General features: G+C 39.7%; 2 protein-coding genes and 1 long non-coding RNA gene across 7 annotated transcripts; 2 read left to right on the forward strand and 1 right to left on the reverse strand.

Annotated features, from left to right (window-relative positions):
* Positions 1 to 26,594: 26,594 nt before the first annotated feature.
* On the forward strand, positions 26,595 to 78,783 carry TCAF1 (TRPM8 channel associated factor 1). Of its 3 annotated transcripts, none has more exons than XM_050784921.1 (9): positions 26,595 to 26,862; positions 52,127 to 52,760; positions 66,490 to 67,484; positions 67,773 to 67,870; positions 69,005 to 69,218; positions 69,870 to 70,109; positions 70,966 to 71,303; positions 72,781 to 73,031; positions 75,992 to 78,783. In XM_050784921.1, the coding sequence occupies exons 2-9, from the start codon at positions 52,141 to 52,143 to the stop codon at positions 75,999 to 76,001; spliced, it is 2,766 nt and encodes a 921-aa protein (XP_050640878.1). In that variant the 5' UTR covers positions 26,595 to 26,862; positions 52,127 to 52,140; the 3' UTR covers positions 76,002 to 78,783. The 3 variants fall into 3 exon arrangements, with proteins under 3 accessions (XP_050640878.1, XP_050640875.1, XP_050640877.1); XM_050784918.1 differs by lacking the exon at positions 26,595 to 26,862 and adding an exon at positions 42,860 to 43,310; XM_050784920.1 differs by lacking the exon at positions 26,595 to 26,862 and adding an exon at positions 44,465 to 46,057.
* Positions 78,784 to 79,415: 632 nt separating this feature from the next.
* On the reverse strand, positions 79,416 to 93,062 carry LOC126951045 (uncharacterized). Its single transcript, XR_007724342.1, has 2 exons — positions 92,896 to 93,062; positions 79,416 to 85,762 (listed from the first exon to the last, which is right to left on the reverse strand). It is a non-coding gene; the product is annotated as an uncharacterized LOC126951045 (long non-coding RNA).
* Positions 93,063 to 93,252: 190 nt separating this feature from the next.
* LOC126951039 (TRPM8 channel-associated factor 2) lies at positions 93,253 to 119,789 on the forward strand. Of its 3 annotated transcripts, XM_050784922.1 has the most exons (8): positions 93,258 to 93,343; positions 96,055 to 96,691; positions 112,183 to 113,174; positions 113,828 to 113,925; positions 115,161 to 115,374; positions 115,714 to 115,953; positions 116,862 to 117,199; positions 119,382 to 119,789. In XM_050784922.1, the coding sequence occupies exons 2-8, from the start codon at positions 96,069 to 96,071 to the stop codon at positions 119,634 to 119,636; spliced, it is 2,760 nt and encodes a 919-aa protein (XP_050640879.1). In that variant the 5' UTR covers positions 93,258 to 93,343; positions 96,055 to 96,068; the 3' UTR covers positions 119,637 to 119,789. The 3 variants fall into 3 exon arrangements, with proteins under 3 accessions (XP_050640881.1, XP_050640879.1, XP_050640880.1); XM_050784924.1 differs by lacking the exon at positions 96,055 to 96,691 and having other exon boundaries at positions 93,253 to 93,343; positions 119,382 to 119,783; XM_050784923.1 differs by lacking the exon at positions 115,714 to 115,953 and having other exon boundaries at positions 119,382 to 119,783.
* The last annotated feature ends 6,449 nt before the right edge of the window (positions 119,790 to 126,238 follow it).

Below are 126,238 nucleotides of genomic sequence, written 5' to 3' on the forward strand. Positions count from 1 at the left end.
ACTACAGGATTAAGTATATTCCGGACAGAAGAGTGTCCAAATTCTTGATAGTAAGTTCTACCCTATCTTTTATTTTATTAGTTGTAGCATTTACTACCATGTATGTGTTTAGAGCAAAGTATTTTACTAAAATATCCCCCTAATGCTAAATACCATTCACAAGTATGTCAGCTAATTATTTTTAATCCATGAAAGACTATATTTAGCATTGCCTTCATTTTAAAATAATTTAACTTTAAAATAACTGATATCCAAATATTCCTGGTTTTTAGCCATAGAGTCCCTTCTTAGATTCATGGTAGATAAAGAAAAATAGAAATAGTGTCAGCATTTAAAAAGATAAATGGAGGAGGAAATGTGTTAGATGATTTTGACACACCCACAGTTAACACCATCTCCTCATTATCTTGGACTCAGTTTTCAGCTAAATAGAGACGGATTCCTAATCTGTCTTCAGAATGAAGAATGAAATAATTGCTAGATAGTGTTTTGCATATCCAAACACTTGGTGTCAGAAGTCTAAAGCTTGGTCTACTCAACTTCAGTGTTTCAGGGGATCTGAAACTATTCCAAAGCCTGTTTCTCATTGAAAATCAACATCAGTGAAAGATAATATCAAAAAAGATAGATTTTTGAGAACGTTTGATCCATTTTTCTCTGTACAAAGCATTCTGGTTTGGTTACCTGGCTTTTCACACATCTGAGTCCAATTATCTAGACCCAATTTCTCAAATATGTGTATCTCCAACATTCACCTTTGGTAGCATAGTTTATTATGGTCTTGTTGTGTAAATTTTCACCTTTATATTTCTCATCCCCCTAGTCTTATTATAGGGCTAAGGACGCAGCTTTTGTTCAAAAGCCAGTTTTGAACATCAGCACAGGTAAGAGTCAGTTCTGTTGAGATTTTCCTCCTCTACAAGCCTGTTTTTGTCCTCTTTTCTCAGTACTCATCCCAACGCCAGCTGTTTTATCTTTTTGAAAGCACCTCATTTTCCTTTAGTAATCAATAAAATCCAATTTGACATCTGCTGAGTCCTATTATCCTCATACTGGACACACCTCAAACCATACCTCTCTCTATGTTTTAAGATTTATCTATTCAAAAATAAAGAATGTGCTCTGTCTGTTCAGAACATAGTATTGAAAAATGACATGCCTCTGAGGTTCATGTTCTTAGACATGAGAACCAAGGAAAAAGACTTCATCATGCCTGCTTTATGAATTCTGGTGGATATAGAGTAATTTTTGTGGTCAGAACAAATAGAACACAATAAGCGATATAAGAAAGTTGCCATTAAAATATTCTGCTACAAATTATCTCCTTGTTGCCATCAATAATGACTGAAATTCCAATATTAGTAATTTATTATTTTATATTGAAATTTTCTTCCTTGTGAATTTTTAGATGGAATTATTCTAAATGGAATTTTAAAAATATGAATTACCTGGCCTTATTGTGATCCTTTAAAATAAGTCATGCAAGAGCAGAAAACTGAGACCCTTACAAATGGGTAGAGATGAGGAATGACATTTAAATTGTAGGAAAAATTAGACACGAGGTATAGATAGCAAAGACCAACTCCTCATTGTTAAGATATTACTTTTGTTTGCCCTAGTTAAAAGTACCATCATATACTGTCTGTTATTAACCTTTATTAATAGTTAAACAGTGAACAGAGCCACGATGTCTTCTATGACAGACGATAAAAGCAAAAAACAAATATTTAGATTCCTAATTTATAAAATGTTTTATATAACAATACAGATAATTTAAAAGTTCAATTGTAGTCAGTTATGGTTTTTTGTGTAAATGGAGAGAATCTAATTATTTAGCATTGAACATATTTGACCTTCTGTTTTGGGGTTCTAAATAATCTTGGCTGGGACAAGTGAAAGCCTAAATACAGAAACAGAGCAAAAAAAGGCAAATGTTTCTTTCTACTAGTCAAAACAACTCAAAGTCATACCTTTATAAAGTTGAACTGTCAAGAAAAATGGCACCTTCATTTAGAGAAAGATTTCTCTGACTGGTGTTTGAAGAGTTGGTTGATGTAAATACAGTGCGCGTCCACCATGAGCAGGAATATTTGCACTATCCTAATGTTTGGAAACAAAGAACCCCAGGACCCTCTGGATGATGAATATCTCAAAGATAGGTTTGACATCCTGAAAGAACAATTTTTTTTCCTCTTTGGGATCTTGTTATCTTCTTTCAGTCTGGTTTGATCATCTGACTTTTCACATACCAGAGTCCAATTATTTAGATCCAGCTTCTAAAATAGGTGCAACCCTGATGTTCACTTTTGATAGCATAGTTTACTATGGTCTTATTGTGTAAATGTTCACCTTCTTTATATCTCTTGCCACCTGTAGTTAAGAATAGGGCATTCTTTTGCAGTATAAAGTATAATTCTTTCCATTAGCAAGTCTTCATAGTGCAATCCCTACAGCCAATTCTAGGAAGAATAGGGCATTCTTTTGCAGTATAAAGTATAATTCTTTCCATTAGCAAGTCTTCATAGTGCAATCCCTACAGCCAATTCTAGGAAAACCAACCTAGAATAAGATTTAGGAGACCTAAATTCTAGCTCTAGTTCACTCTCTGAGTGCCAAAGTTCTTTGAATAAGCTATTAATCAACTTACATTTCCATTTATCTGTTATTAAAAGGAAAATCATAATTTTGTGTAGATGAAACCCTTAGGGAAATAATTGAAATAGGAAGCTTTAAAGCAATTGGCAATTTATCTTACTTGGAAATGTACTATACTAATATTCCTACCACCTACTAATCAATATCAATACCTAAATAAAAATTTTATACTTCTGGGATTCTCTAAGTATTATTCTCTCTCTAGGTCAGTACTAAATATCGAAATTGAGAAGTCTGTTGAAAATAAAATGTACCCAAGTCTCAAGCTTCTGCAAAGCAGTTATTTTACATTTGCTATAATACTTAGGATAAGACGATTTTTACCAGCCATGTCCCATACTCCTAATCCAAAGTCCCTAAGAAGTCAAATTATTTCTATTTCATTCCCTTCTAAACCTACAATCCCACATTCTGTGGAAGACTCTCTAAGATTAATCAGTGCCTGACAAAATAGGCATGTCTACTTCATTCTAGGTTTAAGTTGGCTTCTAAAGATTGCCTTCCTCCAACAAAGTGACAGACTATATAGATTAGATATCCCAAACTCCTTGGGCTCCTGAACTCACAAATCACTGAAGATTAATTGTGATTATGAGAAACACTGCTGGGAGGAAGTTGACAAGAGTTCCAAAAACAGCTAGAACACAGGCCTGACTAACGAAGCTTGGCAGAGGCTCCATTGACAATGTAAGTGGACGGATTCCCCTAGGAGCCTTAGAATGTTAATTGTTGTCACCACTCCCATTTCTCAAGGGCAGAACCTCTCTTCTGCCCTTCTTCTCCCAGTGGAAAGCTGTTCTCCTCCATTCCTCTGTCCCGTAACACCTTTACTGAAGTCTTAGGTCATTCCAAAAAGTCAGAGGAAGCTAGTACATTTCTTATGGTACAATTTAAAGTCCAATTATCGTAGCATCACATAGACATATTGAAAACTGCAAATCTGAGTAAAGTTGGTAAAAGGAAGTATTACTGGCTATTGCAAAAATAAAATAAAAAAGAATCAAGATCATCCAAAATCCTTAATTTTGTGAAAGTATGACATTTCTACAGCTCTTCAAGTTTTATTGTCACTTAACCTTTGTATTTTCAGATCATTGTGGATTCATGCATTATTTTATGAAATAACACAGAAGTATTCCTTGTGCCCTTTGTACAGTTTTCATCGATGGTAGCATCTTGCAAAGCTATACTAAAATATCATAACCAGGATATTGGCATCGATATGTTAAAGACACAGAACATTTCCATCACCACAAGAAAACCTAATGCTGATATGTTTTCATAGCCATACCCAACCCAATTCTGTCCTGCCCCATCCTCTCCATAACTCTGGTAGTCACTATCTGTTCTCCATATCTATAATTTTGGCATTTCAAGAATGATCTATAAGTGAAATCATGCAGTAAATCCCTTTTGTGATTGGCTTTTTTCACTCAGCATAATTTTATGAAGATTCATTTAGGTTTTCATGTATGTCAATACTTCATTTCTTTTTATTGCTAAGAAATATTCTGTTGTAGGTACCTTTTATTTAACCATACTCACGTTGAAGGACATCTGGGTTATTTCTGGTTTCAGGCAATAATTAATAAAGTTGCCACAAATGTTCATGTACAGGTTTTTGTGTAAGCATTGTGTTCATTTCACTGGGATAAATGCTCAGGGATACAATTGCTGGTAGTTGCTTGATTAGGTCTTGGGGTTTTTTGCTTGTTGTTTTAGGAAACTGCCAAACCATTTTCCAGAATGACCGCACTGTTTTATATTTCCGCCAGGAATGGATGAATGATCCAGTTTTTCTTCATCCTCATCAACATTTGCTATTGTCAGCCATTTTTACTCTAGTCATTCTGATGGTTTTTCTTTTAATTTTACTAACAGTTAATAATGTTGAAAATCATATGTGCTTATTTGCCTTCTGTATATCTTACTCAGTAAAATACCTCTACATGTCTTTTGTCCAAGTTCTATCTGGATTGTTTGCTTTTCTACTGTTGGATATTGGGAGTTTTTATGTACTCTAGAAAGCAGTACTTTGTTGGACATTGGGTTTGTAAATATTTTCTCCCAGTCTATAATTTAACTTTTTGTCTTCTTAATAGATTCTTTCTCATAGAGGAAGTTTTTAACTCTTGAAGTCCAATTTATCATTTTTCATTTTATGGATCTTGCATTTTGTCTCAAGTCTAAGAATTCTGCCCATTCTACATCTCAAAGTGTTTTTCTTATTTTTTTTTTTTTTGAAAAAAAAAAATGTGTAGTTTTGCATTTTACATTTAAGTATATGACCCATTTGGGTTAACTTTTTTATAAGTTGTAAGGTCAATGGAGTTGCTTTTATTTATTTATCTAGTTATTTTTGGCCTATGGATGGCCAATTTCTCCAGCATCATTTGTCAAAAAGGCTATCTTTCCTCCACTGAATTGCTTTTGCACCTTTGTCAAAGGTCAGTAGATTGTTTTTGTGTGGGTTTATTCCTGCTTTTCTATGGTGCTCCAGTTATCTATGTGTCTATTCCTTTGCATTCCAATATTGACTTGATCACTGTAAATCTATAATAAATATTAAAATTGCATAGACTGCTTCCTCTCACTTTATTTTCCTTTTGCAAAGTTGTTATTAACTCTTCTACATTCTTTGTCATTGCTATTTTGTATAAATTGTAAAATACTCTTGTCTATATTTACAAAAAGAAATCCTGCTGAAATTTTGTGTTTTCTTTTTTTATTTTGTTTTGTTATTTTTTGTTCTTACTGAAACTTTGATATGTTAAACACATATATTGATTTGCAGAGAACTAAAAGTTTTACTCTTTTGAGTTTTCTAATTTGTGAACATAGTATTTCTTTCTAGTTACTTAAATCCTTACTAAAACTTTATTTCATTAAGATTATGTAGCTTTCTACATGTTTCTGTAATTCCTGTACATAATTTGTTGGATTTCTACCTAATTATTTTGTTTCTGAGCTCTTATAAAGGGTATTATACTTTGAATTCCAGTGTCGACTTTCTCACTACTAGCATGTAGAAATACAAGATTGCAGTATATTTATCTTGTATCCTCTAACTTTGCTTAACTCATTAATTCTAGAAACTTTTTAGAGATTTCTTAGGATTTTCTGTGTACACAATTATGTTTCTATCTGCAAATACAGACAGTTTTATTTCATATTTTCAAATCTATACGTTTTTATTTTCTGTCTTATTTTATTACATGGATAGAATGTTTAGCACTATGTTGAATTGAGAGAAGATATCATCATCTTCTTCCTGATCTTGGGAAAGAACACTCATTTACCACTGAGTAGAGCATTAGCTGTAGACATTTTGTTGACACTTTCATCAAGCTAAGAAGTTCCCTCCTATTCCCATTATTCTGAGGGATTTTTTAATCAGAAATATGTATTGAACTTTGTCAAATGCTTTTTCTGCAAGAATTGATATAATCGTGTAATTTTTCTTTTCTAGACTGTTAATATGGTGAATTACATTGATTTATTTTCAAACATTGCGTGTCTTACATTCCTGAAATAAATCTTGCCTTGATCATGCTGTATAACTTTTTATACATTTATTAATTTTATTTGCAAGTATTTTGTTAAGAATTTTTGCATCTATATTCTAGAAAGATATTGCTTTGGAGAATATTACTAGCTTCATAAATAAAATTGGAAGCTTTCCTCTACTATTTCTGGCCAACACTGGATAGAATTAATATTACTTCTTCTGTAAACATTGGTAGAAATTTCTGCTAAGATCATATGAGCCTGTGGAGTTCTTCAGGAAAGTTATTATTGTTTTTTAATTACTACATCATCTGAAATCAGATGAGATCAGGCATATTTGGGGAAGTAAAGACACTATAAAGCAACTATACAATCAAGTCTACAAAACAACTAGCTAACAATATGATGACAGGATCAAAATCTCACATAGCAATGCTAACTTTGAAAGTAAGCCATCTAAACATTCCACTTAAAAGCATAGAGTAAACTGGATAAAAAGATAAGACCCAACTATCTGTTGTCTTTAAGAGATCCATCACACATGTAACAACACGGATAAGCTCAAAGTAAAAGGGTGAGGAAAGATCTATCACGCAATCAGAAAACAGAATAGAACAGGGATCACTAGTCTTATATCAGATAAAACAGATTTTATATAAACTATAGTCAAAATGGGCAAAGAATAATATTATATAATGATAATGGATTCAATACAACAAGAAGACAACTATTATATAGAAATACATACATATATTATATATTCTAAATCTATCTATACATATGCATATATATATGCACCCAACTTTGGAAGCACCCACCTTCATAAACGACTTTCTCTAGACTGATGAAAAGAGTTATAAATAACTGGGGTCTACTTGAGGGTAGGAGGAGGGAGAGGAGCAGAAAAGATAACTATTAGGTACTAGGCTTAATAGCTGAGTGATGAAATAATATTTACAACAAACTCTCCTGACACATGTTTACCTATCTAACAGACCTTCACATGTACCCTCAAACCTAAAATAAAAGTTACCAAAAAAACAGACTTAGACAGCCACAGAATAACAGACTTCAACATCTGATTGACAACATTAGACAGATCATTAAGGCAGAAAACTAACAAAGAAATTCTGGACTTAAACTCAACACTTGACCAAATGGCCTAACAGACATCTACCAAATATTCCACCCAACAACCACATTCTTCTCGTCTGCACATAGTATACACTCTAATATCAACAACATGTTGGCTGTGAAGCAAGTCTCTATAAATTAAAAAAAAAAAAAAGGAAATCATACTAAGCACACTGTAAGACTACAGGGCAATAAAAACAGAAATTACCACCTAAAAGACATCTCAAAACCACACATTCCTTGGAAGTTAAACAACTTGCTTCTGAGTGACTTTTGGATAAACAACAAAATTAAAGATAAAACAAAAATTATTTGAAATAAATGAAAATAGAGACACAAGATACTAAAATCAGAGCAGAATTGAATGAAATCGAGACACCAAAATCCATACAAAGATTGATAAAACCAAAAGTTTGTCCTTTGAGAGAATGATATTGATAAACCACTAGCTAGATTAACAAAGAAAAAAACAGAGAAGATCCAAATAAACACAACCAGAAATAACAAGGATGACATTATAACTAATCCCACAGAAATACAAAAGACTATCAGAGAGTATAATGAACACCTCTAAGCACACAAATTAGAAAATCTAGAGAAAATAGATGCGTCCCTGGAAGCACACAATCTCTCAGGATTGAACCAGAAAGAAACTGAAAACCTGAACAGACCAATAATGAGTTCGGAAATCAGTAATAAAAAAATCTACCAACAACAATAGAAGCAGCCCTGGACCAGATGAATTCACGACCATAATCTACCAGATGTACAAAGAAGAACTGATACCAATCTTATTGAAACTATTTCAAACCATTGAGGACGAACAACTTCTTCCTAATTCATTCTATGAAGCCAGCATTATCCTGATACCAAACTCTAGTAGAGACACAATGAAAAGAAAAACTTCAGGCCAATATCCCTGATGAACATAGATATAAACATCCTCAACAAAATACTAGCAAACTGAATCCAGCAGCCTATCAAAAAGTTAATTCACCATGATCAAGTAGGCTTTATTTCTGGTATGCAAGATTGGTTCAATATATTCAAATCAATAAACATGTAATTCACCATATAAACAAAATAAAAACAAAAATCATATGATCATCTCAATAGATGCAGAAAAAGCCTTCAATAAAATTAAACATCCCTTCATGATAAAAACTTGCAACAAACTAGGCATCAAAAGAACATACCTGAAAATAGTAAGAGCCATCTATGGCAAACCAGCACCAAAGTTATACTAAGTGGGCAAACGCTGGAAGCAATGCCCTTGATAACTGGAACAAGAAAGGATGCCCACTGTCACCACTCCTATTGAATATACTATTGGAAGTCCCAGCCAGAGCAATTAGGCAAGAGAAAGAAATATAAAGCATCCAAATAGGAAAAAAGAAGTCAAACTATCTTTCTTTACTGACGATATGATTCTATACCTAGGAAACCCTAAAGACACCACCAAATGGCTCTTGGAATTGATAAACTACTTCAGCAAAGTTTCAGGATACATAATAAATGTAAAAAAAAAAATCAATTGCATTTCTATACACCAATAATGTTCTAGCTGAGAGCCAAATCAAGAATGCAATCCTATTTACAATAGCCACAAAAAGAATAAAATACCTAGGAATAGAGCTAACTTAGGAGGTGAAAGACCTTTACAAGGAGAACTACAAAACATTGTTGAAAAAAAATCAGAGACAACACAAATAAAGAGAGAAACATCCCACGCTCATGGATTGGAAGAAAATGTATCATTAATATGACCATACTGCCCAAAGCAATTTACAAATTCAATGCTATTACTATCAAATTGCCAACATCATTTTCACAGAATTAAAAAAAAAAAAAAACTATTCTAAATTTATATGGAACCAAAAAAGAGCCCAAAGAGCAAAAACAATCCTAAGCGAGAAGAACAAACCAGAAGTATCACATTACCTGACTCCAAACTATACTACAAGGTTATAGTAACCAAAAAATCATGGTGCTGGTACAAAAACAAACACGTATACCAATGGAACAGAGTAGAGAACCCAGAAATAAAGTCACACATTTATAAACATCTGATCTTCAACAGAGTCAACAAAAAAAGCAATTTGGAAAATACTCCTTTCTTCAATAAATGGTGCTAAGAAAACTGACTATCCATATGCAGAAGAATGAAACTGGACCCCTACCCATCCCCATAAGCAAAAATTAACTCAAAATGGATTAAAGACTTAATGTAAGACCTCAAACCACAAAAATCCTAGAAGAAAACTTAGGAAATACCTTCTCAATATTGACCTTGGTAAAGAATTTATGGTTAAGTCATCAAAAGCAATTGAAACAAAAACAAAAATTGAGATGTGGGACCTAATTAAACTACAGAGCTTCTGCACAGCAAAAGAAACTATTAACAGAGTAAACAGACAACACACAGAATGGGAGAAAATATTCACAACTATGCATCCAACAAAGGTCTAATATCCTGAACAACCTATAAGGAATTTAAATCAACAAGCAAAAAGTAAATAACCCCATTAAAAAGTGGACAAATAACGTAACAGATATTTCTCAAAAGAAGACATATAAGCAACTCACAGGCATATGAAAAATACTCATCATCACTAATCGTCAGAGAAATGCAAATCAAAACCACCATGAGATACCATATCATACCAGTCAGAATGGCTTTTGTTAAAAAGTCCAAAAATCACAGATGTTGTTGAGGCTGTTGAGAAAAGGGGTCACTTATACACTGTTGGAAAGCAAATTAGTCCAGCCATTGTGGAGGGCAGTTTGGAGTTTCTCAAACAACCGAGAGTTGCACTACCATTCTACCTAGCAATCCCATTACTGGGTATATACTCAAAGGCAAATAAATTGTTCTTCCAAAAATATAGCTGCACTAATATGTTCATCACAGCACTATCCACAGTAGCAAAGACATGAAGTGTATCCAGGTGCCCATCAGCAGTGGACTGAATAAAGAAAATGTGGTGTATGGAATACTATGCAACCATAAACAAGCACAAAATCATGTACTCTGCAGCAATATGGATGTAGCTGGAGGCCACTATCTTAATTGAACTAACACAGAAATAGAAAACTAAATACCACATGTTCTCACTTATAAGTGGGAGATAAACATTGGGTACACACAGACACAGAGACAAAGATGGGAACAATAGATGCTGAAGGTTCCAAAACATGACAGAAAAGGAGGGGGCAAGTGTTAAAAATTACCTACCAGGTATTATTTTTACTCCTTAGTTGACAGGATCATTAGAAGCCCAAACCTTATCATCCATATACCCATGAAACAAACCTGCACATGGACCCCCAATTTCAACATTTCTAAATCCAGTAATAAAATAATAATAATAATAATAAATTTAAAAACCAATTTTCAAAATCTTGGCTCTATCCTCTACTAACAATTTCACATTAAGGAAGTTTCTTATCCTATTTGTGCCTCAGGAATAAAAGTGCCTTCCCCAAAGGGCAGCACTCAATGCTAAATGAGTTAACACATCGGAAGTGCTTCCAACCACTCCAAGTAAGAACTGAAAACTCAAAATTTTCCCTATATTGTTCAGAATTTTTTTTAAAGTAATTAGTCTAATGCTTAAGGGTTCACAGACTTCATAAGGTAATCCATTACCCAAGTATAATAACTTATTGAAGAATGAATATGACTCCAACTACAAAACAACATTTTGTGAGGTTGCTTTGTTGTGTATGCTCTTATTGAGTGGTCTCGATTGGGGCAAATGCCCACCTGTGGACATTTGGCAGTGTCTGGAGAAATTTTCGGTTGTCTAATGAATAGAGGCCAGGGATGCTGCTAAACACTCTACATTACACGGGACAGTCCCCCACAGCAAAGTATTGTATGATTCAAAATGTCAGTAGTGCCAGGATTGAGAACTGCTCTAATCTGTGACCAACATATGGTTCTGTTGTTTCCAGAGCCAGACGAGTAGTCAGATCTACGTTCCAAAGGGCATATTTTTCACTGTTAACACCTGTTGTATCAAAAATTACTCAAGCTGCATCCATGTCCCTACAAAGGACACAAACTTATCCTTTTTTATGGCTGCATAGCATTCCATGGTGTGTATGTGCCACATTTTCTTAATCCAGTCTGTCACTGATGGACATTTGGGTTGATTCTAAGTCTTTGCTATTGTGAATAGTGCCGCAATAAACATATGTGTGCATGTGTCTTTATAACAGCATGATTTATAATCCTTTGGGTATATACCCAGTAATGGGATGGCTGGGTCATATGGTACTTCTAGTTCTAGATCCTTGAGGAATCGCCATACTGTTTTCCATAATGGTTGAACTAGTTTACAATCCCACCAACATCATTCTCAGCAAACTATGGCAAGAACAGAAAACCAAACACCACATGTTCTCACTCATAGGTGGGAACTGAACAATGAGATCACTTGGACTCGGGAAGGGGAACATCACACACCAGGGCCTATCATGGGGAGGGGGGAGGGGGGATGGATTGCATTGGGAGTTATCCCTGATGTAAATGACGAGTTGATGGGTGCTGACGAGTTGATGGGTGCAGCACACCAACATGGCACAAGTATACATATGTAACAAACCTGCACGTTATGCACATGTACCCTAGAACTTAAAGTATAATAATGATAATAATAATAATAATAATAATAAAAAGAAAAAAATTACTCAAATTCATAATTTTAAAATTAGGAATATTCTAAAATCCTTTATTTACTTTTATACGATGGAGAAAATAGAAAGACAAATCAAGATATTTTTGATTAACAAAAAAATGACTATTTATACATGTTCTAAAATTATACATATTAAGTAATGTTATCCATAGCGACCAATTATCATAAAGGCCTATGGAGATTTAAAGAGAAGTCAATCTTTGAAAGCCAGATGTCCACTGCTTCTCAGCCTTTTGGCTAAGATCAAGTGAAAGTCAAATGTCCCCAAAGGGCATGTTTTATAGATAACCTTCAAGGATGTCTTCATGCCTATTGGAGACTGAATCAGATTTTTATTCTCAAATATTTTCTGGTGCTCGACTTTAAAAAACAAATTTCTTCTTAATGGCTTTCTTGGTTAGAATTTCATCTTATTTTGTCCCTGTATCAATAGCTCCTTCCTTCCTCCTATATGTCCAAATGTCTTTCATAAGCAACTACTAAGTATGAGCGCTTGTAGTCTCAAGGTGGCCCACAGGACTTTAATTTATTAGCACTGGCTGGTAAAATGCCATCCTAAAAACTTAAGACTAGGCCGGGCGCCGTGGCTCATGCCTGTAATCCCAGCACTTTGAAAGGCCCAGGCGGATGGATAACGAGGTCAAGAGTTCAAGACCAGCCTGGCCAAGATGGTGAAATCCCGTCTCTACTAAGAATACCAAAACAATTAGCCAGGTGTGGTGGTGGGTGCCTGTAATCCCAGCTACTCAGGAGGCTGAGGCATGAGAATCACTTGAACTTGGGAGGCGGAGGTTGCAGTGTGCCGAGATTGCACCACTGCATTCCAGCCTGGGTGACAAAGTAAGGCTGTGTCTCAAAAATAAAATTTAAAAAAAAAAAAAAAAAAAAAAGTAAGGCTATAAAATAAAAAAAGAGAAAAATAGAAGTCTAATAGGTTGACTATGACGTACATGATATTCAGTTTCCACATACTTAATGCCCACTCTAACATTTCTTCTTCAGAATGAAGATTCAGATAACCCCTCGGGTGAATAATCCAAACAAGCTAAGGAGCTGTGTGAGGGCAAAGGGATTATGGAATGGGTGGAGCAGAAAAGTCACAAACACTGTGACCACGTGGCCAGTCACAGAAATGAGGATATAGCATCTTCACAAATTTTTCTCCTTGATGTGTCACGTGTATATTGGTATGTTTGATTAATTCTTTGTTCATCTCTTGTCTTACTATTTTATTTGGGTGTATTCATGGCTGCATATTTTTTAGATTGGTTCGCAGGTTATAGAATATCAAGGCAGGATTTTGACCTTCCAGAGGAGGCCTGGTATTCATCGAAAACATCCAGTCTCGAAGATGGATGAAACTCTAACATCATCTGAGAAGATGGCTAGTGTGTTCTAACTGTGCACAGTGTCAGATGAGAGCATTTTAAGTGGGAGGAGTTGTTAACATGAGAAGAAAGAAGTGTATGTATGTTGAAGGACCCAAAGATGTGAAATGTAAACATCTGTCAGGATGTTTTTCTGTCCAGCGTCTTCTTCCTCTGATGCTTGGGGTATCCTCTCTTAGGAGAGGCTAAAATATTCTCAGCGTTGTCTGCAGTAGGGGCTCAGGTTTGTGACCCGGTCTCTATTATTCAGGTGTTTTTGTGCCATTCAAGGACTAGTGATACAAAAAGGGAGGAACTGCCCAGAATTAAATGTGGTGAGACTGACACTAGAGGCAGTAGTAAGTCCAGTTTCCTGAATAACTAGTGTTAACAATTCTAGGATTATCTGGTGTACCATGGGTATCAGCAGCACACACAACCCTGTCTGGGCCCCCCACAAAAAACTGCATCGATGCTTCATAGAATCACTTCTGTAGAATGATTTTTTAAATGTTTTTCTTGATGGTAGTCAACTCCAAACATTATTCTCAGAGATTATGTGAGCTATTAACACTCCTTAATAAATGTGCTTTCTGCTGAAACTAACCAAAGTTTGCATCTGTTGCTTGCAACTATAAATACCGGATGATGATGATAATGATGATGATGATACATGGAAACTTGGTAAAGGCCATTGCCACCACACCCAGCTAATTTTTGTATTTCTAGTGGAGACGGGATTTCACTATGATCTTTTAAAAACACCACACTTTCTTAATTACTGTAGCTTTATAGAAAGGCTTAGAAGCAAATAGTGCAAATCCTCCGAATTTGTAATTCTTTTTCAAGAGAATTTTGGCTGTTATACACCATTATAAAATACTTGAGATCAGAAAATAACTACTTGTAAGGGTTAAAAGGAACAAAACCCAGTGCTACAATGGGCCAGGAGCAATGCTTATTCCCATCAATCAGACCAGAAGAAAAAAACCCCGCTAATTTATAAGCCTTTGCATAGAGTACCGAGAGCTTCTTGCCTCAGCAGTGCTGAATAATTAACTCTAGAGTAAATGCTGCTCTCGTCCTACCTAACAAATTCGAAAAGCAAGACCCAAAAGAATCAAACTAATTCCAGGTAATTTAATTGAATCCCAGAACAAAGTTCATAAATATTTAGAGGAATACAAAAATACCTAGCACTCAAAATGACAAAAACTCACAATGACTATCAACCATGTATACAAAGGAGCAGGAAAATATGACCAATTTTAAGAAGGAAACTTTATCAGTCAAGAAAGACCCACTTGGTAGACTGAAGTGAGTGGTTGCTTGAGCCCAGGAGTTTGAGGATGTAGTGTGGTATGATCTCACCTGTGAAGTAGCCACAGCCCTCCAGCCTGAGCAACATAGTTTGAGATTCCATCTCTAAAAAAAAATTAAGATTAAAAGAAGACCCAAATCTGGTATAGGCATTTGAACTAGCAGTGAAAAACATCAAAGCAATTATTATAACTGCAATCATACGTTTAAAAGATTAAAGTCATGGAAAATATTTTTAAAGAACCAAAACAAACTTCTAGACATGAAAACATACAGTCCCTAAAAGAAAAACACAACTGGATGGAATTAACAGCAGGATTATGCATTGTAAAAAAAATTAGTGAAGTTGGTGACACAGCAATAGGAACTATTCAAAATGAAATACAAAGAGGAAAAAGAGCAAAAATCTAACTAAGCATATATAAAATATGAGAAACTTAATCTACCTAATTTACATGTAATTGGAAAAATATTTGGAGAAAGAATTCCCCCTCAATTACCAAATTTGATGAAAACTATAAATCCAGAGGTCAAAGAACCTTGGTGATCCCCAAGTACACACACACACATACACACACACACACACAAAACTATACAAAGACATATAATAATTAAATTGCTTAAAATCAGTAATAAAGAGAAAACCTTAAAAATTGTCAGAGGGAAAAAATATACATACAAAAGTACAAAAAGAATGATGAAATCTGACTTCTTATCCTAAACAATGCAAGCCAAAGATAGTGGAGCCACATCTTTTAAGTCAGAGATGAGTAGAAGAGAGGGATTGTAAATGAGCATAGGGAAGGTCTTGGAGATCACCTCCAAATGTTCATTATCTTGATTGTAGTAATGTTTCCACTGGCATATACAGATATCAAAACTTACCAAGTTTTACACTGTTAGAATGTGCTGTTTACTGTAGGTCAGTTACACCTCAATAAAGCTATTAAAAAAATAAATGTATGAAAACAAGGTCAACTTCACTAATAATGAAATGAGTATGAATCAAATCAACAATGATATTTCTTTGTCTCTTTCATGTGCCTGAATATATCATTTTGATCTTAGTAACTAATGCTCTTGATAGTCTAGTGAGAAATGACACTCAATGAATTTTTAATAGAAACAACACTTTGGAAAACAACTTGGAAGTAAGCCTCAGAAACTTTGAGCCATTAGTTCCACTTCTAGTCATATACCAAGAAAATAATCTCAAACAGAAAAAATATTTAATCCAGAATGATTTTTCAATGCAATATTATATGTAAGAGTCCAAAAACTGAACTCAAGGCGACTACTGTGAAAATAAACAACACAATGGCTTTGCGCACAGAAGTTTATTTCTTCCTTACGCAAAAATGCAAGCCAAGGGGCATTCTTTCATCCACTGATCAGAGATCCATACTTGCTCTGTCATGAGATTCTGCTATCTCAATACATGGCTTTTACAGGCACTTGTGACAGGGGAAGAGAATATGACAAACTCATACGTTTACTGCTTCTGACCGGAAGTGAACCACGTAATTTTACTCACAGCCCATTGGCCAGCACTAATCCCACGTGCCCTATCCTGAATAAATGAAAGGCTGGTAACTGTGGAACATACAAAACAGCACCACAGGCGCTACTATAATCCACAAGACAAGAATTGCTTTGTAAAACATTGCCTAGCATAGCTCATGTCTTGGATATCCACCAAAAAATATTACATAGAAATTTAAATAACGTTTTAAAAGAGCTGTTAATAACATGAAAGAAAGCTTATGCTAGGATGTTTTAAAAAACACATTATAAACTTCCATATTTTACTCATTCATCTTGCAGCCTTGTGATTTCAGATTAAATCATTTAATCTTTATACATCTTATTTTGTTCATAAGCAAAATGCAGAAAATATATCTCCCTCATCAGATTTCTGCAAAGAAAAACAAAACAGCTATGCATGTTGAATTCTTAGCCTAGTGCCTAAATCTATAAGCTTGTCAAGAAATAATACCAATTTTAAAAATGTATTTTTATCTATAGAACTCATCATCTAATACATATTATATATTCAGTTTTTGGAATTGCTTATTTTTTGTTTCTTCTCAATAGAGACTCAATAGACTTTTACTTGCTTAGTGATGCATTCCTAGTATCTAGAACAGTGTTTAGTACATAGAAAGTGTGCAAAAATTATATGTCGTTAGGGGTCTATATGGCTATAGAGTGGTAGCACAAGGGAGTCTTGTGGTAATGGAATAGTTCTGTACCTAGATTGTGATGGGTATACAAATCTAAACACATGATAAAGTCACATATAACTATATATGCATATATACAAATGAATGCATATAAAAGTAGTAAAATCTGAATAAGCTCTGTAGATTATTCAGATAATCTATTTCCTGCTTGTGCTATTGTACTATAATTATGCAAGATGTTACCATGACAGAAAACAAAGTAAAGGGTGCACAGGAATTCCCTGCACATTTTTCTGCAACTTCTTACAAATCTATCCTTATTTCAAAAGGAAAACGTTTATTAAGTTGCTGCACAAATAAACGCAATTTGCAGCTATGTTTTAAAAATAGAAATTTGAAAAGCGAGAAGTAAATCTTTCTTTGGACCTTGTAACGATGGGATACTTATTTTTATCTTTCTATCTTTCTCTTAAAATTCTTAATGGATAAAAAATTAACATTAGGCCTTAATTTTTGGTTTGTTTCTTTATTTCTTCTTTAGCTATTCATTTAATCTCCTGCCACAGGAAGAGGCTTTCAAATAATCTTTGGAATTTAAAGGCATCAACCTTACCTCAACTTCAGCCCCTAATTCAAGCCCCTAATTTGCACTAAGGTGAGAGAAGGTCCATGGAGCATAGTGAACCACATGGATTCTTAGAGAAGCTGTTTGGAGGTTTTCTGATCCTCACAATCTCTCTAAAAGGCTTTCTAATCTGCTTGCCTGCCTTCTACCACTGCAACAGTCTATTCTTCTTGCTTAGAATTGGAAAACTCATTGAAAGAACAGATTTAGTTTGTGTTTTTTAGCTACTTTGCCTAAAGGAAATATTTTCTCCTTGCCCCACCCACCTGAAACAGAAAGAGATGCTCTGTGGGCAAGTAGTTGCAAAGCCCAAGCCCACGACTAATTCTTTCCATTCCTGGAAGGCAGTGCAGCTTTTACAATCATACTCATTTAGTTAATTTAATACAAAAGAACCTCCTTTCTTCTCCTTTATGCCACTTTACCAGATGGCCACTTGGCGATAATTTTCATAAATCTGTTGGAACTAGTAATCTCCCAAGGTGCAGAATGTCTCTGATAGTACTTCAGTGAGAAGGCTGTATCAGAACCAATGCCTAAGAAAGAACTTCATTAATAATAATAATAAAGCACATTTTCACAAGAGTACACTATTTCTAAATGGTTTTGTAATTTCTTTCCACACAGCTCTATAAATTTCCTAAGCACAGAAGTCCCATAAGTTGTCTCTATAAATAAATCTCACTGAATCATGGGGAAGCTCCACAGCAAAACTCCAGCCCCCTACAACCTCCAGTCAAGCCCAGAAAGAAAGATGGCGACGTCTATGAACAATAATTCTGCTTTTCACGCTCTTTTCCTACTTTTTTAATCTCCAGGCTGTTTGTCTGTCTCCTCACCACTTCTGTGAAGGTAAATCTCACTCTAAGCACATGTGAACTACAACATTAGTAGCAAAGAGGGTGTCTTTACCCCTAGGAGTTTCTGAAATATAACACATTTAGCTTAAAAGGCTGCAAGGACAATGGGGACAGAGGGACAGTTCCATGGAAAGCAGTCCTAAAGCTTGTGTGCGGTGGAACCTTTGGAAATGTGTGAAACACAGGAAGGTGTGTCTATGGGTTAGAAGTTCTGTAAGCCCAAAGGGGACAAAAGTGTCCTTGATGTTTATGCTTCTGTTTTTCTCATCTCAGAATTTCACGGTCCTGACCTATTCCTTTTTTATTGTGCAGTGTTGAAAGGGATTCCTCTCTCCTCATTTCCACAGCGTGAAAACTAAGGTCCCAAGAAGAAAAAAGGTTGCTTAGCATTACACAAGAGTTAATAACAGAGCACAGGCTGCTTTCCCCAAGTTCTCGGTCTTTCATCTTGCTCTTCTTACTACATGACCATTAGAGCTGAGCTCATTCACCCACTGGCTCCCTGTGTTGGGAGACAGGAGGCAGGGACACCCCACCCAACTCTCACGCTTGGCACACAGACCCAGGTGTAGGCACGACTCCTGATGGTGGAGGAGGACACAGCCCTCCCTCTTCAGTATAACTTTCCCACTTCACCCCCTCCTGACCTTCCCTTCAACTTCTCATTTGAAAATCAAAATTGTACTTCATATTTAATTTTCCAACAACTTAATATTTAGACAAATAATTTTAGTACATATATGTATATATGTATGTACTTGATTTGTATATACTTGATTTTGTATATATACATAAATACACATATTTATGTACTTAAGTTTGTTTGTATACAGAATAAAAGGAATTCTTTGGTCAGTCTTCCACACAAGAGATTGCACAGACCTGAAAATATAAATAAACTTTCTGTACATTAATGTGTATATTAAAAGTAAGATGGTGGAAACCAGTGGTACGGTGTTCCTATGTTTATATTGGGAACAAGTGATACTGTATATAAAAAAAAAAGAGATGTTCTAAATAATTCAATAAAAAGTCTTATGTATTTGTACAAATACAAATAATGCCAAATTAGTGGCCTTAATGATGCCATTGGTGCCACAGTTGGAAAGAGTGACTAGTTGGGACTGTAAGGTAGGATACACTAAATTAACTATATTATACGAGAGCTTGGAAGATACCCCCTTAATCAGGTAATGATCATGAACATCATTAGTAATTGGATAAATTGAGATCATGTGACATCTGACAGAATGAAGAGCTCAGCTTCACAGAAGTGATGATCTTGTTAAAATGCATAACCTGAAACTAATCATAAGGAAACACCAGGAAGATCCAAAACAAGGAAATATAAAATAAGTGTCCTGTAGTGTTCAAAAGCATCAGTCATAAAAGTCAAAGAAAGACTGAGGAACTATTCCAAACTGAAGGTTAAAGAAAGATAACAACCAAATGGAACACACAACTCTAGACTAGATCCTATTGCTATTAGCGCCACTATTGAGATAACTGGCAAAATTCAAATGGGGTATGGAGATTAGAAAGTAGTGATATATCAATGATAGCTTTTCTGATTGTGATGACTATATGAAGCTTATATAGGAGAACTTTCTTAATATTCAGGGGTGATTTGTGGCACTATTTTAGCAACTTGTTCTCACATGGTTCAGGGAATAAAATGTTCTCTACACTTTAAACTCCTGTAGAGTTTGGACAATTTAAATGGTGTTGATTGCATCCTTATAATGCCCTTTTACATACTCCTTTGTTCACTATTTTTTAATGTATTTCTAAAAAAAAAAAAAAGTAGTTCATTTTTTCCACATTTTAAAGTATGCTAAACAAGGATGCCTTTTATAATCAGTGTCAAAAGAACCTGCTGTTTTCCAAACAGAGGAGTACCCCAGGCTTGAACCAGAGTTGTTAAGACATTTTTAATATCCTGCTTTAAAATAGATTGGTTTTTGTTTTTCCTTTAGGAGGATGTTGGGCATTTTTTTCCTTTCTCCAAACCACCCTATTTGAATTTCTTAAATGGGATTGAGGTGGGGCAGGAGAAAGGGGTACAGGTTTAGGGTACAGAGGCTATATATTTCAGGGACCAGAAAAAAAAAAAACTTACAAATGTTTCCATTAGATAGTGTAAAAACTATGACTGCTTGAGAAGTCTGTCAAAGAAAATTGGTGAAATCTTTCCAGGAATGAGTTGGCTAGCATAAATGTTTACTTCTGTTAAAAGGCAAAGGCAGAAATTGCCAAATAAAGATGCCAGAAAAATAGATTTCCTATCAATATGTCATACAATAAATTTAAATAAAGTTTTAAAAACATAAGGAATTTTGTAGCATAAACCAAAGTAGGAATGGGACACAATCTCATTCCATAAACTTTGAGCAGTGAATATAATTTAATAGAAAATACAGGTAGGGCACAGTGGTTAACAACTGTAATCCCAGCACTTTGGGAGGCCAAGGCAGGCACATCACGAGGTCAGGAGATCAAGACCATCCTGGCCAACGTGGTGAAACCTGTCACTACTAAAAATACAAAAAAATTAGCTGGGTGTGGTGGCGCATGCCTATAGTCCCAGCTACTTGGGAGGCTGAGGCAGGAAAATTGCTTGAACCCGGGAGGCGGAGGTTGCAGTAAGTCGAGATTACACCACTGCATTCCAGCCTGGCCACAGAGCAAGACTCCATCTCAAAAAAACAAAACAAAACAAAAAAAAAAAAAAAAAAAAAAAGAAAGAAAAAGAAAATACAATGGCATTTGCTGAGCATTTACTATGTGCTAGGCTTTCCTCACACTACATCTTATACAAGAATGTATATTTGAAGCCAGACTATTTGGTTGCAAAATCTGCCTCCATAAAAATAAGAGTCTGGTTCATCTTGGAATGATGCTTAAACACTATCCCCCACTCATTCTGCCAAAGGGCCCACTCTGAGAGATTGTACAAAGGAAAGAAGTTTACAAAACACTAAGAATTCCAACTGATATCATCCTGTCTTCAAATAGTGGCCTGAGGTAATGAGTAGCCCCGAATAAGTCAGAATATTATCCTTCAAGTGTAGAAATGTTTTCCTACCTCCACCAGTGTCTTCTCAGAAACCCAAAAATAACCCCGCAGCACTCACAGTTTCCACCATTCATGGGTACCATTCCTTAATGGGATATCCCCCAATCACATGGAGAAAACCCCACACTTAACAATATTTCAAATGTTCATATTGTGGAGAACCACTTACCTGAGCAATTCTTTGGTTTCCTTATTGAATTCAAGTGAAACTTTTCTTCTGGAGCCTGTCAGGTCACCTTGCGAGGCTGTATCTGCTTTCCCTATTCAGGTTGCAACACTGCAGGAATCCCTTTCACCCACCCATGGGAGTACTACGCAGTGAAAGGGCATGGTTGGGAAACATTCAGGACCTGATTACAAGTCCCACTGCCTACAAAGGTCAGGCAGTAATGTGAAGGGGCAAAGTGGGCCTGGTACAGGATGTTGGGAAGGTAGGGCAGTCTAGCCAACAGAACACTCTTCTAAAGGGGGGCTTTAGATTGTCATGCCTTGAGAATGCAGGCCCTCTGATGCTCTGTTTCCAAATTATTCAAGAGAAGCTGGGAGTCTCCTGCTTATGTAAAAACTCCTGATTCCTTAAATGTTGGAAATTAGTGAAAAGATTTAGAGGACTATCCAGTTCCCCTAAACAGACCCTTGGGGACCAAGTCCAGCCTATGGGCTGCTGATCTGGGACCTCTATTATAAGTAAATTTGGAAAACATTTTTCCGCTTGCACATGAGGCAAGCATCAGTCTCAGCTGAAAATTTCATGTATGTAAAACAAAAATGATTTTGTTTTTATTCAGTCAACTCAGTGCTGACATTGAGTTCCTATCCCACTGATTTAACAGAAAATTCTGTCATAGTCATTGATGGGGTCCTGGGCATCCCCTCTGGAGTCTGGTCAGCTCCTTAGGGTACCCCAATAACACACGCGTAGGTCAGCCCATCACTGCTCTTCTAGGGTCCACAGGTCCTACCCCAGGTCTCTGCATTCTCTCCTCTTGGCTTTGGTGCTTTTCCAAGGCCCTCCCACCCTCACCTCACTGTCTAAGCACCTTTGGTAATCTGTCCAGTGGCTCAGGCTTTGACTAAAGACTGACTCCTTCAGGATGCTTTGCAGAAGCAGCTACATAATTTGGGGGCATGGTGCAAAATGAAAATGTGGGGCCTCTTGTTCAAAACATATTAAGAATTCCAAGGTGGAGACAATAGAGCATTAAACCAAGGGTGAGGCTCTCCTGAGTGTGGGGATCCATGGGACTGCAGTGGTCACACATCCATGAAGTGGCCCTGACGCTTTGCTTTCTGCATTGGAAAAGTGCCTGAGGCAAGGAATTACAAATCCTAGCTACCGGACTGAGAGGTGGCAGGCAAGTTGGGAAATGGAGAGGATTACATTGCCATGTTTTCGAGAACTGGTTCAGGTTTAGACATCCTAAAGACAAGACTACAAATTTCATAAAGCTGAGAGCAATTTGCAGGCCACATCACCAAGGACTGGTTTCAGAATTCAGCACCAACCCTCTCCATCCATCCTTTCCAGCTTCCAGTCAAGCCAGAAGGAAGGGAATCAGATGGGTTCTCTCTCTCTTTCTGTTTCTCTGTCTCTCTCTCTCTCCCCCCAATGACCTCACTCTAATATAAATAAGATCTTCTCCCTGCACTGTGGGTTCATTCACCCCCACCGCTGTCTCTCTCCTCCCTACAGCACCTTTCTCAAAATCAAAACCCTTCCACTTCCCTTATGAGCCCATTTGACCTGTTTTGCCTTTCTGCCCCAATCTCACAGGCCTCCCTCAATTCTAAACCCTGCTCCCCTTTTAATGCTCATTTCACTTGGGTCTTTCTGTCCATCTTCTCTCTTCTATATTGTTCACTTTCATCCCCGAGATAATTTAGTTCCTTACAGGTAGAGAGCATCGTGGGCAGAAACTCTTACCAACAGACCACTTGCCTTGTTGTCTAGTACTGCACTTATTAGCCACCAAAAAGACTGCTGCTCTTCAGAGCTGTAACACATGCGATGATGTGTAAGAAAGGTCATCCTAAACTCCTAGGGGCTGTCAGCACTCTGCTTGCAATCTGGCGGGGCTCCCCTCTCTCCTCCTTTCCTCCCAGGCTCGCAGCCAGTCTGCAAAGAGCAAGTCTGAGAAGGAGAGGAATGGGTGGGGGAGTGGTGGGTGAGGGGTGGAGGAACCGAGGGGTGGCCAGTAGTGGGAGGAGGCAGGTGAAATGGAAACTCCTGGCTTCAGCTAGCCCAGACCTCGCAACGGCCCAGGTCCGGGAGTCTTGGTGTGCTTGCTGGTGAAGGGGTTTTCTCAGCTACACTGGCCCCATGTCCTGCTAGCCCCTAAAACATAAACACACACACACACACACACACACACACACACACACAGAGAGAGAGAGAGAGAGAGAGAGAGAGAGAGAGAGAGAGAGAGAGAGAAACATGAGGCGCCAAGAGGACTAGCCAGTGATCTCAGCCTCAAGGACTTTGTACTGCAAGAGCGTTGGCAACTGAATTCCAAGGTCATGCTCCATCTCTACCTGCTGCAAACCCCTTCTGCTGTTTGCATTTACTGTTCCTTTTTCTGTTACTATAAAGGAGGAGAGTGGATGAGATGTTTTAGCTCTGAAATTCTATGAGCAATTGCACCGCAAAAACAACAGCAACCAAAAATGGTGGGTTTTGCTTGTGTGCCTGGAGAGAGAGTGGGGGTGGGCAGGCTTATGTCCTGTTGACTATCAGCTTCTGAGGGGAGGAGGGATCTGGCAAGAGAGAAGTGCAGCTGTCTTGGCAGAGAGAATGAGAAATGAGAGAATGAGAAAGAGAGGTAACTGCAAGCAACCCTGGTCTTTTAGAAACACTCAGTCTACAATCCCCAAACACCCACTTGCCCCCACAGTTTCCCCCCCAACACCCCATTTAACTGCACAAATACACCCAGACGCTGGCTTTTCCTTTCACCATAGTAGTCATAAACTACGCCTCTGTGCTAGTAGCTGGGTGTGTTCACTTCTAGAAATCTTTTAGAAGTAAACTACCAATGTCTGTCCTCCAATCTCAGGCCAGGCCTGTGTAGTTTTGAAGGAGACTAGATTTACAGGGAAATGAGGAGAGAATACACAGCTTGGAGATTTGAAGAGCAAAGGAGGCAAGGGTCAAGGAAATCATGGAAGAAGTCTGGAAGGATCTGTCCCTTCTCTGGTTATGGTGAACATTCACATAGGGTTTTCCATATGCCAGACACTGCTTTAAGAGCTTTATCTGTATTAAGTCATTTAATCCTCATAAACATTCCATGAAGTAGAGACAGTCACTATCCCCAATGTTACAGATGAAAACACTAAGACAGAAGCTAACAAGCCCTTTGTGATAGGCAGGAAAATGGCTCCCTAAAGATGTTGATATGGTTTGGCTCTGTGCCCCCACCCAAATCTCATCTCGTAGCTCCCATAATTCCCATGTGTTATGGGAGGGACTTGGTAGGAGATGATTGAATCAAGGGGGCGGATCTTCCCATGCCTTCTCATGACAGTGGAGGGGTCGCAGAGATCTGATGGTTTTAAAAATAGGAGTTTCTCTGCACAAGCTGTCTCTTTGCCTGCCGCCATCCATGTGAGATGTGACTTGCTCCTCCTTGCCTTCTGCCATGATTGTGAGGCCTCCCCAGCCACGTGGAACTGTGAGTCCAATTAAACCTCTTTCTTTTGTAAATTGCCAAGTCTCAGGAATGTCTTTATCGGCAGCACGAAAATGGATTAATACAGATGTCCAGATCCTAATTCCCAGAACTTGTGATATGCAATGCTGCATGGCAAGGGAGAATTAAGGTTGCAGACAGAATGAAGGCTGCTGATTAGCTGACCTTGAGATGGGAAATTATCTAGATTAGCAGATAGGTCCAATGTAATCACAGGGTCTTTCAAAGTGAAAGAGGGAAGCAGGAGACTCGGAGAAGGAGATGTGACACAGAAGCAGAGGCTGGAGCCATGAAATTGCTGACTTTGAAGATGAAGGAAAGGGCTGCAAGCCAGGGAATGCGGGCAGCCTCTGGAAGCTGGAAAAAGCAAGGAAAATAGATTTGCCCCTAGATCCTGCAGAGAGAAACGCATCCCTGCCTACACCAGGATGATAGTCCAGTAAGACCTGTGCTGGACTTCTGACCTATAGTCCTGGAAGATGTAGTAAATCTGTGTTGTTTTAAGCCACTAAATGTGTGGTAATTTATCACAGCAGCCTTAGCAATGAATATACTCCCCAGCTTTTAAGCAGGGGATGTGGTGGCTTCAAAGTCCAGGCTTTTTCCCTGCTACTCCTTTCTTTGTTTCCTCCCTCATGCTCAATATCTGTCATCTATTGATTGGTTAGTAACATTCTCAACGCCTTACTGTTTTATTAAACTTATAAAAACAATGTATGTGATTTTTAAAAAAACAATTCAGTGGTTGTGAAAGTAAGAATCAACAGACAATTTCTCCACCGTTAGCCCCGCCTCTTACATAAGCACATGCAGCATGTCTTCTTCATACAAGAATTTAATGCTAAAGCTGGTGCCGTGGCTCAGGCCTGCTATCCCAGCACTTTGGGATGCCGAGGCAGGAGGATCACTTGAGCCCTGGTGTTCGAGACCAGCCTGGGCAGCAAAGTGAAACCCCCTCTCTAACAAAAAATCAAAAACTTAGCTGGGCGCGGTGGCGGAGCACTTGTGGTCCCAGCCACTGAGGAGGTGGAAGGATCGCTTGAGCCTGGGGGTTGAGGCTGCAGTGAGCTATGACTGCACCACTGCACTCCAGCCTGGGTGGCAGAACCAGACCCAGCCCCCGAAGAAAAAAAAAAAAAAAGGAAATTAAGAAAGAAAGAAAGAAAGAGATCCTACTCTCAATTTTAATACAACTTGCTTTTTTAATTAAAAAATATATCTAGAACCGATAGATTTTACTCGTCCTTAAAAACAGTCGTGTATTATTTTATATAAACATCTCTCGCTATTTATCAAGGCCCTCACTTGTTCAGAAATAGTCTCACTTTTGTTTTGTTTTCAACAATTTACTCCCTATATTCCTGGGCGGGCGCCTAGGCCTGCATCCGGGATTCGGAGCCACATCTGGGGGCAGGGCCTCTGATGTCTAGGGGTGGGGCGGCAACGCCCAAGCCCCGCCCCCGTGCGCATCGACCAATCAGCTCCCGGGACGGCACCTCCTCGCCAACCCCCGCCCCCGCAGTCTCCGCCTACGGTTTTCCACATTCTGCAGTCTCCAGCCCGCCGCCCTGTGCCTCCTGGGCAGAGAAGCTGCTTCCTCCTGGGAACAACTGCCTGCCGGTCCTAGCAGGTTCCTACTGCCCCGAACCCGCGCTGCAGGGAACAGCGGGGCAAACAGTGAGTGGGGTTCAGCGTAGACTCTGGACCAGGAGAGGCCCGCGGTGACCAAGGCCTGGGCTCCGGGTTAGTGTCCGGGGCGGGGAGCGGTGAGCGGGGTGCGATGCTGAGCGTCTGGGGAGGGCCGGGCGTAGACTGCGGCCTCTCCGCGCTCCCCCAGGTGATAGAGCCGTTCCACCGAGGATCCCTTCCTTAGTCTCTACCCCGTTGATGATTTTTCTCTGCAGCTCGGTCCCTATTTCATCTCGCCGCATTGTTATGCCCTCTGCTGGGCGGGAGGCGATGACCCTCCCTATTTTCGTAGGATTTGTTTTTTGCTCCCAAGAAGCCATTAAGATCTAGTTCTGAGCTAGCAGGCACCCTCGAGGCGATTTGATCTCGCCTGCTGGGGGCTTGCATTCTTCTAGGCTAGCTTGTCTCTGTTAAGCCCAGGTGGAAGTTCTTATCCACCCCAGTGCTCTAGGCGCCCACGGGCTCGGTGTGGGTTTGTGGTGGGGGAAGGGACCTGGGGAGGGGTTGCGGTGAGAGCCGCGCGGGGATTCAGGCTGAATGTTAGTCTGGAATGCATTTGGCCTGAAGCAGCAAGTGCTGGATGATACAGTTCGCTGGTAAACAGCCGACAGCTGGCCGCTGGTTTGGCCCAACCTGCAACGGAAGAAGGCCTTGAGTACAGGAGAAAAAGATCTTTGCGAATTGGATAATCATGGAAATTTAGAAGAAGTACAGCTCGAACTAGACATAAAGGACATAATGTGTCTGTCTAGCTGACCAGCCAACCATCGGTCCATCACTTTCATCCTCCAAACTAGTGATTTGTTGATGAATTGGTTTCAATACTTGGTTTTTAAAATGTTTAATAAAAAGTACATGAAACATCTCAGAATGGTCTAAAAAATAATGAAACGAATGCCTGACCATCTCCTTGGGTCAAGAAATAGGGTGCCACAGTACCTTAGAAGCCCATGAGTCCAAACTGATGCCCATTCTCCTCCCTTCTCTGAGATGTGACATCTTTCGTGATTTTTGTCTTAATGATTCCCTTGCTTTTCTTTTTAGTTTTACCATATTTGTGTGTGTATTCCTAAAACATATGTGTTTGCTTTCTCAATTTTGTACTTTTATATCAATGACATTATCCTGTACGTATTCCTAAGTTTTATAGATTCATCTTTCATGCTTCCTTCCATTTTCGTCGTTTATGGTGTAAATGTACATAATTTATCCATTCTACTGCTGATGGACATTGGATTGTTTCTAGTTTTGGAGGTGTATGAATTATCTATAAGCTATGTAACAAATTACCGCAACACCTAGCAGCTTCAAACCAAAGCGAACAAGCAAAATAAATCATGTTACCTCCTATCTTACAGTTTCTGTGATTAGGAATCCAGGAGGGGCTTAGCTGGGAGTCTCTGACTCAGGGTCTCTCACAGGCTGTATCAACAATCAAGTATTGACTGGGCCTCAGTCATTTCAAGACTAGGTGTAGGGTCGAGGACCTCGCCCAGGCTTACTCACGTGATTGCTGGCAGGCCGATTGGCCTCAATGACCCTGGCTGGATACATCAGTTCTTTGCCACATGGGCCTCTGTGTAAAGAATGGTTGCAACATGGCAGCTTACTCCCCCCAGAGTGAAGGCTCCCACAGAGAAAAAGAGAAGACAGAAGTCAGATTCTTTTTGTAACCTTAGAAGCGACATTCCATTATTTTTGCCATTTTTTATCCATTAGAAGTGAGTCCCTAGGTCCATCTCACACTGAAGGGAAGGGGGTGATACAAGGACATGAACACGTGGAGGCAGGGATTATTGGGGCCACTTTAAAGCCTGCCCACGTCCTCTAATATTCAAGTACACTTGCGTGGGAGCTTCCCTAGAGTATACAGCTGGGAGTAGAATTGCTGAATTATAAGATTTATGTATATTCAATTTTATTAGGTCATTTCTAAACTGTTTCCAAAGTGTTAAACCAGTTTGCACTCCCTCCAGCAGTGGATGAACGTTTGTTGCTTTACATACTTGCCATAGCTTGGTCTTGTAAAATTTCATTTTTTGTCAGTCTGGCAGGTATGAAATAACATTTCACTGTGATTTTAATTAGCATTTTCCCATAACTAATGAGATTGGCTGTCTTTTTATATGTTGATCAGTTTTTGTGCTCTTTGTGAAATTTTGATTCCTGTCTCGTATTCATTTTTATATTGGATTGTTTACCTTTTTTATTGACTCATTGGAATGCTTTCTTTATATAATCTAGGTACTAAACAATAATTGTTAGCTATATATGCCACAGACATCTTTCCGAATTGCTTTTGAGGTTTTTTTTTTCTCTGTCTTTATGTCAGTTTCTTTCTCTGTCTCTATCAATGAATCTAAGTTTTGAATTTAATTTCAAGTTAGTAGTACTTTCTTTTATAGCTTGTCTTGTTTGATAATTATTTTCTCAAGATCATAGATTAATTTTAGTGTATCGTTTTCTAAAAGTGTTATGGTTTTGCCTTTGGCTGTTAGACTTAATTCACATGGAAACTGATTTTTATGTTGTTTATTCCATATGGATAATCAATTGCCCCAGCACCAGTGATTTGCATGAATCAGGATTTCCATATAAGCATGAATTTGTTTTAAGCCCATTCTTATTTTCTATTTGTCTAACTCTGCCTCAATACTAATAATTTTTAACCACTATAGTTTTATTAAAAGCCTTGAAATTTGGTAGGAAAAGTCCTATCACCTGTTTTTTCTTCGTTAAGAGTGTTTTAGTTTTACTTGGACCTTTGACCTTCCATATAAATATTTAAATAAACTTATCAAGTTCTCCAAAACAAGAAACGAACAAGCAAATAAACCTGCTGGAATTCTGATTGATATTGGATCAACTCTGTGTCTTAGTCTGTTTTGCGCTACTGTAGCAAAATACCTGAGACTGAGTAATGTATAAGAAACTGAAATTTATCAGCTCACAGTACTGGAGGCTGGGAAGTCCAAGATTGACTGGCTGGCATCTGGCAGGAGCCTTCTTACTGTGTCATCATGGCATAAAGGCAGAAAAAGGGCGAAAGAAAGTAAAAGGAGGGTGAACGCCGCCTTTTATAATGAACTCACTCCCGTAGTGACGGCATTAATTCATACACTCTGCCGTCATGGCCTGATGGCCTCTCATTAAGCCCACCTCTCAACACGGTTACATTGGAGATTAAGTTTCCAACACCTGCTTTTTGAGGGACACATTCAAACCATTGCGCTATAAATCATTTTGGGAAGAAATTACTTCTAAGACATTGGCTCTCTTCCTCAATGATCATGGTTTATGACACTATTTATGTCATCTTCAATGTTTTGTACTATTTTTTATTGTTTTCTTTTGGCTCAGTTTTTGTTAAATTTCTAGGCACGTTATATTTTTACTGCTATTGTAAGTATTTCCTTTTGTAAAAGTTATATTTTGTAGCTTATTGTTGCTGGCATACAGAAATTCAGTTGCCTTTTATATATTATATATCAATCAAACTTGAAAATTAATAATTCTAAATTTACCTGTAGCTTCTTTCAGATTTGCAACATAGGCAATCATCTGAAAATAAGGATAATTTTGTTTATTCCTTTCCAATTCTTATACCTTTAATTTCTTTTTTCTGTCTTATGACAATGACTAGGAGCTCCAGTACACTCTTGAATGAAAGTAGTAAAGGGCATCTTGTTTTGTCCTTAAGATAATAAAGAGAAATATTTCACTATATCAACTTAAAAATGGCATTTGCTATAGTTACTTTGTAACCATCTTCCCCATGATAAGAAAGTTCTGTTCTTCTTTTGGTAAGCACTTTTATTATAAATGGATGTTTTTTCAAATGGTTTTCCTGTAGCTGTTGAGAATATATATACTTTTTTCCTTTAACTATATTAAGAACATAGTATAGTATTTAATTTCTGATATTAAACCAATTTTGTATTCTTGGAATAAACCTTTCCTGGTAAATATGTAGTAACTTCTGTATGTGGATATAGATACAAAGGTAAACATTAGATATTTATATTTATATGTGTGATTTAAGATTGGCATGTAATTATACTTTTCTGTACTATCCTTTTCTGATGTTGGTATTATCATAAAATAATATGAATAGTATTCTCTCTTATGCTATTCTTTGGAAGAATTTGTGCAAGATTGGGATTATCTGGTCCTTGAATATTTCCTTGAATCACCTGTAAAATCATCTGCGTTTGGAGTGTTTTTTGTCAGAAGATTTTAATGATTGTAGAACTACTTAGGTTTCCCTATGGAGTCAGTAGTGATAAATTGTATTTTCCAAGATATGTAACAATTTCACATATACATGAGTGTATTAGTATACATATATGTTTATGTTTATTCAATATATAAAAATACATTTGACCATTGAAGAATGCAGTAGTTGGGATACTGACCCCTGTCAGAATTGAAAATTTGTATATAACTTTTGAGTCCTCTAAAACTCAATACTAATAGCCTACTGGTGAGTGGAAGTCTTACTGTTAACGTAAGCAGTTGATTAACACATATTTTATATGTTCTTAACCAGAGAAAAGAGAATGTTATTAAGAAAATCATAAGGAAGAGAAACATATTTCTCGTTCATTAAGTAAAAGTGAATCATCATGAAGGTCTTCCTTGTCATCTTCACATTGAGTGGGCTGAGGATGAGGAGGAAGGGGAGGGATTGGTGTTGCTGTCTCTGGGGTGGCAGAGATAGAAGAAAATCCAGATATAAGTGGACCAAGGCAGTTCAAACCTGCATTGTTCAAGGGTCAAATGTATATACATGAATATATATATTCAAGATCAATAAAATTGTTTATAATATCCTCTTATTCTGTTTATAAATCTTTCCATTATCTATTGATATGGCCACTTTTTTATTATTAGTATGTGTATATTTTCTTTCTCTTTTTGTTTTATTTTTTCCAGAACTTGGTCTACTTTATTAGTTGTTCAAACAGCAACATAAAAGCTTTATGTCTTTTTCATATTTTTACTTATTTTATTACTTCTTCCTTCTTTCTTGGAATTTTTTCTATGATTTATATTCTAAGCTTTTATATGCTTAGCTCATTAATGTTGAGCTTTTCTTCATATGTAAGTTTTTAAAGCTATAAATTTCTATCACTACTTTTTAGCTACATCTTACAAGTTTTGATATGATTATTTTTGATCATGTAGCTTTAATTATAATTTTCCTTATAGTCTCTTCTTTCAGACATGAATTTTTTAGATAAGTACCTTTTAAATTCCGTTTGGCCATTTGAAGTTTCTTTTGTTATCTTGTGGCTGTAGTTGCCTAATTTATATCATAGTCAGAGATTGCATGGTACCAATTCTTTTAAATTCATTGAAGCTAGCTTTAAAACCCAGTAAGTTTTCTTTGTGTGCGTAAAAAGAATGTGTCGCCTGTAATTACATGATGTTCTGTGTATATCTTTAAAACAACTTTTAATTATACAGCCCAATCTTACATATCTTTAATTTTTTATTTGCATGAATCGTCAATTACAGAAATAGGTATGTTAAATATTCTCACTATGATGGTGGATTTGACAATTTCTCATTAATCTATATATTTTTGCTTCATATATTTTGAGGCTATGTTATCAGTGAGTTGTTGTAAATTGAACATTTTATAATATAGGGACCTTACATTATGATACCTGTTAATGATTTTTGTTTTAAAATCCTATTTTTTTTTCAAAGATCAAATCAAGGTTTCTTTGGTTTTTGCCTCATTTATCTCTCTTTTATCATTTGGCTCTAAATCTTCTGAATCTATGTTTCAAGTATATATGTAGTAAACTTACTTGCATTTTTTTAAAGTTTGGATTTTAAAAATATTGTTTGACAATTTATAACTTGTCATTGAATAATTCATGTATATTTATTGTGACTAGTAATACATTTAGATTTATTTTTACCATCTTATTATTTGCTTTTTATTTTTCCTGCCTTTTATGTTTCTTTTTTCTTCCTCTCCCCACCTTTTCTTCTAACTTTCTTTGTTTGCCCATTTTTTCCTTTCTATTATTTGGACGTTACATGTTTTAGTTCTGATGTTTTAATTTTATAATATATTTAACCCATATAATTCCTATTTTTTAAGATGTTTAACTAGTTTTATAACAGATTTAATTTAGCATACTTAAGTTAAATTGATCCTTAGTACTTTGTCTCTTACCCTACAAGTATCAAATGTTGATTGTTATTTAATACCATCAGTGTATTAAATATGTGTTTACCAATGTGTGTTTACAGATTTTTCTTTTTACAAAAAAGCCCGAGGTATAACGTAGAGTAAGGCTGACAAATACTAAGTGTACAGCTCAATAAATTTTAAATATGTATATGGTCAGATCAAGATATAGAATATTTACAGCACTTCGGAAGACTTTGATTTTCCCTACTCCAGGTAATTTTCACTCTCAGAAATAACCACTATTCAGAACTCTGTCATGATATTGGTCCAATCTTGATCTTCACATAAATTGAGTCATAAATAGGTATCCTTTTGTGTTTGTTTTATGCAGCATTAGTTCGATGAAGATTCTTCCATATAGTGGCATATAGCAGTACTTTTTTCTATAGTAATGTATGGTTATTTATCCATTCTACTGTTGATGGACTTTTATTTTTTCCAGTTTTTGACTATTACAAATAAATCTCATTTGAACATATCTTTGGTAGACATAAAAACTTACTTTTCATGAACATACATCTGATCAGCCCAAGTAATGTCAAACAGTTTAGCCACATAGCTGTATCAGTTTACACTCCCATCAGAAATATATGTAAGTCCCATCAGCTCCAGATCCTTATCACCATTTGATATTGTCACTATAATTAATTTTAGCCACCTGGAATGGATATAGGTATCTTACTATGGTTTTAATTTGCATTGTTTTGATGACTAATTAAGCATCTTTTTGTATGCTTACTGGCCATTTGAATGCCATATTTTGTGATGCACCTGTAGATGTATTTTGTCCATTTGGGGGTAAAGGGATAGTTTCTTTTTTAAATCAATTTCGTGAGTGTGTTAAATTATATTCTGGATAGGCATATACGTTTTTTCTTGTATCAGCGATTTGCAGATATCCTCTTCCAATCTTTGACTTGCCTTTTCACATTGGCAATTATGTCTTTTAATGAAAATAACCTCTTTATTTAATTTTTATAATATCTAATTTTTTTGTTAGTAAACCCAAACATTTATGCTTAGGACTTGAGTTGTATTGAAGAGAATTTTGCCTACCTCTAGATCACAAAAAGATTCCCTATGCTTAATAGTTCTGTCATTCACATTTTGTTTTATAATTTAGATTATTTTTTGTATATGATATGAGGGATGGGTTAGAGTTCATTGGTTTTTATACAGACATCCAATCGATCAAGAATTACTTATTGAAAGGCCTTTCACACCATTAGACTTTTTGAATCTATGTTCATTGAGTAATATTCGTCTCTAGCTTTTTGTTCTTGTAATGTACATATGTGATTTTGCTATCAAAGTTATGCTGGGTGTAATAAAAATGAGTTGGGAAGGATTTCTTTGTTTACTATTCTCTGGAAGAAGTTTTATAATATTAGTATTATATTTTTCTCAAGTGTTTAGGAAAATTCGCCATAAAAATCCTTTTGGGCCCAAACTCTTTTGCGGAATGTTTTGATTTTGGACTACATTTTTTTGATGTATAGGATTATTTATACTTTGTTTCTTCTTGCCATTTTGGATAAATTATGTTGTTTAAGGAATTTGAAAATTCATCTGAATTTGTTAAATTTATTGGCATATGGTTACTCATAATAGCACTTTGTTATATTTTTAATGTCTTTTGGGATTGTAATAACATCCCCTGATAATTATAATGGATTCACTCTCTGTGTCTCTTTATTGATCATTCTTAGTTTGGTTCATTAAAACCAACTTTTGGTTTTACTGAATTTCTAAATATTTTTGAATTTGATTCTTGCTTTTATGTTTATTATATTCTTTGATTTACTTCAAATTTGTTGTTCTTTTTCTAATATTTTGAAATAGTTTACTTTCAGTCTTTCCCTTTTACTAATGTAGGCATTTAGAGCTATATAGTTTTCCTTTATTAAGTAATTGCTCTTGCTGCCTCCCACAAATTTTGATAAATTGTATTTTAATTATTATTTAATTAAAATATTTTCTAATTTCTCTTGTGATTTCTTATCTGACCTTAGGAGTGTTCAGAAGTGTACTCCTTAATTTCCAAACATGGGAATTTTCTAATTAACTTAGGGTTATTTATTTCTGGTTTAATTCCATTAAGATCAGAGAATATATTCTACACCTTTTTGAGTTTCTTGAGACTTGCTTCATGCCAATATATGTTTTATTTGAGAAAATGTTTGACATACACTAAAAATCAAGTATATTCTGTTGTTGGTGGGTGTATATGTACCATATGTGTCAACAGGGTCAAATTTGTTAATTATGTCATTCAAATCCCGTATATCCTTACTGATTTTTTATGCACATGTTTTATCAGATTACTGAGAAAGATGTACTTAAATCTTCAACTATGCTTGTGGACTTGTCTGTTACTCCTTTTATTATTGTCAACTTTGCTTTATAAATTTTGAAGTTGTATTATTAGGGATACAAATTTAAAATTTTTGTATTGCTGTACTGAATTGATCCTTTTATCATTATGAAATGTGTTTATATCTATAGTAACACTTGTTGACAGTAATGTTTACTTTGCCCATTGTACATCTAGCCATACTAGCTTTCTTTTGGTTAACATTTGCATGGTATACCTTTTTCCATCCTTTTACTTTCAATATTTCTCTTCTAAATGAACTCTTTTTCTAATTGGATTTTTTAATCCATTTATATTTAGTATAATTATTTACATAGTTGGTATCTTAGTCGTTTCGGGCTGCTGTGACACAAATGTGATAGACTGGTAGTTAAACAAAAAACATTTAAAGATAAACCAGCAGATTTAATGTCTGGTGAGGGCTGGCCTCCTAGCTTATAGACAGCTACCTTTCTCACTGTATTTTCACATGGCCAAGAGAGGGAGCTCTAGTCACTTTCTCTTCTTAGAAAGATACTAATCCCATCATGAGTGTTTCACACTAATTACCTACATCTAATTACCTCCCAAAGGCCCACTTCCTAATACCATTCCACTGGGGGTTAGAATTTCAACATACAAATTTTGGAGGGACACAAACATGCAATCTATAAAAATTGGGTTTAAGCAAGGTTGCAGTGAGCAAAGATCGTACCACTGCACTCTAGCCTGGCAACAGAGCGACACGCTGTCTCAAAAAAAAAAAAAAAATTGGGTTCAAGTCTACCAATTTGCACAGTTTTCTCTTTGTCCAATCTCTTCTTTCTTATTTTCTCTTTTCTTGATTTCTTTTGAATTCAACACCTTCTATTAATTTTTCTTCTATATTTTGCATTATAAATTTTTTTATTATTTTATTGGTTACTTGAGATATTACAGTTCACCTTACTGATTTGTTATGACCTACTTTAAATTATTACTTCTGTGTACTCTCAATGTAAAATTTTAAAAGTTTATCTCCATCTTGCAGCTGTACTGATTTCTGTTTTTTTTATATGCTTCTATATTCCATAAGGAATTATATTTGTTTATTTAAACAGTCAGTATTCATTTATATTTGCCTGTGTATTTACTCTTTTCAGTGTTCTCTATTAATTCCTAAAGCACTGTGCTTCTATGAGGAATAATTGTCCTTAATCATGAAAAAATAGTTTTAGTTGTTATATTCTGCTGGGAATACATTCTTTCAGCTTTGGTATATCTAAAATTATCTTTACATTGCCTTTATTTTGGGGGAATATTTTTCTTATGTATAGAATTTTAGGTTGGCAGATTTTTCTTTTTCTGCTTTTAGGAATTCTGTTGTGTTCTCATTTCCATCGTTGTTTTGAAAACTTAGCTGTATTTTTTGTTCATTTAAATGAGAAGTATCCTTTATCTCTGGCAGCTTTTCAGATTTTCTCTATGAATTTGGTTTTCAGCAGTTTGAATGTGATGTGTCTGAATGTAGTTTTCTTTCTGTTTATTCTGCTTGGGAAATGTAAAGTTTCTTCAGCTTGTGGTTTGATATTTTTCAAATCATTAATTAATAACATTTTGCTTGTTTTATTATCTCTCTCCTTTCCTTCTGGGACTCTGATTACTCATATGTCACAACTTTTCACCCTGTCTTGTAATCCTGTTACACTCTTTCTGTATCTTTTGATCTCTTTGTATATCATGTTTTCTTTCCTCTTATGTATGAATACTTTCTACTTACCTTTGCTATACTTCATGAATTCTCTGGTCTTTTGTGTTTAATATGCTATTAAAGCAATCTATCAAGTACCAATTTTAATTATTATTTTTCTTTTTTAATTTTTTATTTTACTTTTTTATGAGTTTTATTTCTGTGCTGAAATTCCACAGCCTTGTTTCTATAGAATTTCTTAACATATTTATCCCAGTTGCTTTGAACCACTTATGCCCATGTCTGTTTTCTGTTCTCTTGAGTTATTGGCAATTTATTCTGTTTTTTAACCTCTTTCTTAATTTTTGATTGAATGCAGAATATTGTGGATGAAAAAATATTAAGGTTTTGGTTGATGTTATTTTCTTTCAAGGGGATTTTTTGGGGAAGTGGGCAGATAAAGTACCAGCAGATTACTTTGATGCTATCAAAGATTAGTTTTAGGCTTTGTTAGGACTAGCCCATTTAAGGTTTGATCTTTCTCCAAGAACATAGTCCTTAAACCATAAGATATGCTTCTTCTTCATATGTCAGGGATTTTCTTATGTGTCAACTGAAATCATGGAGTGTTTATAAGAACCTTTCTTTTTGTTGGGGCATAAACTCCATTGCTTTTCTCAGAACAATATAACCACTGAAATGACTGCTCAAATGTTTAGCTTTTTGGCCACTATTTCCTACAAGTAGCCCTGAGGTCTCTCCTCTTGCATGTATAGCTTAGGAATAAGCCAGTGACATTAGGGGAATTCATATATAAAACTTTATATTAACTTCTCTGGTTTCTTCATGTCTGAAACTTTGCCCTTTGAGCTCCAACTGGTTTGATAGTCTTGAACCAGTAAGACTGACACTTCCTGTTCAGCCTCAGTAACCCTGCACTGTAAAATGGAAAATGTCCCAAAGTAAAAAGCCATAGCAAATATACAACTCATGTCCTGTTTTGTGTTCATCAAGGATTATAGTCCTCTTGTCCTGTTTATGTTGTTTACTTTTCCGAGTCTTCAGTTGTTTCCTATATTTTGTTAAGATTTTATTATTGTTTCAGCCTCAGTAACCCTGCACTGTAAAATGGAAAATGTCCCAAAGTAAAAAGCCATAGCAAATATACAACTCATGTCCTGTTTTGTGTTCATCAAGGATTATAGTCCTCTTGTCCTGTTTATGTTGTTTACTTTTCCGAGTCTTCAGTTGTTTCCTATATTTTGTTAAGATTTTATTATTGTTTCCAATGGGAGGATTGTTCCAAAGATATGAGGGAATTTCAAGAAGTTTGTGGAAAAAATGGAATTAAACAATTTTAAAAAAAATGTTGCCTCAACATAAGCCCTTTCAAGTTCAAGACACTTTTATAAGCAGTGATAAAAGCAATTTCATCCCTCACTAAGAAACTGAAGGTCTGGGAATTTAGCCATGTAGATACAGTCTTTTTACATTATTAACTAAAGAAAAATGGGTGCCCTTCACAGATTTTTTAAGATAAGGAAACAAAAGTCAGAAGGAGCCAAATCAGGATTCTAAGGTGGATGCCTAGTGATTCCCCATTGAAACTCTTTCAAAATTGCCCTTACTTGATGAGAGGGATGGGCAAAGTCATTGCCATGGTGGAGGAGGACTGTCTGGTGAAGCTTTCATGGGTGTTTTCCTGCTAAAGCTATGGCTGACTTTCTCAGAGCACTACAGTAATAAGCAGATGTTATCATTCTTTGGTCTTCCAGAAAGTCAACAAGCAAAACACCTCGAGCATCTCAAAAAACTGTCGCCATGGCCTTTGCTTTTGACCAATCTGCTTTTGCTTTGACTGGACCACTTCTGCCTCTTAGTAGCCATTGCTTTGATTCTGCTTTGTCTTCAGGATCACACTGGTAAAGCCATGTTTCCTCTCCTGTTACAGTTCTTTGAGGATATGCTTCAGAATCTTGATCTTACTTGTTTAAAATCTCCATTGAAAGTTCTTCTCTTTTCTGCAGCTGATCTTGATGCATCCCCTCAAGTGGAGAATTTGCTCAACTTTCATTTTTCAGTCAGAATTGTGTAAGCTGAACCAATTGAGATGTCTTTGGTGTCTTCTCTTCTTTGATTCACTACAAATATTTAGATGAGTATTTCTTTTTATCATTTTAGGATTTGTTAGACTCCCTGGATCTGAGGATTGGTGTCTTTCAAGATCTCTGGAAAATTCAATCTTTTATTTCAATAATAGCTCTCCCACAATCTTTCTGTTCCATCTCTTTGAACCTCAGATCAGATGTGTCTTAGGTCTTCTCACTATACGTTCTATGTCATCTATCCTTTTTCATATTTTCCATCATTTTTTCGATTTTAGACTAAATTATGGATAATTTCCTCTACTCCAGATCCAGCTCGGTAATTCTTTCTTCAACTTTAATCTTCTATTTAGTCTCTTCAATAATTTTTTTGAATTATTTTATTTCAATTATTTTTTATTTCTAGTTTTATTTGATTCTTTTTATAAATACAATTATTTTCTGTTCAAGTTTCTAGTTTCTATTTTATTTTTCAAATGTACAAAACATAGCTATTCTATATTCTGTGACTAGTAATTCATGCGTTTCTGATTCTCTTGTTTGTAATGGCTCTCTTTCATTGTGCTTTATTTCCTGAGTGCTATGTGATTTTAAAAATTATTAATGTGAGCTGCTCCTTTCATGTGAATTTTTGTCCTAGAAATTATTTCTAGACATATTAAAGTTAAATTTCTCTAGAAAAGATATGCATGTGCATCTTCCAATTGAATACATTAGCAAATCGGGACCACCTCAAATTATTTGCTTAGGGTTTTTCAATCCACAGACGTAGCATGAATTAATATTGCAAACCTACATGGAAAACTGGTTTGTGGTTATTCATTCTCATTGATCTTTTTCCCCTTCATCTTTCATCAGGGTCAGGACAAGCAAATTGCATCGATTTCTTGTGTGATACGAATTTACTTACTATTTACCTTTACCCTGTTGGAATACCCCTTTGGTGTCTGAGCTTTGTGCCGGGATGTCACTTTAAATTAAATTCTTTATGTGAGCTTGGTCCTAATGTCCTAGGCTGGAAACTCCATAGAGTCACTCCCCATACATTCTCCAGGGTTTTGTGGAAGCATTGTGGTGACAGCCAGCTTTCATGCTTGCTTCCTTCAATGTTTCCTGCTTTTAGTTTGTTTCTGGCTTTGTGTACTCTTCAATATCATCTCAGTGATGAATTTATAATATTTTGTGTATATATGTTGTTTGCATCAGTAGTATGTTTTGGGACATTTATCTACATTTCTAGAACTAAAACATTATTTTTAACACCTTATTAAAGTTAGATATTTGCATGTGTGGTTATATATCAGTATATCATAAATGTACAGCTTGATACATTTTTACAAACTGAACACGACCTTGGGCCAGCACCTAAATTGATTAAGAGAACATTACCAGTGACCCAGAAGTCTCCTTTGTGTTCCTCTCTAGTCACTACCTGGCCCAAGAGTAAATATTATTCTGAGTCTTAGTATCAAATATTAGTTTCACCTGTTTTTATATTTATGTAAATATAACAATATAGTATGTACTCTCTTGTTTCTGGCTTAGTTCACTACAATATGTTGGTGAGATTCAGCTATATTGTGAAAAATGCAAATCATTCATTCTCATTGCTGTACCATATTTCATTGTGAATATGCCACAATTTATTTAAACATTCTACTGTTGATGGTACCCAGCTGATAGAGAGCAGGGTGGATTAGAGCTGAGAAAGCAGGGAGGGTAGGATTTGAGTAGTTTCCAGTTTTAGACTATATTGGATGGTGACGCTTTGAGGATTCCATTGTCCTTCAGTAAAAATGTGTATATTGGGTGCACACCTAAGAGTGGTATTACTGAATAGTCTTATTTTGCGTTTCAAAATGATACTTGTAACATTTTCAAAATATGAAGTGTCTAAAGAAAAAAATTACTGCTCAACCCTCCCCCACTTTCTGAAGCAGTGAAATTTGTCCTTATGTTTTCTGTGCTTAGGTAAACATAAACACGCAATTACAGTTTTTTCCCCTGCAAAAAGTAGGGTCATACTTTTATTGCTGAAAATATACATTAGACAATTTCTCAAGGTATGAATTGAGCTCATTTTAAAGAATTGCATAATATTTTTAATATGGATTTTTAGTTGTTCATTTATTCACATGTTGTGGAATATTTACCAAACTTAGTATCTCAAAAGTTATTTGAATACTTTCAGGATTTCATGGCAGTCTTCATTACTCAGAGCTACTCCAAGCAGAACATTAGAAAGGAGAAAAAACTCAAGGGGAAGTAGAAATAAGAAAGGATCCAGGATTTAAAATTGAGCTTGTAATGTGGTGTCTGAGACTGAGAAAGAGGAGATGGAACCAGCTCAATTTGAGGAAGCAGCCAGACAGGGTGGCTTATACCTGTAATCCCAGTACTTTGGGAGGGGAAGCAGGAGGATCACTTGAGCCCAGGACTTCCAAGACCAGCCTGGGCAACAAAGTGAGACCCCATCTCTACAAAAAAAAAAAAAAAAAAAAAAAAAAAAAAAAACAAAAAACTCCCTGGGCATGATGGCACAGGCATCTGTAGTCCCAACTACTGGGGAGGCTGAGGTGGGCGGATCGATTGACCCGAGAGGTGGAGGTTGCTGTGAGCCTCGCTCCATTGCACTCCAGCACAAGACCCTGTCTCAAAAAAAAAAAAAAAAAAAAGTAAAATTTCAGGAAGCATTAAAACAAAAGAGCATGAAGGAAGGAGAAAACTTACAGCACAAGAAGTTTGTAGTTTGATCCATTTTGTGCGTTAGGCTGCTGTTTGTTTTGTTGAGGAATGATTCTAAGGATTTTCTTACTCCATTTCATCCATCCATCCAGTGGACATTACAGAGCACCTGTTTGTGATCTAGGTGAAGTGGGGGAATAGAAAGAATAAAATCCAGTTCTTAACCTATGCTTCTCTAGTTGGTGCAGTTGAAATGAAACCGTTAATTTATACGGGATGTCGTACCCCATCCTCTTCACCTCTAAAGCCACCTTCCCCTGGAAGGTCCACTCTGGACACTACACTTTTGTAGTAGGGGAGAAGGCTTTGTGATGGTCTCTTCCTGAGAACAGTTTGGTCCCAGGACAACCCTTCCTTAGGTACCCAGCAAACAGGGGCCAGGGCAGTGAGGGGTGAGGAATCTGGAGACAGGACAGGGGCCATGCAAATCTCCCTGGGTCCCTGGGGACCAGCCATAAGAAGAGACTCCAGGTTTTACAGTTGAGCTCTCCAGGTTAGATAAGCAGATGCGAGTGCAGGACCTGGTCAGGCATAAAGCCAGTTCCTGGTTCCATGTAAGGTCTCCTGTTCCACTCAAATAACATGGATCAGAATTAGGAACAAAGTTCAAGAACCCTTTCCACAGAGAGAAATCTTATTTGTTGAGATGCCGCTGCCAGCCGCTTGTGCGAGGATATTTCATGCCGTGTTTTAGTTGATTAAATTTATTTTTATTACAAAATAATACGTGTGACTGTTGAAACGCTAATGAGGTGTATCAAGAAAAAAATAACAAGTAATCCACTTTCCTGTTTGAAGTAACTGGTTCAAGTAGTCTATCTTCCATACAATTTCTGTGTTTATATAAGTACATATGAACAGTTTTGAAGTTTTTTTACACAAAATGGAACGTTTTTTACTATGTTAAATGTTTATTTTAAAAATAGTATATAAACATATATATATATAGATAGAGGCAATATATAAGTAGATTTATGTAAGTAGATTTAACCCATCCTTGGAAATAGTTGATATTATTTTATATAGAGATCGTCATTATTTATCTATCGCTCCCTTGTTAATAGTCTCAACGATTTACTTTGAAACAAATGGTCCTGCCGCACCCTCGGGGCGGGCGCCTGGGCCTCCATCCCGGATCTGGGGCTGCATCTTGAGGTAGAAACTGACACAAAGCGGGGCCTCAGCGCTCCGGGGGCGGCGGCCAAGCTCCGCCCCCACCCGCGGCAGCCAATCAGCTCCCGGGGACGCTCCCACCCCCACAGTCTGCACTGCAGCCCACCTCCCCCCACACGCCGCTTCCCAGCCACTTCACTACCAATTTGCAAATCCCCAAGGCGTCTGCCCCGGCGCCTTCCCCTACCTCTGTGGAAGACTCCCCTGCTCCGAAGTAGCCCGGTGTGGAAATTGCTGGACGAAAGGGTGAGTCTCGTCCAAAGCTGGTTTCTGGGACTAGAGCAGGCCCGGGCACACGGACCAATCAGGGGCGGCTCCCGATGCAGTCCGCTGAGGTGCGGGTGGGAGGAGGAGGCACTCGGTCGGGCTCCCTGGGGAGTGGCAGCTGGGCTGCCAAAGTGGTCGCGTTTTGGGCCTGAGACTCGTTGGGTTTTGGGTCCAGGGAGATAGATGTCTTTCAAAGAGGGTTCCCTACGCTTCTCCATTGCTGTTTCTGTTTCAGCTTCTTTCTACCCGTCTCTTATTTCTTTCGTACTGCATTTCTTCTCCAGGAACCTAACCAGCAAGTCTGCCCCTTATAAACATGTTTTATTGTGAAATATATTTCAAAGCTACGCACAGAAGATAATATGACAGATTTATTATATGCTGACATTTTATCACCTTTGCTTCAGCACTCCCTCTCTTCCTCCACCCCCCTTTCTTTCTGAGAAATAAAACAATTAAAACCTCTTCCCCCCAACCAAATCTCATGCCCCCATCCTCCGAGGTAAGTTAGCTTGCATCCCTTCCCTTGTATATTTCGTCCTTTATAATTAATGTTTATTTTTAGGTAACCAATATATGCGTTTTTGTTCTGAATTTAAAATTTTTGCACGAGATTCAGTATTACAGGGTTTTAACCTGTGGTGCTGTTAGTCCTGACATTGCAGACCCGGAAGGGACTTAGTGGGTGCCAGTCACCAGCCCATCTCATTTAGCTGAAAAATCTGAACGCTGAAGAAGATAAAAGATGTGTTCACTGTCTCTCAGGTGGCCCGTGACTTGGCAGGATCCTGAATTCAGGTTCTCTTGATATCTCTCCCTGCCATTTCTTTTCCATAAAACCTGCCGCTGACTTGTTCCTAATGATCCAATTTGGAGAAAAGGAGTTGAAGGAAGATGGGGAAAGGGAGTATGGCTTGGGTTGGGACTCAAACCCTAGTCAGGATTAAAAGGTATGCATTTTCCTGAAATATGGAATATTGAATCTTAGGATGATTTGAATATTTATCAGGCACTCATCCAGTTTTACCGTATACCAAACTTTTTTTTTTTTTTTTTTTTTTTTGAGACGGAGTCTCGCTTGTCGCCCAGGCTGGAGTGCAGTGGCACGATCTCAGCTCACTGCAAGCTCCGCCTCCCGGGTTCGCGCCATTCTCCTGCCTCAGCCTCCAGGGTAGCTGGGACTACAGGTGCCGCCACCACGCCCGACTAATTTTTTGTATTTTTAGTAGAGACGGGGTTTCACCGTGTTAGCCAGGATGGTCTCGATCTCCTGACCTCATGATCCGCCCGCCTCGACCGCCCAAAGTGCTGGGATTACAGGCATGAGCCACCGCGCCCGGCCCGTATACCAAACATTGATTCAAGAACTTTACAAGCATAAACTCACCTAACTGAAGCCTTATAATAAGGCTTAGTATAGGTATTGATTTTTTTAATCCCCGTTGTGTAGGTAATAGCACTGAGACACTGAGGAATTAGGTAACTTGCCCAAAGTCACACCGTTGGTAAAGTGTAGCTCTGGGATTTGAATCCAGTCCACCTAGTCTGGGTCCCTGTCACCACCCTGCATTTCCCAGCTGGAGCCAGCACCTGTGAAAGGTGAAGTGGCCACACACACAAGAGAGAGGAGCAGCTCTCAGCTGATATCAGAAAGGAAAGAAATGGGGAGCGGGTGTGATGGCTCACACCCGTAATCCCAACATTTTGGGAGGCCGAAGCGGGCGGATCATTCGAGGTCAGTAATTTGAGACCAGCCTGGCCAACTTGGTGAAATCCCGTCTCTACAAAAATAAAAAAATTAGCCAGGCGTGATGGCGGGCGCCTGTAATCCCAGCTATTTGGGAGACTGAGGCAGGAGAATCTCTTGAACTCGGAAGGCGGAGGTTGCAGAGAGCGGAGATCGCGCCGTTGCACTCCAGCCTGGGCGACAGAGCAAGACTCCGTCTCCAAAGAAAAAGAGAAAAAAGGAAACAGGAAAGAAAGAAATGCGATTTGAACTGTACACCGAAGAATACATTTTAGTTAACTATTGTTTGAACTGTATATTATTTTTAATTTACAGAAGTAACACGTAACTGCAAACAGTGCAGCTATATAAAAAGTTGCACCTCTCTTATTTCTCAAGTTAAACAATACTAACGGGTAGAAATAGCCTTGCGTTCTCCCCACCATAATACAAATATATACGGGGTTTGTTTTTCTTATAAAAACAAAAGCATATTCAACAATTTCTACAATTTGTATTTTCCCTTTGGCAATATATCACTGTGTATTCACCGACTAAATGGAGATTCAGGCTCTTCCTAAGAACTGAATAATACTAAGCAGAATGTTTGTCCCACAATTTGCTCAGCCTTTCCCTTACTAATGGAGAGTCCGAGAAGTTTGTATCTTTAATGAAACGGCCATCCACACTGCCAGGATGGGGTCGCCAGGCGTCCCTAAGCCGCAGCAATACCAAGCCACCAGGGCCGGCGACACAAAGAAGCGCTGTCCCCCGCCAAGCGCCGCCCTCTCGAGCTCCCACTCCAGCCTGGGAGGAAGTGGGGAGGAGGGGACTCCCGTGGAAACCCCTCCTCTCCTCCTGCTCCGGTCTCCTCCCCGCTCCCAAATCCCGGCTCGGTCGCCCAGTCACTGTGGTACAGGGAAGCCTCTTCCCTGTGCGACCGTCTCTACGCCAGGCTGCCCGCTCCCACCTGCCCCCGTGGAAATCGCAGGGTAACCTGGTGAGTGGCCCTCTCCAAAAGCCTCGCAGGCTGGAGAAGGGGCCAGCGATGGTGGACTCGGCCTGGGTGCTTGGGGAGGGTGGTGCGGGAGGCCGGGGCGGGGGTGCGGGGCGCGATCGGCGCGCCGTGGGTCTGGGTGTGCTGAAGTCGGGGACAGAGAATCCCTTTTGTTTCCGTGTTTCTGCTGGTGATTTTCCTCTGCACTCGGGCCCTGCATCCCCCTGCCGCATTGCTCCTCCCCTCCAGGTTCTGACATCTGATGTTTGTGTGTGCTTGCTTTGTGTGGTTGAGTTACCTAAGGGCCTGACCTAGAGAACTGCGTCTAATCCGCTGTTTTGTCGGATGAGAATGCCCGGAGCTTGAGCAGGGTCGCGGGTAGCTGGGACAGAGCATCGCTTGTGGCCTACTGTCCTACTGCCCTTTGATCTTTGTGAACACTATCTTCGGGACTGAGATCTGTCCCCCACTGGCACTGGCCCCTGGAGACTGGAGTGAGCGTTCGTGTGTGTGTGTGTGTGTGTGTGTGTGTGTGTGTGTGTGTGTTTACGCGCACGGAGGAGCGCCCCCTCCTCCCTGCCGGCTGCCCCCACTCCCCAGCCCTCTCCCTCCTCAGACGTCACCGTTGTGCTCTTTGCAGACTGGCTTTGGGCCTGGGAGGAAAAGAGAGTGGAGCCCCGCCAGACTCCAAGCTGAGTGCTGACAGCCCCTGGGAGTTTAGAACATTCCTTCTCACACACCGTGCATTGGATAGAACACTCCCTGAGGCACGCAGATCCACAGCTGGGGGAGGCAGCACCCACATTTTAAAAAGGTAGTAATACCCAGGTCTTCTCACTCCTGGGCTTTTGCTCCTCAATTATGTCATCCTCTTGAGTGACCTGGGAGGGAAGTGAGCGAATAGGAGTGAAAGCAGAGCCTCCGGGGAACTCGAGAATTAAGTAGGCAGTTTGGTAAGGTAGAAATAGAGGACTAGAAGAAGCAAAGACCCCAACCCTGCTTACTCCTATGGGGATAGTGGAGGGGCTGAATGGGGAGGATCACAGAAGGGGCTTCAAAGATGGTGGTAAAAGTCTATTTTTTAAGCTGAATGGTAGGTATATGGGAGTTTAATTTTTCAGATTGTTTTATTGTTATTTTACCATCTATATCCCTCCACATGTATTATATACTCTTACAGATGTATGAATTAAACAATCTTAAGTGACAAATAAATAAGACTGAGCTGGGAATGTCTAGGACAGAATTCAAAAAAGGAGTTGAACTAGCCCCCAATATCTTGGAAAAGATACTGGATGTAGAAAGAAAAAGAAACAGAAGGTTCATGAGAAAACAAAACAAAACAAAACAAAAAAACATGGAGGAGAGAAGACCCATAGAATTGAATGTCTGTAATATAAACCAATTTTCAAGGTCAGGTTAGCCATTTGCTGAAAAAATGATCCTGGGTTTACCCTTATACCCTCATCTGTCATGTAATCATCCAGACATGGAATATCTATTCATCCAAAGAATACAATGTATACTCTGGCCTCACACACTTACTCTAGGTTCAGGATTTGAAATCACACTACCATACGGGACATGGGTGGCGCAGCATCCAGCAGGGCCCTCCATCCACCTGCCCTTCCACGCATTTCTCAAAGGGAAACCAGGTTTACGAGCCATGGCGCTGCTCTGTGGTAGGAGTGGAAGCTCTGCTCTCTCCCTGAGTTACAGGTTGTGCCTTTAATACCTTCTGCTTTGGCAGTGGCTTTGTTTCCAGCAAGCTAAAAGGGGCCAGAGGTGGGCCCAGGAGAAAGAAAGCAGGAACCATGGGAGGGGTTAGGGAGAGAAATAAAAGGACATTTCTTCCAGGTTTTATTCATTTGAGCTTACCAAGATTGGAGGACAAATATGGATTCGGGCATAAAGAGGGGGCATTTGGTTCAAAAATCAAGTGATGAAGTCACTGATAGCTGGTTAAAGTGGGGACACAACCAGCTGCAGAGTTCAAGGAACCCCCGTAGAGGAGGAAATCAAATTCATAGGTGGGCAGATGCACAACCCGATCAGAGATGAAGGAAGACCTTTTAGGTCCAGTGAGCCAGGATCAGTTGATCAGTCTACCTCATCATGTAAAAACTGTATCTAATATTTTAATGTGTGTTTACATGCTTTGACTAAATTTGTGTTAACTCGGTGTTGTTTCTCGTTGTAGTAGCAATACAATTTAAAGGATGCAGATTTGTATAAAGGCAGAGAGAATGGTTCACCTCTCTTCCTAATGTAATCAATGTGATTATGTTGAAATGTGGCCTCCATAGATTTTCAATGCCTATAAAGCCTGGTATGTAACAGATACTTTTGTATTCCTGGTGCTTGAGAGTATGGACTCCAGCACTGGGTTTCCTGGATTTGAATCCTAGATCCACCACCACTTACCACCTGTGTGATTTTGAGCAAATAACTAATTCTCGGGGCATTATGATTTTGGAGTTTTTGTTTTGCCCATCCATAAAATGGGGATAGTGATAGTAAATACCTCATAGGTTTATTGTCAGCATTAAATAAGTTACAGAAATCACGTGTAGTAATGCCAGGAACCTGGTAAGCATTGTGTTGTTACTACTACTAATAATAATTATACTACTGCTACTAATTACTACTACTACTATTATTATCTTTGCCCATACAAAAATGACTTCATGTTCTGCATATCATAGTGACTTGAAATTTTCACTTAAAATGTATCTAGGACATTCTTCTAGGTGGATGTAAAATTTATTCAACTCATCCTTGAACTAGCTCAGAAAACAAATAGTGAGACAGATATGTGAGGTCTCTGTTCTGGTTGTACTTGTGCCAGCACTAGAGGCAGCAGAGGCTGAGGGAGAAGGGTTCTAATGGGCAACTCTTTAGGGGGTGTGTATGGGTAGATGACTGGGGGCAGTGCTACAGGGTCTTATGCTGTGTACAATGGGATATCTGGGGGCTATGTGAAAGCTGGATAGGTGTGGGTTTGGGTTAGAGATGCTGCACCCACAAGAATCAAAAATGGTTCTAGGAAACATTCTTTGTCATTAGTCTATCTATCTGTACTTCTAGGTTTTCATTTATCTCCATTTGTAATTTGGTGTAGCAGTAAGCATCCCTGTACATATATCTTTGATACTGTCCTTATTTCTGTAAGAAGGGTTATTAGAAGAAGGGTTGTTGGGTCTAAATATAGGCACACCTTTGAAGCCAAGTAGGCACCATAAAATTGTTTTTGAAAAAGAGTGCAGACATTCTCCGTCGTTCTTGCAGATTGTGATGGTCTTTCAGTATTGAACATTATTAGCCTTTCAAATATTAAACCTTATTAGCCACCTTTGTCATCTTCATCTTCATTTTCTTCCCCTTCTCCTCCTCCACTTTCTCCTAGAAAGGAGTATTGTCTTTTTTGACAATATTATGAGCAACACACAATATATTTTCCATTACTTGACTACTAGTGAGATTGAGCATCTTTTCCACAGAAGTGGCCATTTAAATTTTCTTTTCTGTGCCATATCTGCTCTTGGAAGGATGGTATTTCCATAGATAGAAAGATTTGGGAGAGGGAACGGAATGGAAAGAGAATGGGAAGATCATCTAAAATGAAAGCAGGGCATGTCCAGGGGCACCTGGCGACTGGATGCTGCAGGGAGACAGGCAGCAGGAGAAAAGGCAGGAGAAGCCAGGGAGTGGCCAGCTCTGCAGGCAGTCCACACCGGAAGGCAGTAGATTGTCCCTAGAGACCAAGATGGAGCTTTGAGAGTAAATAACATGGTTAGAGTGGTTTTAGAAAAGTAAAGGGTGGGAACAGGTCCTGGTAACTTTGAAATTGGGTCAGTTGAGTCCAGGCATGAATTACTAAGGACCTAAACTAGGTTAATGGCAGTGTGATTGGAAACCATGAACAAGGACATTGATAAGACTTGTGACCAGCTGGATATGGGAGCAGCAGGGAGAAGGGACATACGGTGACACTGTGCGCTTTGCTGTCCTGATTATTTATGAGCACCAGGAGGAGCAGGGAAGAGACAAGCTTCTTGCTTACCAAATGTTCATGTCAGTATCTTCTCAATAGTTTCCTGAGATAGGTAGGTTATTAATGCTTCTGTTTAACTACTAGAAACATTGAGCTTATGTCATTTGCCTTAAAAGAGCTCCCTTAGAGGGAAATTAATAAATTTAAGACTTTTTTAGTTTAGAGACTGGCTATAAATGGCCAGTGGGGTCTTGAACTCGTTACCTCAAGACTGGGGCTATTTTATCCTGGCTTGCGGAAGGCATATAGAGATACATGAGAAATGAATGTAATAGTAGTTAGCATTAGTGTTAGTATTAATATTGGTAACAAAGTATGAAAACTATTAAATCAGAATCAGTACATGCTCAATTCAGTGCTTATAAAACCTATGTTAGGTTAAATTCTTTTTCCACTTTGCAAGAATTCTCTATTACTCACATACTTAAATGGTTTATTCTTAACCAAATAATTATAAGCATATATGAGTATGCATATATAAATAATTGAATACTTATGAAAAGGCATTTAACCTATGTTATTTCCTTTAATCCTCAGGACAAGCTTATATGGCAGATATTATAATTCCTATTTAATTAACAAGGAAACTAAATCTGAGATGTGTTGTCTAAGTCTCACAATTGTTAAGTAGCAGAGCTGAAATTCAAACTCAGACTGCCATAAGTCCAAAGCCCAAGTTTATAATCATGTTGCGTATTATGTTGAGAGTGAGCATGTTATCTGACAAGGGAAATAGACAAGTGGTAAGGGCCAAAGATTAAAATGTAAGGACTATCTGCATATTCCAAGAGGAGGTCAGAAAAGGACAGAAAGTAAGTGGTTCTAGAGGTTGGATACAAAGAGGTTACCTTGGGCCATACTGACAGAGGTGGTTCAGCCTCATGGACTGGGAGAGCAGTGGTGTCCTGTGCTGCTGAGGGGTCACTGAAGATGAGACACACTGCATGACCTGACCATGAAAACACATCTGCCCTTGGAGGAAGTGTTTCAGTACAGCGCTTGTAGCAGAGGTCAGACCATAGAGCATCGTTAGTGGGGATCTCATTGTGAAGAAGCAGAGGATATTTGTGAGTTCACCTCCACACTGTTGTCAGCTGCATCCCAGGTGCAATTAGGATTCTGCAATAATTTCATATCTTGTTACCTTCTGCTCCTGGTGGTAGGAGACTTGCATTTAAACCACAGAGGACTTCCACTTTCCTCTTACCTAGCCTGTGACATTGACCAAAGAACCTTCTCTGAAAGCCCAGGCATTTCACATGGAAGTTCTGAGTAATCTGATTAGTGTGGGAGCCAAGAGGGATGGAATGGGCAGGGAGCACAACATGCCGCTCCACTCTATGAATTCCCAGCAGCTGCTGAAGCAAATGACCACAAATGGGGTGGCTTAAAATAACAGGAAGACATCATTTCACAGTTCTGAAGGCTTAGAAGTTTGAAATCCAGGTGTCAGCAGTGTGGAGATTCTGAGGCAGAATCTGTTCCATGCCTCTCTCTTAGCTCCTGGTGTTTGCCGGCAATTCTTGGTCTTCCTTGGCTTGTAGACTCATCACTCCAATCTCTGCCCCCATTTTCTGATAGCATTCTCCCCTGTGTTTCCAAATGTCCTCTTACGAGGATATCAGTCATTAGACTATGACCCATTTAAATCACCTATGACCTCATCTTAGCTTCATTACATCTATGAAAACCTCTTTCCAAATAAGTCCTATGGGTTAGGATTTCAAATGTCTCTTTGGGGGACACAATTCCATGTTCATTCCTTCCTTCTGTTTGTTTCCGTCTGTGATGGAAAAGTATCAAGCTCTCTAAGTTTGACCACAGAGTTTAAGAGGAGAGGGCCCAGTGGGGTCTCCTGGACTTCAGTCACTAACACCAAGTGCTTGAATCGTTTCCCAGTGTCAACCTCATCTGCATAGTGGGAAGAATCGCCCAGCTACTGGAAGAGTGAACTGCTCTATTTGTTTCTTTGTTTATCCATTGTTCGCCAAGCTGAGCCTTTGCTTTCTTCTCTGCAGAAACCAACAGAGCCATGGCGACTCCTTCTGCTGCCTTCGAGGCCCTTATGAATGGCGTGACAAGCTGGGATGTACCCGAAGATGCCGTTCCATGTGAACTGCTTCTTATTGGAGAGGCTTCATTTCCTGTGATGGTGAACGACATGGGCCAGGTCCTCATTGCTGCCTCCTCCTATGGCCGCGGCCGCCTGGTGGTCATGTCCCATGAGGACTACCTGGTGGAAGCCCAACTCACGCCCTTTCTCCTGAACGCAGTGGGGTGGCTTTGCTCTTCCCCTGGGGCTCCCATTGGTGTACACCCATCCCTGGCACCTTTGGCCAAAATCCTCGAGGGCTCTGGAATGGATGCAAAGGTTGAGCCAGAAGTGAAAGACTCCCTGGGGGTTTACTGTATTGATGCCTACAACGAAACCATGACAGAAAAGCTGGTCAAGTTCATGAAACGTGGTGGCGGCTTGCTCATAGGAGGACAAGCCTGGGACTGGGCCAACCAGGGTGATGATGAAAGGGTTCTTTTCACATTCCCTGGGAACCTCGTGACCAGTGTGGCTGGCATTTACTTTACTGACAACAAAGGGGACACGAGTTTCTTTAAAGTCTCCAAGAAGATGCCCAAGATCCCAGTGTTGGTTAGGTGAGTACCTTACCCCCACTCGGGAGTTGGCTCCAGGGTTAAAAAGCAGACCCGGTTCTTAGCTTCAGGTTGCTCCAAGGCTAACGGAAGAGTGCTCCCCCACACTCAGTTATGGAATCACTACATATCAACTAGATTTTTTAAATGCCCTGAGGCATAGGAGGGGCAAGGTCCTCACTGCCCCTGTCTTCCCAGACCAGACCATTTAGCTCTTTGATAGTTGGAACTTACTGATGGCTATGGTCCCAGTGTCTTTCATAATCAAAACTGTGCCGTTGACCCCAACAGTTGGCGTAGTTAATCCACATGGTTTATAGGAGAGGTTGCTTTCAACAGGAATGTGAAGAAAAGGAAAACAGGCATGAAGGACCCCATGAACCAAAGCCTAGAGATGTGTGGGAAAGGTTTTAAAATGTCCTTCCAGGTGAGGTTAGGATGCGATAGGAAGTAGAAGCCTTCAGAAGTTAAGATATCAGAAAAGATGGTCCAAGTTATATGTGCTAAATCTAGGATTTAGGAGGGGCAAAAGATTGATGATCAGTAATGAAGGAGTCAGGTGATGGGTACAGGACAGCCTGCACGGGAAGTTATTGGAGTGTACTGCCCTGTCTGCTTTGCTCTCATTGCACTCCAGCACCACATATAGTGCCTAACAGATAGCAGGTCAGTAGGTGCTCAGTAAACATCTCTTACATGCATGACTGCATGAATGAATGAGAGGGATTAGAAGCTGGATTAGTCCCAGGAGCAGAAAAAGTACATTAGGTCACTCTTTATATTCTATATTAGCATTCTCAGCATCCTCAGAACAAACAACACTGATATTTCTGACTGATGGGAATGGAGCAAGGAAGGATTGGGTGAGGAAGACACACTAAGGGTACCACGAAGGTGTGGGAAATGAGCTATGACTTCTCCTTGGCATGGTACTTTTAGGGAAGTTTTAGGAAGATCAACCAGAATAGTTAGTCTACTCTGGTTTTGGACAAAAAGATGACCATTTTTGTGAAGCATACTTTGTATGCTTCTGAATTATTTTACTTTTTTCTCAAGAAGCACGTATTTTAAAATTAAAAAGGAAAAAATGTTCATTAAAAGGAAAAGAAAACAATTGTGATGAAAAGAAAACATTTTGTTAGGACAGAAAAATAGTGATAATTTTAAAAATGGGCTAACAGTATTGTGACTATATTTAAAAATTTGTCTTTATCTTTTGGAGATATACTGTTTTATGGGTAAAACGATACACTGTTGGAGACTGGCTTCAAAACAAACGGGAAAGGTGGAGGAGTGGGTGGGGTGTGATTTGATACCATCACCTGGGTGATGAGTACATGTGCTCATTGTTCTATTTCGTATCATTTTAGCCCAAATATTGGGCTTCTGCAAAGGAGTTCAAACTCTGTTCATTCATCCATTTATTTGGCCAGAGTTTATTGAATAGATTATATATCCCAGGCATTATTTCTTATTTCAAGAACCTGATTTGCAAAGATCTGAGAATTAGGGGTGCAGGAACATCTCCAATTATAAGACTTGGAAACAAAAGTTGAAAACCAAGTAACTGTTGTAGGAAGAGGGCTATGCTGTCAGTGTTCATAAAACCTGGAAACCTGGATCTAATCTACAACCAGTAATTGCACAGTGTGACCTTAGCATGTCCTTTCAATTCTCTTTTTCTCTCTAAAGGAAAGTGTTGGCATAGAAGCTCCTACTGTCCCTTGTAGCTATTATTCCATTTTTCAATCTACAGTGATCTCCGTATATTCACAAAGTCATCAGAGATGCATAGAAAAGAACGCCGTGCAAATGGTCATACTCTAAATGCCCAAATGCTCCAATAAATTTGGTTTGAAAATACCCCCACGAAACCTGAATTGATCAACCTTATAAATTAATGCTATCCATGCCCCCTTCAGTTTGAAAAACGGTGAAGGGATATTAGACACACAAGAGACTTGGTTGTAAGTTTTATTTCTAATAAGCATCTTGCACAGCCTTGGAGGTCACTGCTGGTTATTGCTGGTTATATGTTAGGCATATATAGAATCCTAATTAGAGGTTTTAGGTCAGAATCAATGCTCAAGCATGGTGGGTGAATGTATTTACCTAACTCATGCTTTGTACTTCTTACTATTTTCTTAGCCATATATACTAAAGTTGTTTTAACTGATTTTCACAAAATAGAACTTTTTAGAGAGTGAGCACAAGTGGCAAAATATGCTATTTTATACGAGAGATTGCCTCATCACAATTGTTTTCTTTTCCTTTTAATGAACATTTTTTCCTTTTTAATTTTAAAATACGTGCTTCTTGAGAAAAAAGTAAAATAATTCAGAAGCATACAAAGTAAAAAGTGAAAGAACTTTGTTCTCCACCTCATCCTCTGCCTCTCGCTAATTCTTTTCTTCCCCCCTTCCCAAGAAATGATCACTGCTAATGGTTTGGATGGTATCTTTTCTGATGTTTTTCCTCCATTTATGTATTGGAGTTAGAGTTGGGAGAGCTGGACTGGTAGAAAGAGAGACAGAGAAAAAGAGAGAGATCTGCAACTTGCTCTTTCATTTACTATATCCTGAGCATTTTTTCATATCCCTATAAGAAGATGGGCATCATCCTTTTGAAAACCATCTTGCATTCATTTGGATTGTCCTGAAATTCATTTAACCATTTGCCTATTAGCACATTAATGTTATTTCTAGTTTTTTCTTATAAATAATAATACATTGACTATCTTTTCACTACAATCCCTAAGCTTGACGTACCCCTTTTCATTTTAAAGACTTGGCAATTTCCTTTTAGAAACATCTAATTTTGGAAATTTTTAAATACATAACAGAAATAGAAATAGAACAATGAGCACATGTACTCATCACCCAGGTGATGGTATCAAATCACACCCCACCCACTCCTCCACCTTTCCCGTTTGTTTTGAAGCCAGTCTCCAACAGTGTATCGTTTTACCCATAAAACAGTATATCTCCAAAAGATAAAGACAAATTTTTAAATATAGTCACAATACTGTTAGCCCATTTTTAAAATTATCACTATTTTTCTGTCCTAACAAAATGTCAATAACCATATCATTTTCAAAAGGATTCCATAAGTGTCATCTGTTATGTATGTATGTCTGTACTTACTCTTTAAATCAACTGATTATATAATCAGTTAAGTCATGGAAATATAAATAATATATTTATATTATATATTGATCTAAAGGTTAAGTATAGAGATATGTATATCACAATTGTTTGATACTCTCAATGTGATTTTAGAACTGAATTTGGCTTTTGCTTTATATATTTTCAAAGCTATATTTTACGTTTATAAAAACTCATGACTTTTTTATGGCTCATACATTTTTGACATCTAAAATATTATTTCTTGCATTTAGTATTTTTCACCTTACACTCTATTTTGTCTAACATAATTATGACTCCTACTTTGTTTTATTTGTTGATCTTTTTATTCTGTCTTCTGTTTTTAAAGATATATCTCTTAGTACAAATCTGATTTTTTAACCCAATTAAGAGTTAAAAATGTATATAATTAAGGACATTGATATTTTTATATAATTAAAGACATTGATGTTTTTCTTCTAGGTCCATCATCTTATTTGATGTTCTTTGTTAAACATCCTTGTTGCTTCTTTTTAAATTTTCCTTTGATGCCTTTAGCTTGATTGGAGTTTCTTTTCTCCTTCTCTCTGTTTGGAAATTATACACAATTTTTGTATCATTATTGTAACTACCTTTAATTTTTCCCAGCTCTTTCTTTTAAATTTTTCACACTTAAGGAAAAGTCAGAATAACATAATAATCACGACACCCTTTACCTAGATTCACCAGTGGTTACGTTTTGTCACATATACTGCATAAGTATACATAGGAAGAGATTATTTGGCCTAGCCATTTGAGAGTAACCTACAGATCTCAAGAATGAAGGATGCAGGTGATAGGTATGACACATCATACCTGACTACTTCAGCCTGTAGCTCCTAACAAGGACATTCTCCCATATAACCACAATACAGTTATCTCGCTCAAAACATGTAACATTGATAGAATGCTGTTATCTAATGTCCATGTTCAAATGTCTCTAATTGTTCCAAAAATATCCCTTTTTTTAGATTTTTAAAAATATAGGATTTAATCAAGTTTCTGTATCATGTTTCTTTAGTCTCCTTTAATCAAAATAGTTCCCTAGCTTTTTAAAAATCTTCCAGGACATTAGTATTTTTGAAGTCTGCAGTTCAGTTGTTTTATGGAATGGCCTTCAATTTGGCTTTGCCTAATTGGTTTTTTTTTTCCATGATTACACTCAGTTCACACATTTTTGGCGAGAAAATAATTTATGTTGCTTTCATCACAGTGTCACAAATTAAAGGCGCATGAGCTCAGTTTGTCCAATTATTGGTGATGTTCAAATTGATCATTTAATTAAATTGGAGTTTGCCAGATTTTCCTATTTTACTGATTTTATTTATTATATTTTATTTCTATTTATTTTATTCCTTTTCCCCTTTTTTAAAAAACTAATTTAGTGTGTGGTGTGACAATTTGAGATCTGTACGAATATCCTGTTTGCCAACAACCTTTCACCCAGTGGTTTTAGCTTTCATTGGTGATCTGTGCCTGAGTAAATATTTATGAAAGTGGCTACTTCTACCACTTCTGAACCTTTCTTCAAAATTCATCTCAGGTATCACATCTTTAGAAAGCTGTCCCTACTCCTCTCCTCTCATTCTGATATAGATGAGTCTTTTGTGCTCCTATATTAACCTAATATCATAGCACTTACCTCAGGCTACGTGTTGGTTTACTTGTAAATTTCTCCAAGAACTGATTGACATCCTTTGGTAAATAAGACCTTTGCCTCCCCACCTTCACATTTACTGTTAGGTTTGTTCTTTTTAAATGTTTGTTTTAGTATCACTCTATACTCATGGATCCTTTTCTTTTAAGATCGAATTTTTTTACAATCCATTTATAGTCAGTATTTTTTAAAGGTCAAGTTGTCTCACATTTGGCAAGTTAAAGCCTCATTAAGCTGTCTCCTGGGCCCATCAGTTTTTTTTTTTTTTTAGTATTTACTTAATTTCTGACATAAAACGATGTTGCAAGTTTATGTTGTACTTTTCTGGTTCAAAACCTGGATTCAGCCATTTCCTCAAGGAATGCTAGTTCCTTTTAGTGGTGAATGGTATTTAGAAACCAAGATCTAAAGCATGCTCACTGCTATGGTGTCATCATTTCTGGGTTCCTCAGAAGAGACAGCCATGATATCTTTTAATCATACATTCATACTGATACCCCCAATTTTAATTCAAAACCACAGGATTCTTCTTCTCTTTCACTCATTCCATATTAGTATTCTTCTGCCATAGTGAGAATCCTGGTTTCAGCAGCTTCAACATTTCCTTATTTGCCCAGTCCAGTAATACACACAAATGAGTTTCATGATTACTATACCCATACTATTACCAATAACAAACTTGATAAGTTATTTTTACCTTCCGAATATACCACCCTGAGCATATAGAGTCCAGCAAGTACTATATTCAAAAGTATTTGAGTTGCTTTTTACATTTGGGCCTATTTTATTCCATGTGGGGTTTTCTCCATATTTGTTTATTTAATTTTATTTTATGAATGCTAACAGTTAGCATGGCTACAATAGCAGAATACACATTCTTTTATGTGCACATGAAATATTCATGAAGATAGACCATTTGCTGTGCTATAAAATAAGCCTTAGCAAGAGTAAAAGAATTGAAATCATACCATGTATGTCCTCATCACAGTGGAATTAAATTAGAATTAAATAACATAAAACATATCTGAAAAATTCCTAAATATTTGTAAATTTAAAAACGTGTTTCTAAATACTCCTTAAGTCAAAGCAGAAATTACAAAGGAAATTAGAAAATATTTAGAACTGAATAAAAATGAAAGCATAACATGTAGAATTCCATTAAAACATTGCTAAGAAAGATATGCCTTTAAATACTTTTATTAGGAAAGAAGAAAAGTTGAAACTCAATTAACTATGTTTCCATATTAAGAATCTAAAAAAGGAAATTGAATTAAACCAAAATTTGTAGAAGAAACAAGGAAATAATAAAGAGAGCAGAAATCTGTGAAACAACTTAAAAAAAAAAAAGTAAATCACTAAAACCAAAAGCTGATTAGTTGAAAAAAAGTCATTAGAAGTGATTAACCTCTAGATAGACTATGACAATAGGAGAGATAACACAAATTATGAATTTCAGGAATAGAAGAAGGAACATTAGTACTGATCCTACAGACATTACAAGGATAATAAGGGAATATTACAACTTTATGCCAATGAATTTGACAACTTAGATGAGATAGACCAATTTCCTGACAGACAAAAATTACCAAAATTGGTACAAAAAGAAACTTGAAATATATGCTAAATAAATTTAATTGTAATTTTAAACATTCCAACACTAAATGCAATGTGGTATCCTGGATTGGGTCCTAAAAGACATTGGTGTGAAGACTGATGATATTTATATAAAATCTGGAGTTTAGTTAGTAGTATTTGATCACTGTTGACTTCTTAGTTTTGACAAATGTGCAATGGATGTTTTACTATTGCAAGTTTTCAATTTTCTTACACTTCAAAATAGAAATTGTATTTAAAATCAACAACACAAAGAAAATTCCAGGCCCAGACAGCTTCATTGATGAATTTTATCAAACATTCAAGGAACAAATAATACAAATCCTACATAAACTCTTTTTAAAAATAGAAAAGGAGGGAAGATTTTCCAACTTGATTTATTAAAACAGCATTTCTCTAATACTGAAACCAGAAAAGGACATGGTAAGAAAGCTACAAAACAATATCCTTCATAAATATAGATGAAAAAGTTCTTAATAAAATATTAATAGAATACAGAAATATATAAAAAGAATAATACATTATGACCAAGTAAGGCTATCCTAGGATGAATGACTGGTTTAACATTCAATAATCAGATTAACTCACCATATTAATAGAATGAATGAGAAAAACCGGGCATGGTGGCTCACACCTGTAATCCCAGCACTTTGGGAGGCCAAGGTGAGTGGATCATTTGAGATCAGGAGTTTATTTGAGACCGGCCTGACCACCATGGTGAAACACTGCCTCTATTAAAATATAAAAGTTAGCTGGGCATGGTGGTGTGTGCCTGCAGTCCCAGCTACTGGGGAGGCTGAGGCGTGAGAATTATTTGAACCTGGGAGGCGGAGGTTGCAGTGAGCTGAGATCGTGCCTCTGTACTAAGCCTGGGCAACAGAGTGAGACTGTCTCAAAAAAAAAAAAAAAAAAAAAAAAAAAAGAAGAAGAAAAACCATATAATTCAATAATACACATACAAAATATTGACCGAATTCAATACCAAATCATACCAAATTATGATAAAATTTCAGCAAATGAGAAATAAAAAGGAACTTCTTCAACCTGATAAAAATGTCTATGAAAAATATATAGTTAAAAATATTCTTAATGGTGAATACTGAACATTTCCCCCTAAGACTGAGAACAAGACAAGGAATAATACCTGCTCTCACCTCTTCTATTCAACATTGTGCTACAGGTCCTACCCAGTGTAATAAGGCAAGGAAAATGAGGCATAGAGATTGGAAACTAAAAATAAAAATTTATATATGTGTTTTGTTTTTCTAGAACACTGAGCCAAAAGACAGGAAATTATTGAATCTTGGTGTCAGAAAACAAATTTAAAAGAAAAAAGTATTTTACACATTTAGAAGATTTTTAAATGACAAGATCCATTTAAACATGAAGTCAGCAGAGCATTTCCTAGAATGGAATTATTTTATTTTTATAAGTATTTGCAAAAAGCATGATCATCTATGTAAAAAAAAATCCTAAAATATCTACAGAAAAACTATAATAATTAATTTTAACATGGTTGTAAGATACAAAAATCAATTTACAAAAACCAATTACTTTTTTAATATATTAGCAACCAACAATTGGTAATTAAAATTTAAAAATACAACATTTAGAATAGAACCCAAATTATGAAGTAATAAGTGTTAAAGTTAACAAGATATGTCATGAGACCTGTATGGTGAAAACTACAAAACATCTTTGAGAGAAATTAAATAAAACCTAAAGAGATGGAGAAATATACCATGTTGATGGATCAGAAAACTTGATATTTTAAGATGTCAGTTTCCCCCCATTAACCTACAGATTTAATGCAGTCCATAGTTCAAATTGATTCTAAAAATATACAAATGAAATAGAACTAACACAGGCTAGTTTTAAGACTTTTTACAGAGATGAAGTAGTCAAAACACTTTGATATTGGCATAAAGATAGACATGCAGATCAATGAAACAGACCAGATAGTTTAGAGATAGACCCACAGATTTATGGTCAATTGTTTTTTGACAAAGTTGCTCAGGTAATTCAATGAGGAAATGACAGTCTTTTCAACATATGGTTCTGGAACAACTGGTGAATTGTGACCCTCACCCCACTCCATAAAAGCAAATATTTAAAAATAGATCTAGACCTAAATGCAAAAGCTAAATTTTAAAAACTTCTAAATGAAAACATAGGAGAAAATATCTGTGACCTTGACCTTTGCAATTTTTGCCTACATAGAACACAAAAAGTACATAAACCATAAAAGGAAAAGATTAATAAATTGAGCGGTTTTTTTTTGTTTTTTTTTTTGTTTGTTTGTTTTTTTTTTTGAGACGGAGTCTCGCTGTGTCGCCCAGGCTGGAGTGCAGTGGCCGGATCTCAGCTCACTGCAAGCTCCGCCTCCCGGGTTCACGCCATTCTCCTGCCTCAGCCTCCCGAGTAGCTGGGACTACAGGCGCCCGCCACCTCGCCCGGCTAGTTTTTCGTATTTTTTTAGTAGAGACGGGGTTTCACCGTGTTAGCCAGGATGGTCTCGAACTCCTGACCTCGTGATCCGCCCGTCTCGGCCTCCCAAAGTGCTGGGATTACAGGCTTGAGCCACCGCGCCCGGCCTGAGCGTTATTTTTTAAAAGTAAATAGCTTCTTCAGTTCAATAGTCAGTATTAAGGAAACAAAAAGGCAAGCCGCAGACTGGAAAAAAAATATTCGCAATACTTACATCTGACAATGGACTTGCATTCAGAATACAGAGAGAACTCTTACATTCCAATAATAAGACCACCCATGTTTGTTTGTTTTTGTTTCTGTTTCCTGAGACAGGGTCTCCCTTTCTGTCCCAGGCTGAAGTGCAGTGGCACAAACATGGCACTCATGCAGTCCTTTCTCCTCAGTCTCCTGAGTAGCCGGGACTACAGGTGCACACCACCACACCTGGCCATTTAAAAAAATTTTTTTAGACATGGAGTCTCGCCATATTGCCCAGGCTGTTCTCAGCCTCCTGGGCTCAAGCAGTCCTGCCTTGGCCTCCCAAAGTGCTGGGATTATAGGCATGAGATACCACATCCTGCAAGTTTGTTTTTTTTTTAAGCCTAAATATTTTAACACATTTCACAAAAGATAAAATATAAAAGGCCAAAAAGCCCATATGATTGTATCATTAATCCTCAGAGAAATGCAAAAACTAAAATCACAATGAAATACCCTATGGCACCATAAAAATGGCTAAAATTAAAGACTCACTATATGAATTGTTGACAAGAATGTGGTTTTATACATCGCCAGTGGGAATATAAAATGACACAACCACTTTGGAAGATGGTTTGGCAATTTCATATAAAGTTAAGTGACAATTAACATACAATTTAGCCATTTCATCACCCTTTATCCAAGAGAAAGGAAAACATGTCCACACAAAAACTTGTACATTAATGTTTAGGGCAGCAAGCCCAAACCAAAGACTACCCAAATGTCCATCAACAGATGACAGGATTAACAAAGTGGAGACTATCCCCAGGATGGCATAATACACAGCCATAGATGAGGATGCATTATGGATAGTGCCACAGTATGCATGGTTCTCACGAAGTTATTCTGAGTGAAAGAAGCCAAACTCAAAGGAGTACATACTTTATTATTACATTATATGAAGCTTTAGAAAAGACAAATCTAATGTTTATGGATAGAAAGTACATCAGTAGTTGCCTGTGGTTGTGTGTGGGACCTGGATTGATCATACTGGGGCAAAAGGTAGCTTTTGAGAGTGATAAAAAAGTTGTATATTTTCACTGTGGTGGTGGTAGTGGCGGTTACTCAGATGTATAAACTTAGCAAAAGCTCATCAAGATGTACTTTGTGAATTTTATCACATCAATGAAGATGATTGTTAAAAATGGGCATGTTTGAAATTTCAACACCATTTAAATGGGTGCAATTAAAGAAGTCTCATTCTCTTCCCTATTACTTGTAATCTGTTCCCAGTAACTCCTGTAGGTACCCAATTTCATTAGTTTCTTTATTTTTTTTCTCTGTTTGTTTTTGATGGAAGTATATGTGCATAGATACATATTGTTCCAGATATTTCACAAATTAAACATAGCATACGATGCATAAATTTTTGAAACTTGCTCTTTTCTTTTTTATATTTAAATCAACCCATTTACCATTTTTAATTTACTTTACTATATATATTTAAGTGTACAACAAGTTTTGATATACAGAGCAAAATGGTTACCATAATCAGACAAATTTACATATCCATCACCTTCCGTAGTTACTTCTGTTCAATATGTGTGTGGCAAAAGCACCCTACTCTCTTAGCAAAATTTCAGTATACATTATTCAAGATAGTCTTCATGTCATCCATAGTTATCTAGGCTTATTCATTCTACCTAAGTGAAAATTTCCACCCTCTGACGTACTCCTCCCTGTTTCCTCCCCTCCTCATCCCTAGTAGCCACCATTGTTTTATTCTCTTTTCCTATTTGACTTTTTTTGTTTCTTTGTTTTTGTTGTTGTTTGAGACGGAGTCTTGCTCTGTCACCCAGGCTGGAATGCAGTGGCGTGATCTCGGCTCACTGCAAGCTCTGCCTCCCCAGTTCACGCCATTCTCCTGCCTCAACCTCCCGAGTAGCAGGAGGCGCCCGCCACCGCGCCTGGCTATTTTTTTTGTATTTTTAGTAGAGACAGGGTTTCACCGTGTTAGCCAGATGGTCTTAGTCTCCAGACCTTGTGATCCGCCCGCCTCGGCCTCCCAAAATGCTGGGATTACAGGCGTGAGCCACCGCGCCCAGCCTAATCAATAACTTTTTAGAGTAGCCTGTCCCATTTTTCCAAGAGAGAGGTAATATATCTTCTTAGAACTTTCTGATGACATGCAATTCATACTTAGAACGTTCTTCTCCATTTGTTGCTGTTGTTCCCTTGGGAGTTTAGTTGGGTGCTTCTCTTTCATGCTGTTAATTCTCGTCAAATATTTGGTGGTTCTTGTCTATTTAAATTTTAAATTACATTTAAATCCTAGGTTGATCATTATTGATTACTGCAGAGCATTTTCTTGGGACAAATGATAATCCTTGGTCCTTTGTTCTCCTGATCTTCTCTTTCACATGTATGCAGTTAGAGTCTTCTGTTCTCATGGCTTTCTGATCAATCAGATTCCATTTGATTTATATTTTTTATAAATGTCCCCACTATCCCAGTTTGCAGATGGCACTCTTCTCAAAATCCCGTGCTATTATGGATTTATTTATTTATTTATTTATTTATTTATATTGAGACGGAGTTTCACTCTGTCGCCCAGGCTGGAGTGCATTGGCACGATCTCAGCTCACTGCAACCTCCACCTCCTGGGTTCAAGCAATTCTCCTGCCTCAGCCTCCTGAATAGCTGGGATTATAGGCACCTGCCATCATGCCCAGCTAATTTTTGTATTTTTGTAGAGACAGGGTTTCACCAGGATTTATTTTTTTAAATAACTTTTGTTTCACTTCAGAAGAGGGTAAGGAAGAAAAGTAAAATCCAACTCATTTTTTCAATATATGAAAAAACTACTTAGCCCCTACTGTATATAAATCATGGCTGTTGGAACTAATAGACAGATGCCTCCCAGGGTGCCCCCTGGCTAAGCACTGAGCAAGACCTCATGTAGTCTCATTGTTCAGATGAAGTTCTAATAACTCAGTGTCTGAATCTCAGCTTTGCAGGTTTAATATCTCTCATCTTGTCAGTAGACTCGTGTAGAAATCCTGAAGCTGATGTATTCACTTAGAGCACAGTAGCCCACCTCTTCACTGATTTTACTCTTAAAAAAAAAATAATTGCATGAAATCTGTAAAGAAGGCCAGGTGCCATGGCTCATGCCTACAATCCCAGCACTTTGGGAGGCCAAGGCAGGAGGATTGCTTGAGCCCAGGAGTTCAAGACCAATCTGAGCAACATAGTGAGCCCCCCTCTCCATTAAATTAAAAAATCAAAAATAAAAGAGGAAAAAAATGTATAAACAGAACTCTAATTATGAGAACTAAAACACATTTTTCATTAAATTTTGCATACATGTTTAAAGTACTACAATTAAAAATGAATTTTAAAAAAATTTTAGAGTCACCAAATTAAATACAGACTATCCAAAATGTTGCTTGAATAAAATAAATCAATGTTACAAATCTAGAATATTCTGGTTGGCCTAGCCAGTGACTTCTTTCTCTCATTAGGCAGGTGATCATGGAAAGCAATATTATAATCACAGAGTTGTTTGGTAAGCCTCAAAACAGAGCAAGAAGAGATAGTTGAATGATGTTAATGATAGTTGTTTATGGAGTTAGAGACTCATCTGCCAATTAGTATGGTGGTAGCTGTATCTTTTGCTAAGACGACCATAGCTTTCCCATCGGTAGAGCTCTGCCAGCCATAGAGAGTACAGCACGAATACTGCAAATTTGTTGTCTACCTGACCCCTATTTTTTGGTGTTATCTTACAGCTGCATCCTGCTATACAATTGCCATAGCTTTACCTAACAAAAGTGACAGAACCAACTCTGGAATCTCAAGCTAGAGAAGCCACTCTACTCCTTAACCCCACCTTATCCAGTGTTCCATCTCAGTTCGGATCTGTGGGCATCTTGAGGACTTCTAGGGCTGGGTTACTACCCACAGACAGTAAACAGATGGTGCTGAGCAAAACCTTATAGCATGGATGTGCATCGCTTCTGTTGGGCAGGCAGTGAACAAGTGGAGTTCTAGATGCAGACAGTAAAGTCCTCTTGGGCTCCAGTAACCAGAAGTTCCCACTAGAGTTGAGGCCAGTCAGTTCCCCTACCCCACCTTTTGAGATAATGATTCTTCACTAGCACTACTGACTTGGCCTTCCAGACTTTATTTGTAGGAAATTAGCAGCAATTTCCTGCATTTATAAATAAGACGCCTTACAAGGAAAAAAAAAAAAAACCACGATTTCCCATTCTTTTTTTTATATATGTATTGCTTAGAGGGTTGAAATAACCATGAACTTAAATCTGGAGTATTTAAGACATGGTATTGGGTAAACACAGCAGGGCTCCCTTTGCAATTTCCATTGGAGAATTTGTACTCTAAGAATGAGCAGAGCAGAATTAACACTGAGTCCCTCTGCCACCCCTCCAACAAGTCTCCATACCCAGTGAGGTCAGATGTGTCCATTTTGTTCTCCCAACTTTCCCCTAAGAACTCAAAACAACAATATTAGCAAAGTTAACACATCTATAGCACTCACTGTATGCTGTCCACTGTTCTAACAGCTTTGTACAGAACTGTACCTCATAAAGAATGCATGTGTCTTTTGCAGTTGTGAAGATGACCTCTCCGAGGACAGAGAGGAGCTTCTGCATGGGATTTCAGAGCTGGACATCAGCAACTCGGATTGTTTCCCATCCCAGCTGCTAGTGCATGGGGCTTTAGCCTTTCCTCTAGGGTTAGATTCCTACCATGGCTGTGTTATAGCGGCTGCCCGCTATGGCCGGGGCCGGGTGGTTGTGACTGGCCATAAGGTATTATTCACCGTTGGTAAACTGGGCCCCTTTCTGCTCAATGCCGTCCGCTGGCTGGATGGGGGCCGCAGAGGCAAGATCGTGGTGCAGACAGAGCTGAGAACCCTGAGTGGCCTCCTCGCAGTGGGGGGCATAGACACCAGCATCGAGCCCAATCTGACCAGTGATGCAAGTGTCTATTGCTTTGAACCCGTGAGCGAAGTGGGGGTCAAAGAACTGCAGGAGTTTGTAGCAGAGGGTGGCGGGCTGTTTGTTGGAGCCCAAGCCTGGTGGTGGGCCTTCAAGAATCCCGGAGTGTCCCCTTTGGCTCGATTCCCAGGAAACCTCCTCCTCAACCCCTTTGGCATCAGCATTACAAGCCAAAGCCTCAATCCAGGGCCCTTTCGTACTCCTAAAGCAGGGATAAGGACCTATCACTTCCGCTCCACCTTGGCCGAGTTCCAGGTTATAATGGGCAGGAAGAGAGGAAATGTGGAAAAGGGCTGGTTGGCAAAGCTGGGACCAGATGGTGCAGCTTTCCTGCAGATTCCCGCAGAAGAGATCCCTGCCTACATGTCTGTGCATCGACTCCTGAGGAAGCTGCTAAGTCGATACCGGCTCCCAGTAGCAACCCGAGAGAACCCTGTTATCAATGACTGCTGCAGGGGTGCTATGCTTTCCCTGGCCACAGGGCTGGCCCACTCCGGAAGTGACCTCTCTCTGTTAGTCCCAGAAATTGAAGATATGTACAGCAGCCCCTATCTGCGCCCCTCAGAATCTCCTATCACCGTCGAGGTCAACTGCACCAATCCAGGTAAGGAACAAGGGTTGGGAGCTCAGTATTACGGGAACGGAGGAATGGGGACAGGCTGACGTCAGCAGTCCATTTCACGGACCCGATCATGTCCAGAGGGTGGTCTCCATTTTTTACCATGAACTTTGAAGAAGATAAGGGTTGGGATTTTAAGTACTGTTTGGAAGAGTTGAGTCGGGGCAGCATGAAGGGGAAGATATGTGCTTATGAGGGGTCTCTGGTGACGCTGGGTGGAGATGGCATCATGGAGGAGGGATAAAGTCTGCCTACCCCTCCTGCTTTTGGCAGGCACCAGATATTGCTGGATGAGTACTGGGCTCTACATACCTGGAAGGCAAATTATAGAAGTCTCACTGCCTGAAGCTGCTGCCTCTGCCGACCTGAAGGTAAGGCCATGCCCCACCTCACCATGTGACATGCAACCCAAAGGCTTTTCCTAGCACAGTCAGTATCTTATTTGATCCTCACAAAGCCCTGTTGGTAATACAGAGCAGGTGATTTTACCCTTGTTTTAAGGATGAAGTAACTAAGGTGCAGAAAAGCTGATTGATTGATTGATTGATTGATTGAAATGTATAGAGCTAATACAAATAAGTGCCCAGGACTCGTACCTAACTAATTTCTGGCTCTTAAGTTTTGTGCTTTTGACTTACATCCTAGAGTAGGGAATAAGAGATATGAAATGGAAGGTAACCTCGCACAGAGTAGGCATTCAGTAAATCTGAGTTCACTGTTCATCTCCGTATCCATTCCCATGGTAGCACAAGGTCTTTCTGACTTTGGCTTCTTCCCCGTGACACCCAAGACCATTCCTCAATTGCCCAGTTCACCTTCCCTCTGTCAGTTTCACGTAGAGATACACCCCATTTGCAAAATGAGCTTGCTGTCCTTCCCTATCCCCCTTGAGGGTCACTGTGATGGTTAGCATCTATTCTGTACCTGTGCCTATCCTGGAACTTGGTGAGCATAAACCCAGGGAAAAGAATCCTAGGACTCTGCCAAGTACCTGCCCAGGAAGAGAGCTTGGAGAAAGGGGAGAAACTGAATCAACCCTCCACTATCTTAGCCAGATTACACCGCCTCCCACTGGGCCCTCTCTCTGATCAGCAAAAGGCAGGGTTCCCTCTGCCCCATTCCAAATGCCGGAATCACCACCATGAGATAGGCGACCGAGTGTTCTATTTGTTAGCAACACCAGAGGACTGGGCATGGGAGTCAGCCCTCCTCAGAATTGGCCTTATAGGTTACACCTGGCACTCCTCACATTAATATCTATCTAACATGACCCATTATGGAGCTGTTTGAATGCCTTGGGAAAATATTTATACATTCTTCAGCCCATATGCCCCAAGGAATGCTACAGTTTCGCGGGGGTATCACACATGGTTCATCAGTGGTGGGAAGGCTGGGCTCGCGTGGGGTCATGGCTGAATGACCCATCCTGAGTCCCTTGCTGGGCTCTCTTCTTCCACCCATTCGTGTCCCATGGTGACTCTGTGGGGGGAATCTCTCTGCTCCAGATACAGATCGGCTGCCACACAGATGACCTGACCAGGGCCAGCAAGCTTTTCCGAGGCCCACTCGTAATTAACCGGTGCTGCTTGGACAAACCCACAAAATCGATCACGTGCCTCTGGGGTGGACTCCTCTATATAATTGTGCCTCAGAACAGCAAACTGGGTTCTGTGCCCATCACCGTGAAGGGGGCTGTGCATGCTCCATACTACAAGCTGGGTGAGTGGAAGCCCTGGGTGCTCCCAAGGGAAGGGGAAGAACTGGGATGACTCCAGAGAGCGTGGGAGTCCAGGAGGTGACTAAAGCCTGTTTAATGCACAAGGAGAGAGACATGGACTAATAGAGGAAGGAGGGTCAGCTTCCTTAGATTCGGCTTTGGGGTTGTACAGATAAAGACCAAACCACATCCTTGGGGACTTCATAGAAAAAGCATAGAGAAAAGGGATATGGCCTCAGCAAACTAATGCAGGAACAGAAAACCAAACACGACGTGTTCTTACTTGTAAGTGGGAGCTGAAGAGTGAGAACACATGGACACAGGGAGGGTAACAACACACATGGGGGCATATCAGTGGGGTGGGTAGCAGGGCAGATGGAGGGAAAGCATCAGGATAAATAGCTAATGCATGCTGGGCTTAATACCTAGGTGATGGGTTGATAGGTGCAGCAAACCACCATCACACACTTTCACCTATGGAACAAACCTGCATGTCCTGCACACGTATCCCGGAACTTTAAATTAATTTTTTTCAAAAAGAGGAGGGATGTGGCAGTTCATGATTTTGGTGTTCTCTTCCTGGAGTCCAAGCTGTATGTTGTCATTTGTGGGATTTGGGAAAGGATTTCAAGCTCCATGATCTCTCTTCCTAGGGGAGACCACCCTGGAGGAGTGGAAGAGGCGTATCCAGGAGAATCCAGGGCCCTGGGGAGAGCTGGCCACGGACAACATCATTCTGACCGTGCCGACCGCAAATCTTCGTACTCTGGAGAACCCTGAGCCGCTGCTCCGCCTCTGGGACGAGGTGATGCAGGCTGTGGCACGACTGGGAGCTGAGCCCTTCCCTTTGCGCCTGCCTCAGAGGATTGTTGCCGACGTGCAGATTTCAGTGGGTGGGTGCTCCAAGCAAACCCTCTGTGCATGCTGCCTCCGAGCGCCTTCCTGTGCTTCATCAGCCATGCAGTAGGCAGCCATTAGGGGAAACATATTTTGCTAGCAAGACATATAGATGTATCCTTGATATTTAAATGGGAAGGAAATATATATATAATATATATATAACAGTTTATGTCAGCATGTCAAGGACATCAAGAAATGCCACCTGAGCTTTCACAGGCATTCATCAGGGACTTCAAGCCAGTAAAAATGGCAGAGGGCCTTGACCTAGGTCAGAATTGTTGGGATGGAACAGGGATATTTTACAACTTTATGAACACACTGAATAAAGTGATCTTTGCCTATGGTCAAGGAACATGAAAAATGAGGGAAATATACAGACATTAAAGAAACATGGGAATTTCTCTGGACCCTCATTTTCTTCTCTTATACAGATGCTCACTGTAAACTTGTGTTGATGTGGCAACGCCATATCTGAACAGTGAGAGAGGAGCTACCTTAAAGAGCTCTGAATTTTGAGAAAAGGTTATAGTGACACAGGTTCCCATGGATAAGGCATCCTCATCAAAATAGAAAAATTGAATGGTAACATGAATGGCTCCTTATCTCTAAGCTGCGTCTCCTTCCATAATCGCACTATTTTGTGTCAGAGTGAAGATGATGGAATTCTTACAGAATGAGAAGAGGAGAAGGAACACCTAGCAGGGTTTGGGTTTGGGTTGCTTTTCTGAGCGTTATGGTGTGCTGGAATTTGGCTGGGGTTACTGTTTTCAAACAGACACAATACACAGAAGAATGTTACCAGTTAAATGGGGAGGACCCTAACTCTCTCTTCCCTCCTGCATTTTCCAGGCTGGATGCATGCAGGGTACCCCATCATGTGCCATCTGGAGTCAGTGCAGGAGCTCATCAACGAGAAGCTCATCAGAACCAAGGGGCTGTGGGGCCCCGTCCACGAGCTGGGCCGCAACCAGCAGCGGCAGGAGTGGGAGTTCCCACCACACACCACCGAGGCCACCTGCAACCTGTGGTGTGTGTATGTGCATGAGACGGTCTTGGGCATTCCTCGAAGCCGTGCCAATATTGCTCTGTGGCCCCCAGTTCGGGAGAAAAGAGTCAGAATCTACCTGAGCAAGGGTCCCAATGTGAAAAACTGGAATGCATGGACCGCACTGGAAACGTATTTACAGGTACTGGGCAAGAATGGCAGGTGACGGGGGACCCCTACTGTGGGGACCATCTGGGGAACTGTCAGATAATATTCTAGTGGCCCAGAAGACCTCCCATGGCCCCTGTCTCCCACACCAGGATATGGGGGCCCTGACAAAGTCCAACTGTGACAGTCGTATTGATGATGTCTCTCCGTGTATCGCTTTGCATGACCCTCAAGTGGATTTAATTGCCTGAGCCTCACCTTCCACCCCATAGAGCTACATGATAGTAAATAGAAAGCACTGAGAAAGGTTAAAAATGGTAGAGGCAAATAAAGTACTATATATGTACTCACTGTCTCTGGCTTTAAAGCCAGACATACCTGAGACTGAAGCCAAACTCTCCTACTTAATAGCTATCTAAAACCAGTCTCCCCTCCCCCATACACATAATCCATAGGCTATGACTTACGTTTTTTTCCTTAGATGAATGTACCATCTTCTCATTATGCCTTGGCCATGCCTCAGAGTCCCCGTTATGTAGGCAGTCCAAGAGTCCTCACTGACCTGGACAAGGAGGTGGCCTTGCCTTTGACCAGTTGTTTAATGCCCAGTTCCCTCCCTGCAATGCCTGGATCAGTTCCTGGCATGAAACTGGAGAGTTTCATCACCTTGAATTTCAGAACTCAGTCTCAGGCCAAGCATGCACTATTCTGGTTCTTCCACCTGCTGGAGGCTCTCTTATTCATTCCCACTGCCATGAGAATTATGGGAAACAGCCAGCGAGGCTCCACTTCCACCTTGTTATGGCTGCTTTGCCCCAGGAACACCAAGTTTCTCACTGGTGAAATAAATGTGAAGTTGGTCTGGAGAACTGCTCAAGTGCTTCATAATTCAAGCTCTGTAACTCAACAGCCTCAGGATGGCTGCCTTTATCAAAAATTACAACTCACTCTTAATTCTAGTTACCCAGACAATCTGTAGTCTTCTACTTCTATCCAAGTCACTTTTTTCCCCAAAGGCCATTTTAATAGCCTTGCACATTGACAAAGATCTATGATTAATGAGGATTTCTTTGTGCCAGGATGAGGTGGAAGTTTCCCTATTATTGAGGTTTCACTTTTCAACTCTTGAGAGATAAGAGGATTTTTCCAATTCTGCCCATTTTAAATCCTTGTGTAATATCGTATCTCCATTTGCATGATCTAGTGGGATATATGGATAATGACAGTGGTAGAAAATATTGATATTAAGCATTGCAGTTATTACCATGGCCCTCACTGATTGAGTGTTCACTTGGTGTTGAGCACCGTGCTGGTCCCAAGGCCCTTCCTAAGATTAGAATGTGGGAGAGCAGGGCATGAGGCCAGTAGGCAAAATGGAGGAGAGCAGGTCGGTGATAGACGTGAAGCTGATGGGTAAGGGGTTACATACACTAAGTTCACTTATTATAGTGGTTCTTGTTGGACCCTCTTTTATTTCTCAATCTCACCTGTATTTTTCTTTCTCTTTCCAGCTACAGGAAGCCTTTGGTTGGGAGCCATTCATCCGTCTCTTCACCGAGTACAGGAACCAGACCAACTTACCCACAGATAATGTTGACAAAATGAATCTGTGGGTCAAGATGTTCTCCCACCAAGTGCAGAAGAACCTGGCTCCGTTCTTTGAGGCCTGGGCCTGGCCCATCCAGAAGGAAGTGGCTACCAGCCTGGCCTATCTGCCTGAATGGAAGGAAAATATTATGAAATTGTACCTCCTCACACAGATGTAAGGAGTGCCCATCGAGGTGGCAGGTAGAGAGGTTTGGGGAGGTAGGCAGAGGTGGGGATTCATTCCTCTACCTCTGCCTACCAGGGTCTGGCCTTGTCCTCTTAGTTCATTGCCTTATACCTTATTACCGACTTCTGTCTCTAGGAAGTGGGTTCAGAACACAGCCAAAAGTGGAATCAGAATTTCTCAGGTGCAAGGGCTTCTGTTTCTGCATCTTATTCCTCTGCTCTCAGCTGCCACATTCCCTCCTAACCCTGCACTGGCCCAGTTCTGAGAGCTTTGGCACCTGCTTCTATATCAGCCCTGATTCACCATCATAGGCCATAGCCCAGAGGGGGTAGTTCTCATGTTGGCATCCTGAGGACTCCCTTTGGGCTTTTGTTTTTGATCAGTTGTTCCAAAAACTTGACCATAAAACTCAACTGGAACACAAATTTACCATGAGACCCAGACAGCTCCCGGATGGGCGCATATATTTTGTGACTTGAGCAGTTTTCAAAGTGCTAGACAAGCATTCTGGTATAGTGGGAAGAGCCCAGAACTAGGTAGGGTTAGCTCTTGGGAAAGTCATTTCAACTTGGTACTCTCATTTCCTGTGTGTAAAATGGGGATAAAAATTCCCAGTTCACAGGGTTGTCTGGAGGTTCAGACTGATAAATTCTGAAGAAGCTTGTGAGGTCTGCAGAGCATGTCATCTAAGGGGTTTTTCTATTTTATGCTGGTCCACAGGATAATGAGCTTACTATTTTCCATCCTCTCTCCAGAATTTAGAGGTTAGGATAACTCTACAAGTAGCTTGCCTGTGTTCAAATTCTGGTTCTTTCACCCACGAATTGTATAACCCTGGCAATTTCCTTAACTTCACTTGATTTAGTTTTCTCATCTTTAAAATAGTATCTATCTCATAGGATTATTGTGAAGATTACATTTTATAAGACCTCTAAAAAGCAATGGAACAGTCCCTGGCAGGTAGTAGGTGTTGAGAAAACGTCTGCTGCCATTATTATTATCGAATTGACTGATCATTTTTATGAGCTAGACTTGACTTTTAGATTATATTTACAGAGGCGGTTGTAGTTAATCCTAGCCCATGTTGCACTTTATACAGCAACCTCTGAAAGGATTCTGCTATGTTGCCTTATGAATCTAAAGGAAGAGCTCTAGAGAAGAGAGGAAAGGAAGAGAATTTAGAAATTAACAATAGGTTTTTTAAAAATAGCTAAAAATTTTAGTTTTTTAAACTTAGATTTGTAAAGCTATTTATAAGAACCCCATTGTGAATTTGGAGCTCTTCCTTGGATCTCCTTACCCAGTTCTATCTTACAGATCCAATTCCTTCTTTGATTAAATCAAGACTAGATGTCTTGAAGAAACGAGATCAATTCCATAATGACATTTGGCCTTAACAAACAGAGTGTATCTGGTTTCATGACAGTGTTTATATTTCTGTAACGCAGATTCAAGACACAGCCCCTGTCGAGTTACTCACCAGTTTGGCAGACAAAGTCCACACACATAGAGGACTTTACTTTGAAACAAGATAATTGGATAGAGTTCACCCAAACTTACTTCCTTTTAATTTTATTCAGAATCCCCTATTTCTTTATAGTTTTAACTAAAGTTGGCTCCTTTTGATTGATGTCATATACATCCAGCCAGTTTTTCTTTAGCTCACTGTTTATTTTAATTATTTTAATATATCATTTTATTTGCTTAATTGGTAATTGGGTAGATATGTAGACTGTAAGATTTGACCTATAGAGTTTTTTCTTTGGATTTTTTTTTTTTTCTTGAGATGGAGTATCACTCTTGTCGCCCAGGCTGGAGTGCAATGGCACGGTCTCAGCTCACTGCAACCTCCACCTCCCAGGTTCAAGCGATTCTCCTGCCTCAACCTCCCGAGTCGCTGGGATGACAGGCGCCCACCACCACACCCAGCTAATTTTTTTGTATTTTTAGCAGAGATGGGGTTTCGCCGTGTTGGCCAGGCTGGTCTCAAACTCCTGATCTAGGTGATTCACCCACCTCGGCCTCCCAGTAGATTTCTTTATAATGTTATTTGTCAGTCCTGGGATTATTTCTCCTGATTGCATGAATATCCATTGCCTAGCTGCTTTAAACATTAGACATTGGATATTTGTTCAACATTTAAAATAATTGTTATCAATTATTAGGTGTATACCAGTTATTGTAGTGATTCCTTTATATAGATTGTTTCATTTAATCTTCACAATAATCTCATGACATGGCAACTATTATCACTCTCATTTTATTTTATGAAACAGAACTGAATTTAATGAAGATAAGGTAAATTATCTGAGGCTATATTGCTAATAAGTGGTTGATCTGGGATTTGAATTCAGGCATTCTGATTATAGAATGGGCATTCATAACTACAGTGCTTTGAATGACCCAATCAATGGGTAAATAAATAAGCCAACCAGCAAACCAAAGGATCATTATGTCCCTACTTGCCAGAGCTTTGGCTGCATATACTTACCCATCATCTATTTTTATCAGAACAAAAAGTCATTTTGTTTATCCCAAATGACAGTTCAAAGAATTTAAGGTAGGCTCCTGAAGTGCTTCCCAATATATAGTGCTGGAGTGAGCCCTTTAGCATCAGCCACATCTTTTAGGTTCTGGGTTATTCTTTCTAGGGTACCATGAAAGTGTTCTCTAGTTTGTTGGATTTTGAATGATGGACTATTTCGGTGAAGTACCTGACTCCCAAAGATCCCAAACACTGCAGGTTCTCAGAGAGGAAATTAGAACCTCCATCTTTGAGAATATGTGTATCCATTCTTGCCCTCTTTAATATATTTTTAGCAGTACATCCCAGGGATATATTTAAAATATAAAGTTATCCATGTTACTTCCGTGTCTAAAAGCCTCCAGTGGAATTTCTAATTTGAGATAATGAACTAAACATAAGTTTACCTTCCCTCCCTCCCCAGGCCCCACTGAAATTGAAGTCAAGAAATGCAAAAAGGAATTGACACATCTCAGCAAAGAAAACTGAAGGGATTTGGTTATAAGTGGAGAAGATCTCAGCACATTTCTGGAAGAGAGAAAGTGGATGAAACATGATAATGAAAGAGTGAAGAACCTTTCAGATAAAATATAAGCTGATCTGAACAACATAACCCCAAAGAGACTTGAGCACCTGAAAAGTTTGTCTACTGAAGAATTACTCCGGTTGTAAAATTGAGCCCTCTCCTACTCTTCCCCAACTCTTATGCACAGAACACAGGCAGTCTCCACTATTGATACCCATTAAAAATGTCTTGTTATTGTTGCTGTTGTTTGTATAAAGGAATTGAACAGACTGCCTGCAGAGATATAAGAGTTGGTGCTCCAGAAAAAAATTTATCTTCTAGTGGAAATAAGTGCCCCCAGCCAGTAGCTGATTCTCTACTGACAGCTGAGACCTCCTACTCAAGTGCCTGTTGCCTTCAGGTATAGAAGAGATTTGCTGAAGAAACAGACCTAACCGTACAACAGCAGAGGAAACCCATGCTGACTGTTATAGAAGTTAACAGTTATGTTGATTCTTAAATGGGAATAGTGAGTTAGAAATTCCCAGACATGGGTGATGGGGAGGGAAGAGGAATAAGAAAAGTCACCAGATAGAATTAGGGGCCTTGAAGATATGACAAACTCTGAGGGAAACAAAGACAATGTAGAAAGAATAACTTAATTTTAATTCCATCTTCAGAGAGAGTTGAGGTGTATTTAAGATGAAAAACAGGATACTACAAAGAAACAGAAAACTCAGGAGTTCGAGACCAGCCTAGGCAAGATGGCAACACCCTGTCTCTACAAAATAATTTTTAAAAATTAGCCAAGCATGGTAGCATGTGCCTGTGGTCCTAGCTACTTGGGAGGCTGAGATGGGAAGATCACTTGAGCCCAGAAGTTCAGGGCTACAGTGAACCATGATGGTGCCACTGTACTCCAGCCTGGGGGACAGAGTGAGACCCTGTCTCTTAAAAAGCAGCAAAAGAAAGAGGAAACTGAGAATAAGAAGATCTCTTTGAAAATAAAATAAGACTGCTATAAGTATTTGGTATACGGTCTGGAAAATAAAGTTGAGGGAATCTCTCCAGATAAACAGCAAAAAGAGATAGAAAATATAAAGAAAGAAAAGAGACATAGACAATCAATATTTAATGTTAGGAGTTCCTGGAAGAGAGAACAGAGACAATGTAGGTGAAGAAGTAAAAAGAAAAAGAATTGAAGAACAGAGCAAGCTAAGTCTCCAGATTTAGAGGTCCCAATAAAATCTACATCTAGACACAATATTGTAAAATTTTGGAATATTAAGAATAGAAGGAAGAGATTAAAGTGGCCAGGGAGAAAACAAATGAGGTCATCACAATTAGCTCAACACAAAAATGGATGAGAAATAGACTGCTGACAGATTTATCATCAGCAACACTGAATGCCAGAAGTCAATGGGTCAACATCTTCACATAGCTTATGGAAAATTTTTATACCTAGAATTTCACAGTAAGGCAAACTGTCAAGAAGAATATCAAAGTGAAGACATTTTCTGACAGGCAAATTTTCAGAAAGTCTCCCTCCTTTGCACCCTTACTGAGGAAGTATCTTGAGGAAGCTCTCCAGCAAAATGAGGATGAAAACCAGGAAAGAAGAAGGAATGGGATCCATAAAACAGCAGAAAGAAGAAGAAATGGGATCTATAAAACAGTGGACCTTACTTAGGATGTCTCATTCTAGAGTGACAGTTATCCAAAAGGATGTCTTACTCTAGAGTGACAGCTATCCAGCAGACTAATTTCAGATGAGAACACAGTCTTGGGCTTTCTGGGAAGAATGTGCATTCAGTGCCATAGATGGTATCATTGAGAAGCTGGGATGCTTGAGAAGGTTATTTAGTCAAGAAAAAGACAAATCAACAATATGTCAAAAAATTCAGGTCCAATTATAGAGCAAAATAAAATGAGGCATGATTTTGAGTTATTCATGAAAAATAAGAAGAGGCTTGATAGGTACATTTCCTTTTCTATGGCACAGGCATGATGATATTGGGTGTGTAGGGAAGAAAATATCCTAGAAAGAAAATATAGTAAGCTCTCAGTAAGAAGTATCTAGCCAAAATAATGTTGATATCATTATTAGTATTCAGTGTTCAGATCAGCCTATTGACAAACTGTGAAAGGCTTCATTTTTTATTCAGAACTGAAGTTGAAAGTAATTAATGCTGACAAAGGGAAAGAAAGCAGAAAGAGATTGAGAATTAGAGGAAGATAGGTGGAATCAACGGTAGAGATACTTATATATTCAAAGTGGGGATGAAAAGATCTTCAGTTAATGGAACAAGAACTAGAGGATTAGTATATTGTTCAAAGCTATAAATCAAACCAATAGATGTATTAAAAAGTGATGTAACTATCAGACTTTTGGAGAGAGATGGACAAAGGAAAGTGGAGATAGTGTAAGTTAAATCCTTATCTTTTGTAATGGGGAATTATTAAAGATGGTGTAAAGTCACTAAGTCAGGAAATTATTGCTCAAACATATTATTTAAAGTTAGAAAGTTAGTTACCAGACGATCTAAAATAAATATTGTTAAAAGCATTACCTCTAGGGAATGGGACTAGATGTAAAAAGGGTGGGATGGGAAACTGTGTTTTTCATTTTAAGTCCTTCTGTACTATTTAATTTTTTACCTTGTGCATGTATTACTTTGAAAAAATTTCTAATAAACCCAAATAAAAATCTTCCAGTGACTTCACATTGATTAAGATGCAACCCAGCTAAAGCTTTTAACATGGTTTTCAAGGTCCTCAAGTACCTAGGTCCACTTGATGTGTCCAGGCTCATGATATCTCCCCACTAGTCTCTTAAGTATCTTCCAGTTGTTAAAACACATTAAGTATCTTCCAGTTATTAAAACACACTTCACATTCTTTTGTTTGTACAGGTGTTCCACAAAAAACAAAGCCTACTGCTGATCTCACCATGTCTGCTGAGTAAGCTTACCAGCTAGTGGTTTTTTTAATATTTGTTGCATGAAAGAATGTCCAATACAACATTGAATGAAGTTTGCCAACTTTATTCTTTTCCAAGAAGGCCTTTGATGTTTGCCCCTTTTCTGGGAAACATTTCAAGAAGGACCCTCCAGGGCCCTAAGCTTTCCTGCACTCCTCTTCATTTGACAGTTTTAATAAGTTTTAGTCTTACATGAGGCCAGCTGGTGTCAGGATTTCTGTCCACCTGTCAGTCTCCCTGGTGTACTCTTTGCTACTTTCCCTGAACATCATAACCTCTTTTCAGCTATTTTTAACCCCGTACTTTGGAGAAACAGCCAACTATCTAATGGAAATCTTTAGGCCACCAAGTTTCTTTTTTAAAAAAAAAAAAAAAAGTTTTATTTTACTTTTAATTGACTCACAATAATTGTACGTACTTATAGGGTATAGTGTGATGTTTTCATACATGTATACATTTTGTGATGATCAAATCAGGGTATTTAGCATATTTTTCACCTCAAACATTTATCATCCCTTTGTGGTAAGAACATTCAAAATCCTCTCTTCTAGCTATTTTGAAATATACAATATACTATTGTTAACTATAGTCACCCTACTGTGCAATAGAACACCAGAACTTGTTCCTATCTAACTGAACCTCTGTACCTGTTGACCAGTCTATCCCCATCTCCCCTGCCCCACTACCCTACCCTCCCAAGCCTCTGGTAACCACTATTCTACTCTCTACTGCTATGAAATCAAGTTTTAAAATTATAGAATCTACTTTTGTGTGAGATTGTATAGTAGTCATCTTTACATGCCTTGCTTATTTCACTTAACATAATGTCCTCTGGGCCCAATCATGTTGCCACAAATGACAAAATTTCTTTTTACAGTTGAATAGTATTCCATTGTGTATATACACCACATTTTCTTTATCCATTCATCCACTGATGGACACTTAGGTTGATTCCATGCAGCTATTGTGAATAATGCTGCAGTAAACATGGGAATGCAGATATCCTTCCACATAACAGATTTTATTTCCTTTGGATATATGCTCAGTAGTGGGATTCAGGATCATATGGTACCTCCATTTTTTAATTTTTTTAAGGAAACTTCATTCTGTTTTCCATCATTGCTGGACTAATTTACAACAGCATATAAGACTTCCTCTTTCTTTACATTTACCCCAACATTTGTTATTTTTTGTCTTTTTGATAATAGCCATTCTAACTGAACTGAGGTGATATGTCATTATGGTTTTAATTTGCATTTCCCTGATGATTAGTGATGCTAAGCATTAATATGTCTTCTTTAGAGAAATGTCTATTCAGGCATTTTGCCCATTTTTAAATGGAATTATTTATTCTTCTGCTATTGAGTTGAGTTTTCTATATAATCTGGGCATTAACCCCTTGTCAGATGCATAGTTTGCATATGTTTTCTCCCATTCCTTAAGTTACCTTCAATCTGTTTCTTTTGCTGTACATTTGAATTTTAATTTACTGTAGTACCATTTCTCTATATTTGCTTTTGTTGTATGCTTTTGAGGTCTTACTCAAAAAACCAATGTCATGAATTGTTTCTCCCATGTTTTCTTCTAGTATGCTTACAGTTTCAGCTCTTAAAGTTTTTAATAAATTTTGAACTGATTTTTATATACGGTGAGAGATAGGGGTCTAATTTTATTCTTCTACATGTGGATATTCAGTTCTCCCAGTGCCATCTATTGAAGAGCCTCTTCTTTTCCTAATGCATGTTGCTGACACTTTTGTTGAAAATCAGTTGGCTGTAAATGCATGGATTTATTTCTGTTCTGTATTCTGTTTCAGTTATCTATGTGTCTATTTTTATACCAGTACCATGTTGATTTGGTTACTATAGCTTTGTAGTATATTTTAAAGTCATGTAGTGTGATGCATCGAGCTTTACCTTTGCTCAGGATTGCTTTGGCTATTTGGGGTCTTTTGTGGTTCCATAGAAGTTTTAGGATTTTTTTCTATTTCTGTGAAGAGTAGGGATTGCATTGAATTAGTAAATTGCTTTGGATAATATGGACATTTTGACAATGTTAATTTTTGCAATTCATTGTTATCTTTCCATTTATATGTGTGCTCTTCAATTTCTTTTATCCGTATTTTATAGTTTCCACTCGAGATCTTTCACCTCCTTGGTTTACTATATTCCTGGGTATTTATTGTATAGCTATTGTCAATGGATTGCTTTCTTGATATCTTTTTTTAGGTAGCTTGCTGTTGGCATATAGAAACACTACTGATTTTTGCATGTTGATTTTGTATCCTGCAACTTTATTGAATTTATTTATTCTAACAATTTTTTTGTGGAATCTTTAGGATTTTCTATATATAAGATCATGTTATCTGCAAACAAGGACAATTTGACTTCCCCCTTTCCTATTTGGATGCCTTTCATTTCTCTTGCCTAATTGTTCTGACCAGGACTTCCAGTAATATACTGAACAAAAGTGGTAAATGTGGCATCCTTGTCTTGTTGCATATCACAGAGGAATAGCTTTCAGCTTTTTCAGTATGATGTTATCTATGAGCTTGTCATTTATGGCCTTTATTGTGTTGAGGTATGTTACTTTCATATCTAATTTGTTGAGAATTTTTATCACGAAGGGATGTTAAATTTTATCAAATTTTTTTTCTTTGTTGAAACGATTATGTCATTTTTGTCCTTCATTCTGTTAATGTGATGTATCACATTTATTGACTTACATATGTTGAACCATCCTTGCATCCCTGGGACAAATCCCACTTGATTGTGGTGAATTATCTTTTCAATATGCTGTTGAATTTGTTTCACTTGATTTCATTAAAGATTTTTGCATCTATGTTGATAAAGGAGATTGGCCTATAGTTTTCTTTTTGTGATGTATCCTTGTCTAGTTTTGATAATGTTGGCCTCATAGAATGAGTTTTGAAGAATTTCCACCTCTTCAACTTTTCAAAATAGTTTAAAAAGAAGTGATATTATTCTTTATATGTTTGGTAGAACTTAGCAGTAAAGTCATCAGGTCCTGGGCTTTTCTTTGATGGGAGACTTATTGCTGATTCATTCTTGTTACACATTATTGACCTGTTTAGGTATTTTATTTCTTCATAGTAGTTAAATTTTGGTAGGTTTCATGTGTTCAGGAATTTATGTAGTTCTTTTAGGTTTTCCAATTTATTGGCATATAATTTCTCATAAAAGTCTTTTATGATCTTTTCTATTTCTGTGGCATCTGCTTTTTTTTAAATCTCTGATTGTATTTGAGTCTTCTCTGTTTTGTTAGTCTAGCTAAAACATTTATCTTTTCAAAGAACCAACTCTTTGTTCTACTGATTTTTATGTTATTTTCAGTCTCTATTGCACTTCTGCCTGATCTTTATGAGTCTTCTGATAGTTTTGGGTTCAGCTGGCCCTTGTTTTTCTCATTTCTTGAGGTGCTGCATAAAGTTGTTTATGTAAGATTCTTATACTTTTTTGATGTAGGCATCTATTGCTATAAACTCCCTCTTAGAACAGCTTTTGCTGTATCCCATAGGTTTTGGTATGTTATGTTTCCATTTTTATTTGTCTCAAGGAATTTTTAAATCTTCTTTTTAATTTCTTTATTGATGCTCTGGTTGTACAAAAACTTGTTTTTAGTATTCATGTATTTGTGTATGTTCCATAGTTCCTCTTGGTATTCATTTCTAGTTTTTACTACATTGTGGTAAGAGAAGATGCTTGATGTGATTTTGATTTTTTAAAATTTCTTCAAATATGTTTTGTGGACTAACATATATTCTATCCTGGAGAAAGTTCTATGTGCTATTGAGCAAAATATACATTCTGTAGTTATTGGGGGGAAGGTTTTGTAAATATCTGCTGGGTCTATTTGATCTAGAGTGTAATTTAAATCTGATAATTCTTTGTTGATTTTCTATCTGGATGATCCATCCATTGCTGAAAGATGGTGCTGAAGTCCTTTTTATTTTATTTCAATTTTTCTTTCCCTTTAGATCACATAATATATGCTTTATGTGTTGCTTTATATATTTACTTTATATATTGGGTGCTCTGGTGTTGTGTGCTCATATACTTACAACTGTCCTAACCTTTTGCTGAATTGAGTTATTATATAATGACCTTCTTTCCTCTTTTTACAGTTTTTTACTTAGAGTCTATTTTGTCTGATATAAGTATTACTACACCTGCTCTCTTTTGGTTTCCATTTTCACAGAATTTCATTTTCTATTCCTTCACTTCAGTCTATGTGTGGCCTTATAGGTGAAGTGAGTATCTGATAGGCAGCATGTTGCTGAATCTTTTTTTTTTTTAATCCATTCAGCCACTGTATGTAATTTAATTGGGAATTTATTTCATTTACATTCAAAGTTATTATTGATAGGTAAGGACTTCTGCCATTTTGTTCATTATTTTCTGGTTCTTTTGTTTATCCTTTGTTCCTTCCTCTCGTGTTTATCTTTCTGGCTTGATGAGGGTATTTGTTGTGTTAAGCTTTTATTCCTTTCTTTTTCTCATTTGTATGTCTGTTGTAATTTTTTCTTTGTGGTTAGTATTGGGGTTACATTAAAAACTCTCATACTTATAATAGACTATTTTAAGCTGATAATAAGTTAACTTTCATTGCATACCAATACTCTAGACTTTTGTTCTGCCCCCAAATTTATAATTTTGTTGCCTTAACATACATCTTCATATATTGTTTATTCCTTAACAACTTATCATAGCTATAATCATTATTATCATTTTCACTTATTGGCATCTGACAGAACTGCATTTAAAAAAAAAAATTTTTTTTTAAATGGGGTCTCATTATGTTCTCCAGGTTGGACTCAAACTCCTGGGCTCCAATGAGACTTCCATTTCAGCCTCCTAAATAACTGGGACTACAAGCACATGCCACAGCACCCAACTGTTGTGGTTTTTAACCTTCATACTAGAGATTTGAAAAATTACATATCACCATTGAAGTAATGAAGTATTAGGAATTTGATAATGCATTTACTGCCAGCAGTGAGAGTTATACTTCATGCTTTTTAATGGTAGCAATTATCATAAAAAGTTTTTTTTCCAATAGAAATACTCAAGCATTTCTTGTAAGTCTGGTCCAGTGGTAATGAGTTCCCTCAGTTTTTGCTGATCTGGGAAAGACTATTTCTCCTTCATTTCTGAAGAAAAGATTTGCTAGTTATAGTATTCTAGGCTAGCAGCTTTTTTTTTTTTTCTTCTAGTATTTTAAATATATCATCCCATTCTCTCCTGGGCTGCAAGGTTGCTGCTGGGAAATCTGCTAATAGTCCAATGGCAATTACCTTTTATGTGACTTGATGCTTTTCTCATGCTGCTTTTAGTATTTTTTCTTTGACTTTTGGCAGTTTGGTTATATGCCTCAGAGAGGATCTCTTTGGGTTGAATCTCTGGTATCCTTTGAACTTCATGGATCTGGATGTCCATAGCTCTCCAAGAATTGGGAAGTTTTCAACTATTACTTTGTTAAATAAGCTTTCTTTGCCTTTCTTCATCTCTTCTTCTTCTTAAGTTGTCAAAATGCAAACATTTGTTCACTTATGGTGTCCCATAAGTGCCATAGCCTTCTTCATTCCTTTTTTTTTTTCTTTACCTCTGACTGGACTATTTCAAAAGGCCTGTTTTCAAGTTCAAAAATTCTTCTGTTTGATCTGTTTTGCTGTTGAAGCTCTCAATTGCATTTTTAATTTCATTCATTGAATTTTTTGGCCCCAAGATTTCTGTTTGGTTCTTTCTTATGATATCTCTCTCTTTGTTGAATTTCTCATTCAGATCATGAATTGTTTCTCTGGATTGTTGAATGATCTGTTTGTGTTCTTTCATGCCTCACCAAGTTTCCTCAAGCTCACTATCTTGAATTCCTTTTCAGGCAATTCATAAATTTTTATTTTTGGTTGATGTCAGTTACTAGATAATTATTGTGATTCTTTGGTGATGTCATGTTTCCTTGCTTTTTTATGTTTCTTGTATCCCTGCACTGGCATCTGTGCATCTAATGGAATAATCACCTTTTCTAACTTTGTAGAGTAGCTTTCATTGGAAAAGACTTAACACCTGCCGATGTGTCCTAGCATGTTGGTTGGGTAGGGTACATTTGTTTTTGTTCTGGATGGATGCAGTAGTGTAGTCTCCATGCAGCTTCTTTAGCTGTAGTTAATGTCAGTATTGCCTGCAAGTACCTCAGTGGCCTTGGCTGCAGAAGTTTGTGTGACTGGTATGCCTACTCAGATGCTTGTCCCCTGAAGGCTGGGCACTGGGCTGTTCTGTTTTCTGAGGATCCATGGCCGGTAAGTTCTCCTTAGGTGCTTATCTTTTGGTGGCTGCAAAGTGAGCTGGTCTGTGGTCTAGGGAAGTGCAGGGCTTGTTGTCCAGTAGCTCTGTGGTGTTGCTCCCCCTTGTAGGCAAGGCACCAGACTGGTTCATACTCACTACCAGGTTTTTTGTGTCCTACTATCCCTAGTTTCTTGGTAGCCGTTCCTTCTCCATCTCCATTAACATTTCTGTCTGAAGGTAAATATTTGTATAAAGACCTTTTCTTACCTGAATTAGCATCTGTCCTATTTTCCATGTATTGTAATAGAGATTTATCCTCACAAATGGGAGTAGTTTCCAGATTGTTCATGTTATCACAGAAATAACCCAAATTATTTTGTCTTCTACCATACCACTGAGTCTGAATTCCTGTAAAGAGAAATTGAAATATGTCATGAGTTTACTTTCCTCTGTTGTCTAACTCCCATAGTCAACTGGAGCTCTCTGATGAGTATTGGCCTTAAAGCCAATATTCAAAGCAGTATTTATCAGAAATATTTCCTATCTCCTCTTCACAGGATTAATCTGATCTATTCAGTGCTTAAAGCAATGTCCTCACCCAAGGTCAAAACCTAAACTAACATATGTCCCTAACAGGCCAACAGATAACTAGGGATGGCTTTAGATGTTGACTCTTTTTTGCCAACAAAAGTAACATACTCTATCCCTTCTTTAAATACTATTTCCCTCCTCTATTCTCTACTCCTTACAAAGCCTCTGTACACTTGCTTGGCTTCTACTTTTAAAATGATTTCTTTCTTTGACCCACATCATTGCAGTCAGTCTTCGATAGGGAGGGGGCAGAAGGTGATCTTCAGCTTCTCAGAGATCTTTCTTCTAACTACACAAAAAAACAACTTACCTCACAATCAAGAGAACTAAGAAATGCTTCCTATGCATTTGGATTCTTGTGCATCTGAGTGCTATAAAGAAACATGTCTTTGATAGGAAAGTTTGAGTAGCTTAAGTTACTGATGTTCTAGTCTGAGACTGGATGCATTTCATAGGTGCTCATTATATTATAAATAAATAGAATAAAGGGATAAGTAAATAAATGAAAGATAAATAGAGATTGGGAAGCAACTGCACCTTTTTGTAAAAATGTAGTGACCAATGATGACAGTCAGGAACGAAGGTTTATTTTAATTCAAATATGTGTACCTGAGGGTCATTAAAAAGTTACTTCTAAGGAACTCAAATATACATAATTGGTTAAGAAATCTGTACATGTACGTACTAAAAAATATTTCCATGAATTGCTCAGTGACATAAAATTCACTTTTTACATACTGCCAAAATTATTTAGTATATTTAAAGTCTGACATAGTGCCCAAAGGGGGTTAGGGGAGGATAAAGTGATCAAACATACAATGTAAAAACAGTCTATAAAGGAGTCTAGAAGAGATCTCACAGGTTTAGAGAGAAGACCCCTCTTCTTCCTGAACAGACCCTGTAGGCCAGGACCCAGCAGGCTTACCCATTGTCTGTGAGCCAAAAACCTGAAAATAGGTTCTAAACCTTTTCTTGACCCTCCACCAAGGCAAGTGGAGCTTTAATAAAACAGAGTTTTTCCTTTTGTTCTTGCTGCTTGTGTAGCCTGGGAGCCAAAGTATTACAAAGGAGAAAATAATAAGCCTTAATTAAGGCTTTTGACATTTAATCACAAGACAGCTGGCACTCTGAGCTTGTGGCTTTCAACACCTAGAGCAGACTTAAATCTCAGATCCTCATACAAAACTCTGAGATAAACTATTTCAGCTGGCAAAAGCATTAAAAGGCAAGCCACTGACTTGTGTCAGTAATGTTAGAGGGACCTTTAACAGAAAGCCTGGTGGATCTCTAGCACTGGAAAAAGTACTTTTGGCTGTAGGGCATTATTAATATTATTAATGCATTAGTAGTACATAATATTATTAATGCCCTACAGCCAAAGACCAACAGAAACACACCTACAATTAAACAAGTTGAATGTACTGTTCATTGCAGCTAGGGAAAATGCACACCATAGGGAACTGTGGGTACATCAGTAAAAAGGTGTCAGAAAGAACCTATTACAGGCCTTGGGCTTTGGTTGGATAATTTTGGGAAGTGTCTGACTTTATTTTGGATGACATACTGTCAAGAACCAGAAACAATTCTACAACTAACATCTCAATAAATTTCATATACAAGGAGAGCTGACTAAAATGAGCATAAAGGCTAGGCACAGTGGCTCAGCACTTTGGGAGGTAATCCCAGCACTTTGGGAGGCGAAGGTGGGCGGATCACCTGAGGTCAGGAGTTCGAGACCAGCCTGACCAACATGGAGAAACCCCATCTCTACTAAAAATACAAAATTAGCCAGGCATGGTGGTGCATGCCTGTAGTCCCAGCTACTTGGGTGGCTGAGGCAGGAGAATCGCTTGAACCCAGAAGGCTGAGGTTGTTGTGAGCTGAGATCACGCCATTGCACTCCAGACCGGGCAACAAGAGTGAAACTCTGTCTCAAAAACAAAAATTAAATAAATAAATAAAATGAGAATAAAGCTGCGATTGGTTTCTAAAAAGTGCAATTACTCATTTTAGATAAGAGAAGGATAATCAGTACTTTGTGGGTTGCATGGTGATCTTGTATGTGCCTCACTTTGTGATGGTCTGAGTGACCTTGTCTGATGCTGATGTTTTCTGAAATTGTTTTTGTACAATAGAAGAACAATATGGCCTAGCTGTTAGTGCCAGACAAGTTTCTGGATGGCAGGGGCTGCTGCTTTTTTTTTTTTTTCTCAGTTCAAAAGTAAAAAAGGGAGAAACTCTGCTCTTCTTATAGAGATTCAAATCTGCATTTCTCTTGATTGGCCACAAGGGACAGATGGAAAAAAAAATAATAGCAGAAAGTATGCATGATGTACCTTGGGAAAGGACGGTCCCTACAGATCCCCTAGACTTGGTGGAAGTCTTGGGGCAAACCAAAATGAAATTATAAGTCTCAATATATCATGAAAAGCCTTGAGAAGGAACGATCTTGATGTCACAGGAACTTTGTAATAAATCCATTGGGAAATAATTGCTTACATTTCCAAATAAGTAAAGAAAAAGACGATAATAGGCACTGGTCCCGTAGGAGTAGGGATTTTGACTCACTCTCTGTAGGAATTTTCTTATATAGAATTGACCTACTATGACCCTCAATTCCCATACACTATCCCCCCGACATATTGATATCTACAACCCTTGTGGGATTGTGAATGAAGACATTTATATTACATTGATGTAGGTGCAATTAAAGAAAATTGGATCTATTGAGCACCTGTCCAGTGAATCTAATATTTCAAAGACAGAAAGAGAAAAAGGACAACCACTCTCATTCTTGGGCTAACTCAGTTCCACTGGCTCCCAGACAACTAAAATCTTCAGGACAAAACCAAACTTTGTGTCTGGTCTGGTCATGGAAGAAAGTTTAGAAATGTAAGAACATCTCTTCTCACCCCCACCCCAGCCATGTCCCTGACTAGAGGAAGAAGGTTTCAGCACCTCTGGAGTGGCAGTGATATGTTCCAAGACATCCTCTGTGATTGGAATATAACTGGCTCTTACCACGTATGTTTCGTACACTTATGATCCAAACAGAAAAAAAAAATGTATGCCCAAGTATATTTTACAAATATGCCAAAGCAGAATATGAAAGCTTTCATAACTCTGAATTAGGGCTGGCCACTTGTCAAGAGAAGCAACAAACTCCCTCGTTGCTTCAAAGTTCCACTGTTTTCAATGAAGAGGCAGGCAGGAACTTGCCCTTGGAGATAGACCATGCTATAATTGGAATAAAAGTTATTATAAATGTGCTAAAGTATGAAACTTAATGGGTGAGTGTTTCATAAATACTCTCAAGTTAGTAACTTTGCTTTTTACTCCCACTACAACACAATTTTAGTAATTACGCTTGAGAGATTTAAAGTGAGGAGATATAATTATGACAGTACTTGTGTTATTCTAGGTCCTCCAAGAAGCAAAAGCCAAGAGAGGATCAGATATGCAAGAGATTTATTAAAGGAAATGCCTGTGAGAGAAAATGTGGAGGGAGCCAGAGGAGGCCGGGAGAGCCACCATTAGACTGCAATGTAGGTTTAACCCTTGGGAAGGAGAGAGCAAAGGAAAGAAAGGCTTCCACTGAAGTACAGGTCTCAGAGAGTTTCTTTCAGGATCATGAGGAGTCCTTGAGCCAAACTCACCCATCAGGAGAGTCCCATGTTTTCCAGGAATGGGCCTGCCTTAGGATCCTCACTACATTTAATCACCAGCCTGGAGAAGCCCTTGGCAGCATGGCCTTGGCGCCAAGGATTCCAGAGCACACCAGCTGGGGCCAGCTGGCAATTTCATACCCACCCCCTGCAGCTGGACATCCGAGAGGAACATTTTCATCGCCACCACAGGACTCATTCTTAAAGCAGCTGTAGACACCTGTTCTGGATCATCTTAAATAGTGACTTAGTAAACCTCCCCAGTGACTCATAACAGGAAATGTCCATAGGTGGATTCATCCATCTCTGTTCCTAAATTAGAGTGTGGCTAATTCTTTCCAGATTCTTAAGGTCCTTAAAAGAAAGAATATATGGTACCACATTAAGTTAAGCTCATGACTGAAAATAATTTAAGAAGGAGGCCAGTGACTATTAATACTAGCCCACAATTAGAAGGCACACGTATGAGTTATCCCTGCATTTGGCGTAGTGATAAACTGCAATTACTGCAGCAATTTCTCTCTATTTGACAAAACATGGACTGATGTACCACTGGTAAAAATAATATTTCTGATTTCTGTTTGCCTCTTGTATATGCTGGACAATGAAGTATAATATTGTTTATGTATATTTATTTTGTATAACCCAGAAAGAGTCTGTCATGGAAGCACAAAAAGTATGAGTTAGCCTGCCTGACTTAAGCAAATATAGATCTACCCTTGGAACTGGAGATGACTTCATTGTTCCCTGAATCTCATAAGGGAGAAGTGGATTATCTGATTAAAAAAAAAAAAAACAGATTTGGTTAGAAAGGACAATAGGAGTAGTGTAAGGAATAGATGTTGAGGAGGCAACCACAGTGTTTACTAAATGGTGCTTTCAAAAAATCTTCCTCCAAACTGTAGAATGGAATCCAAACTCCCTAGTATGGCAGCCAAAGTTCCTCTAAACCGCGCCCAAACTTCTCTTTAGAGCTAGCACTATGCAAGTTCTGCTAACAAGTTTCAGTCACTATGAATATTTTGTCTTTCTCAAATTAAGCCTTTCACATTCATATCTCCGTGCTTTCGAATATTATACAGTCTCACGTTGTAATACCTTCCACTGTTATCTTCCCACAAATATACATTTTGCTAAGCTGAATTTCTGTGTCACCTTCTCCGCACATTCTTCTCTAATCCTTTGATCAGAAATAATTGCTGCTTCTTTTATGTGCCCTTGCACCTAATTTGTAGCCAATTTTGGTATAGTTGTTTTCATGTCTTTTTTCCTCTCAGATTTACTGACCATAATAGCATTTCTATCTCCCAGAGTACGTCACAGAATAAGTCCAGTAAGGAGATAAATGGCTTCTGTTTTCTCCCAAGTCAAAGGAAACATCTGGGGCCTGCACTTTTGCTTAAGTAATAACCATTTCGAAGCTTATCCAACCTGCCTTATTTTTGTTGTTGTTGTTGTTGTTCTGTTTTGTTTTATTTTAGACTTCTAGCAGCCTGAACTCATGGTTTTTAGTTTCTGTCTCTAGTGAAAGAAGAAAAAAGGGATGAGGAAGGGGTTTTACTCACCCAACCAGAAACAGAAACTAAGAACCCATGACTGTATTCTCTGTCAGACACCATTTAGGCAGAACGTAAATGCTGCTCCCTCCCTCCTATCCCTCCCTCCCTCCCTCCCTTCCTTCCTCCCTCCCTTCCTTCCTTCCTTCCTCTCTTTTTTTAATGAGCCATTATGTCGATCCTATGTTGTTAGGTTCCATTCCTCAGGCAGCTCCTGCTCCCAAATGGCAGGTACTTTCTGCTCTCTGACCCTGGAAAATCACCTTTGTTTAAAGCCCTTTCTTCTATTAGAGCAACACCAAAATACTCTCAGGAGTTAATTTCGAACAATAGTGGTGCTTTACCATGAGGAGTGAGGTTGATGGCTGGAGTGCAGTGGCATGATCTCTGCTGACTGCAACCTCGACCTCCTGGGTTCAAGCAATTCTCCTGCCTCAGCCTCCCGAGTAGCTGGGATTACAGGCCTGCGCCACCATGGCCCGGCTAATTTTTGTATTTTTAGGAGACGGGATTTCACCATGTTGGCCAGGCTGGTCTCAAACTCCTGACCTCAGGTGATCCACCTGCCTCGGCCTCCGAAAGTGCTGGGATTACAGGCGTGAGCCCCTGCACCCGGCCCTGAGTCAGCTTTTAACGTGGAACTTTACTGACCCACTTTTTTGATGTCCATCTCCCACTTCAACTCCCAAAGGTCTGTTGTTCCCTGATATGAAGCCTAAGAACTCAATGTACTTCACCACGCGCTGGATTTCTAACCTGAATTATTCCAAATTCTGGCAAGTCTTATCCACACTTTCTTTTCTGTGTAAGTTTCTCCTTGCTATTTGTTTCTGAAACCTGAATGTATTTGGTCCTCTGCCAATCAGATTTCCACTAGTCCTCCAAAGAGTCAGTTATTAACTCACTAATTCGACAGATATATTTGGACGTTCACTGTATCCTTATTTATTTAGCATATATTTAGTTATTTATTAAGAAACTAAAGCCTATTCTATGTCAGAAATGAAAATAGGCCATGAGGACCCAGTGGTGGGCAAAATGCAGACAGACTACTCTTTTTTCCCTCATTCTAGCATAGTCATCACTTTCCTAGGAAAGACGTTCCTAACCTCCAGACTCCACCAAATCCTCCTCCTGACCACACCCTTCCACCTTGATTTTCACCTTCTGACCTCTCTTGCGTAGAAATTCGAGCACTAGCCACTCTATAGCTTTAGCTTAATTTCTCCAGCCATGCATGGACGAATCTGTGTTAGTGATGCCACAGGCACGTTTCCTTCCCAGCAAGAATATCACTTACTGGGCAGCATTTCTGTGGATACTACCAGAGAAAAATGTCCTCCTAGTTGAGCACCGCCCCATGGCCGTAAGCATCCACCGGGCTCGAAGTGCATGGCCCGCCGCTGACCACTAGGGGGCAGCCCTCCACGCAGAGGCTCGAGCTACGGGGGCGACGCAGCGGCCACCGGCTCTGCTGAGCCCACCCCAGAATCAGAAGGAAGGGAACCTGATTCCACGCGGGGCCTCCCCCGTGGCATACGTTGTTGTTAGGCAACTATTCGCCCCGAATATGGTTTATTGGAGACTTAGGGTTTGCTTTTCTTATCAAGTGCGACAGCAACCTGGCTGGGTCCCCTCTCGCATTCAAGAACCCGCAGAGACTCTGGGGGAGCCGGTTGGAGGCCCCATGCAGGCCAAAGCATCCCTCCGAGAAGGCGGGGTCGCTCACCTGGTAGGTGCCCCTAGAGCCCGCAGCACGGCCCAAGGTGGGATCCACTGATGGAACAGGAGACCACGGGCGTGGCTCAGGGCGCGGTAACCGCTCCCCGGGCCCGCCTCAGGGACGGCTCCGCCTCACCCCAGCCTGTGCCCCGCCTCCGGGACAGCCCGGTTTCCGAGACCTCCCAACCTCCGAGACAGCTCCGCCCCCAGAACAGCCTGGCCTCCAGGACTGGCCCGCCTACGGTACAACCCGCCTCCGGGACAGCAGGGCTGCACCTCCGAGACAGCTCCGTACCCAGGGACGGCCCCGCCTCCGAGACGGCCCTGCCTCCAGCACGGCCCCCACCTCCGAGACCGCCCCGCCTCCGGGACCGCCCCGCCCCGCCTCCGACACGTCCCCAGCGCACCACTGCAGAGCCAGTCCATCCGTCCCCAGGGATCCGCACTGCTCAGGGGTGAGTTTTCCAATCCGAGCGGGTCCTGGGTGGGGGCGGTGGCTGAGCACCTAGGGCACTGGGAGTCGCCGCAAAGTGCTAGAGGCCCCAGGCCATTCCCGGCGTCAGCGGGTGTCCCTCCCTTCTTAGGTCCAGGTCTGGTTTCATTTCGTTTTGTTAGTCTGGTGCTATTTGCAATTTGTGTCAAAACACATTTCTCCCTCCTATTTGAACTTGTAAATTATGAATTTGACAAAGATGAGCATGGTGTGTGCGTGCACGAGGACACATGTCCTTGCGGAATGCTGGGTCAGCTTTCCGGGACATATTACTCATCTGAGGTTTTTTTGTCTGTTTTTGTTTATCCTGTCAAACTGGTTCTGCCTCAGAAGTGAAAGACGTCGCTTGTCTTTTGGAAAGTAGCTAGCAAGATCTTGAGCTCAGGCTTCCGGATCTCTCTCTCCGCTGCTTTTTTTTTTTTCCACTGGTAACTTCTAAGGCTGAGATCATGTACCCGCATTCTCAGTGCTCTGCCGAGTATTGGCTCTCTTTTGTGAATTTCTTTCCCGCGAGCATTATTAAGAAAAAGGTGGTGGATAGGAAGGGAAGAGGGGAAGAGATGGAATTCTACAGGAAACGCAGGGCATGCTCAGAATGCCAACCTTTCTGAGCTTGGAGAGATTTCGTGGAAGAAAGTAGCAGGGAAAACGTCCAGTAATCACTGGGATGCCAGACCTTGGAGAAGTCAGGCTGAGGCGCTCTGCAAGTTTCACCTTAGAGAGAGTGGACGAAATGTAACGGTTCTTGTTAGAGTTCTTGTAGAGGACGACTGTGGATGAGAATACATCCCGGGGACTAAAACCAGATTGGTTTAGTCTAGAATGATTGCCAACTAAAGGGACTGATGTTTGAGAGCGATGGTGAGAGATTAACAAAATGAGGTGGTTGACTGCATATAGGAACAGGAGGAAGAAAGGAAGGAGGCACGTGTGGCTCAAGGGCTTGGTGTGTGTTTTAGTTTAGATTCTCCCCTAAAGCAAAGCCTTATGCAAGGGCGTACCTGCAGGTGATTTTTTTGCGGTAAGGGAGACCAGAAAGCCCAAATGAGGAAGTGGAGAGAATTAGACAAGGAAAAAGAGACAGCTGGGAGGGGCATGTGGCTGAGGGTCTTCCACATGGCGCTCCGTTCCATTGGGTGCCTTCCGAGGATCTCTGTGATGGGCCCCTCTGGAAAGCCATGGGACACTTTTCTATGACTCCCCGCTCTACTGGGCGAAGCTCACCCTGGTGTCAACTCACTGCTACTTCAGGGCTGCCCTGTGCATCTGCAGAGGTGAGAAGCCATCTGAACACAGAGGAAAGTCCCTCACAGTGGGCTCCTCCGAGATGCGCATAGGGAGGCGACACAGGCAGCCAGGGGACTACTGCAGGACTGCAATCTACAACACTGTCCTCATCAATCTGGGAAACTAGAAAGGACAGCAAAGTATTCCTTGCCCACTGTGTGTGTACCGACTCCAGACAAGGCATTTTTAGCCGTATTCTTTATTTTGTTTTATTCTATTCTATTCTATTCTATTCTATTTTTTGAGGCAGAGTCTTGCTCTTTCGCCCAGGCTAGAGTCCAGTGGTGCGATATCGGCTCACTGCAACCTCCACTCCCGCCAGGGTTCAAGAAATTCTCATGACTCGGCTTCCTGAGTAGCTGGGATTAGAGGCACATGCCACCATACCCAGCTATATTTTGTAGATTTAGTAGAGACGGGTTTCGCCATGTTGGCCAGGCTGGTCTCGAACTCCTGAGCTCAGGTGATCCACCCGCCTCAGCCTCCTAATGTGCTGGGATTACAGGCATAAGCCACTGTGCCTGGCCCATCCATATTCCTTTAAACTTCAAAAACAATCTTCCCAGGGCTGTATTATTCTCTTTTTGTAGATAGGGAAACTGAGGCTGAAGTCATTTATCCAAGAGGAGCTGCTTAAAGGGAAAAATAGGCTCAGTTTAGGCACAGCAAATTTTAAAAGACCTCCGGAAACTGCAGAATGCTACCAAATAGAGGGAGGCCCTCTCCATTAGGGCAGACTTTATAAATTGGGAGGCACTTTCCAACTTATCAGAGCTGTCAGAAGAAATGCATGTTTTGACAGGTCTATGACCTTTCTGTTCAAAAAGATCAGGTACTGTGTCAACTCAGGCTCACGAACTTAACTACCACCTGGATCTACCAGCCCCACAGGATCTAGCCCCTCCTTCCCTCCTCCTAGGGTCCTGCTCTTCCCTGCCTCTGGCTCTCAGCCACCCCAAAGTGGTCTCTTTGCTGGAATGCTCTTTGCTCACTGCATTTCAAGTTTCAGCTTCAATGCCAGTTTCTCAGAGGCCTTTCCTATCACCCAATCTAAAATAATCTTCCAGTTCCTCCATATCACATCATCATGTTTTATTTTCATCATAGTGATTGCTGCATTTTATTTATTTTTCTATCTACCTATTTATTCTTCTTTCTTTCTCCTTCTAAAATATTCAACTCACAAAAAGGGAAACCTTATCTGTTTTGTTTCTTGCTGTACTCCCAGTGCTAGAACACTGCTTGGCCCACAGTAGAGAATCCAGTAAAATTTGGAGGTGAATGCATTTAGTTGTTTGCTTTTTTCACCTGTTCCTTCATCTGTTCTGACCAGCAGTGCATATCAGTATCTCTTAAATACATGAAAGTTTTTGCTTCCCCCTGCAGCAGCTGATAGAACCATGGCGACCACTGCCGCTGCTGCATTCAAGGCCCTCATGGATGGAGTGACATGCTGGGATGTCCCCAGAGACCCCGTCCCCAGTGAACTCCTTCTTATTGGAGAGGCTGCCTTCCCCGTGATGGTGAATGACAAGGGCCAGGTGCTCATTGCTGCCTCCTCCTACGGCCAAGGCCGCCTCGTGGTTGTGTCCCATGAGGGCTACCTGTTGCATGCGGGCTTGGCTCCATTTCTCCTCAATGCAGTGAGCTGGCTGTGTCCCTGCCCTGGGGCTCCCATGGGAGTGCATCCATCCCTGGCACCTCTAGTAAACATCCTGCAGGATGCTGGGCTTGAGGCACAGGTCAAGCCAGAACCAGGAGAGCCCCTAGGGGTTTACTGCATCAATGCCTACAATGACACCATGACTGCAACACTGATCCAGTTTGTGAAACATGGAGGGGGCTTGTTAATCGGGGGCCAGGCCTGGTACTGGGCCAGCCGGCACGGCCCTGAGAAGGTGCTCTCCAGGTTCCCCGGGAACAAGGTGACAAGTGTGGCCGGAGTGTACTTCACCGACACCTATGGGGACAGAGACCGGTTCAAGGTCTCTAAGAAGGTGCCCAAGATCCCACTCCATGTCAGGTGAGTGTCGGTTCCCCTCTTAGGGAGTCTGACTCAGGGTAAACAATAGAGTTGGTTCCCCTCCTCAACGAGCTTCCATTTTTCAATACAGGTGATTTTCCACCCAGTTTGGAACCACCACAAATCAAAAGCAGGATGATTAAAATGCACCAAGACACAAGAGAGGCGGGGCCCTCACTGCCACTCCCTCCTGTGGCCAAAGCTGAATAGAAAAGCTTGTCTTACTCACCACTCTATCTCCACATCTAGTACATAGAACATAGAGAGTGCTCATCGGTACCTCTTAAATGCGTGAAAGAATAGTTGTTTGTTTGCATGAGCACCTACTGTTGGTCACGCCTCATTCTGGATAATGGGGGTCTAGCAGAGATCGAGGCAGGCAAATCATGCCATCATGAGGTTTGTATTCCAGGGGAGAGATAGGCAATTAAGGAAACTAATATATATGTGCTCTGTCAGGCATTGCTAAAATCCATGAAGGATAATAGTATAAGTGGATAGCATGACAACTGGAAGGCTGATGGAGGCTATTTTATTTAAGGTGTTCAGGGAGGTCCTATCAGTCAGGCCAAGTTGGATTGGTCAGGATTTGTTGGCATTGCTAGCAGAAGGGATTTCGTGTGGGGAATTGACTATACCCATGATAGAGGAGCTGAAAATACACACAGGGGACAGCAAGAAACCCAGAGATCAGCAACAGCAGAACCAGCAGAGGGAGATGGTGGTATTACTGCAGTCCGGGTGCTGTGGCCACCTGGTAGAAGCTGGAGCCATGCTACGCCTTCCCAGCAGGAGCTGGAACACAGATGCAACGTCTGTCTGCCGGGAGCTGGAGTCTCAGAGGAGACACTGTGGTTACCAGAAATACAGCCTGAAGAGAGAAGCAAACACTTAGCCTCCTTCCCTCTTCCTTCCTGATTTCAGTCTTCTACCTCTGCCTCCCATGGGCTGAACCCACCAGGATCCAGGGAACAGGGGAGCCACAGAAATGCAGTTTTCTGCAACACAGAGGATGACCAAGATGAAAGGGGAATGGAGATGAGTACAAACAAGCCCATGGCTAGCTTGGAAGGCTGGTCTGGTAGGTGACACTTTCAAGGAGACCTCAAGGAAGTGAGGGAATGAACCATGTGGGCATCTGTGAGAGGAAGATTCCAGGCAGAGTGAGGAGCGAGTGTGAAAACCTGGAAGGGAAGCCTGCTTGGTACGTTCCAAGGGAAAGGGAGTGGCCCTTCTGTAACGTCAGAAGGCTCTGCAAAGCCCCGGGGGAGAATAGCTGAGGCAGCTGTTCTGTGACCCTGAGGCAGAGGGCAAGGAGTAGGTACAAGTGAGTGTAGGGGAATTTGTCTTGATCAAACTTGTTTGAAGTTGTACAGGAGCTGACATTTGAACATCTGCACGCATGATGTTCTCTGAATGAGGAACAATAAATGTTAGTCATTTACGGATTGTGTAGGCTCCAGGCTTTCGGTATTATGCCTGCAGTAAATAAAAGCAAGCAGCTTCAGCTTCTTGGAGCTACTCTCTGGCCACTAGAGCCAGGCAGTCACCTAGCTGTTCTTACACTGCATACCTGTGTCTGAGCACTCATTTCATCCATCAGCCAGGGACACACCTGGCAATCAAGGAAGCCAGAATGATGGGAGCTCAGTGAATGACAGCTCAGGTCATGTAAGAACTGACAGGCCAGGAGTAGAACTTTAGATCTTATTTGCAGTGAGATGGGAAGGCATTTTGTATTCTCTACAGAAGATTGCTATGATGTGACTTAAATTTCAAAAGGAACCCTGTGATTGATGGTGGAGAACAGACTGTGGGAGGCAAAGGTGGAAGTAGCAGACCAATCAGGAGGCCACTGAGATAGACCACAGGAGAGATGGTGGTGGCCCAGACAAGGCTGGTAGAAGCTGTGGAGCTACTGAGAACAGGTTCCCTTCTGGAAACACCTCAAAGGGAGAACCCAACAGGCTTGGCTGATGGATTGAGTAAGGAGAAAGAGGATTTGAGACTTTTGGTCTGAAAAAGACAAAAAATTAAACACAGGTGCTGCTGTTTAGTGATCTTGAAAGGACAATGAGAAGATGGATTAGAGGAGATCAGGAGTTTCATTTTGGATGTTTTGGGTTTCAGATATTAGTGACTACTTACTTATGTTTGCCCACGTGTAGCAGAAGCCTTAGTATAGCAGATTAACCATGTAGCTGTTTATTTTTTCTATGAAACATGAAGTACGGGTAGGTAGTCCAACTCTGGGGCAGTGACTCCATGACGTCCCATGGTCGGTCGCTGTCTCCCTATCACTGCCTGCCCCTGTCATGGTGTGTTATTTTATCCTTATGGCTACAAGATTGCCACTACTACCCCAGGCACCATAATTACACCCATGCAATAATAAATTGGAATGGATACACCTACTTTAAGTTTATACAATCATACATTTTCTGGAAGTCCTAGACTTCTATTTATATTTTAGTGGCCAGCCTAGTTAAATCAGTAGTTCCTAACCTTTTGCTCCCAGGGACCTGTTTTGTAGAAGATAATTTTTCCATGGACCTGGCAGGGGTTTCAGGATAATTCAAGTGCATTGCATTTATTATCCACTTTATTTCTATTATTAGTACATTGTAATATATAATGAAATAATTATACAACCCACCATAATGTAGAATCAGTGGGAGCCCTGACTTCCAGACCTAACTACCAGAAGGTCTGAAGGGTTGGCTATTTTTAAATGGGCGCTGGCGTCTCTGAAGAAATCAAGATTCTGTAGAAAGAAGAAGGGGCATTCAGATACTAGTGAGCAGCTGGCAGTGCCCCGAACCCCCAGCCCCGAACTCTGGACCTCTTTGAATTCCTTCCCTTCTGAGAGATTTGGGGACGGGATGAGTTTTTTCAGAGACATTAGAGTGGATCTGATTCACTTCAACTTTTTTATTCTAACACTAAGGAGGGACAAACAGGTGAAATCTCATCACCATAATGCCTCTTAATTGCCCCAAGGGACTCTCCTATTTAGCTAACTCAACCTGCTTTTCTTCATCTATACCTACATTTTTAATCCCTGCCACCAATTCTCAGGTATATTTTGTGTGTTTGTTATTCTAACTCTTAATTACTGAAAACATTAAACATATGCAAAAGTAGACAGAAGAGTACAATGAACCCCCATGTAGCCATTCCCCATCCCCAAAATAGTCAACTCCAGTTCTATCTTATTTCACCCATAGCCCCACTCTTCCCCACCCAAGATTATTTTGAAGCAAACAGCAGACATCATGTCTTTTCATCTGTAAGTATTTAAATATACATCTGTAAAGGTATGAAGTATTTTGAAAACATAAATGCAAGTCACCATTATCACACCTAAAAGAATAATTCTTTAGCATCATCATTTATTTCCATGATTGTCTTATTTTTAAAAATTTGTTAATGTTGGGCCAGGCGTGGTGGCTCGCGCTTTTAATTCCAGTACTTTGGGAGGCCAAGGTAGGTGGATCACTTGAGGTCAGGAGTTTGGGACCAGACTGGTCAACATAGCAATACTCTACTAAAAATACCAAAATTGGCTGAGTGTTGTGGTGCACGCCTGCGGTCCTAGCTATTCGCGAGGTTGAAGTTGGAGAATCACATGAACCCGAGAGGTGGAGGTTGCAGTGAGCCGAGATCGTGCCATTGGACTCCAACCTGGGCAACAGAGTGAGACTCTGTCTCAAAAAAAAAAAAATATGTTGACATTGACATTTAAATAAAGCCCAGATATTCTGATTTCCTGATACGAATTTTTTATCTCTTTTAAGATACACTTTTCCTTTCCAACTTTCTGTTTCTTGCAGTTTTGTTGCTATTGTTGAAGACACCAGTTACTCCTTATCAAACAGTTTCCTTCAGTCTGGACTTTGAAAGTAGACCTCAAGGAAGTCAGGGAATGAGCCATGAGGGCATCTGTGAGAGGAGGATTCCAGGCAGAGTGAGGAGCAATGGTGAAAACCTGGAAAGGCAAATTCATTGCCTTCCTATGGTATCATTTAAAACAGGGGTGCCAGTCTATGGCCTATGAGGAACCAGACCACACAGCAGAATGTGAGCAGTGGGTGAGCAAACAAAGCTTCATCTGTATTTACAGCTGCTCCCCATCACTTGCATTACCACCTAAGCTCCGCCTCCTGTTAGATCAGTGGCAGCATTAGAGTCTCATAGGGACACGAACCGTGTTGCAAATTGCTCATGCAAAGGGTCTAGGTAGTGTGCTCCTTATTGAGAATCTAATGCCTGATGATCTGTCACTGTCTCCCATCACCCCCACATGGGGCCATCTAGTTGCAGGAAAGCAAGCTCAGGGCTCCCACTGATTCTACATAATGGTGGGTTGTATAGTTAGTTCATTATATATTACAATGTACTAATAATAGAAAAAAGTGCACCATAATGTAACGCACTTGAATTATCCTGAAGCCCCTGCCAAGTCCATGGAAAAATTGTCTTCTATAAACATGTCCCTGGTACCAAAAGGTCAGGGACCACTGATTTAACGTATTCATCTTTTCCTTGTATTTTCTGTATAATACAAATTAAAAGTTAGATCTCGATTTTAGGTCAGGATTGACAAACTTAGACCAGCCCCTGTTTTTGTGAATGAAGTGTTGTTAGAGCACAGCCGTGCCCATTCATTCACAAACTGTGACTGCTTTCAATCTCCAGTGTTTACCGTTGTTGAGTAGTTTTAGCAGAGACCACGTGACCCATATTTGTCTAACATATTTGTCAGGCCTTTTAAGGAAAACTTTCCTAACTCCTAATCTAGAGGTTTGATCAGATTCATGTTTGAATTTTTGACCTACTTTATAGGTGGTAGTATGCACTTCCATTGGATAGAACACAGTGGTCTAATTTTCTCTCTTACTGTGAGGTTGGCAGTCCTTAATAACCATTGCTTAGCCCTAGACCCATTAATTTGTGTTTATAAAATGATGACTTTAAAATTTTAATATTCTTTTTATTTGTTATTTGGAATAGTTGTGTAAAACACACTTTCCTTCACCAATTACATACTCTATGGTATAATTTATATAGGAAAGGCAAAATAAATACTTAATTCTCTCTTTCTCATTTTAAAACCAGTTTCCAATATTGAGTTGGTTCCCTAGCATCTTCCAGAGGTCACCAATGTTTTTAAATTTTTCTTAGAATTCTTATGAAATCATGATTGGAAACACAATGTGTTTCATTTATTGTCCTTACTGATGTTGAAATTGTCCTGTTTGGCCATTGTGAGCCAATTCAGGATGATTCCTGAATCTTTTCCACCCAACCTTAATGGGCTTCCTGATTTTTTAATATAACAGGAAGGTTCAATTTGGTTTCATGTATTTCCTTCTCAGGCCCAGGAGCTGCCATTTCTCCAAAAAGCCCTATTTTTTTTCTTTCTTCTATTTTTTTTTAAACATACAGCCCATATTTCTGGGAGTCCTAATTTGCATTTAGAAACCCCAATCTTGGTGTTAGATGTGTGCATTGTTTGATCATTGTTTCTAGGCCTTCTAAATAGGCACAGCTAAGAAATGGATCTTTTTGGTTTATACTGATACTTCAGATCAGATTTGGGGCTACAGGGTTTTAATTTGATTTCAGCAATTTACCTCTGCATCTCCTATCTCTCATGATGAAAAATTCTGGTTCTATAAGACACCAGTGTAATTATCCATTTGCTCTATCCCATGATATACAAACAACAGTTGCAAAATATGAATAATAGCACTACTACCAGCAATATGATGATTATTGTAGCAAAGATTACTTGCAGTTTTTTTTTTTGTCCCAGTGAGATATATATATATATATATATATATTTTTTTTTTTTTTTTTTTTTTGAGACAGAGTCTCACTCTGTTGCCCAGGCTGGAGTGCGGTGGCGCAATCTCGGCTCACTGCAAGCTCTGCCTCCTGGGTTCACTCCATTCTCCTGCCTTAGCCTTCCAAGTAGCTGGGACTACAGGCGCCCTCCACCATGCCCAGCTAATTTTTTGTGATTTTATAGAGACGGGTTTCAACGCGTTAGCCAGGATGGTCTCGATCTCTGGACCTCGTGATCCGCCCGCCTCGGCCTCCCAAAGTCCTGGGATTATAGGTGTGAGCCACAGTGCCTGGCCCCGATGATATATTTTATTATATATATGTAAAGTCAAAATACTATCTTTAAAATCACTTCCAATACTTCCTCTCTTTGTGGTTATATTGCTAAACAGATGTACATGTCAATTCACTGGTTATTTTATTTAGTTTTGGAATTGCTTGTGTAATTTAATTTTGTTTAAAATTATGTAAAATAGTAATCTGGGTCCAAAGTAAAATTTTAAGAAACCTATATGCTGTCCCTGTTTCCTTCAAACAATTCCCTTCTTCCTTCCCTGCTTTTTTTAATGGTTAATGCTCCATGATTTGTTTATATATCCACAAACACACACATATTAGTAGTCTTCTCTTCACTGGATAAGGCAATTACATACTCTATACATTTTTTCCTCCTTACTTTTTTTCACTTGACATTATTTCCTGGATATGGCCTCAGAGTAGTATGTAGAGATACACTGTATACTCTATTATACCATGGTATATGGATATGATATTGTTTATTCAATAAGTCCCTTATTGACAGGCACTTGAGTTTCCAGTATGTGTTATTTTTCTGGTACTTCTACTGTTACACATGTGCTGCACTGAATACCTTTGTACGTGCATCCTTATATTTTGTGATATCATTGGAAATGGGACTTCTGAGTCATGGGGTAAATTCATACGTAATTTCACTAGGCACTGCTAAATTCCCCTTGTTGCAGCTGGGGTTCCTAGGAATCTGACTCAGAGACAGAGACAAATGTGTGGGAGGTTTATGAGGTTGTGCTCTCAGGATCAGCAGCTGTGGAAAGGTGAAGGAAGAAGCATTGGAGACAGGGAGAAGTCGGGCTATGAACCAAATATTTTTTACCTATATTTTCACTGTTAAGTGAAATAATGGAAGAAACGTGTGTCTGTAATAGAATATTGCTTAAATATTCAGATATTTTCTAGTTGAGTACTGGGGGGTTGGCGATAACATATGTTATCCATACACATCTTTGAAGTATTTTAGAACTGTCCCTCAATGTAAAGACCACAATATGTAACATTAGGTTTCTTGTTTTATAAAATATCAAGCTTTCTCTCAGCTCTTGAAAATCCAATTTATTCTTCTTAATTCATTTCAACTCAAACACCCTCCTCAGAGCAGTCTTCCCCAGTGGCCATACTGAAATTAGGACTTTCCATCCAGTTTCACTTCATCACATTTCTCCATTTATTCCTTAAACATTATCACTCTCTATAACTATCTCTGCTGTTTCTTGCTAGGGCCTCTCTAACCAACCAGAATATAGAGCTCTGTGATCTTCTTGCCTGTTGCATTTACTGCTTTATTCTCAGTGCCTGGAGTATTTAACATTAGAGATCAACAAATATTTGTAAACTATATAAATTAATGAAAAAATAGGAATGAATCCAAATCCATAGCAAGAGAAAAGGCAGCCTCACATACTAGTGTTAATCCTGCAGACAGCTTCCTGCTAGGGAATATGGGGCTAGGGGTTGCGCCAGAGCCTTCCAGCCTCAGTCAACAACAGAGCCAGAGCTAACCAATTCCTTGAGAGTCTCAGAAGGTCACAGTCTGAGTCTTTGGCTCAGATTCTTCCCACCTTCAGAGCAAGTCCCATTAGAGGTTTTCAGTGAACATTCCTGCCAACAAATATTGGTCAAAGGCGCTTGGACTGACCCAGCAGGTTCCTCAACTTCAAATCTCGGCTGGAAGGCCCTGGAGCTTCTTAAGAGAACTGATTGCTGGCTTGCCCCAACTCTACCTGCCAAGGAGTGGGGCAGTCTCTAAAACCCAACAAAAGCTCCTCTCACGTCCTATCTGCAAGGGCACACCTGTGTTTATATAACAGGAGGATAGTGTAGTTGCTTTAATATTTAAAAGCAAATCCAAAGGCACTTGCTACCTTTATACCATGACAGAAGAGTCTGGAGGAAAAGTTAACCTCAGATACCAACCAGCCACCCATTATACTTACACATGGTATAATCTACAAGCTCTAAAACATATTAGTAAATATGTACCTGGGCATGCTGATGCACACGTACTCACATACTCGAGAGGCTGAGGTAGGAGGCTCTCTTGAGGCTGGGAGTCCAAGGCAGCAGTGTGCTATAATTGCACCTGCAAATAACCACTGCCCTCCAGCCTGAGCAACATAGTGAGAACCTGTCACTATTTTGTAAGTAAAGATTGTAAATATGTACTAGTGGCTTAAGCTTATGACTCTCTTGAGAATTATTTATTATCTCTGTCCTCAACAAAGTCCTGTAGAGTACAAAGTCTTTGTCCAAAGAGTTCCAGATGACAAGCACCACATACCTTTGTGTATGTATCATTATATTTTGCCATATCACTGGAAATGGGCTTTCAGAGTCACGGAGGAAATTCATACGTAATTTCTCTAGGCACTGCTAAATTCCACTTGTTTTAGCTTGGGTTCCTGGGAATCTGACTCAGAGACAGAGATAAATGTGTGGGAGGTTTATAAGGTTTATATTCAAGATCCGTGAATGCAGTTTCCAGGTAAGAACTGTGAAATGAGGCTAGATCCCAGAATTGCTCTATCAAATTTGACAAAATGAATGAAAAATAATTAATAAATGACTGGATATCAAAGGTTTTTATGATGATGACATACATTCCTATACACTGGCCAAGGAGAACAGGTGATTGATGAGTGGCCCAGGATGGAGTATCTCCTAACACCAATCAACCTCCCATGTACAATGGAAAGAAAATAGTCAAAATCACAAATTCAATAGTTATCGTTAATGCTTTCTAATTCATAGAAACGTGAACAAATTGGGTGAACAGACAAGAAAAAAAACTTTCAAGTATAAACTCCCCATGTGAGTTCCATCTGTGGTTTGGTGAAGTGGGCATAGCTTACTAGGTCCCCTAAGAGTGAGGAGACCAGGCCTAATCAAAAATCCAAAATCTGAAATGCTCCAAAATTCAAAACTTTTTGAGTGCTACCAACGTTAATGCCAGAAGTGGAAATTCCCACTTTTGGGACACCTTTGCTTTCTGATGGTTCAATGTACACAAACTTTGTTTCATGCACAAACTTATTTAAAATATTGTATAAATTACCGTTAGGCTCTACGTAAAGGTATATAGGAAACATAAATGAATTTTGTGTTTAGAGTTGGGTCCCATCACCAAGGTATCTCCTTATGTGTATGCAAATATTCCACAACCTGAAAAAAATCAAAATCTGAAACACTAGTGGTGGGTCCCAAACATTTTCCATAAGAGCTGCTCAACCCTATATTATCTCCTTCTGTTCTAACAATAATCTTCCAATAATATTGGAAATGTAGTTTATTAAACCAGGAGAAAGAGTAAATATTATGACATTCATAGGAATGTTTGTATGTTTAAGCAGGGTTTTGGTCTGACATATAAATATGGATATATCTGTGCTCACAGTCAAAATACATCTGTATTCTGACTATTCCAAGTGAGTAATTTATGTACCTGCAATTTGTTACAAAAGTGAGTTTTCCAAATTATTTTCTTAAATCTGACAGGTTAAATAGGTTAAATAAAATTGTGTGTCTAATAGGCATGATTGAGACCTAAAGAGATTTTACCCTGTATTTACCAGCTTAAAATAAAAGAAAAAAAATACATTTACAATTTCAAGGCACCTCTCTGACCATCTATGCCCATATTGTTCAGTGATGATGAAGACAGTTTTAAAAGTTTTGTTATTTACTATGGTTTATCTGTATTTAAGGAATTAAAAATACAAAAAAAGATACTCAAGTGTTGGGGGCTGCAGATCTTCAAAATGTTTTTTACAGCATCTGATCAACATAGTGCTCTCTAGTCCTTTTCTTGATGTTACAGATCCTAAGAAAACATTTCTAGATTCTAGTATTTCTGTCCTGTTCATATTTATCAGAGAGTGAAATAAATCCAGAAGAGTATTTTTGCATCCTATACAATCTGAACAGAAAAACAAAACAAGCTAAGTGAAGATATATTTGATTACTACCAGTAGACTTCATTACTTTTATGTTCAAGAAAAAATATATAAATTGTTAGATGTTTTACCTTCAATATGGTGAAAATGACAGCAGCGCACTTCACACTTACTGTTTTATTCAGTGCAGTACCTTCCTAATTTGGCAGTTTTTAATTTGTGCTTCCTTTGCACAACATATACCTGTCGATAACCATGTACCCAGATGTAGGTTCCGTCAAAGCCTCAGTAATTGAGTGACAGAGTTCTGGTGTGTAGACATCAGTGGATTTGGAAGAAATCCAGCCTGGGTTTAGTAAAAATTAAAGAAATAGATAAGAAACATGATAGATGGCTTGACAGTCAAGGACAGGTTTAATTTAAAGAAAACAAACATGAGAGGGGCTTCTGGACAAGTTAGGTCAGAGGCACACTCCCTTACAGACTAACAGTTTTTAAGGATTCAGGGTGGGAGAGTTTATCAGAGACTTCAACTGCTTCTTTGTCTCTTTGTTGTGCTTATCTGGGAGGGAGAGTTGTGTCTCTGTTCCCATAGCTCTTTCTGCATATGCAGGCATACCCCACTTTTAGCTTCTTATCTTTTAGCTTCCCTGACAGTGCACCCAAAGGGAAAGGAATGTGCTTATTAAGGCCCACTGTTTAACTGGGGCTCATTGTGTGAGGATGAAGTTGGGCAGTTACCCAAGAGACTTTGCTCCCTCCTCCCTCTGTGCCAGAGCTGTCTTATCTGTGTTTTTCTGTCTGCTCTTTCTGGCTGCTTGTAGTTAAAAGAGAAGTGATTTCCTTGAAATGCATGGGGCTACAAAGGGAGCTGAAACATAAATTAGTGGTGTGTGTCTGAGATGTGCTCCTGCTCTGTCAGGTTTGCTTCCTGTCCCTGCCAGTTATTAGCTAAGAAACATGCTTTTCCAAACTCCATCTTTAAAGTGAGAATAATAACTTTCAAGTTTATTATAATGATTGAAAGAGATAATACATATATTAAATGCCTAGCATATGTTAAACCTCATTAAATAGCAGCTACTTTCATTGTTTTCCACACTTAAACATTGTAAACAGATATTATACAAGATTTAATATTGGTAACTAGCTGTCTGAGATCATTAATATTGCCCTTAGGATACTGTCAAATCATCTGTTGAAATTTACCTGGTATCCTAACTGCTATGCTTACTCACTTTTCCCTCCCTCCCTCCCCACTTCCCACTTCCCTTCCCCTCCCTCCCTCTGTCATCCCCTTCCTTCCTTCTTTCCTCATTTCCTTTCTTTCTTTATTTTTCTTTTTAAGAAATGCCTCTTTATGAAAATATTTCAAAAGGAATTCAAATTTATTGTGAAAAAAATGCGCACCAATACAGAAATATAGAGAGGAAAATGGCAACTCATCCTCCTCCCCACACCACCAGCTCCAGTCTCGTGCCTCTGGACCGAGGTAGCCAATCCTAAAAGTTTGATCATCTCAGATGCTTATCTATGTGTGTGTGTGCTCTGCACATTGATTTTTTAGTTAATGTATCATGTTGGAGAATGTCCGCCTTTTACTTTATATTTATGCAACAACTTAGCAGAGCACAACCTTTTAGGGTCTCATTTTCTTGTCCTCAGCATGCAGGACAATTGTCTTCTGGCTGTAAGTAAGCTTGTAAGTCATTCTGATCAAATCATCTCCATCCTTTTTTTTTTTCCAATGGATGCTGAGAATACATTACTGTCTCCAAATGTAATGTCAATTCATATTTTTATTTTCTTTGTAGCAGTTCTTGCTTTCAGTATTGTGTTTTTGCAGGACATAAAAATTAATAAAAATTTTATTTTGGTTAGAGTGTAACTGTTATCCACAGAAAATGTTCATTTTTAATTTTTCCTCTTTGAAATTATTGTATCCCTTAGTAATGCTGACATGTCTGCTTTTTTGTTTTTGTATTTTTTGAAATAAAACTTCGTTGATTTTGTCATTTTCAATGCTTTATGTCACTTAGTTTCAAGGGTATCTTTTATAAGCAGCTTATATCCAGATGTTTTTAAACTAATCTAACAGCCTCTATCAAATAGAAATTCAATACATTCATATATACTGTGATGATTCCAATGTATTTCTTGCTCTTACCCCCTTTTAATTTTATTTTCTATTTTTATGCTTTATTTCTTTTTACATTTTTCCTTGCTTGCTACTAAGTTTTATCCATTTCTTAAATTTCCTCAACACATTTGTGGATTATACATTTTACTTCTATTTTTGGAGCAGTTATCTTAACATTTTATATTTAATTTTGAACAACCTGAGAAATATAATTGTACATTCTCCTTATTTGAAGAAATAAATTATTGAGGCAAAAGCCCTTTTGATCATCTCTTTCAATGTCAGTCCTTCTGTCTATCCCACAATCCAATAGAAAAACTCTTATCCATTTATTGTGGTTGTTTCCTGACATTCTGGATATATACTGACGTATGTTTACTTTGCTTTATATTGGTCTTCCATAAGTAACATCACCAAGTTCTGCTATTTTTGAAATTGTTTTACTCAACAAATGTTTTGAACATCTTCCCTTGTTAATTAACATAGGTGGACCTATTCTTATTGACTGGTAAATAGTAATCCATCGTATGATTAAATGCCAATTTTTATTTGCATTCATGTTAGTGAATATTTAACTTCTTCATACTTTTTCACTATTGCCAACAATTTGCAATGAACTTCCTAGTACTGCCTCCGTGTATACTACTACAGGCTATTTCTATTTTTAATGTTATTGGATACTGCCAAATTGATCTCCAGATTTTATGAAAGATTATTTTTCTCCACACTCTTGCCAGCACTTAATATTGTTAGCTTTTGAAACTTTCACTAATTTTCTGGATAAAAAACGTTATTGTATATAATTTGCGTTTACATGATTATATCTTTTCAAATGTTGGATATTTCACTTGGATTTCATCTTTCATGAGCTGTTTGAGAATATAGTTTAAAACTATTTTCAGTTTTTTTGCTTTTCTGTTTATTCTTAGAAATTACTCATATATTCTGGATTCTAATTTTGTATCTGTTCAATCTGTTGCAAATATTTTTCTCTCAATGATCTCACCTTCTTTAACTTTATTTATGCTGCCCTTTATGCTAAGAAGTTCTTGGGTTTTTTTCTTTAATTCTATGTGGTTGTTGCAACTTTTGTCACCCATTCTAGTCACTTCCTAGATTCCCAATGCTACTGTGGTTTGTATGTGTGTGTGGGCACGTGGATGAATGTAAGCAATCATTTCAATTAGCTGTGGAGACGGTATCTGCAGCTTTCTATATTGAAGGTTTACTGCCATTAGCTGAGACTTTGCCAGGTGAGAAGATGCTAAGCACACTTAGAGTGGAATGTTTTATTATTAAGTCTTGTAGCTCAATGTCATTAACTCCCCAAATTATCTTGAGTTTCAACAGGTAACAAAAAGCCACAGGCAGAACTGATACCTGATATGACATTTACCATGTCAGCCTGAAAATGGGATGGCAAAACTAAGACATGCCATCTCCTCATTTTCATGCTGAAAAGAAAGAGAATCTGAACAAGTGTTACATTTTTCAATAATGTTTTACTACCAGAATAAATGAACTATACTTTTAAAAAATATAACATTTAATTTTTAATTATAAGAGAAATAGATGTTAATTTTAAAATTTGAGACAATAAAGTTTTATAAGATAATTAAAAGGACCTAAAATCCCACCAGCCAAGACAAACCACTGAAGACTTTATTTTTTTATTTTTTTATTTTTTTTTTTTGAGACGGAGTCTCGCTCTGTCGCCCAGGCTGGAGTGCAGTGGCTGGATCTCAGCTCACTGCAAGCTCCGCCTCCCGGGTTCACGCCATTCTCCTGCCTCAGCCTCCCGAGTAGCTGGGACTACAGGCGCCCACCACCTCGCCTGGCTAGTTTTTTTGTATTTTTTAGTAGAGACGGGGTTTCACCGTGTTAGCCAGGATGGTCTCGATCTCCTGACCTCGTGATCCGCCCGTCTCGGCCTCCCAAAGTGCTGGGATTACAGGCTTGAGCCACTGCGCCCAGCCAAGACTTTTTTTTTAACAAAGATATTTTGATAAATATGCTTTAGGTTCTGCTTCAATGTCTGGTTTTATGGTTTTTGATTTTTTCCCCTAAAATTTGGCTTATTTAGACCATGGTATCCTGGAATCTAATCTTAAAAGTTTTTCCATTAAGCATTTTTCAAATTATCTGATAATTATTTTCATCACAATATGGTTTGCAATCTATTGTTAACCATAACTTATTTAACCAACCTCCTGTTGCTTGACATTTACAGTATATACAAATTGTTTTTAAAAATTCTTGAAATACAAAACCTTTTCTTGATTCATTACATTTTGGCTATTCCTTAATAAAAAGAAGTGAATACTCTAACCAGATCTAAGTGAATTTTTAAAAACAGTGTGTGTTTGTATAAATCTTCAAGTGTAGTGTTAAACAATTTACTTCTGATGTGTTCCTAGATCAGAACTACCCTATGGAGAGTCCAAATTTGGTGTTTTTGCAATCTTCCTTTGCAGAAAGTTAGCTCGTGTAATTCATAAGCAGTACTACTTTCTCTGGACATAATAAACTAATTTTTCTAACTTAATTTGTTTATATGTTTAATTATTTTAAAAGTCAAGAAACTGAAGCCACAATATTCAACACTTAGTTGACTAAATGGGAGGAATTCCTGGAGGTGTTCATTTAGAAAATGTGGATTTTAAGATATGCAAGTAAGGGCACTCCCTCTATAGCGTTTCCTGAAATCTATGACAACATTGATTGTGAAAAATGCCATTATTTTATGTATCACTGAGAAAGACCACGCTGGACGTGGTGGCTCACGCCTGTAATCCCAGCACTTTGGAAGGCTGAGGCAGGCTCACAAGGTCATGAGATCGAAACCATCCTGGCCAGCATTGTGAAACCCTGTCTCTATTAAAAATACAAAAATTAGCTGGGTGTGGTGGCATGCGCCTATAGACCCAGCTTCTTAGGAGGCTGAGGCAGAAGAATTGCCTGACCCCGGGAGGCAGAGGTTGCAGTGAGCCGAGACTGTGCCATTGCACTCTAGCCTGGTGACAGAGCAAGACTCCATCTCAAAAAAAAACAAAGACCAAACATTGCCAATTAAATGATAATATGCCATCAGTTGTAAAAAAAAGTGAAAAAATATGTCTTAAACATGATAAAAATAAATGATGTTAGCATGCTGAAATCCTAATATTAGTAAGAATGTGAAGATTGACATCAACAATGCAATCTTCCTACCTGCACATAGATTTCTCTATTCAATGAGTTTGATTCAGTAGCTCATTAACTGACTGTAGACTCACTGTTTCTCCTGTCTCTTCCAGGTGTGGGGAGGATGTCAGGCAGGACCAGCAGCAGCTCCTGGAGGGGATCTCAGAGCTGGACATCAGGACAGGGGGAGTCCCCTCACAGCTGCTGGTGCATGGAGCCCTGGCCTTCCCTCTGGGGCTGGATGCCTCACTCAACTGCTTCCTGGCAGCTGCTCGCTATGGCTGGGGCCGTGTGGTCCTGGCTGCCCACGAGTGCCTGCTCTGTGCTCCCAAGATGGGGTCCTTCTTGCTCAATGCGGTGCGCTGGCTGGCCAGAGGCCAGACAGGCAAAGTTGGGGTGAACACAAATCTAAAAGATCTGTGTCCCCTCCTATCGGAACATGGCCTGCAATGCAGCCTGGAGCCCCATCTGAACAGCAACTTGTGTGTCTACTGCTGCAAGGCGTACAGTGACAAGGAGGCTAAGCAGCTGCAGGAGTTTGTGGCTGAGGGTGGGGGGCTGCTGATTGGGGGCCAGGCCTGGTGGTGGGCCTCCCAGAACCCTGGCCACTGCCCCTTGGCTGGTTTCCCTGGTAACGTCATCCTCAACTGCTTTGGCCTCAGCATCCTGCCTCAGACTCTCAAAGCAGGCTGTTTCCCTGTTCCCACCCTTGAGATGAGAAGCTACCACTTCCGCAAGGCGCTCTCTGAATTCCAGGCTATCCTGAACCATGAGAATGGGAACTTGGAAAAGAGCTGTCTGGCAAAGTTGAGAGTTGATGGTGCAGCCTTCCTACAGATTCCTGCGGAGGGGATCCCTGCTTACATATCCCTGCACAGGCTCCTGAGGAAGATGCTACGAGGGTCAGGCCTCCCAGCTGTGAGCCGGGAAAATCCAGTTGCCAGTGACTCCTATGAGGCTGCCATGCTCTCCCTGGCCACTGGGCTGGCTCACTCTGGAACTGACTGCTCCCAGCTGGCCCAGGGGCTTGGCACCTGGACCTGCTCCTCCAGTTTGTACCCCTCAAAACACCCCATCACTGTGGAGATTGACGGAATCAACCCAGGTATGAAAACAGGAGAGAATGCCCAGAACATTAAAGACATAGGGGAAAGTGGGATTGGCTGACACTACACAGGACGTTGCAAGTACTTACCTTCAGGAAGATTGACCCCAATCCTTTTTTTTTTTTTTTTTTTTTTTTTTTTGAGACAGAGTCTCACTCTGTCACCCAGGCTGGAGTGCAGTGGCGCGATCTCGGCTCATGCAACCTGCGCCTCCTGGGTTTAAGCAATTCTCCTCTCTCAGCCTCCTGAGTCACTGGGACTACAGGCACACGCCACCAGGCCCGTCTAATTTTTGTACTTTTAGTAGAGATGGGGTTTCATAAGCAGTAAGAGAAATAGCATAAATGCATAATGGTAAGGCTGGTCTGGAATTCCTGACCTCAGGTGATCCACCTGCCTCGGCCTCCCAAAGTGCTGGGATTACAGGCATGAGCCACTGGGCCCAGCAGACTGCATTCTTTATCAGGTACTTTCAAGAAGATGGGGGCTGGGACTCTGCTTAAGGTTTAGGAGGGATGAGTCTAAGGAGAAGTGCGGATGACTTGAGATACACAGGGGACAAGCTGTGCCACTGGGAGAGACTGGGAGGCCCCAAGTGGAGATAGAGTCACATAGGAAGGAAGAACTGAGCCTTCTCTATGACTTTTGTCAGGCAACAGTGATTGCTGGGTAAGTACCGGGCTCTACCTCCTGGAAGGACAAAATGCAGAAGTCTCACTGTCTGAAGTTGCCGCCTCTGCTGGCCTACGGGTAAGGTCTGAACACCCACATCTGCCGCCCCTCAAAACCCGAGAGCTGTGTCATTCTCATCCACTGTCTAGCTCCAGCTCATGGCAATGCTGCCAGGAGTACAGAGATGGATTATTCTGCCCATTTTACAGATTTTACAGATGAAGCGGCTAAATTTTAGGCCATCTAAGTGAGTGACTGAAGTGCCTAGTATTATCAAGCAAAAGAAGCTCACTGCAGAATGGACTAGAAGCCAAAACTATGACACTTGAATGTTTCATTTTAAAAAAAGCATTTTATTGCAATTGGACTAACAAGGAGACAGGAGCCCAGCTCAAATCTGTCCCATTGTACTTAAAGAGTTACTTTATTAGAAAAGGTTTAGGGAGTGGATGATGTGATTAGTAGGTGACTGACAGAAGGAAAAGGAAGGGCTGGGAATCCTTGGGCATGGGCAGTTACCTCTTCATGCCTCCTTATGGGTCCCACGTGCAAATTCAGAGGGAGTTAGTATGAAACATGCGGTAGAAATTTGGGCTGGGTGTCAGCAAGCTCATTCTGCACAAACTCTGGTTTTATCTCTTTATCTTGACATCTGAAGGGTGTGAAAATCCCATCACTCCCCAAAATATGCCCTACATGCAGAATTTAAATTCATTCGGCCTCCTTGACTCTGAGGGCCACTTCCTACCACAGCTAGGGCCTCTTTTCTGTCAGCATTCTTTCTGGAGCTTGCTTATATCAAACCTAAGAAAAGCAACTCCAGGACTCCAGACAAAACAGATCTCCACCCATCTGGCAGCCAGAAAGGGAAGCTCTGGACAAAGAGGGAGAGAGAATCAACCTTTCACTCTGGATGGGCCTCCTGTGTGTTCACAGAGGACAGAGCACAGTCCCCCAGCTCATCCCCAACATCAGCGTCACCAGACTGGCTTAGGTCCTGTTAGAAGAGCCCAGGATTTTGCCTGGCAGAAAGACAGAAGACCTTTGCCAGGATTAGCCTGGTCTCTCACCAATTCATGTCAGGTGAAGATTTATGGTGGAGCTGTTTAAATCCTTGGAAAAATGATTTTACGTGCTTTGAAGTCCAGATGACTTTGGACTGCTAAAATTGAGAAGTTTCCATGCCTAGCACATAGATAAGGGAAGCTGGGGTTTCATGGGCATGTTTGTCTAATATCTTCCATCTAAACAACCTCACACGCACATCACAAGGATTCTAATTCCTCCATCACTTGGTGGAATCACCTGTCCAGGTACAGATTGGCTGCCACACCGATGACCTAACCAAGGCCAGGAAGCTATCTCGAGCCCCCGTGGTGACTCATCAATGCTGTATGGACAGGACTGAACGGTCAGTCTCCTGCCTCTGGGGCGGCCTCCTCTACGTCATCGTGCCCAAGGGCAGCCAACTAGGCCCTGTGTCTGTCACTATCAGGGGGGCTGTGCCTGCCCCATACTACAAGTTGGGTAAGTGGAATGAACATCTAGGGAGGAGGAAGAGCGGCAGATGCCATGGAAACTGTGGGATGGTTGCTAAATGGGAGAGAAATAAGGTTTGGTGGAGAGAAAGAGGAAGAACTGTTGAGGGAGAACGTGGAGGCAGGAGATATGGAATACCCTGTGTCTATGGATACTTCCGAGCAGACAAAGAGAAGAGTCAGGAAGCCTTTTCTTCACTTTATAGCCTATAGACCCCTGTGATAGGAGTTCATTATTGCAATGTTCTTCCAGAGTTCAGGTGGTATTTTTCAGCTCAAAGGAAGTCGGGGAAGTGGGTGTGGTAGGTTCCATGATATTTATTCCCAGGTAAGACATCACTAGAAGAGTGGAAGAGGCAGATGCAGGAGGACCCGGCTCCCTGGGGAGAGCTGGCCACGGACAACATCATCCTGACAGTGCCAACCACAAACCTCCAGGCCCTGAAGGACCCCGAGCCTGTGCTCCGCCTCTGGGATGAGATGATGGAGGCTGTGGCCAGGCTGGCGGCTGAACCCTTCCCTCTCCGCCGTCCCGAGAGGATTGTGGCTGATGTGCAGATCTCAGCTGGTGGGTGCTCCCAGGGAATCCTCCTGGTCAGTGGAAACCATGTATCTATTACTTTGCCTTTTATGAACGTCCAAGATGTGTAAGCATATTTTTATTAGGAAAGCAAGGGAAAAAGATATAAAAGACATTGACCACAATGGGGATGAAAGAATGTTTACATGTGAAAAAAACGAATTATTGATATCTACAAGGTGAGATTTCAGCAGATGGTAGAACAATCTCAGAAAAAGTTGTACTGCGAATTCATAGATGGCAACCAGAGTCATTTCAAGGACAGCATAGAAAATCAACTATTTTCTTCAAACATAAGCCGAGTTGGAAATGAAAAGAGGAAATACATAAGGAGGTTTATGGTAAGTACTGAGTGATTAAAAAGAAGGAGGTGCATAGGAAGAGAAATAAGGAACTGCGGATCCCACATGGGGAAAGTTCATACCTCAAATTTCATAGCTTCAAATAAGGACAAAAATTACCTCTATCATAGAGTGTAAATTTGGACAAAAGTAGTATACATGGGGAAGAAAGAATGACACTGTTCTAGTCCTCAAGGATCTCAGATCCAGTCATAGGACATCATTATATCAGACTGACATGTAAAGGACACTCACACACACAAAATGAAGGTGTCGAATTACAGCAAGAATGACTATGTAAAGTGTAACCGTATTCTCCGGGGCCAGAGTGAGGAGGAGGCCACAACTCAGGTGTGAGAGGCTAAGAAGGAGATTAGGTACTATTCAGTTTCTGACCAAGTAGGAGAAAGCTATTTGCTTTCCAATCAGCACAGAGATTCTGCAATTATTGGGGATAACCAGGATGGTGAAGAAAAGTCCCATAATGGAGAAGAATGAAGGAGACAGTTTGGGCAGACCCTCCTCAATGCTCATCTCTTCCTTCTGTGTTCCCAGGCTGGATGCATTCAGGATACCCCATCATGTGCCACCTGGAGTCTGTGAAGGAGATCATCAACGAGATGGACATGAGGAGCAGGGGTGTGTGGGGCCCCATCCATGAGCTGGGCCACAACCAACAGCGGCATGGATGGGAGTTCCCCCCGCACACTACTGAGGCCACCTGCAACCTTTGGTCAGTCTACGTGCATGAAACAGTCCTAGGGATCCCCAGGGCTCAGGCCCACGAGGCTCTGAGCCCTCCAGAGCGAGAGAAGAGAATCAAGGCCCACCTGGGAAAGGGAGCCCCTCTGTGTGGCTGGAATGTGTGGACAGCCCTGGAAACATATCTACAGGTACTGAGCAGAAATTCTGGGAGAAGGAGATGACCAGACCCTTCAGTTATGTAGCGACCTGGATCTCAGTAGCTCTCCAGCTCCTTCACCACCCCACTAGGTCCAGGGACCACCACCTCCCCTGGAAATGAGAGGGACTGGGCCACATGGTGGTGCTTCTTGAGTTATACCCCTCTAAGGCAGAGAGACTAGCACCTGTCTCACTCACCTTCTGATTTTGAGATGTACGAGGAAATGAAAAATATTATGAAAAAATAGAAATATAGCATAAGTTATAAAGAATTTAAGCAACCTGTCCAGTATCCCCCATTTAAATGAAGGACCTAGAACTTAAAATCAGGACCTAATGACAAGCCCCAGGCTTTCGCATTGCCATGCCCTTTCTTAGTTTTTTGTGCCTTTCACTAATGTTGTGAAGAGTGAATGTGAGACAGTCCCAGTTAATGAGGTAACTTTGTACTGCATTCATTTCCATATCCTTAGATAGCCAGTCTGGGGGTATATAGGACCACTGACCACAATGGTAGGTTGACCCTAAACTGTAAATTTAAGCCCTGATTCTGTCCTATTCTGCTACCGACTCACTGTGGAGCCCTGAATATCATTTCTCAATAGCTCTAGAGAGACCAAGTCTGGGACTTGGCCTCAAGACAAACAGGCACCTTCTGACTCCTCTTCCCACTAGCGGGCTTCTCCCCAGCATCCGTGCTGCTGCTGCCTTAGCTCGGGCCTCGTTAGTCTTCCCTCAGTGTATTCCAGTAGCCTTCTAAATTGTCCTAGCATCTTGCCTCAATGCTCTATGATTCATCTTCCTTACACTCCTTCCAAAATAATGTGAATACTCTGTCTATAAAATGCTTACAGTGTTCTCTAGCACATATAAGGAAAAGTCAAAGCTCATTAGCAGGGCATAGGAGGCCCTTCATGACCAGCCCCACCAGTGCCTCTAGCTACATCTCCTGCTGTCACCTCCACATTTACCCTCCGGCATGCCAACCTGCTTATGCTTACGGACACATCTTGCTGTTTTGGCTTCTGCGCCTCCCGTTGTTTGCTTCCTGCTGCTGAATCATGCTGGAACATCTTGTTCATTAGCTGTCAAGTCACTTGTCCAAATTCAGCTCTGTTGTCCCCTTCTCTCCTGGACATCGCCTCCTTGATAAACCAACATTTTTAATAATGTGTTTATTTACTTGTGTTTCTCCCTTTGGCCAGTGTTCTCTAGAAGGACAAGAGCTCTTAATCATGTTTGCCTAGCACAGTAGCTGGCAGGGTCTGGATGTCTAATACATGTTATATGTTTATTAAATGCTTAATTTATTGACGTATTCATTAATAAGTGTCAAAGAGCAAGCCAGTAAAGAACAGATGAGCAATAATGAGGGTACAGCAGTGAGACTCTGAGGGAGGCTTGACTTCAATAGTGTTATCTATCCTTGGGCTTTTACAAGCTAGAGTCAGAGAATGCTCATCTATTAAAGGGAGAGTAGAGATGGAAACCCCAGACCCCTGCTAACTAGAAATTTGTATAATCTTAGTGAACAGGGGCCTTCTGCCAAGGGCTTTCCGGAGGGCTGCCCCTTAAGAAGTATGAGCCACTCTCATTTGTAGCCCCTCAAGACAGGCTGGAGTATTTTCTTTTTCTGCCCTAAATGCAGTGTTCTACAGAGCAATTTTGTATCATTGCAGATAGTCACAGGTCCGAGACGGTTATCTAAAAAATAAGGATTAGTATCATACCTGGAAAGTATAGTATTCGAGGTTTGCAGCCTTTTAGAATCTCAATAGGCCAAATATGTAGGAAGTGAGGGTTTCTCATCTCAGTAAGGTCCAAACCTGTCCTGATGCTGAGGAAAATACTTGAGATCTGGGAAGACAATTTTTTAAATTAAAGATACTAATAGTGGACATTTATTGAGTGTTTACCTCTATTCAGACATTAGGTTTCCCCTGAGCACCCCCCACTAGATTCAGGGGGTGATGTTTTGTGGCTGAGAGGTGGAATGAGCAATGAAATTGCATTATTGTGCAGGGGTAGAGTGGGAAGATAGGGACACATACCCAGGATGAAGGTAACGATTGAGGGGAGGTGATCATGTGAATGAAATATATTTAAGAACGCACATGTCGCATCACTTTTGCAAACTTGACACCTCATTCTGTTCCTTCTTTCCCTTGTCAGCTCCAGGAGGCCTTCGGGTGGGAGCCATTCACCCAGCTCTTTGCTGAGTACCAGACCCTCTCTCATCTCCCCAAAGACAACACTGGCAGGATGAACCTATGGGTAAAGAAGTTCTCTGAAAAAGTGAAGAAGAACCTGGTTCCCTTCTTTGAGGCCTGGGGCTGGCCTGTCCAGAAGGAGGTGGCTGACAGCCTGGCCTCCCTACCAGAGTGGCAGGAAAACCCCATGCAAGTATACCTCCGTGCCAAGGAGTGAAGGATGCCCCGCAAGGCGGGAGAGAAAAAGCAGGGTCACGCCGGCAACTCCACCACTAGGCTTTGGCCATGTGTGCTCAGTATCTGAGCCTGGATCCCGCTTCCAAGCCTGACCACTAGATGGTGGCCAAGGTCATAAGAAAAAATGGAACCCGGCCGGGCGCGGTGGCTCAAGCCTGTAATCCCAGCACTTTGGGAGGCCGAGACGGGCGGATCACGAGGTCGGGAGATCGAGACCATCCTGGCTAACACAGTGAAACCCCGTCTCTACTAAAAAAAAATACAAAAAACTAGCCGGGTGAGGTGGCGGGCGCCTGTAGTCCCAGCTACTCGGGAGGCTGAGGCAGGAGAATGGCGGGAACCCGGGAGGCGGAGCTTGCAGTGAGCTGAGATCCGGCCACTGCACTCCAGCCTGGGAGACAGAGCGAGACTCCGTCTCAAAAAAAAAAAAAAAAAAAAAAAAAAAAATGGAACCCCTTTCTGAAAAAGGTGCCTTGTGCTTCTTTTTATTGTTTTTCTGCTTACACTATTGCTTTCCCCAAGAGACTCACCTCACCTCTTAGTCTCCCAGAGAGGATCTTTCATCCTGCCATCCTGAGGCTTCTATTTTTGACCAATAGCTCTAAAGACCATGGGTTCCCATAACAACCTGATATCTCTTTCTCATCCCTGCCGTCCCTGAACAAGGCTTCTAATTTATTATGCTTGAAGAAGTTTTCGTAAAGCAAGCGAGACACACTGGAATAGTGGAGAGAGCCCTAAACCAGCTTTGGTTCTATGGAAAATCACTTCACCTCTCTGTGTTTCTGTCTCACATCCATGACATGAGCTTATACAAATCTTTTCCTCGCACAGCTGTTGTTTGATAATGGTGAACGTGTTTGTGCACCACCACATGCAGAGACATTACGTGTCTATAAGGGTATTCCTGAGATTTCTCCTGGTCCCATAGTGGACTGTTACGGTGTTCAGTCTAGCGTGCACATCCTGGGCACTGAATCTCTCTTCAGTGTTGACCCCCTTGGCGTTAGCATTCAGTCCTTGTATATTTAGAGAATATCAGTGTTTTCCCAGACATGATAATAATGGTAGTTGTCAGCAGTATCCTAGCCCTTTCTCTATTTATTCTCCCACTTCTGGAATGATTCTCGGGTATAACCTAACCCAAAGAAAAATGCCATGTGCTCAAACTGAGGGCTGTGAGGTTGGGTCTTTGGGGTTAGCTCCATCTTCCAGGGTTTGCCCTTTGCCCTTCAACCAAAGGACAAAGTCATGTTAACAGCTGCTACTAAGTCTACATGCCTATTCGTTCATACCACAAAACAGGCATCTGTCACCATGGAATCAAGGCACTTGATGGGGGTGGGGGCTCCACAGGCACAGTGGGCTTCACTCTGGAACAGGATTACTGGGTGCAGCAGACGCAATCCTCACTTCATCAACCCACACCCCAGCACCCTGAGCTTTCTCTTAATCTCATTCTAGCCCATCGTGACTCTTCGGTTAGGAAGGGTTCTCACTGGAGATTTGTCTCTGGGATTAATGGGTGTATGCCTAGCTACTTTCTCCAGTTTACTTTTAGACCATATTATTGTTTGTTTTGAATATCATTCCTTAGGCTTTGTGGAGAGTAGATTGACTTCCCACGAGGAGAACTAATTTAGGGCATGTCTTTTGCTGAATCCCGTCAGTCTATCCTTCCCAATTCTAGATAATTTCTTTTTATTTCTCTAGTACCCTTTGCCAGGGGCTTTACACATGAAAGGTGTTCATGAAACATTTGTCAAAGGGAAGAACAGTAATGACACGTAACACGTAATGAGTGATTAGTATGTTCCAGGCATTATGTGAGCTATTTACTGTGAGTGATTTCATGTTATCTTCCCAGCAGACCTCTGAGGTAGGTACTAGTATCATCCCCATTTCATAGATGAGGAAACTGACACTAAGGGACATAAAATAAGTTTTTTGAAGTCACGAAGTGAGTAAGAGGCAGAGCCAGGGCTTAATTGAAGTCCATAGCAATGAAAACATTGTGGAACTTATTCTTCATGAATGGTTTACAATTTAAACAAAATGTCACCTAGAAAATAGATGAAAATATGTTCAACAGAGTCTGGATTTTTCTGATGTTTACTACTGAATTTTCAATCAGTAACAGATTGAACTTCCAAAAAGGTGTTGATATCTGATTTTCTGCCTGCCTCAGAATGTGATTTGTCTGCCTTTGGGTAATCCAGCCTTGGGTAGAGAAGGAATTTGAAACCAGAAAATTCAACTCCAGAACTGGTGTTCTTTTTTTTTATTTTTATTTTTTTTCCTTTAAGTTCTGGGATACATGTGCAGAACGTGCAGGTTTGTTACATAGGTATACATGTGCCATGGTGGTTTGCTGCACCTATCTAGAATCCATCATCTGGATTTTAAGCTCTGCATGCATCAGGTATTTGTCCTAATGCTCTCCCTCCCATTGCCCCCAACCTCCCGACAGGCCCCAGTGTGATGTTTCCCTCCCTATATCCATGTGTTCTCATTTTTTATCTCCCACTTATGAGTGAGAATATGTGGTATTTGCTTTTCTGTTCCTGTGTTCATTTGCTGAGATTTATGGCTTCCATCTTCATCCATGTCCCTGCAAAGGACATGAATTCATTCTTTTTCATGGCTGCATAGTATTCAATTGTATATATGTGCCATATTTTCTTTATCCAGTCTATCATTGGTGGGCATTTGGGTTGATTCCAAGTTTTTGCTATTGTAAATAATGCTGCAGTAAACATATGTGCGCATCTGTCTTTATAGTAGAATGGTTTATGGTCCTTTGGGTATATACCCAGTAATGGGATTGCTGGGTCAAATGGTATTTCTTGTTCTAGATCCTTGAGGAATCACCACATTGTCTTCCACAATGATTGAACTAATTTACACTCCCAACAACAGTGTAAAAGCATTCCTGTTTCTCCACAGCCTCACTAACATCTGTTGTTTCCTGACTTTTTAATAATCGCCATTCTAACTGGCATAACTGGCATGAGATAGTACCTCATTGTGGTTTTGGTTTACCTTTCCCTAGTGACCAGTGATGATGAGCTTTTTTCACATGTTTCTTGGCTGCATAAATGTCTTCCTTTCAGAAGTGTCTTTTCATATCCTTCACCCACTTTTTGATGTTGTTTTTTTTTTTTTTCTTGTAAATTTGTTTAAGTTCCTTGCAGATTCTGGATATTAGACCTTGTCAGATGGGTAGCTTTCTAAAAATTTCTCCTATTCTGTAGGTTGCAGAACTGGTGTTCTTTTGATGTTAGGGTAAAATGATGGATATCATTGGGTTTAATAGATTGCCCTAGAGACAGAGACAATGTCTGGCTTCTTCCACACATACACACATTCCTGGTAGAAGCTGGAGTCTGTAGCTCCTTGTCTCTCATACGGAGAGACTGTGACTTCGCCTCTTTTTTTAAAGTTATAGTTAATTGTAACTGCAATACTCTCAGATCATTTTGTCTATTCACAGAAACTAATTTGCTGCCAGTGATAGGGATAATCCATGATTTCTGAGACATCTACTTCCATAATTTCACAGTTCTAAGTCTAGAAAAATTATTAGAAGAAAATTATTGGGTGGTCTTGGAACCAACCCAAAGAAAAATCATGTCCTGTGAACAGTAGGATAGATACTGAATCTAGCTTGTCTCACTTTGGAGCTAGTTCTTATAATTTCCCTTGGACTATATATTTTTGTCCAATCACTACTGTACAGGACATGGGTTTGATTTGCTTTTCCCTCCCATGAGCCACTCAATTGCTTTGCTAAAAGCCCCATCACTTTTCCTTTGGTTTCCTTTGGTACACCAACCTCAACACAGAGTCCACTTGGTTTGGAAGGGGTTGGCCCACACTGGTGGCAGGAGTGGGCGCAGAATCCATGCCTGGCTCATCTTATTGTCCATACCTTCCAACAAGGATTGGTTCAAGTGATGGGAAGGTGACCCTTGCCAGGGTGATGAAGTGCATACCACAGACTTTTACTGGCTGTACTGGGAAGCATACATTTTCTTTGGTACTGGAGAACTGGTAACGACAGTGCCAAATGTTGTTTGTTATCGAAGCTGAGTGAAGGGGCTCTTGAAGGATCCTTACTCAACTTTTGCATATGATTGGAAAGTTTGTAATAAAATTGTAATGGTGTAAGTCTACTATTTATACCTATAGAAGTAAAAGAGTTTTGCTGGGCGCAGTGGTTCACATCTGTAATCCCAGCACTTTGGCAGGCTGAGGCGGGCAGATCACGAGGTCAGGAGTTCAAGACCAGGCAGGCCAGTATGGGGAAACCCCATTTCTACTAAAAAAAATGCAAAATTAGTGGGGTGCAGTGGCTCACACCTGTAGTCCCAGCAACTTGGGAGCCTGAGGCAGGAGAATCTCTGGAATCCAGCAGGCGGAGATTGCAGTGAGCCGAGATCACACCACTGCACTGTAGCCTGGGCAACAGAGCAAGACTCTGTCAGAAGGAAAGAAAGAAAAGAAAGAAAGAAAGAGAGAAAGAAAGAGAGAAAGAAAGAGAGAAAGAAAGAGAGAAAGAAAGAAAGAAAGAAAGAAAGAAAGAAAGAAAGAAAGAAAGAAAGAAAGAAAGAAAGAAAGAAAGAAAGAAAGAAAGAAAGAAAGAAAGGAGGGAGGGAGGGAGGGAGGGAGGGAGGGAAGGAAGGAAGGAAGGAAGGAAAGAAAGGGAGAGAAAGAAAAAGAAAAGAAGAAAGAAAAAGAAAGGAAGAAAGGAAGGAACAGAAAAGAAAAATAAAGAGAAGTAAAAGACTTGTTTTTTTTTTAAGTTTTGAAATAGTTTCTTAGGGAGAGTAGGATTGAAGGAGTAGAGAAACGGGGGAGATAAAGAGGGAGTAGGGTTTGGGCGATTCCTGTTGTTTTTCTTATAAGCTCTTTGTTAGTAATTTAGTATTGTATTTCTACCACATATGTTAGTAATTTAGTATTGTATTTCTACCATATATGTTTTCTACCCTATATAAGCATGACACCTTTTAAACAAGATAGATACAAACTGTATTAAAATTTACGCCACAGCTTGCATACCAACATAGTCTTCCGTGAGTTGGTCTCTGCGAGTGTTTCCAGCTTTGCCTCCCACCTCTGTCCCTCGCTGTCATTATTGCAGCTGTGATGCCCACATTTCAGCTGTGCAAATGCAACCCTCATCATCATCTCTACAGACTGTTCTGTGCTTCCGGGTCATTCCTTTCTTCCAACTGGTCTTCCCTCCACTTCACAATAGTGTAGAGAAGTTTCTGATGTTTGGGCTTCCTTTTGGGTAGAACAACAAAAGTCAACTAGAAACATGTTCTTTTTAGAGTTATATTTTCAGAGTGAGGAATCATATATCATTTATATTTTATCATAGGAAATTGAAACATTTTCACTTTTTCTTTTTTCCTGTTAAATCTTTAATTATCTTTAACCAGGAATTAATTAATCTTGACTTGTCTGCAATCTTTTGAAATGTGAGTAACTTCAACCTGTATTTTCTCCATCAGCTAAATTCGGTGAAATAGTGTTTTTGATAAAACAAAACCTGCCCCGTGGGGAAGGGACACACTTTGTGGACGTGCCATTTGGGTCACACACAAAGGTGGGCCACTGGGGTGCGCCATTGAGCCAGCCAGGATAGCAAGAGCCACATTCTCTAATTCACGCAGAGGCATTTTATGAGCTAGTGGTGGCCTTGGAGAAGGGACGGCACTTCTCTATATTAATTCGGACTGGGGTATCAGTATTTTTTAAGGTTTTCTTTTTTTTTTCTTCAGCTCTTAACCCAGAGGTCATTTCCTTGAGCCATGTCTCTAAGCCTCATGCTCCCATAAAACCTGTAACTTCCTTTATATATCAGTCATCCCATTTGTAATTATTTGTTTAAAATCTCTCTTTCTTACTACATGGAAACTTCACAGGGGCAGGGACTAGACCTGCCCTATTCACAGTGTATCTACAGCCCCAAGGGCAGGGCCTGTCACATATCAGTTTTCGTGTAGGGGGCTATAGGATTAATACATTACTAATAAGAATGTATGATAATGGGAGAAGACTAGATGAGGATTTCCAACTATTGTATATGTTTGCTGTCTTTAGGCGGATCACCTGAGGTCTGGCATTTGACACCAGCCTGGCCAACATGGCAAAACCCCGTCTCTACTGAAAATACAAAAATTAGCCGGGTGTGGTGGCGCATGCCTGTAATCCCAGCTACTTGGGAATCTGAGGCAGGAGAATCACTTGAACTCGGGAGGGGAGGTTGCCCTGAGCTGAGATCGTGCCACTGCACTCCAGCCTGGGCAAAAGAGTGAAATTCCATCTAAAAAAAAGAAGAAGAAGAAGAAGAAAAAGACCTCTTATTTATCCCTATTCAAGAAAATGGTTTCACTATTCCAGAAAGAAGCTTTAGTGCAATTAGAACCATTCTCCTATTTTTAGCTTCTGAATACAGGCTGCATTGTGAAAGTGAATTTTCCATTAATTCTTATTTCTCCTTTTCCTAGGGACTTATGTCAGAGAGTAGTATAAGCTATTTTCAAGGGTTTCTGTATTTTGAGGAAACAA

This window comes from Macaca thibetana, chromosome 3 (assembly GCF_024542745.1).
Source record: "Macaca thibetana thibetana isolate TM-01 chromosome 3, ASM2454274v1, whole genome shotgun sequence".
NCBI classification, from domain to species: Eukaryota; Metazoa; Chordata; class Mammalia; order Primates; family Cercopithecidae; genus Macaca; species Macaca thibetana.

What these genes read in the sequence shown, in the direction of transcription:
- TCAF1 (XM_050784921.1), top strand. Translation starts at nt 52,141, where the DNA reads ATGGCGACTCCTTCTGCTGCCTTCGAGGCCCTTATGAATGGCGTGACA. An exon ending in AAGATCCCAGTGTTGGTTAG is followed by an intron (nt 52,761 to 66,489) that starts GTGAGTACCTTA and finishes TGTCTTTTGCAG; the next exon opens with TTGTGAAGATGACCTCTCCG. An exon ending in CTGCCTCTGCCGACCTGAAG is followed by an intron (nt 67,871 to 69,004) that starts GTAAGGCCATGC and finishes TCTCTGCTCCAG; the next exon opens with ATACAGATCGGCTGCCACAC.
- LOC126951039 (XM_050784922.1), top strand. Translation starts at nt 96,069, where the DNA reads ATGGCGACCACTGCCGCTGCTGCATTCAAGGCCCTCATGGATGGAGTG. An exon ending in TGCCCCATACTACAAGTTGG is followed by an intron (nt 115,375 to 115,713) that starts GTAAGTGGAATG and finishes ATTTATTCCCAG; the next exon opens with GTAAGACATCACTAGAAGAG. An exon ending in TGATGTGCAGATCTCAGCTG is followed by an intron (nt 115,954 to 116,861) that starts GTGGGTGCTCCC and finishes CTGTGTTCCCAG; the next exon opens with GCTGGATGCATTCAGGATAC.